The sequence below is a fragment of the Cherax quadricarinatus genome, unplaced genomic scaffold (assembly GCF_038502225.1).
Source record: "Cherax quadricarinatus isolate ZL_2023a unplaced genomic scaffold, ASM3850222v1 Contig141, whole genome shotgun sequence".
Taxonomy (NCBI): domain Eukaryota; kingdom Metazoa; phylum Arthropoda; class Malacostraca; order Decapoda; family Parastacidae; genus Cherax; species Cherax quadricarinatus.
The window spans coordinates 20,767-164,945 of NW_027195167.1; the positions used below are offsets into that span (position 1 = coordinate 20,767).

At 46.4% G+C, this 144,179-nt stretch overlaps 1 protein-coding gene across 1 annotated transcript; it reads right to left on the reverse strand.

Moving 5' to 3' along the window:
• Positions 1-26,847: 26,847 nt before the first annotated feature.
• Positions 26,848-114,766, reverse strand: LOC138851226 (uncharacterized; the record flags this gene model as incomplete). The annotated part of the gene is made up of 4 exons (XM_070080091.1): positions 111,459-114,766; positions 93,141-93,316; positions 45,014-45,161; positions 26,848-27,036 (listed from the first exon to the last, which is right to left on the reverse strand). Coding segments are annotated over exons 1-4 (3,776 nt in total), but the record flags the coding sequence as incomplete, so codon positions are not given.
• Positions 114,767-144,179: the final 29,413 nt, after the last annotated feature.

A 144,179-nucleotide genomic window follows, 5' to 3' on the forward strand; every position in this document is an offset into this window, starting at 1 on the left:
ATTATCACCCAGGATGCCACCCACACCAGTCCATTATCACCCAGGATGCCACCCACACCAGTCCATTATCACCCAGGATGCCACCCACACCAGTCCATTATCACCCAGGATGCCACCCACACCAGTCCATTATCACCCAGGATGCCACCCACACCAGTCCATTATCACCCAGGATGCCACCCACACCAGTCCATTATCACCCAGGATGCCACCCACACCAGTCCATTATCACCCAGGATGACACCCACACCAGTCCATTATCACCCAGGATGCCACCCACACCAGTCCATTATCACCCAGGATGCCACCCACACCAGTCCATTATCACCCAGGATGCCACCCACACCAGTCCATTATCACCCAGGATGCCACCCACACCAGTCCATTATCACCCAGGATGCCACCCACACCAGTCCATTATCACCCAGGATGCCACCCACACCAGTCCATTATCACCCAGGATGCCACCCACACCAGTCCATTATCACCCAGGATGCCACCCACACCAGTCCATTATCACCCAGGATGCCACCCACACAAGTCCATTATCACCCAGGATGCCACCCACACCAGTCCATTATCACCCAGGATGCCACCCACATCAGTCCATTATCACCCAGGATGCAACCCTCACCAGTCCATTACCACCCAGGATGCCACCCACACCAGTCCATTATCACCCAGGATGCAACCCACAAAAGTCCATTATCACCCAGGATGCCACACACACGAGACCAGTATCACCCAGGATGCCACCCACACCAGACCAGTATCACCCAGGATGCCACCCACACCAGTCCATTATCACCCAGGATGCCACCCACATCAGTCCATTATCACCCAGGCACCCACACCAGTCCATTATCACCCAGGATGCCACCCACACCAGTCCATTATCACCCAGGATGCCACCCACACCAGTCCATTATCACCCAGGATGCCACCCACACCAGTCCATTATCACCCAGGATGCCACCCACACCAGTCCATTATCACCCAGGATGCCACCCACACCAGTCCATTATCACCCAGGATGCCACCCACACCAGTCCATTATCACCCAGGATGCCACCCACACCAGTCCATTATCACCCAGGATGCCACCCACACCAGTCCATTATCACCCAGGATGCCACCCACACCAGTCCATTATCACCCAGGATGCCACCCACACCAGTCCATTATCACCCAGGATGCCACCCACACCAGTCCATTATCACCCAGGATGCCACCCACACCAGTCCATTATCACCCAGGATGCCACCCACACCAGTCCATTATCACCCAGGATGACACCCACACCAGTCCATTATCACCCAGGATGCCACCCACACCAGTCCATTATCACCCAGGATGCCACCCACACCAGTCCATTATCACCCAGGATGCCACCCACACCAGTCCATTATCACCCAGGATGCCACCCACACCAGTCCATTATCACCCAGGATGCCACCCACACCAGTCCATTATCACCCAGGATGCCACCCACACCAGTCCATTATCACCCAGGATGCCACCCACACCAGTCCATTATCACCCAGGATGCCACCCACACCAGTCCATTATCACCCAGGATGCCACCCACACCAGTCCATTATCACCCAGGATGCCACCCACACCAGTCCATTATCACCCAGGATGCCACCCACACCAGTCCATTATCACCCAGGATGCCACCCACACCAGTCCATTATCACCCAGGATGCCACCCACACCAGTCCATTATCACCCAGGATGCCACCCACACCAGTCCATTATCACCCAGGATGCCACCCACACCAGTCCATTATCACCCAGGATGCCACCCACACCAGTCCATTATCACCCTGGATGCCACCCACACCAGTCCATTATCACCCAGGATGCCACCCACACCAGTCCACTATCACCCAGGATGCCACTCACACCAGTCCATTATCACCCAGGATGCCACCCACACCAGTCCATTATCACCCAGGATGCCACCCACACCAGTCCACTAACACCCAGGATGCCACCCACACCAGTCCATTATCACCCAGGATGCCACCCACACCAGTCCATTATCACCCAGGATGCCACCCACACCAGTCCATTATCACCCAGGATGCCACCCACACCAGTCCACTAACACCCAGGATGCCACCCACACCAGTCCACTAACACCCAGGATGCCACCCACACCAATGCATTATCACCCAGGATGCCACCCACACCAGCCCATTATCAGTCAGGGTGCCACACACACACCAGTCCACTAACACACAGGATGCCACGCACACAAGTCCACTAGCACCCTGAATGCCACCCACACCAGTCCACTAACACCCAGGATGCCATCCACACCAGTACACTAACAATCAGGATGCCACCCATACCAGTCCTCTATCACCCAGGATGTCACCCACATCAGTCCAGTAACACCCAGGATGCCACCCACATCAGTCCAATAACACCCAGGATGCCACCCACACCAGTTCATTATCACCAAGGATGCCACAAACACCAGTCCACTAACACCCAGGATGCCACCCACACCAGTCCACTAACACCCAGGATGCCACCCACATCAGTCTACTAACACCCAGGATGCCACCCACACCAGTCCATTATCACCCAGGATGCCACCCACACCAGTCCACTAACACCCAGGATGCCACCCACACCAGTCCACTAACAACCAGGAAGCCACCCACACCAGTGCACTAAAACACAGGATGCCACCCACACCAGTCTACACACACCCAGGATGCCACCCCCACCAGTCCACTATTTCCCAGGATGCCACCTACACCAGTCCATTATCACCCAGGATACCACACACACCAGTCCTCTAACACCCAGGAAGCCACCCACACCAGTGCACTAACACACAGGATGCCACCCACACCAGTCTACTAACACCCAGGATGCCACCCACACCAGTCCACTATTTCCCAGGATGCCACCGACACCAGTCCATTATCACCCAGGATACCAAACACACCAGTCCATTATCACCCAGGATACCACACACACCAGTTCACTAGCACCCAGGATGCAACCCACACCATTCCACTAACACCAAGGATGCCTCTGACACCAGTCCACTAACACACAGGATTCCACTCAAACCAGTAAACTAAGACCCAGGATGCCACCCACACCAGCCCACTAACACACAAGATTCCACCCACACAATTCCACTAACACCCAGGATGCCACCCACACCAGTCCACTAACACACAGGATTCCAACCAAACCAGTAAACTAAGACCCAGGATGCCACCCACTCCAGTCCACTAACACACAGGATTCCACCCAAACCAGTAAACTAAGACCCAGGGTGCCACCCACTCCAGTCCACTAACACACAGGATTCTGCCCAAACCAGTAAACTAAGACCCAGGATGCCACCCACACCAGCATACTAACACACAAGATTCCACCCACACCAGTCTACTAACACCCAGGATGCCACCCACACAATTGCAATAACACCCAGGATGCCGAAAAAACGAGTTGACTAACACCAGGATACCACCCACAGAAGTATACTAACACATAGCATGCCGCCCACAAAAGTCCACTAACACCCAGGATGCCACCCACACCAGTTGGCTAACACCTAGGATGCCACCCACACCAGTTGTTCACTAACACCCAGGATGCAACCCACACTTGAGCACTAACTCCAAGGATGCCACCCACACCAGTCCACTAACACCCAGGATGCCACCCACACCAGTTCACTAACACCCAGGATGCCAACAACACAAGTATACTAACACCTAGGATGCCACTCACAAAAGTCCACTAACACCCAGGATGCCACCCACACGAGTTGACTAACACCCAGGATGCCACCCACACCAGTTCACTAACAACCAGGATACCACCCACACCAGTTCACTAACAACCAGGATACCACCCACACCAGTTCATTAACACCCAGGATGCAACCCACTCCAGAGCAATAACACCCAGGATGCCACCCACACCAGTCCACTAACACCCAGGATTCCACCCACACCTGTCCAGTAACACCCTGGATGATACCCACACCAGGCAATTAACACCCAGGATGCCACCCACACCAGTTCACTAACAACCAGGATACCACCCACACCAGTTCATTAACACCCAGGAAGCAACCTACTCCAGAGCACTAACACCCACGATGCCACCCAAACAGGTCCACTAACTCCCAGGATGCTACCCACACCAGTCCAGTAACACCCTGGATGCCACCCACACAAGACAATTAACACCCAGGATGTGACCCACACCAGTCCATTACCACCCAGGATGCCACCCACACCAGTCAAGTAACACCCTGGATGCCACCTACACCAGTCCATTAACACCCATAATGCCACTCACGCCAGTCCACTAACACCCAGGATGCCATCCACACCAATCCACTAACACCCAGGTTGTCACCCACAACAGTCCACTAACACCCAGGATGCCACCCACAACAGTCTACTAACACCCAGGTTGTCACCCACACCAGTCCACTGACACCCAGGATTCCACCAATACCAGTCCACTAACACCCAAGATGCCACCCACACAACCCCACTAACACACAGCATTCCACGCACACCAGTCAACTATCACCAAAGATGCCTCCTACACCAGCCCACTAACACACAGGATTCCACCCACATCATTCCAGTAACACACAGGATTCCACACACACCATTCCACTAACACCAATGATGCCACCCACAGCAGTCCACTAACACCCAAGATGCCACACACACCAGTCCACTAACAAACAGGATGCTCCACACACCAGTCCACTAACACCCTGGATGCCACCAACACCAGTCTACTAACACCCAGGATGCGCCCCCACACCAGTCCGCTAAAACCCAGGATGCCATCCACACAAGTCCAATAACACCCAGGATGCCACCCACACCAGTCCACTAACAAACAGGATTTGACCTGCAATAGTCCACTAACACCCATGATGCCACCCACACCACTACACTAACACCAAGGATGCCACCCACACAAGTAAAGTAACACTCAGGATGCACCCCATACTAGTCTCCTAACACCCAGGATGCCATCCTCACAAGTCCACTAACACCCAGGATGCCACCCACACCAGTCCACTAACACCCAGGATTTGACCTGCAATAGTCCACTAACACCCATGATGCCACCCACACCAGTCCACTGACACCCAGGATGCCACCCACACTTTTAAACTAACACTCAGAATGCCACCCACACCAGTCCACTAACACCCAGGATACCACCCACGCCAGTCGACTAACACCCAGGGTGCCACCCACACCAGTCCACTAACACCCAGGATGCCACCCACTCAAGTCCACTAGCACCCAGGATGCCACCCACACGAGTCCACTAACACGCAGGATGCCACGCACACCATTACACTAACACCTAGGATACAACCCACATTAGTCCACTAACACCCAGGATACCACCCACACCAGTCCACTAACACCCAGGATACCACCCACACCAGTCCACTAACACCCAGTATCCCACCCACACAATTCCATTAACACACAGGATTCCACCCACACCAATCCACTGACACCCAGGATGCCACCCACACCAGTCCACTACCACCCAGGATGCCACACACCAGTCAACTAACTCCCAGGATGCCATCCACACCAGAACACTAACACCCAGGATGCCATCCACACCAGTCAACTAACACCCAGGATGCCATCCACACCAGTACACTAACACCCAGGATGCCATCCACACCAGTCCACTAACACCCAGGATGCCACCAACACTAGAACTCTGACACCCAGGATGCCACAGACACCAGTCAACTAACACCTAGGATGCCACACACACCAGTCCAATATCCCACAGGATGCCACCCACATCTTTCCATTATCACCCAGAATGCCACACACACCAGTCAACTAACACCCAGGATGCCACCCACACCAGTCCATTATCACCAAGGATGCCACAAACACCAGTCCACTAACACCCAGGATGCCACCCACATAAGTCCAATAACACCCAGGATGTCGCCCACATCAGTCCACTAACACTCAGGATGCCACCGACATCAGTCCAATAACACCCAGGATGCCACCCGCACCAGTCCATTATCACCAAGGATGCCACAAACACCAGTCCACTAACACCCAGGATGCCACCCACACCACTCTACTAACACCCAGGATGCCACCCACACCAGTCCACTATCTCCCAGGATGCTTCCGACACCAGTCCATTATCACCCAGGATACCACACACACCAGTCCACTAACATCCAGGATACCACCCACACCAGTCCACTAACAACCAGGAAGCCACCCACACCAGTTCACTAGCACCCAGGATGCAACCCATACCAGTGCACTAACACACAGGATGCCACCCACACAAGTCCAATAAGACCCATGATACGACACACACCTGTCCACTAACACCTAGGACGTCACCCACACCAGTCCACTAACATCCAGGATGCCACATACACCATTCCACTAACACCAAGGATGTCTCTGACACCAGTCCACTAACACACAGGATTCCACCCAAACCAGTAAACTAAGACCCAGGATGCCACCCACACCAGCCCACTAACACACAAGATTCCACCCACACAATTCCACTAACACCCAGGATGCCACCCACACCAGTCCACTAACACACGGGATTCCAACCAAACCAGTAAACTAAGACCCAGGATGCCACCCACACCAGCCCACTAACGCACAAGATTCCACTTACACCAGTCCACTAACGCCCAGGATGCCACCCACATCTGTCCACTAACACGCAGGATTACACCCAAACCAGTAAACTAAGACCCAGGATGCCACCCACTCCAGTCCACTAACACACAGGATTCCGCCCAAACCAGTAAACTAAGACCCAGGGTGCCACCCACTCCAGTCCACTAACACACAAGATTCCACCCACACCATTCCACTAACATGCAGGATGCCACCCACACAAGTCCAATAACACCCAGGATGCCACCCACACCAGTCTACTAACACCCAGTATGCCACCCACACAATTCCACTAACACCCAGGATGCCACCCACACCATTCCAATAACACCCAGGATGCCACCCACACCAGTCTACTTATGCACAGTATGCCACCCACACCATTCCGATAACACCCATGATGCCACCCACACCAGTCCATTAACACCCTGGATTTGACCTACACCAGTCCACTAACACCCAGGATGCCACCCACACGAGTTGACTAACACCCCGGATACCACCCACACCAGTTCATTAACACCCAGGATGCAACCCACTCCAGAGCAATAACACCCAGGAAGCCACCCACACCAGGCAATTAACACCCAGGATGTGACCCACAGCAGTCCATTAACACCCAGGATGCCACCCACACCAGTCCAGTAACACCCTGGATGCCACCCAAACCAGTCCATTAACACCCAGGATGCCACTCACGCCAGTCCACTAACACCCAGGATGCCACCCACAACAGTCCACTGACACCCAGGATGCCACCCACACTATAAACTAACACTCAGAATGCCACCCACACCAGTTCACTAACACTCAGGGTGCCACCCACACTAGTCAACTAACACCCATGATGCCACCCACGCCAGTCCACTAACACCGAGGATGCCACCCACACCAGTCCACTAACACCCAGGATGCCACCCACTCAAGTCCACTATCACCCAGGATGCCACCCACACGTGTCCACTAACACGCAAGATTCCACGCACACCATTACACTAACACCTAGGATACAACCCACATTAACCCACTAACACCCAGGATACCAGCCACACAATTCCACTAACACCCAGGATACCACCCACACCAGTCCACTAACACCCATGATCCGACCCACACAATTCAATTAACACACAGGATTCCACCCACACCAATCCACTGACACCCAGGATGCCACCCACACCAGTCCATTAACACCACGGATGCTTCCCACACCAGTCCACTAACACCCAGGATGCCACCCGCAGCAGTCCACTAACACGCAGGATTTTACCAACACCATTCCACTAACACCCAGGATGCCACCCACACCAGTCCACTAACACCCAGGATGCCACCCACACCAGTCCACTAACACACAGGATTCCACCCAGACCTGTCCACTAACACCCAGGATGCCACCTGCACCAGTCCACTAACACCCAGGATGCCACCCACAACAGTCCACTAACACACAGGATTCCACCCAGACCTGTCCACTAACACCCAGGATGCCATCCTCACAAGTCCACTAACACCCAGGATGCCACCCAAACCAGACCTCTAACACACAGGATTCCAACCATACAATTCTACTAACACCCAGGATGCCGCCCACATCAGTCCACTAGCACCCAGGATGCCACGCACACCAGTTCACTAACACCCATGATGCCACCCACACCAGTCCACTAACACCCAACATGGAACCCACACTAGCCCAATATGACCCAGGATGCCACCCAAACCAGTCCACTAATTCCCAGAATGCCAAACAACACCATTAAACTAACACCCAGGATGCCACCCACAAAAGTCCACTAACACCCAGGATCCCTCCTACAAAATTCCACTAACACCCAAGATGCGACCGACACCACTCCACTAACTCCCAGGATGCAACCCACATCAGTCCACTAACACCCAAGATGCGACCGACACCACTCCACTAACTCCCAGGATGCAACCCACATCAGTCCACTAACACCCAGGATGCCACCCACACCAGTCAATTAATACCCAGCATGCCACCCACACCAAAATACTAACACCCAGGATGCCACCCACAACAGTCTACTAACACCCAGGATGCCAATCAGACCAGTCCACTAACACCCTGGATGCCACACACACCAATAAACTAACACCCAGGATGCCACCCACACCAGTCCACTTATCATGTGGGATTCGAACACGTGGATAGGGTAAAGTAATACTCACGTAGGGTGGAAGTACGTATAATTACGGATAATGTGGGGAGCACCCAATCAGCCGTAACCTTGCCTCCTTGCTCACTCTCGTATGACTGACCGCCCACAGTACCCATATGTGAGGGGGTCTTTGAATACTGCTGTGGTCAGCACAATATGAATACAGTCAGTGACTCAGGCAGAGACGGTTGGTAGTGAGTCATCTACTGGTACACTGGTTACTGGTAACTGGTTACTACTACTGAGAGCTCGACGACGCTAACATATGTCATCCCGACATACAACTAATACAAGCTAGAGATGGCAGGTATACGGCTTGGGCTGATTCTATACAATGTCAAAGTACACAACAATTGAACATTATAACATACATAAGTAGAACATTGGAATGGAAGCTTACATAACTGAAACTGTAATGCAGTACAAGGTATAATATAGCACAACTCATCGAATGAAACTCAACGTTGGGATTACACAATAGAAGTGATAAAAAAAAATTTGATCGATCGATCTGTATTCATGTGATCTACGGATTCTGAGGAAGGAATATATACAAAGAAAGAGTGTTTAACAGAAAGGCAGATTCGGTGCACTCAAATCTAGACTGTTAACTCTCAGAACTCGAAGAGAACGTGAACACAAAAAAAAAAATTCTTGAATACTGATAAGTTGATACTGTAATTATTCATCTATACAGGTTATTTACATTTAACCCCAACTCTGCTAGGGTAAGACTGACATATGCAGAATGGGTGTCATCTCTGGGAGGATCAAACTCTGTAGCACTGGCTAACTCATGCTGTATTTGAGGCAAATCTGAATTGGAAGTTACAAATGATACTTGAGGATTTCTCAATACCTGTCGTGTACGTATGGAATAACGACATTCAGGTTGATCGTCTGACTGAGTATCAGAGGAAGAGAGTACAGGATCAGGAGGATTGTTAGAGTCTGTCACATTAGTCTGGGTTGGAACATCATTATCATCACATACTAACTTCATATGATCTAAATGCGATTCTTTATACTGACCAGTACTAATCTCTCTAACCTTATACTTATTACCAGTGATATGTTCAACTACTTGATAAGGACCAACAAACTTTTGATCAAGCTTTGGCATTGCAGACATTTTGTTAAAGTTAGTCAGCATAACTCTGGAACCTACTTTGATTTTGGATGGCTTTGCTCGAGTGTTTGCGACTCTTGTAAATTCTGCTGTTGATTTATGAAGTGTTTCACGGATTCTTCTAAAAACACTTTGAGCTAAGCTGGTACGAGTTGCTATGAAATCATCAGGGTTGTAATTTGGTTTCGGATTAGAATATAACAACTCATAAGGCAAACGTTTATCTACACCGTACAATGCATAATGTGGAGTGTCACCTATAGAAACATTGTAAGCAGAATTTATAGCACACTGCACATCAGGTATAACTTCATCCCAAGTTTCACTGTTGGGATTGATAGTGGCTCTCAAGACATCAAGTACTTTCTTATTGGTTCGTTCCACTAACCCATTGCTGGCAGGATGATGAGGAACAATGGTGGATTTAGAGATCTTGTACAAGGTGCACAAATTTTCAAGAATCTCATTACAGAATTCACCTCCATTATCTGTTACTAGGGACTTAGGGGTGGTATGCCTGCAGATAATGCGTTCTTTAAACGCTTTAGCTACTGTCTCGGCAGTCTTATCTGCAATAGGAACTAACTCACAATATCTGGTGAAATGATCTACCATAACACACAGATGTTTGTTGCCTTGGAGGGAACATTGGAAATTAGTTAACAAATCTAGCGCAACTCTTTCCCACGGTTCGCTAGCAGTTGGATATACTTGGATTGGATTAGGACCATTAGCATTACCTTTATGTTGCATGCAGACACTACATTTCTTAACATACTCAGAAATATCAGTTGCCATACGAGGCCAAAAGTATTTCAATCTGGCTTGTTTTACTGAACGATCCATACCAGGGTGTGCAACACCTGGTACATCGTGAACTAGCTGTAAGGCTACATTCACTAGTGACTGTGGAATTACTAACTGGTATACTCTTCTGCTAGGAGTACCCAACTCGGCTGTTCGATACAGTAATTCTTGGTTCATGACAAAGTCACTGATGGGTGCTGGTGGCTTCACAGTCAGAATAAGATCTTCCTGGAGCAGGAATCGAATCACACCAGACCACATGGGATCTGTTCGTTGAGCATTCTTTACTTCTTCAGCACTAAATGGATGGTCTGCAGTTACTATACTAACATGTCGCGATAAGGCATCTGCGACTACATTTGACTTTCCAGGTAAATGCTCAAAGGTGGGATTGAACTCTTGGATAGTCAAGGTCCATCCGGCTAACCTTCCAGTAGGTTGTTTGTTCTGGAATAAAGGTATCAGTGGAGCATGGTCTGTCAAGACATGAACAGAGTACTGATAAATAATGTCTCGGAAGTGCTTTAAAGACCATACTATTGCTAAAGCTTCTTGCTCAGTTACTGTATAATTACGTTCAGCCTTCGTAAGAACTCAGCTAGCAAATGCAACTGCGTTGTACTTGCCATCGGTCTTCTGAGCTAGTACGGCACCTATGCCAATTGAACTAGCATCAGTTGTCAGATAGAAGGGCTTAGAAAAATCTGGAAATTTCAAAATTGGAGCAGATGTTAGCTTTTCTTTTAGAGTTTGGAATACTCTTTCTTGACGGAAGGTCCAAACAAAAGGAGCATCTTTCTTAAGCAACTCAGTTAGAGGAGCAGCTATGGAAGAAAAATTGGCAATGAAAGATCTATAAAAACCTGCTAAGCCCACAAAGGATCTTACGGCATCAGCAGTTTTGGGTGTTGGAAAATTTAGTACTGCAGTTACTTTACTTTGGTCAGTCGTAACCCCTCTAGGAGTGACTACGTGACCAAGAAACTTAATTTCTGATCTGAAAAATTGACATTTAGACAGTTTGATCTTTAAATTGGCTTCTTCAAGCTTACCAAGTACTACATCAAGTCTTTTCAAGTGTGTATCCACGTCTTTAGACATGACGATTACGTCATCTAAGTACACCATAAGTGCATTACCTATGAGACCTCTAAAGATATTAGTCATGAGCCTTGAGAACGTGATAGGGGAGGATCGTAATCCAAACGCCATACGGAGGAAGTGATAATGACCTGTAGGAGTGGAGAATGCAGTTAGCTCTTGGCTGTCCTCGTGAAGAGGGACTTGCCAAAACCCTTGTAACAAATCCAGGGTTGAAAAGACTTTGTTATCTCCGATGTTACGTAAAAGATCACCCAGTACAGGAAGTGGGAAGCGATCTGGAATAGTTTTCGCATTTAACTTCCTAAAGTCAATCACTGGGCGCCAAGTACCATCCTTCTTAGGTACTAGGATCAAGGGTGCATTCCAAGGTGAATTGCTAGGTGCAATAACTCCATCATCAAGCATTTGATTGATCAATTCTTCTGCGACAGCAACTTGTGAATGAGGCATTCTGTACGCAAGTATGTAGATAGGTCTAGTACCAGGTTCAAGTGGAATACGATGGGACAATAAGTTCGTTATACCCATCTTCTCACCTGGTAAGGCAATGGCTTTACGATGTTAGTTTAACAGAGTCAACAAACGCTTGACTTCATCTGGGAAGTCAGTGGGAGCTAAATCTTTCTCCTCAACTGGTGGAACAGATTGATCCAGTGAAGTGGATGAGGTCCCCCCATCAGAAATAGCACCGACCCACTGGTCAGGTGACAACTCATCCTCTACCTGAACAGGGTAAGGATAGTGAACAAGGTCAACAAGATTGGTATTTGCTCTGAGGCGAACACTGTGACCAGAAGTGTTGGCTAGGAAGAAATGGATCTTACTATCTCTTACAACATGTAAGGATGGTTCAACAAATAGGCCTTTTACTTTGCAAGAATCACTGTCAACTAGGACGTTATCACCATCTGGAACACTAGGAACAACTACAGACACTCTAGTGAGGGCACTAGCTGCGACAGAAACGTCTTTCTGCAGACGGCATGTGACATCAACAAGAGATGGCATTACTAGTTGCAAGTAATTGTTTTCTGACAAGGCGTCCCCTGTGGAGAAACTACTACTTGAACTAGCAGACATTGCAGGGATAGGCTCAGCACTCAAGGTAGTCAGAGCGTCCTCGGACACTTGAGGTAACTGGACACTATCTTGCAAGTCTGAAGTTGCAGGAACACAGACAGAAGTGACAGGATCATCAGTGCCTGACCGCTTGGGTACGCTACTGTAAAATGCACTGGCCTGTAAGGACTTAATTCGAGTGTCATACTCTGCGGCAGTATGGCAGATCTCGGATCCAAGCTGGTAACCCCAAAATGGTACGATCAAGTCATCAATTTGGGCATGCCATCGATAAGGGTCGAGCACAATGCGTAAGTCTCGCATGGAAGCAAAGCCCAGTGGAAGGTCACCAGGGAAAGTAATCTGGTCGACAACAAGGAAGGAAGCAGTGAAGTCTCTACCTTGGATAGAAAAGGTTAGGGAAGTCCGACCTCGGACACGCAGGTGAGAACCAGCTACTCCACTAAGGGAGGACACATGAGTCGGTTCTACGAGAAGGACATGTCGTAACTGCTTATCCTTAAACAAACTAGACCTAATAATATTGACTTGCGCACCAGAGTCCATGAACAAATGAACGGGTGCATTATGAACAGATGCTTGCACTATAGGGCCTATGGTTGCATTGGAAGTTATGTGCAAACAAAAAGGTGGATTGTCATCAGAAAAGACTTGTTCCACTTCATCCCCAAAATCATCTATGTCAGAGACATGTGAAGCAACATCATCAGCAGGATTGTCATTCTCGAGACTGCTTAAGGCTTCAAAAGAATTGTGAACGGGGATGGTGTACTCATTATCACCTACTGTCACCATGGGACGGTTTGACTGGGGCTCTCGAATTCCCCCGAATTGGAAGAATGAACCTGGTTCTGGTTATTTTGAGAATTGGAAGAATGAGCCTGGTTCTGGTTAGTTTGAGAACCACGATATCTGTTTCCTCTACGGGTTCTGCGGTTGGAACGGCCACGGAAAGACCTAGAGTACTGAAGGTTATAGAGAGCATTGCACTCAGATGTGTCATGTCCATGTATTCTATGATAAGTACAGTAGGGAAGATCTGGGTACTCATCATCAGTATGACGTCTCTTAGGGTAACTATCAGGACAATTAATTGCAATATGGCCACGGAAACCACAGCTGTAACAAGTCCGCCGACTATGGTTACTGAATGTACTATGAATACTACGAGGTTTATAACGACTCTGTACACTGGTTCTTGGTGATCGCGGAGATGGTTGACGACCACGATTTGTCTCTGTGGCGCAAACAAGAGGTGGTGCAGACTGAGGCATATGTGTGACATTACTTTTGATACATGGGAAAGTACCCTGGGGGCACAAGGAACGTACATGATTTAAGGCTGTAAGTGGTTCCATCGTCACAGTTGGAGGATGAGCCTCATAAGCACACATGGAAGCAGGCGGCATTAGTTCTTTGATTGCTCCAAAAGCTGCTATTTTAGCAAGCGATTCTGTAAATGGTTTAGCCTCCTCAGGAAGAAAAGCTGAGGACTGGACAGCATTGATAAATGATGATAAAAGTTTGTCTAATCTAACAGCAAATGCACTCAACGATTCATTACTCATGGGTGTAGCATTCACTAGTTCCCTAAGAACGACATATGGATCAGCTGTTTTTACTGGGACAAGGAAAGAACGAATCAGTTCCTCATATTGTGACCACTTAGTAAGATTCCTGAAGTCACGCATATCAAGGAGATCAACAACGTGAACAGCAGCAGGGGATCGATGAAGAGCTTCTTTAGCAAGTCTGACAAGACTTTCCTCTGAAGGAGGACCTTCAACTAGAGCACCAGCACGAGAACGAATGGCCGCAAACCATGCTTCAAGACTATGTACATGGCCATTGAATAAAGGTAATGCATCAAGGGAATCACGAGTATAACTATAGTATCTCGGTGTCTGGGTCGGTCTGTCAGTCGCTAAGGAATTGTGAGGACAGATGACAGGAGCAGCAGTAGCCCGAGAGGTCTGAGTGTCGACATTCACTAAAGTATCACTTGACGGTATGTGAGACATAATGGCAAAGAAGTTGCACGAGAACAAATAAGGCAAAAATAATGAACAATAAAAATGATACAAAATGCTAGAATTGAAATAAAAGAGATGCAACTAATTCTGCAGAAGTAATAAAAAATGTCTAAGATACACTGCAAGAGGAAGGACAACTCAATGTAAAGGACTATTGGCCAAGAAAAAAAAATTACATTGAAATATACAAGTAAAAATATTACTGGAGACTGAATTAAATGCAAAATGAGCTGTCTTTACTCTTGCTAATAAAGGAATTAATTAATAAAATTTGAAATGAATGTAAAAAGTATAAAATAAAATTACTAAATTGTATGCAACGAGAGATAACTGGGAAATTTAAATATTTTCTAAGAATGCATAAACAAAATTAAAATATAATGCAAAGACAACATCAGGAAAATAAATAAAATGAAAAAACAAGACTCAAACAATAATGAACTGAGAATAATAATGCATAAAAATATCAATAAAAGAAAATAATTCACTGCAGAACAAGTGCAACAAAATAATTCACTGCAGAACAAGTGCAATAAAATAAGGTGTAGAAATAATCACTGCAGTATAAAGTCTCACTGGGAAAACTCAGATTAAATAATAAAATAAAAATATGAAGAAAAAACTGATTGAACACTTTAACTCTTAATTGTAAATTAGACAAAACAATTTACTCAAACAGAGTAAAGAAAACACTTTACGTTAAAAGTAATTGAAATTACATCAAGAGTGAATTTGTTCAAAGAAATATGAACAATATGAATAAAAATGAAACAAAGGAACAAAACAAAAGTTTAACACTTACAAGTGGCAGGGCACACAACACTTAATCACGTATTCATTATTTTAGTATATTCTTACAACAAAATCTTGCTGTGACTGATACGACAAAAATTTGCTGGCAAAAATAATGGTACACAAGTCTGCAAAAAAATTAGAGGAATGAGACACTGCTGGCATACGAAAAAAAGGTACACATAGAAATAAATGGATAATTTGGTATACTGGGGTGAATATCACTGCATGAACTACAGTGACAATTACTGGAGAATACAATGCTGAAAGAATACAATAAAAAAAATGAATCACTTCACACGGAGTGACTGACTGGTACACTACACAATAATACTTACTACAGACAGAGAGTAGCATTAAAAAAAACAGATAAAAAAATATGAGATGAGTGAATAACACTGAAAAATCTTGCAAAAAAAAAAAAATGAGTCAAAGAAACACTGAGTCTACACTGAAAACACAAGGTTTAGAGTACACAAGAAATTCACTATAAATGTCTCACACACGCAAATGTCTTTAAATGCAAGAAAAATGTCTCTAAACAGAAAATTATCACTGAAGTCTGTAGTAGTCGACGGTGATGACTGGTGATGAGGAAGGTTGTCCTGCGCGGTGATGACGCCGACACTCACACTGTCGTCGTGAAGAAATGCGCTTTCTCGGTGAACTCACATAACTGGCTTTATCGGTGGCGCTCAGCTACAATCTCTTGACCAATTACGTGAGCCAAAACAGTTCTAGAACCCGGTACAAGGGTGCAAACAACCACAGGTAGATGAGGTGGGTGGCTGGTGGTGGGTGGTTGGTGGTGGGTGGGTGGTTGGTGGTGGGTGGGTGGAGGGAGAGTGTATAGCGGTGGGTGAGGTGGTGACTCTCGCTGGCGCTCTGGCGCGCACTCCACTCACTACCCACGAAGGTGGCTTGATAAGCCACTATGCCACAGGGATGGTGAAGACCACTCTTAGCACCCAACAGGGAGCACAAAGCGATATGAAAATTCTTCAGAGGAACTTGCGTGGCTTACTTCTCTCTCTCAGCTGGGTTAGAAGCTGGGTTGGCTGACTGGCTTAACCCACGAGAATGGCTGACTGGAAGACGTGTAACGATGCACACAGCACGGAGGAGCAGGTGGATGACAGGAGACAGGCTGGATGATAGGCTGACTGGCGTTCACTTCCACAGTCTGGCTTACTCACTGGCTTAAGTGCAAAATCCGGGTCAACCCCTCAGAGATTGAAGCAATTAGCACACGAACTAAGCCAGGAAGCTTGAAATGGCTGCAACAGGCTTGCAGGCTGGAGGTGGAGGTTGTGAGGGGAGCAAGTAGCTTGAGATGGGTGAGACGGTTCACCTTTGACCCGCCGGCTACTCACAGTCTTCTAACCTCTTGAAATACCCTTAAAAAGCTTAATTTCCACGCTCCACACCGGTGCCACCATTTATCATGTGGGATTCGAACACGTGGATAGGGTAAAGTAATACTCACGTAGGCTGGAAGTACGTATAATTACGGATAATGTGGGGAGCGCCCAAACAGCCGTAACCTTGCCTCCTTGCTCACTCTCATATGACTGACCGCCCACAGTACCCATATGTGAGGGGGTCTTTGAATACTGCTGTGGTCAGCACAATATGAATAGAGACAGTGACTCAGGCAGATACGGTTGGTAGTGATTCATCTACTGGTACACTGGTTACTGGTAACTGGTTACTACTACGGAGACACTAACACACAGGATGCCACCCACACAAGTCCACTAACACCCAGGATGCCACCCATACCAGTCCACTAACACCCAGGATGCCCCCCATACCAGTCCACTAACACCCAGGATGCCACCCACACCAGTCCACTAACACCCAAGATGCCACCCATACCAGTCCACTAACACTCAGGATGCCACCCACACAAGTCCACTAACACCCAGGATGCCACCCATACTAGTCCACTAACACCCAGGATGCCACCCATACCAGTCCACTAACACCCAGGATGCCACCCACACCAGTCCACTAACACCCAGGATGCCACCCATACCAGTCCACTAACACCCAGGATGCCACACACACCAATAAACTAACACCCAGGATGCCACCCACACCAGTCCACTAACACCCAGGATGCCACCCACACCAGTCCACTAACACCCAGGATGCCACCCATACCAGTCCACTAACACCCAGGATGCCACCCTAACCAATGAACTAACACCCAGGATGGAACCCACACCAGTCCACTGACACACAGGATGCCACCCACACCAGTCCACTAACACCCAGGATGCCACCCACAACAGTCCAGTAACACCCAGGATGCCACCCACACCAGCCCACTAACACCCATTATGCCACCCACAAGAGTCCACTAACACCCAGGATGCCACCAACACCAGTCAACTAACACCCAGGAAGCCACCCACAGCAGTCCACTAACACACAGGATTCCACACACACCATTCCACTAACACCAAGGATGCCACCCACACCAGCCCACTAATACACAGGATGCCACCCACAACAGACCATTAACACCCAGGATGCCACCCACAACAGTCCACTAACACCCAGGATGCCACCCACACCAGTCTACTAACACCCAGGAAGCCACCCACATCAGTCTACTAACACACAGAATTCCACACACAACAGACCATTAACACCCAGGAAGCCACCCACACCAGTCCACTAACACCCAGGAAGCCACCCACACCAGTCAACTAACACACAGGATGCCACCATCACCAATAAACTAACACCCAGGATGCCACCCACACCAGTCCACTAACACCCAGGATGCCACCTACACCAGTCCACTAACACCCAGGATGCCACCCATACCAGTCCACTAACACCCAGGATGCCACCCACACCAGTCCATTAACACCCAGCATGCCACCCACACCAGTCCACTAACTCCAAGGATGCCACGCACATCATAACACTAACACCCAGGATGCCACCCACACCAGTCCACTAACACCCAGTATGCCACAAACGCCAGTCAACTAACACAGAATGCCACCATCACCAATATACTAACACCCAGGATGCCACCCACACCAGTCCACTAACACCCAGGATGCCACCCACAGCAGTCCACTAACACCAAAGATGCCACCCACTCCAGTCCACTAACACTCAGGATGCCACCCACTCCAGTCCACTAACACCCAGGATGCCACCCACACCAGTCCACTAACACCCAGGATGCCACCCACACCAGTCCACTAACTCCAAGGATGCCACGCACATCATAACACTAACACCAAGGATGGCACCCACACCAGTCCACTAACACCCAGCATGCCACCCACACGAGTCCATAACACTCAGGATGCCAAGCACACTTGTCCACTAACACCCAGGATGCCACCCACACCAGTCCACTAACACCCAGGATGCCTCCGACACCAGTCCACTAACACCCAGGATGCCACCCACACCAGTCCACTAACACTCAGGATGCCACCCACACTTGTACACTAACACTCAGGATGCCACCCACACCAGTCCATTAACCCTCAGGATGCCACCCACACTTGTACACTAACACTCAGGATGCCACCCACACCAGCCCACTAACACACAGGATGCCACCCACACCAGACCATTAACACCCAGGATGCCAACCACACCAGACCATTAACACCCAGGATACCAACCAAACCACTCCACTAACACCCAGGATGTCACCCACACCACTCAACTAACACACAGGATGCCACCATCACCAATAAACTAACACCCAGGATGCCACCATCACCAATAAACTAACACCCAGGATGCCACCCACACCAGTCCACTAACACCCAGGATGCCACCCACACCAATCCACTAACACCCAGGATGCCACTCACACCAGTCCACTAACACCCAGGATGCCACGCACACCAGTCCACTAACACCCAGGATGCCACGCATACCTGTCCACTAACACCCAGGATGCCACTCACACCAGTCCACTAACACCCAGGATGCCACCCACACCAGTCCACTAACACCCAGGATTCCACCTATACCAGTCCACTAACACCCAGGATGCCAACCACACCATTCCACTAACTCCAAGGATGCCACCCACACCAGCACTCTAGCACACAGGATGCCACCCACACCAGACCATTAACACCCAGGATGCCACACACACCAGCCCACTAACACACAGAATTCCACCCACATCATTCCAGTAACACCCAGGATGCCACCCACACCATTCTACTAACACCAACGATGCATCCCACTCCAACCCACGAACACAGGATTCCACACACACCATTCCATTAACACTCATGATGCCACCCACAGCAGTCCACTAACACCAAAGATGCCACCTACTCCAGTCCACTAACACTCAGGATGCCTCCCAAACCAATCCACTAACACCCAAGATGCCACCCACACCATTCCATTAACACCCAAAATACCACCCTCACTAGTCCACTTACACAGAGATTGCCAACCACACCAGTCCATTATCACCCAGGACGCCACCCACACCAGTCCACTAACACCCAAGATACCACCCACACCAGTCCACTGACACCCAGGATGCCATGCACATCATAACACTAATACCCAGGATGCCACCCACACCAGTCCACTAACACCCAGTATGCCACCCACACGAGTCCATAACACTCAGGATGCCACCCACACTTGTCCACTAACACCAAGGATGCCACCCACACCAGTCCACTAACACTCAGGATGCCACCCACACTTGTACACTAACACACAGGATGCCACCCACACCAGTCCACTAACACACAGGATGCCTCCGACACCAGTCCACTAACACCCAGTATGCCACCTACACCAGTCCATTAACACTCAGGATGCCGTCCACACTTGTCCACTAACACCCAGGATTTGACCTGCAATAGTCAACTTACACTCAGGATGCCACCCACACCATCAAACGAACACCCATGATGCCACCCACACAAGTCCACTAACACCCAGGATTTGACCTGCAATAGTCCACTAACACCCAGGATGCCACCCACACCAGTCCACTGACACCCAGGATGCCACACACACTATTACCTGGAGTTTACCTGGAGAGAGTTCCAGGGGTCAACGCCCCCGCGGCCCAGTCTGAGACCAGGCCTCCTGGTGGATCAGAGCCTGATCAACCAGGCTGTTGCTGCTGGCTGCACGCAAACCAACATATGAGCCACAGCCCGGCTGATCCGGAACTGACTTTAGGTGCTTGTCCAGTGCCAGCTTGAAGACTGCCAAGGGTCTGTTGGTAATCCCCCTTATGTGTGCTGGGAGGCAGTTGAACAGTCTCGGGCCCCTGACACTTATTGTATGGTCTCTTAACGTGCTAGTGACACCCCTGCTTTTCATTGGGGGGATGGTGCATCGTCTGCCAAGTCTTTTGCTTTCGTAATGAGTGATTTTCGTGTGCAAGTTCGGTACTAGTCCCTCTAGGATTTTCCAGGTGTATATAATCATGTATCTCTCCCTCCTGCGTTCCAGGGAATACAGGTTTAGGAACCTCAAGCGCTCCCAATAATTGAGGTGTTTTATCTCCGTTATGCGCGCCGTGAAAGTTCTCTGTACATTTTCTAGGTCGGCAATTTCACCTGCCTTGAAAGGTGCTGTTAGTGTGCAGCAATATTCCAGCCTAGATAGAACAAGTGACCTGAAGAGTGTCATCATGGGCTTGGCCTCCCTAGTTTTGAAGGTTCTCATTATCCATCCTGTCATTTTTCTAGCAGATGCGATTGATACAATGTTATGGTCCTTGAAGGTGAGATCCTCCGACATGATCACTCCCAGGTCTTTGACGTTGGTGTTTCGCTCTATTTTGTGGCCAGAATTTGTTTTGTACTCTGATGAAGATTTAATTTCCTCATGTTTACCATATCTGAGTAATTGAAATTTCTCATCGTTGAACTTCATATTGTTTTCTGCAGCCCACTGAAAGATTTGGTTGATGTCTGCCTGGAGCTTTGCAGTGTCTGCAATGGAAGACACTGTCATGCAGATTCGGGTGTCATCTGCAAAGGAAGACACGGTGCTGTGGCTGACATCCTTGTCTATGTCGGATATAAGGATGAGGAACAAGATGGGAGCGAGTACTGTGCCTTGTGGAACAGAGCTTTTCACCGTAGCTGCCTCGGACTTTACTCTGTTGACGACTACTCTCTGTGTTCTGTTAGTGAGGAAATTATAGATCCATCGACCGACTTTTCCTGTTATTCCTTTAGCACGCATTTTGTGCGCTATTACGCCATGGTCACACTTGTCGAAGGCTTTTGCAAAGTCTGTATATATTACATCTGCATTCTTTTTGTCTTCTAGTGCATTTAGGACCTTGTCGTAGTGGTCCAATAGTTGAGACAGACAGGAGCGACCTGTTCTAAACCCATGTTGCCCTGGGTTGTGTAACTGATGGGTTTCTAGATGCGTGGTGATCTTGCTTCTTAGGACCCTTTCAAAGATTTTTATGATATGGGATGTTAGTGCTATTGGTCTGTAGTTCTTTGCTGTTGCTTTACTGCCCCCTTTGTGGAGTGGGGCTATGTCTGTTGTTTTTAGTAACTGTGGGACGACCCCCGTGTCCATGCTCCCTCTCCATAGGATGGTAAAAGCTCGTGATAGGGGCTTCTTGCAGTTCTTGATGAACACAGAGTTCCACGAGTCTGGCCCTGGGGCAGAGTGCATGGGCATGTCATTTATCGCCACCCACACCAGTTCACTAACACCCAGGATACCACCCATGCCAGTCGACTAACACCCAGGGTGCCTCCCACACCAGTCAACTAACACCCATGATGCCACCCATGCCAGTCCACTAACACCCAGGATGCCACCCACACCAGTCCACTAACACCCAGGATGCCTCCGACACCAGTCCACTAACACCCAGGATGCCACCCACACCAGTCCACTAACACTCAGGATGCCACCCACACTTGTACACTAACACTCAGGATGCCACCCACACCAGTCCATTAACACTCAGGATGCCACCCACACTTGTACACTAACACTCAGGATGCCACCCACACCATCAAACGAACACCCATGATGCCACCCACAACAGTCCACTAACACCCAGGATGCCACCCACACCAGTCCACTGACACCCAGGATGCCACACACACTATTAAACTAACACTCAGAATGCCACCCACACCAGTTCACTAACACCCAGGATACCACCCACGCCAGTCGACTAACACCTAGGGTGCCTCCCACACCAGTCAACTAACACCCATGATGCCACCCACGCCAGTCCACTAACACCCAGGATGCCACCCACACCAGTCCACTAACACCCAGGATGCCACCCACGCCAGTCCACTAACACCCAGGATACCACCCACACCAGTCCACTAACACTCAGGATGCCACCCACGCCAGTCCACTAACACCCAGGATACCACCCACACTAGTCCACTAACACCAAGGATACCACCCACACTAATCCACTAACACCCAGGATACCACCCTGACTATTCCACTGACACCCAGGATACCACCCACACTAGCCCACTAACACCCAGGATACCACCCACACTAGTCCACTAACACCCAGGATACCACCCACATTAGTCCACTAACACCCAGGATACCACCCACACCAGTCCACTAACACCCAGGATACCACCCACACCAGTCCACTAACACCCAGGATACCACCCTGACTATTCCACTGACACCCAGGATACCACCCACACTAGTCCACTAACACCCAGGATACCACCCACACTAGTCCACTAACACCCAGGATACCACCCACACCAGTCCACTAACAAACAGGATACCACCCACACCAGTCCACTAACACCCAGGATACCACCCACACTATTCCACTAACACCCAGGATACCACCCACACCAGTCCACTAACACGCAGGATGCCACCCACACTATTCCACTAACACCCAGGATACCACCCACACTATTCCACTAACACCCAGGATACCACCCACACTATTCCACTAACACCCAGGATACCACCCACACTAGTCCACTAACACCCAGGATACCACCCACACCAGTCCACAAAAACCCAGGATACCACCCACACTAGTCCACTAACACCCAGGATACCACCCACACTATTCCACTAACACCCAAGATACCACCCACACTATTCCACTAACACCCAGGATACCACCCACACTAGTCCACTAACACCCAGGATACCACCCACACCAGTCCATTAACACCCAGGATACCACCCACACCAGTCCATTATCACCACGGATGCTTCCCACACCAGTCCTCAAACATCCAGGATTCCACCCACACCAATCCACTAACACCCAGGATGCCACCCACACCAGTAAACTAACTACCAGGATGCCACCCACACTAGTCCACTAACACGCAGGATGCCACCCATATAAGTCAACTAACTCCCAGGATGCCACCCACACCAGTCCAGGTAGAAAACACTGTCCACACTGAGAACACTTTCCACCTAGACAACACTGTCCACACTGACAACACTTTCCACCTAGAAAACACTGTCCACACTGACAACACTGTCCACACTGACAGCACTGTTCTCGCTGGCAACACTGTCCACCTTGACAACACTGTCCTCACTGGCAACACTGTCCACACTGACAACACTGTCCTCACTGCAACACTGTTCACCCTGACAACACTGTCCACCCTGACAACACTGTCCTCACTGGCAACACTGTCCAACCTGACAACACTGTCCTCACTGGCAACACTGTCCACCCTGACAACACTGTCCTCTCTGGCAACACTGTCCACCCTGACAACACTGTCCACCCTGACAACACTGTCCTCACTGGCAACACTGTCCACCCTGACAACACTGTCCTCACTGGCAACACTGTCCACCCTGACAACACTGTCCACCCTGACAACACTCTCCTCATTTGCAACACTGTCCACTTTGACAACACTGTCCTCACTGGCAACACTCCACCCTGACAACACTGTCCTCTCTTGCAACACTGTCCACCCTGACAACACTGTCCACCCTGACAACACTGTCCTCACTGGCAACACTGTCCACCCTGACAACACTCTCCTCTCTCACAACACTGTCCACCCTGACAACACTGTCCACCCTGACAACACTTTCCTCACTGACAATACTGTCCATCCTGAAAACACTGCCCACCCTGACAACACTGTCCTCACTGACAACACTGTCCACTATGACAACACTGTCCACCATGACAACACTGTCCATGCTGACAACACTGTCCTCACTGACAACACTGTCCACCCTGACAACACTGTGCACCCTGACAACACTGTGCACCCTGACAACACTGTCCTCACTGACAACACTGTCCACCCTGACAACACTGTCCACCCTGACAACACTGTCCACCCTGACAACACTGTCCACACTGACAACACTGTCCACACTGACAACACTGTCCACACTGACAACACTCTCCTCACTGACAACACTGTCCACCCTGACAACACTGTCCACCCTGACAACACTGTCCACACTGACAACACTGTCCACACTGACAACACTGTCCACACTGACAACACTGTCCACACTGACAACACTGTCCACACTGACAACACTCTCCTCACTGACAACACTGTTCACACTGACAACACTGTCCACACTGACAACACTCTCCTCACTGACAACACTGTCCACCCTGACTACACTGTCCACCCTGACAACACTGTCCACCCTGACAACACTGTCCACACTGACAACACTCTCCACACTGACAACACTGTCCACACTGACAACACTGTCCACACTGACAACACTGTCCACCCTGACAACACTGTCCACACTGACAACACTGTCCACCCTGACAACACTGTCCACCCTGACAACACTCTCCTCACTGACAACACTGTCCACACTGACAACACTGTCCACACTGACAACACTGTCTACACTGACAACACTGTCCACACTGGCAACACTGTCCACGCTGACAACACTCTCCTCACTGACAACACTGTCCACCCTGACAACACTGTCCACACTGACAACACTGTCCACACTGACAACACTGTCCACCCTGACAACACTGTCCACACTGACAACACTGTCCACACTGACAACACTGTCCACACTGACAACACTGTCCACCCTGACAACACTGTCCACCCTGACAACACTGTCCACACTGACAACACTGTCCACACTGGCAACACTGTCCACGCTGACAACACTCTCCTCATTGACAACACTGTCCACACTGACAACACTGTCCACACTGACAACACTGTCCACACTGACAACACTGTCCACACTGGCAACACTGTCCACGCTGACAACACTCTCCTCACTGACAACACTGTCCACACTGACAACACTGTCCACACTGACAACACTGTCCACACTGACAACACTCTCCACCTAGAATAGAGCAGTTACCATGATGGTAGTTATCATGAAAGTAGCAGCTACCATGAATATAACTACCATGTTGGTAGTTAACATGAATATAACTGCTAGCATAATGGTAATTCCCATGATCATTAATATGAATGAAGGCGTTACCATGATGGTAGCAATTATGAATATATTGTAATTATATTATTATAATCAAAGGGGAGCGCTAAACCCGTAGGATTATACAGCGCCTGTGGGGGATGGAAGGTATTCAGGCTTAATTCAGGGAACTGGTGCATTGATTCAATTCCCTTGATCAAGAGCCCCTCACCAGCGTCAAGGAACTTCCCATGAGGGAGATTATGAATGTAATAGCTACCATGAGTAGCAGCTATCATGAACATAACCACTACCATTATCGTAGTTTCTATGATAGTTGCAATCAAGAATATAACAGCTACCATGAACATAGTTACCATGATGGTAGCTATCATGAAAGTAGCTGCCACCATGAATGAAGTTACCATGATGATAGTTATCATAAATATAACAGTTACCATGATGTTAGCTGTCATGAATATTGCGGCTACCATGAAGGAAGCTGCGATGATGGTAGCTACCATGAATATAGCTGCTACCATTAAGATGATAATAACACAAGTAACACAGGCACTCACATTCTTAAGTGACGGTTGAGTGTTGTGAGAGCCAGGATGAACAGCTGGTGCTGCTGTTGTGGTGTGATGCTGACGCTGGTGTCTACTCTCAGCTCCTCCATCTTAACACTGTGGTGATGCAGCTGATGGATCATGTCTTGGATGCCCGCCACTGTTACTGTGCTGTTGTTACACCAGATCCACCGGTACCTGTTGATGATGACACTACTGTTGTTGTCTGTTGATGATCTACAACACTACCACCATCACTGTTGCAAGCACCACCATCACTGTTGTAGCCACCACCATCACTGTCGCAACCACCACCATCACTGTTGCAACCACCACCATCACTGTTGCAACCACCACCATCACTGTCCCAACCACCACCATCACTGTCGCAACCATCACCATCACTGTCGCAACCACCACCATCATCACTACTACCAGCAAAAACACCATCATCACTACTACCAGCACCATCACCATCATCACTACTACCAGCACCATCACCATCATCACTACTACAAGCACCATCACCATCACTATCAATCAAGAATCTCACAATCAACAATTAAAGTAACACAAGAACAACAATGATGGACTCACCATCCTGGTGGTTGTAGCTCCTGGACCACCTCACTCACCATCCTGGTGGTTGTAGCTCCTGGACCACCTCACTCACCATCCTTGTGGTTGTAGCTCCTGGACCACCTCACTCACCATCCTGGTGGTTGTAGCTCCTGGACCACCTCACTCACCATCCTGGTGGTTGTAGCTCCTGGACCACCTCACTCACCATCCTGGTGGTTGTAGCTCCTGGACCACCTCACTCACCATCCTGGTGGTTGTAGCTCCTCGACCACCTTACTCACCATCCTGGTGGTTGTAGCTCCTGGACCACCTCACTCACCATCCTGGTGGTTGTAGCTCCTCGACCACCTCACTCACCATCCTGGTGGTTGTAGCTCCTGGACCACCTCACTCACCATCCTGGTGGTTGTAGCTCCTGGACCACCTTACTCACCATCCTGGTGGTTGTAGCTCCTGGACCACCTCACTCACCATCTTGGTGGTTGTAGCTCCTGGACCACCTCACTCACCATCCTGGTGGTTATAGCTCCTGGACCACCTTACTCACCATCCTGGTGGTTGTAGCTCCTGGACCACCTCACTCACCATCCTGGTGGTTGTAGCTCCTGGACCACCTTACTCACCATCCTGGTGGTTGTAGCTCCTGGACCACCTCACTCACCATCCTGGTGGTTGTAGCTCCTGGACCACCTCACTCACCATCCTGGTGGTTGTAGCTCCTGGACCACCTCACTCACCATCCTGGTGGTTGTAGCTCCTGGACCACCTTACTCACCATCCTGTTGGTTGTAGCTCCTGGACCACCTCACTCACCATCCTGGTGGTTATAGCTCCTGGACCACCTCACTCACCATCCTGGTGGTTGTAGCTCCTGGACCACCTCACTCACCATCCTGGTGGTTGTAGCTCCTGGACCACCTCACTCACCATCCTGGTGGTTGTAGCTCCTGGACCACCTCACTCACCATCCTGGTGGTTGTAGCTCCTGGACCACCTCACTCACCATCCTGGTGGTTGTAGCTCCTGGACCACCTCACTCACCATCCTGGTGGTTGTAGCTCCTGGACCACCTCACTCACCATCCTGGTGGTTATAGCTCCTGGACCACCTCACTCACCATCCTGGTGGTTGTAGCTCCTGGACCACCTCACTCACCATCCTTGTGGTTGTAGCTCCTGGACCACCTCACTCACCCTCCTGGTGGTTGTAGCTCCTGGACCACCTCACTCACCATCCTGGTGGTTGAAGCTCCTGGACCACCTCACTCACAATCCTGGTGGTTGTAGCTCCTGGACCGCCTCACTCACCATCCTGGTGGTTGTAGCTCCTGGACCACCTCACTCACCATCCTGGTGGTTGTAGCTCCTGGACCACCTCACTCACCATCCTGGTGGTTGCAGCTCCTGGACCACATCACTCACCATCCTGGTGGTTGCAGCTCCTGGACCACATCACTCACCATCCTGGTGGTTGTAGCTCCTGGACCACCTCACTCACAATCCTGGTGGTTGTAGCTCCTGGACCACCTCACTCACCATCCTGGTGGTTATAGCTCCTGGACTACCTCACTCACCATCCTAATGGTTGTAGCTCCTGGACCACCTCACTCACCATCCTGGTGGTTGTAGCTCCTGGACCACCTCACTCACCATCCTGGTGGTTGTAGCTCCTGGACCACCTCACTCACCATCCTGGTGGTTGTAGCTCCTGGACCACCTCACTCACCATCCTGGTGGTTGTAGCTCCTGGACCACCTCACTCACCACCCTGGTGGTTGTAGCTCCTGGACCACCTCACTCACCATCCTGGTGGTTATTGCTCCTGGACCACCTCACTCACCATCCTGGTGGTTGTAGCTCCTGGACCACCTCACTCACCATCCTGGTGGTTGTAGCTCCTGGACCACCTTACTCACCATCCTGGTGGTTGTAGCTCCTGGACCACCTCACTCACCATCCTGGTGGTTGTAGCTCCTGGACCACCTCACTCACCATCCTGGTGGTTGTAGCTCCTGGACCACCTCACTCACCATCCTGGTGGTTGTAGCTCCTGGACCACCTTACTCACCATCCTGTTGGTTGTAGCTCCTGGACCACCTCACTCACCATCCTGGTGGTTATAGCTCCTGGACCACCTCACTCACCATCCTGGTGGTTGTAGCTCCTGGACCACCTCACTCACCATCCTGGTGGTTGTAGCTCCTGGACCACCTCACTCACCATCCTGGTGGTTGTAGCTCCTGGACCACCTCACTCACCATCCTGGTGGTTGTAGCTCCTGGACCACCTCACTCACCATCCTGGTGGTTGTAGCTCCTGGACCACCTCACTCACCATCCTGGTGGTTGTAGCTCCTGGACCACCTCACTCACCATCCTGGTGGTTATAGCTCCTGGACCACCTCACTCACCATCCTGGTGGTTGTAGCTCCTGGACCACCTCACTCACCATCCTTGTGGTTGTTTTGTTTAATTGTATTCGAAACAGCGATCAGTGCTGATTCAAGGCACTTGCGTGTGCGGAAATTAGTTTCTTTTATCACTAATTGGGCGTCTCTGAATTTCATAAGATGATTGGTGGAATTTCGGTGTTGTACACAGGCGTTGTTTAAGTTGTCGTTCCTACATGCGTATATGTGTTCATTGAGGCGGGTGTCGAGGTTTCTTGCTGTTTCACCTACGTAGATCTTGTCACAGCCTCCACAGGGTATAGTGTAAACTCCTGCATTGACTGGTTCGTGGTGCTTGGGTTTTGTCCTGGTTAGATCCTTTATTGAAGTGGTAGAAGCGATGGCGACTCTGGTGTTAGCTTGTGAAAGTACTTTTGAGACGTTTAGTGCAACCTGGCTGTTGGGAAGAATTATAACTTTGTTGGGAGCGGCGTTGATGCGTGGAGAATTGATGATCTGAAGAGCTCTTTTCTTGCAGTCTTTGATGAAAAAAGAAGGAAATTGTAACTCAGTAAATGTTTGGTGAATGTAAGTACATTCCTCGTCAAGAAACTCAGGACTACAAATTCGGTATGCTCTTAGGAAAAACCCGATGATGATGCCTCTTTTGGTCTTGGTATCTTGACTGGAATAGAAGTGTGTGAGATCATTTTTATTGGTGGGTTTCCGATAAACTTGAAATCTTAGGTTGTTGTCTACTTTGTGAATGAGGACGTCGAGGAAAGGTAGCTTGTCATTGGACTCTTCTTCCAGTGTAAACTGAATCGCTGGTTCAACTGCGTTGAGCCTTGCCTGAAGATCCCGTACATCAAAACGTTTTGGAGTTATTACGAGGACATCGTCCACGTAACGTAACCAAGTGACGCTTGAAGGGATGATGTTGGCGAAGTGTTCAGACTCTAGGTGTTCCATGTATAAGTTGGCTAGGACGGCACTTATTGGGGACCCCATTCCCATGCCGTAGGTTTGTTTGTAGAGCTTGTTATTGAAGGAAAAACAGTTGAAGTTAACACAGAGTTCAATCAAGTCAATAAATTCTTCCCAACAGCCAGGTTGCACTAAACGTCTCAAAAGTACTTTCACAAGCTAACACCAGAGTCGCCATCGCTTCTACCACTTCAATAAAGGATCTAACCAGGACAAAACCCAAGCACCACGAACCAGTCAATGCAGGAGTTTACACTATACCCTGTGGAGGCTGTGACAAGATCTACGTAGGTGAAACAGCAAGAAACCTCGACACCCGCCTCAATGAACACATATACGCATGTAGGAACGACAACTTAAACAACGCCTGTGTACAACACCGAAATTCCACCAATCATCTTATGAAATTCAGAGACGCCCAATTAGTGATAAAAGAAACTAATTTCCGCACACGCACCATCCTGGTGGTTGTAGCTCCTGGACCACCTCACTAACCATCCTGGTGGTTGTAGCTCCTGGACCACCTCACTCACCATCCTGGTGGTTGTAGCTCCTGGACCACCTCACTCACCATCCTGGTGGTTGTAGCTCCTGGACCACCTCACTCACCATCCTGGTGGTTGTAGCTCCTGGACCACCTCACTCACCATCCTGGTGGTTGTAGCTCCTGGACCACCTCACTCACCATCCTGGTGGTTGTAGCTCCTGGACCACCTCACTCACCATCCTGGTGGTTGTAGCTCCTGGACCACCTCACTCACCATCCTGGTGGTTGTAGCTCCTGGACCACCTCACTCACCATCCTGGTGGTTGTAGCTCCTGGACCACCTCACTCACCATCCTGGTGGTTGTAGCTCCTGGACCACCTCACTCACCATCCTGGTGGTTGTAGCTCCTGGACCACCTCACTCACCATCCTGGTGGTTGTAGCTCCTGGACCACCTCACTCACCACCCTGGTGGTTGTAGCTCCTGGACCACCTCACTCACCATCCTGGTGGTTGTAGCTCCTGGACCACCTCACTCACCATCCTGGTGGTTGTAGCTCCTGGACCACCTCACTCACCATCCTGGTGGTTGTAGCTCCTGGACCACCTCACTCACCATCCTGGTGGTTGTAGCTCCTGGACCACCTCACTCACCATCCTGGTGGTTGTAGCTCCTGGACCACCTCACTCACCATCCTGGTGGTTGTAGCTCCTGGACCACCTCACTCACCATCCTGGTGGTTGTAGCTCCTGGACCACCTCACTCACCATCCTGGTGGTTGTAGCTCCTGGACCACCTCACTCACCATCCTGGTGGTTGTAGCTCCTGGACCACCTCACTCACCATCCTGGTGGTTGTAGCTCCTGGACCACCTCACTCACCATCCTGGTGGTTGTAGCTCCTGGACCACCTCACTCACCATCCTGGTGGTTGTAGCTCCTGGACCACCTCACTCACCATCCTGGTGGTTGTAGCTCCTGGACCACCTCACTCACCATCCTGGTGGTTGTAGCTCCTGGACCACCTCACTCACCATCCTGGTGGTTGTAGCTCCTGGACCACCTCACTCACCATCCTGGTGGTTGTAGCTCCTGGACCACCTCACTCACCATCCTGGTGGTTGTAGCTCCTGGACCACCTCACTCACCATCCTGGTGGTTGTAGCTCCTGGACCACCTCACTCACCATCCTGGTGGTTGTAGCTCCTGGACCACCTCACTCACCATCCTGGTGGTTGTAGCTCCTGGACCACCTCACTCACCATCCTGGTGGTTGTAGCTCCTGGACCACCTCACTCACCATCCTGGTGGTTGTAGCTCCTGGACCACCTCACTCACCATCCTGGTGGTTGTAGCTCCTGGACCACCTCACTCACCATCCTGGTGGTTGTAGCTCCTGGACCACCTCACTCACCATCCTGGTGGTTGCAGCTCCTGGACCACCTCACTCACCATCCTGGTGGTTGTAGCTCCTGGACCACCTCACTCACCATCCTGGTGGTTGTAGCTCCTGGACCACCTCACTCACCATCCTGGTGGTTGTAGCTCCTGGACCACCTCACTCACCATCCTGGTGGTTGTAGCTCCTGGACCACCTCACTCACCATCCTGGTGGTTGTAGCTCCTGGACCACCTCACTCACCATCCTGGTGGTTGTAGCTCCTGGACCACCTCACTCACCATCCTGGTGGTTGTAGCTCCTGGACCACCTCACTCACCATCCTGGTGGTTGTAGCTCCTGGACCACCTCACTCACCATCCTGGTGGTTGTAGCTCCTGGACCACCTCACTCACCATCCTGGTGGTTGTAGCTCCTGGACCACCTCACTCACCATCCTGGTGGTTGTAGCTCCTGGACCACCTCACTCACCATCCTGGTGGTTGTAGCTCCTGGACCACCTCACTCACCATCCTGGTGGTTGTAGCTCCTGGACCACCTCACTCACCATCCTGGTGGTTGTAGCTCCTGGACCACCTCACTCACCATCCTTGTGGTTGTAGCTCCTGGACCACCTCACTCACCATCCTGGTGGTTGTAGCTCCTGGACCACCTCACTCACCATCCTGGTGGTTGTAGCTCCTGGACCACCTCACTCACCATCCTGGTGGTTGTAGCTCCTGGACCACCTCACTCACCATCCTGGTGGTTGTAGCTCCTGGACCACCTCACTCACCATCCTGGTGGTTGTAGCTCCTGGACCACCTCACTCACCATCCTGGTGGTTGTAGCTCCTGGACCACCTCACTCACCATCCTGGTGGTTGTAGCTCCTGGACCACCTCACTCACCATCCTGGTGGTTGTAGCTCCTGGACCACCTCACTCACCATCCTGGTGGTTGTAGCTCCTGGACCATCTCACTCACCATCCTGGTGGTTGTAGCTCCTGGACCACCTCACTCACCATCCTGGTGGTTATAGCTCCTGGACCACCTCACTCACCATCCTGGTGGTTGTAGCTCCTGGACCACCTCACTCACCATCCTGGTGGTTGTAGCTCCTGGACCACCTCACTCACCATCCTGGTGGTTGCAGCTCCTGGACCACCTCACTCACCATCCTGGTGGTTGTAGCTCCTGGACCACCTCACTCACCATCCTGGTGGTTGCAGCTCCTGGACCACCTCACTCACCATCCTGGTGGTTGTAGCTCCTGGACCACCTCACTCACCATCCTGGTGGTTGTAGCTCCTGGACCACCTCACTCACCATCCTGGTGGTTGTAGCTCCTGGACCACCTCACTCACCATCCTGGTGGTTGTAGCTCCTGGACCACCTCACTCACCATCCTGGTGGTTGTAGCTCCTGGACCACCTCACTCACAATCCTGGTGGTTGTAGCTCCTGGACCACCTCACTCACCATCCTGGTGGTTGTAGCTCCTGGACCACCTCACTCACCATCCTGGTGGTTGTAGCTCCTGGACCACCTCACTCACCATCCTGGTGGTTGTAGCTCCTGAACCACCTCACTCACCATCCTGGTGGTTGTAGCTCCTGGACCACCTCACTCACCATCCTGTTGGTTGTAGCTCCTGGACCACCTCACTCACCATCCTGGTGGTTGTAGCTCCTGGACCACCTCACTCACCATCCTGGTGGTTGTAGCTCCTGGACCACCTCACTCACCATCCTGGTGGTTGTAGCTCCTGGACCACCTCACTCACAATCCTGGTGGTTGTAGCTCCTGGACCATCTCACTCACCATCCTGGTGGTTGTAGCTCCTGGACCACCTCACTCACCATCCTGGTGGTTGTAGCTCCTGGACCACCTCACTCACCATCCTGGTGGTTGTAGCTCCTGGACCACCTCACTCACCATCCTGGTGGTTGTAGCTCCTGGACCACCTCACTCACCATCCTGGTGGTTGTAGCTCCTGGACCACCTCACTCACCATCCTGGTGGTTGTAGCTCCTGGACCACCTCACTCACCATCCTGGTGGTTGTAGCTCCTGGACCACCTCACTCACCATCCTGGTGGTTGTAGCTCCTGGACCACCTCACTCACCATCCTGGTGGTTGTAGCTCCTGGACCACCTCACTCACCATCCTGGTGGTTGTAGCTCCTGGACCACCTCACTCACCATCCTGGTGGTTATAGCTCCTGGACCACCTCACTCACCATCCTGGTGGTTGTAGCTCCTGGACCACCTCACTCACCATCCTGGTGGTTGTAGCTCCTGGACCACCTCACTCACCATCCTGGTGGTTGTAGCTCCTGGACCATCTCACTCACTATCCTGGTGGTTGTAGCTCCTGGACCATCTCACTCACCATCCTGGTGGTTGTAGCTCCTGGACCACCTCACTCACCATCCTGGTGGTTGTAGCTCCTGGACCACCTCACTCACAATCCTGGTGGTTGTAGCTCCTGGACCACCTCACTCACCATCCTGGTGGTTGTAGCTCCTGGACCACCTCACTCACCATCCTGGTGGTTGTAGCTCCTGGACCACCTCACTCACCATCCTGGTGGTTGTAGCTCCTGGACCACCTCACTCACCATCCTGGTGGTTGTAGCTCCTGGACCACCTCACTCACCATCCTGGTGGTTGTAGCTCCTGGACCACCTCACTCACCATCCTGGTGGTTGTAGCTCCTGGACCACCTCACTCACCATCCTGGTGGTTGTAGCTCCTGGACCACCTCACTCACCATCCTGGTGGTTGTAGCTCCTGGACCACCTCACTCACCATCCTGGTGGTTGTAGCTCCTGGACCACCTCACTCACCATCCTGGTGGTTGTAGCTCCTGGACCACCTCACTCACCATCCTGGTGGTTGTAGCTCCTGGACCACCTCACTCACCATCCTGGTGGTTGTAGCTCCTGGACCACCTCACTCACCATCCTGGTGGTTGTAGCTCCTGGACCACCTCACTCACCATCCTGGTGGTTGTAGCTCCTGGACCACCTCACTCACCATCCTGGTGGTTGTAGCTCCTGGACCACCTCACTCACCATCCTGGTGGTTGTAGCTCCTGGACCACCTCACTCACCATCCTGGTGGTTGTAGCTCCTGGACCACCTCACTCACCATCCTGGTGGTTGTAGCTCCTGGACCACCTCACTCACCATCCTGGTGGTTGTAGCTCCTGGACCACCTCACTCACCATCCTGGTGGTTGTAGCTCCTGGACCACCTCACTCACCATCCTGGTGGTTGTAGCTCCTAGACCACCTCACTCACCATCCTGGTGGTTGTAGCTCCTGGACCACCTCACTCACCATCCTGGTGGTTGTAGCTCCTGGACCACCTCACTCACAATCCTGGTGGTTGTAGCTCCTGGACCACCTCACTCACCATCCTGGTGGTTGTAGCTCCTGGACCACCTCACTCACCATCCTGGTGGTTGCAGCTCCTGGACCACCTCACTCACCATCCTGGTGGTTGCAGCTCCTGGACCACCTCACTCACCATCCTGGTGGTTGTAGCTCCTGGACCACCTCACTCACCATCCTTGTGGTTGTAGCTCCTGGACCACCTCACTCACCATCCTGGTGGTTGTAGTTCCTGGACCACCTCACTCACCATCCTGGTGGTTGTAGCTCCTGGACTACCTCACTCACCATCCTGGTGGTTGTAGCTCCTGGACCACCTCACTCACCATCCTGGTGGTTGTAGCTCCTGGACCACCTCACTCACCATCCTGGTGGTTGTAGCTCCTGGACCACCTCACTCACCATCCTGGTGGTTGTAGCTCCTGGACCACCTCACTCAACATCCTGGTGGTTGTAGCTCCTGGACCACCTCACTCACCATCCTGGTGGTTGTAGCTCCTGGACCACCTCACTCACCATCCTGGTGGTTGTAGCTCCTGGACCACCTCACTCACTGTCCTGGTGGTTGTAGCTCCTGGACCACCTCACTCACCATCCTGGTGGTTGTAGCTCCTGGACCACCTCACTCACCATCCTGGTGGTTGTAGCTCCTGGACCACCTCACTCACCATCCTGGTGGTTGTAGCTCCTGGACCATCTCACTCACCATCCTGGTGGTTGTAGCTCCTGGACCACCTCACTCTCCATCCTGGTGGTTGTAGCTCCTGGACCACCTCACTCACCATCCTGGTGGTTGTAGCTCCTGGACCACCTCACTCACCATCCTGGTGGTTGTAGCTCCTGGACCACCTCACTCACCATCCTGGTGGTTGTAGCTCCTGGACCATCTCACTCACCATCCTGGTGGTTGTAGCTCCTGGACCACCTCACTCACCATCCTGGTGGTTGTAGCTCCTGGACCACCTCACTCACCATCCTGGTGGTTGTAGCTCCTGGACCACCTCACTCACCATCCTGGTGGTTGTAGCTCCTGGACCACCTCACTCACCATCCTGGTGGTTGTAGCTCCTGGACCACCTCACTCACCATCCTGGTGGTTGTAGCTCCTGGACCACCTCACTCACCATCCTGGTGGTTGTAGCTCCTGGACCACCTCACTCACCATCCTGGTGGTTGTAGCTCCTGGACCATCTCACTCACCATCCTGGTGGTTGTAGCTCCTGGACCACCTCACTCACCATCCTGGTGGTTGTAGCTCCTGGACCACCTCACTCACCATCCTGGTGGTTGTAGCTCCTGGACCATCTCACTCACTATCCTGGTGGTTGTAGCTCCTGGACCACCTCACTCACCATCCTGGTGGTTGTAGCTCCTGGACCACCTCACTCACCATCCTGGTGGTTGTAGCTCCTGGACCACCTCACTCACCATCCTGGTGGTTGTAGCTCCTGGACCACCTCACTCACCTCCTGGTGGTTGTAGCTCCTGGACCAATTCACTCACCATCCTGGTGGTTGTAGCTCCTGGACCACCTCACTCACCATCCTGGTGGTTGTAGCTCCTGGACCACCTCACTCACCATCCTGGTGGTTATAGCTCCTGGACCACCTCACTCACCATCCTGGTGGTTGTAGCTCCTGGACCACCTCACTCACCATCCTGGTGGTTGTAGCTCCTGGACCACCTCACTCACCATCCTGGTGGTTGTAGCTCCTGGACCACCTCACTCCCCATCCTGGTGGTTGCAGCTCCTGGACTACCTCACTCATTATCCTGGTGGTTGTAGCTCCAGGACCACCTCACTCACCATCCTGGTGGTTGTAGCTCCTGGACCACCTCACTCACTATCTAAGCAGTAGGTACCTGACCACCTAATCGTACACATCTACTGGCTTTAGCTTGTAAGCATTAAGTACCTGAGTGCCTCACGGTGCGCATCTAAGCAGTAGGTACCTGACCACCTAATCGTACACCTCTACTGGCTTTAGAAACATTAAGTACCTGGGTGCCTCACGGTGCACATCTAAGTAGTAGGTACCTGACCACCTAATCGTACACGTCTTCTGGCTTTAGAAACATTATGTAACTGAGCGCCTCACTGTACGCACCTAAGCAGTAGGTACCTGACCACCTAATCGTACACGTCTACTGGCTTTAGAAATAGTATGTACCTGAGCGCCTCACTGTACGCACCTAAGCAGTAGGTACCTGAACACCTAAGGGTACACAGCTACTGGCTTTAGAAACATCTACGCAATAGGTACCTGAACACCTAATCGTACCTATCTACTGGCGTTAGAAGAACCGCTCACCGCAGCTCACTGAGTCTGTTGGCCTAAGTTACTTGACGGCCGCATTCAGTGAGCTTGCAGCATGGCGTTCGGCTAGCGGTGTGTCAACCGGCTTTGGAGAGGATTTGCTGGACTACCGGTGATGTCTGTGGACTCACCGTCTAAGCTGATCAGCTGTGGGCCGGAATCATCAGATGCTGTTTAGTGGGACATTACATGAAGAAAAGGTTGGAGTGTTACACTGAACTGGGCCAGGACCGTAGTGTGACACTTAGGGACGTATGATGGAGTGGAACACTGAGATATGCACAGGACCGTAGTGGAACACTGAGATGAAAAGGGTGTCGTGTGACACTGAAGATGGCCTGGTTGTAGTGTACACTGAATAGTGTCATGTGAATGGCCTCGACCGGATAAGTGTCGTGAGAAGCAGTTGACTGTAATTTATTATTATACTCACCATCCTGGTGGTTGTAGCTCCTGGACCACCTCACTCACCATCCAGGTGGTTATAGCTCCTGGACCACCTCACTCACCATCCTGGTGGTTGTAGCTCCTGGACCACCTCACTCACCATCCTGGTAGTTGTAGCTCCTGGACCACCTCACTCACCATCCTGGTGGTTCTAGCTCCTGGACCACCTCACTCACCATCCTGGTGGTTGTAGCTCCTGGACCACCTCACTCACCATTCTGGTGGTTGTAGCTCCTGGACCACCTCACTCACCATCCTGGTGGTTGTAGCTCCTGGACCACCTCACTCACCATTCTGGTGGTTGTAGCTCCTGGACCACCTCACTCACCATTCTGGTGGTTGTAGCTCCTGGACCACCTCACCATCCTGGTAATTGTAGCTCCTGGACCACATCATTCACCATCCTCGTGGTTGTAGCTCCTGGACCACCTCACTCACCATCCTCGTGGTTGTAGCTCCTTGACCACCTCACTCACCATACTGGTGGTTGTAGCTCCTGGACCACCTCACTCACCATCCTGGTGGTTGTAGCTCCTGGACCACCTCACTCACCATCCTGGTGGTTGTAGCTCCTGGACCACCTGTCTCACCATCCTGGTGGTTGTAGATCCTGGACCACCTCACTCACCCTCCTGGTGGTTGTAGCTCCTGGACCACCTCACTCACCATCCTGGTGGTTGTAGCTCCTGGACCACCTCACTCACTGTCCTGGTGGTTGTAGCTCCTGGACCACCTCACTCACCATCCTGGTGGTTGTAGCTCCTGGACCACCTCACTCACCATCCTGGTGGTTGTAGCTCCTGGACCACCTCACTCACCCTCCTGGTGGTTGTAGCTCCTGGACCACCTCACTCACCATCCTGGTGGTTGTAGCTCCTGGACCACCTCACTCACCATCCTGGTGGTTGTAGCTCCTGGACCACCTCACTCACCATCCTGGTGGTTGTAGATCCTGGACCACCTCACTCACCATCCTGGTGGTTGTAGCTCCTGGACCACCTCACTCACCATCCTGGTGGTTGTAGCTCCTGGACCACCTCACTCACCCTCCTGGTGGTTGTAGCTCCTGGACCACCTCACTCACCATCCTGGTGGTTGTAGCTCCTGGACCACCTCACTCACCATCCTGGTGGTTGTAGCTCCTGGACCACCTCACTCACCATCCTGGTGGTTGTAGCTCCTGGACCACCTCACTCACCATCCTGGTGGTTGTAGCTCCTGGACCACCTCACTCACCATCCTGGTGGTTGTAGCTCCTGGACCACATCACTCACCATCCTGGTGGTTGTAGCTCCTGGACCACCTCACTCACCATCCTGGTGGTTGTAGCTCCTGGACCACCTCACTCACCATCCTGGTGGCTGTAGCTCCTGGACCACCTCACTCACCATCCTGGTGGTTGTAGCTTCTGGACCACCTCACTCACCATCCTGGTGGTTGTAGCTCCTGGACCACCTCACTCACCATCCTGGTGGTTGTAGCTCCTGGACCACCTCACTCACCATCCTGGTGGTTGTAGCTCCTGGACCACCTCACTCACCATCCTGTTGGTTGTAGCTCCTGGACCACCTCACTCACCCTCCTGGTGGTTCTAGCTCCTGGACCACCTCACTCACCATCCTGGTGGTTGTAGCTCCTGGACCACCTCACTCACCATCCTGGTGGTTGTAGCTCCTGGACCACCTCACTCACCATCCTGGTGGTTGCAGCTCCTGGACCACCTCACTCACCATCCTGGTGGTTGTAGCTCCTGGACCACCTCACTCACCATCCTGGTGGTTGTAGCTCCTGGACCACCTCACCATCCTGGTGGTTGTAGCTCCTGGACCACCTCACCATCCTGGTGGTTATAGCTCCTGGACCACCTCACTCACCATCGTGGTGGTTGAAGCTCCTGGTCCACCTCACTCACCATCCTGGTGGTTGTAGCTCCTGGACCACCTCACTCACCATCCTGGTGGTTGTAGCTCCTGGACCACCTCACTCCCCATCCTGGTGGTTGTAGCTCCTGGACCACCTCACTCACCATCCTGGTGGTTGTAGCGCCTGGACCTCCTCACTCACCATCCTGGTGGTTGTAGCTCCTGGACCACCTCACCATCCTGGTGGTTGTAGCTCCTGAACCACCTCACTCACCATCCTGGTGGCTGTAGCTCCTGGACCACCTCACTCACCATCCTGGTGGTTGTAGCTCCTGGACCACCTCACTCACCATCCTGGTGGTTGTAGCTCCTGGACCACCTCTCTCACCCTCCTGGTGGTTGTAGATCCTGGACCACCTCACTCACCCTCCTGGTGGTTGTAGCTCCTGGACCACCTCACTCACCATCCTGGTGGTTGTAGCTCCTGGACCACCTCACTCACCATCCTGGTGGTTGTAGCTCCTGGACCACCTCACTCACCATCCTGGTGGTTGTAGCTCCTGGACCACCTCACTCACCATATTGGTGGTTGTAGCTCCTGGACCACCTCACTCACCATCCTGGTGGTTGTAGCTCCTGGGCCACCTCACTCACCATCCTGGTGGTTGTAGCTCCTGGACCACCTCACTCACCATCCTGGTGGCTGTAGCTCCTGGACCTCCTCACTCACCATCCTGGTGGTTCTAGCTCCTTGACCACCTCACTCACCATCCTGGTGGTTGTAGCTCCTGGACCACCTCACTCACCATCCTGGTGGTTCTAGCTCCTGGACCACCTCACTCACCATCCTTGTGGTTGTAGCTCCTGGACCACCTCACTCACCATTCTGGTTTTTGTAGCTCCTGGACCACCTCACCATCCTGGTGGTTGTAGCTACTGGACCACCTCACTCACCATCCTGGTGGTTGTAGCTCCTGGACCACCTAACTCACCATCCTGGAGGTTGTAGCTCCTGGACCACCTCACTCACCAACCTGGTGGTTGTAGCTCCTGGACGTTGTAGCTCCTGGACCACCTCACTCACAATCCTGGTGGTTGTAGCTCCTGGACCACCTCACTCACCATCCTGGTGGTTGTAGCTCCTGGACCACCTCACTCACCATCCTGGTGGTTGCAGCTCCTGGACCACCTCACTCACCATCCTGGTGGTTGTAGCTCCTGGACCACCTCACTCACCATCCTGGTGGTTGTAGCTCCTGGACCACCTCACTCACCATCCAGGTGGATGTAGCTCCTGGACCACCTCACTCACCATCCTGGTGGTTGTAGCTCCTGGACCACCTCACCATCCTGGTAGATGTAGCTCCTGGACCACCTCACTCACCCTCCTGGTGGTTGTAGCTCCTGGACCACCTCACTCACCATCCTGGTGGTTGTAGCTCCTGGACCACCTCACTCACCCTCCTGGTGGTTGTAGCTCCTGGACCACCTCACTCACCATCCTGGTGGTTGTAGCTCCTGGACCACCTCACTCACCATCCTGGTGGTTGTAGCTCCTGGACCACCTCACTCACCATCCTGGTGGTTGTAGCTCCTGGACCACCTCACTCACCATCCTGGTGGTTGTAGCTCCTGGACCACCTCACTCACCATCCTGGTGGTTGTAGCTCCTGGACCACCTCACTCACCCTCCTGGTGGTTGTAGCTCCTGGACCACCTCACTCACCATCCTGGTGGTTGTAGCTCCTGGACCACCTCACTCACCATCCTGGTGGTTGTAGCTCCTGGACCACCTCACTCACCATCCTGGTGGTTGTAGCTCCTGGACCACCTCACTCACCATCCTGGTGGTTGTAGCTCCTGGACCACCTCACTCACCATCCTGGTGGTTGTAGCTCCTGGACCACATCACTCACCATCCTGGTGGTTGTAGCTCCTGGACCACCTCACTCACCATCCTGGTGGTTGTAGCTCCTGGACCACCTCACTCACCATCCTGGTGGCTGTAGCTCCTGGACCACCTCACTCACCATCCTGGTGGTTGTAGCTTCTGGACCACCTCACTCACCATCCTGGTGGTTGTAGCTCCTGGACCACCTCACTCACCATCCTGGTGGTTGTAGCTCCTGGACCACCTCACTCACCATCCTGGTGGTTGTAGCTCCTGGACCACCTCACTCACCATCCTGTTGGTTGTAGCTCCTGGACCACCTCACTCACCCTCCTGGTGGTTCTAGCTCCTGGACCACCTCACTCACCATCCTGGTGGTTGTAGCTCCTGGACCACCTCACTCACCATCCTGGTGGTTGTAGCTCCTGGACCACCTCACTCACCATCCTGGTGGTTGCAGCTCCTGGACCACCTCACTCACCATCCTGGTGGTTGTAGCTCCTGGACCACCTCACTCACCATCCTGGTGGTTGTAGCTCCTGGACCACCTCACCATCCTGGTGGTTGTAGCTCCTGGACCACCTCACCATCCTGGTGGTTATAGCTCCTGGACCACCTCACTCACCATCGTGGTGGTTGAAGCTCCTGGTCCACCTCACTCACCATCCTGGTGGTTGTAGCTCCTGGACCACCTCACTCACCATCCTGGTGGTTGTAGCTCCTGGACCACCTCACTCCCCATCCTGGTGGTTGTAGCTCCTGGACCACCTCACTCACCATCCTGGTGGTTGTAGCGCCTGGACCTCCTCACTCACCATCCTGGTGGTTGTAGCTCCTGGACCACCTCACCATCCTGGTGGTTGTAGCTCCTGAACCACCTCACTCACCATCCTGGTGGCTGTAGCTCCTGGACCACCTCACTCACCATCCTGGTGGTTGTAGCTCCTGGACCACCTCACTCACCATCCTGGTGGTTGTAGCTCCTGGACCACCTCTCTCACCCTCCTGGTGGTTGTAGATCCTGGACCACCTCACTCACCCTCCTGGTGGTTGTAGCTCCTGGACCACCTCACTCACCATCCTGGTGGTTGTAGCTCCTGGACCACCTCACTCACCATCCTGGTGGTTGTAGCTCCTGGACCACCTCACTCACCATCCTGGTGGTTGTAGCTCCTGGACCACCTCACTCACCATATTGGTGGTTGTAGCTCCTGGACCACCTCACTCACCATCCTGGTGGTTGTAGCTCCTGGGCCACCTCACTCACCATCCTGGTGGTTGTAGCTCCTGGACCACCTCACTCACCATCCTGGTGGCTGTAGCTCCTGGACCTCCTCACTCACCATCCTGGTGGTTCTAGCTCCTTGACCACCTCACTCACCATCCTGGTGGTTGTAGCTCCTGGACCACCTCACTCACCAACCTGGTGGTTCTAGCTCCTGGACCACCTCACTCACCATCCTTGTGGTTGTAGCTCCTGGACCACCTCACTCACCATTCTGGTTTTTGTAGCTCCTGGACCACCTCACCATCCTGGTGGTTGTAGCTACTGGACCACCTCACTCACCATCCTGGTGGTTGTAGCTCCTGGACCACCTCACTCACCATCCTGGAGGTTGTAGCTCCTGGACCACCTCACTCACCAACCTGGTGGTTGTAGCTCCTGGACGTTGTAGCTCCTGGACCACCTCACTCACAATCCTGGTGGTTGTAGCTCCTGGACCACCTCACTCACCATCCTGGTGGTTGTAGCTCCTGGACCACCTCACTCACCATCCTGGTGGTTGCAGCTCCTGGACCACCTCACTCACCATCCTGGTGGTTGTAGCTCCTGGACCACCTCACTCACCATCCTGGTGGTTGTAGCTCCTGGACCACCTCACTCACCATCCAGGTGGATGTAGCTCCTGGACCACCTCACTCACCATCCTGGTGGTTGTAGCTCCTGGACCACCTCACCATCCTGGTAGATGTAGCTCCTGGACCACCTCACTCACCCTCCTGGTGGTTGTAGCTCCTGGACCACCTCACTCACCATCCTGCTGGTTGTAGCTCCTGGACCACCTCACTCACCATCCTGGTGGTTGTAGCTCCTGGACTACCTCACTCACCCTCCTGGTGGTTGTAGCTCCTGGACCACCTCACTCACCCTCCTGGTGGTTATAGCTCCTGGACCACCTCACTCACCATCCTGGTGGTTGTAGCTCCTGGACCACCTCACCATCCTGGTGGTTGTAGCTCCTGGACCACCTCACTCACCATCCTGATGGTTGTAGCTCCTGGACTGCCTCACTCACCATCCAGGTGGTTGTAGCTCCTGGACCACCTCACTCACCATCCTGGTGGTTGTAGCTCCTGGATCACCTCACTCACCATCCTGGTGGTTGCAGCTCCTGGACCACCTCACTCACTACACAAGAACAACAGTGTTGGACTCACCCTCCTGGAGGTTGTAGCTCCTGGGCCAGGTCACAGGCACGACTCACTATATCATCAGTCACATCAGTTAGCTCCAGCTTCACCGTCCCTCTGCTGGGTAGTGACGTCACTGCCGCTGCTGACACTGCAGCTGCTGACACTCTCACACCTGTAGTGATACACCATACTGTCACCATCACTACTGTAGTGATATACCATACTGTCACCATCACTACTGTAGTGATACACAATACAGTCACCATCACTGCTGTAGTGATACACCAAACTGTCACCATCACCACTGTAGTGATACACCGTACTGTCACCATCACTAATGTAGTGATACACCATACTGTCACCATCACCACAGCAGTGATACACCATACTGTCACCATCACTACTGTAGTGATACAACATACTGTCACCATCACCACAGTAGTGATACACCATACTGTCACCATCACTACTGTTGTCATACTCCATACTGTCACCATCACCACTTTAGTGATACACAATACTGTCACCATCACTACTGTAGTGATACACCATACTGTCACAATCACTACTGTAGTGATACACCATACTGTCACCATCACTACTGTAGTGATGCACCATACTGTCAATATCACCACTGTAGTGATACACCATACTGTCACCATAACTACTGTAGTGATGCACCATACTGTCACTATCACCACTGAAGTGATACGCAATACTGCCACCACCACTACTGTAGTGATACACCATACTGTCACCATCACTACTGTAGTGATGTACCATACTGTCACTATCACCACTGTAGTGATACACCATACTGTCACCATCACTACTGTAGTGATACACCATACTGTCACCATCACTACTGTAGAGATACACCATACTGTCACCATCACCACTGTAGTGATGCACCATACTGTCACTATCACTGTTGTAGTGATACACCATACTGTCACCATCACTACTGAAGTGACACACAATACTGTCACAATCACCACTGTAGTGATGCACCATACTGTCACTATCACCGCTGTAGTAATGCACCATACTGTCACCATCACTGCTGTGGTGATACACCATACTGTCACCATCACTACTGTAGAGATACACCATACTGTCACCACCACCACTGTAGTCATGCACCATACTGTCACTATCACAGCTGTAGTGATACACCATACTGTCACCATCACTACTGTCGTGATACACCATACTGTCACCATCACCACAGCAGTGATACACCATACTGTCACCATCACTACTGTACTGATACACCATACTGTCACCATCACCACAGCAGTGATACACCATACTGTCACCATCACTACTGTACTGATACACCATACTGTCACCATCACCACAGTAGTGATACACCATACTGTCACCATCACTACTGTAGTGATACACCTTACTGTCACCATTACTACCGTAGTCATACACCATACTGTCACCATCACCACTGTAGTGATACACCATACTGCCACCATCACTACTATAGTGATACACCATACTGTCACAATCACTACTGTAGTGATACACCATACTGTCACCATCACTACTGTAGTGATACACCATACTGTCACCATCACTACTGTAGTGATACACCATACTGTCAACATCACCACTGTAGTGATTCACCATACTGTCACAATCACTACTGTAGTCATACACAATACTGTCACCATCAATACTTTAGAGACACACCATACTGTCACCATCACCAATGTAGTGATGCACCATACTCTCACCATCACCCCTGTAGTGATACATCAAACTGTCACAATCACCAATGTAATGATACACCAAACTGTCACCATCACCACTGAAGTGATACACAATACTGTCACCATCACTACTGTAGTGATACACCATACTGTCACCATCACCACTGTAGTGATACACCATACTGTCACCATCACCACTGTAGTGATACACCATACTGTCACAATCACCACTGTGTAAGTTAGGACAGTGTTATCAGGGTGGACAGTGTTGTCAGGGTGGACAGTGTTGTCAAGGTGGACAGTGTTGTCAGTGTGGACAGTGTTGTCAAGGTGGACAGTGTTGTCAGTGTGGACAGTGTTGTCAGTGTGGACAGTGTTGTCAAGGTGGGCATTGTTGCCAGTGAGGACAGTGTTGACAGGGTGGACAGTGTTGTCAGTGTGTACAGTGTAGCCAGTGAGGAGTGTGTTGTCAGGGTGGACAGTGTTGTCAGAGAGGACAGTGTTGTCAGTGAGGACAGTGTTGTCCATGAAGACAGTGTTGTCAGTGTTGAAAGTGTTGGCAGTGAGGATAGTGTTGTCAGGGACGAAAGTGTTGACAGTGAGGTCAGTGTTGTCAGTGTTGACAGTGTTGCCAGGATGGACAGTGTTGTCAGGGAGGAAAGTGTTGCCAGGATGGACAGTGTTGTCAGGGTGGACAGTATTGCCAGGATGGACAGTGTTGTCAGGGAGGACAGTGTTGTCAGGGTGGACAGTGTTGCCAGTGAGGACAGTGTTGTCAGTGAGGACAGTGTTGCCAGAGAGGACAGTGTTGTCAGGGTGGACAGTGTTGTCAGAAAGGACAGTGTAGTCAGGTTGGACAGTGTTGTCAAGGAGGACAGTGTTGTCAGGGAGGGCAGTGTTGTAAGGGAGGACAGTGTTGTCAGGGTGGACAGTGTTGTCAGGGAGGACAGTGTTGTCAATGAGGACAGTGTTGTCAGGGTATACAGTGTTGTCAGGGTGGACAGTGTTGTCAGTGAAGACAGTGTTGTCAGTGAGGACAGTGTTGTCAGGGTGGACAGTGTTGTCAGGGAGGACAGTGTTGTCAGGATGGACAGTGTTGCCAGTGAGGACAGTGTTGTCAAGGTGGACAGTGTTGCCAGTGAGGACAGTGTTGTCAAGGTGGACATTGTTGCCAGTTAGGACAGTGTTGTCAGTTTGGACAGTGTTGCCAGTGAGGACAGTGTTGTCAGGGCGGACAGTGTTGCCTGTGAGGACAGTGTTGTCAGGGTGGTCAGTGTTGCCAGTGATGACAGCGTTGTCATGGTGGACAGTGTTGTCAGTGTGGACAGTGTTGCCAGTGAGGACATTGCTGTCAGGGTGGACAGTGTTGCCAGTGAAGACAGTGTTGTCAGGGTGGACAGTGTTGCCAGTGAGGAGAGTGTTGTCAGGGTGGACATTGTTGCCAGTGAGGATAGTGTTGTCAGGGTGGACAGTGTTGCCAGTGAGGACAGTGTTGTCAGTGTGGACAGTGTTGCCAGTAAGGACAGTGTTGTCATTGTGGACAGTGTTGCAAGTGAGGACAGTGTTGTCAGTGAGGGCAGTGTTGTCATTGAGGACAGTGTTGTCAGAGTGGACAGTGTTGCCAGTGATGTCAGTGTTATAAGGGTGGACAGTGTTGCCAGTAATGACAGTGTTGTCCGGGGGGACAGTGTTGTCAGGGAGGACAGTGTTGTCAGGGAGGACAGTGCTGTCAGGGAGGACAGTGTTGACAGGGAGGACAGTGTTGTCGGCAAGGATAATGTTCTCAGGGAGGACAGTGTTGTCAGGGAGGAGAGTGTTGACAGTGTGGACAGTGCTGTCAGTGTGGACAGTGTTTCCTAGGTGGACAGTGTTGTCAATGTGGACAGTGTTGTCAGTGTGAGCAGTGTTGTCTTGGGGGACAGTGTTGCCAGTGAGGACAGTGTTGTCAGTGTGGACAGTGTTGCCAGTGAGGGCAGTGTTGTCAGGAAGAACAGTGTTGTCAGTGTGGACAGTGTTGCCCATGATGACAGTGTTGTCAGTGTGGAAAGTGTTGGCAGTGAGGATAGTGTTGTCAGGGTGGACAGTGTTGCCTTTGAGGACAGTGTCGTCAGGGTGGGCAGTGTTGTCAGTGTCGACAGTGTTGCCCATGATGACAGTGTTGTCAGTGTTAAAAGTGTTGCCAATCAGGACAGTGTTGTCAGGGTGGACAGGGTTGTCAGGGAGGACAGTGTTGTCATGGTGGACAGTGTTGTCAGGGAGGACAGTGTTGTCACTGAGGACAGTGTTGTCAGTGAGGAGAGTGTTGTCATGGTGGACAGTGTTGTCAGGGAGGACAGTGTTGTCATGGTGGACAGTGTTGTCAGTGAGGACAGTGCTGTCAGGGTGGACAGTGTTGTCAGGATGGACAGTGTTGTCAATGTTGGCATTTTTGCCGGTGAGGACAGTGTTGTCAGGGTGGGCAGTGTTGTCAGTATCGACAGTGTTGCCCATTATGAGAGTGTTGTCAGTAATCATGGTGGACAGTGTTTTCAGTGAGGACAGTGTTGTCAGGGTGGACAGTGTTGTCAGGGAGGACAGTGTTGTCAGTGAGGACAGTGTTGTCAGTGAGGACAGTGTTGTCAGGGTGGACAGTGTTGTCAATCAGGACAGTGTTGTCAGGGTGGACTGTGTTGTCAGGGTGGACAGTGTTGTCAAGGAGGACAGTGTTGTCATGGTGGACAGTGTTGTCAGGGAGGACAGTGTTGTCAGTGAGGACAGTGTTGTCAGTGAGGACAGTGTTGTCAGGGTGGACAGTGTTGACAATCAGGACAGTGTTGTCAGGGTGGACTGTGTTGTCAGGGAGGACAGTGTTGTCATGGTGGACAGTGTTGTCAGGGAGGACAGTGTTGTCAGGGTGGACAGTGTTGTCAGGGAGGACAGTGTTGTCAGTGAGGACAGTGTTGTCAGTGAGGACAGTGTTGTCAGGGTGGACAGTGTTGTCTGGGAGGACAGTGTTGTCAGGGTGGACAGTGTTGTCAGGGAGGAGAGTGTTCTCATGGTGGACAGTGTTGTCAGTGAGGACAGTGTTGTCAGGGTGGACAGTGTTGTCAGGGATGACAGTGTTGTCAGGGTGGACAGTGTTGCCAGTCAGGACAGTGTTGTCAGTGAGGACAGTGTTGTCAGGGTGGACAGTGTTGCCAGTGAGGACAGTGTCGTCAGTGAGGACAGTGTTGTCAGGGAAGACAGTGTTGTCAAGGAGGACAGTGTTGTCTGAAAGGACAGTGTTGTCAGGGAGGACAGAGTTGTCTGGGAGGACACTGTTGTCAGGGAGGACAGTGTTGTCAGGGAGGACTGTGTTGCCAGTGTGGACAGTGTTGTCAGTGTCGACAGTGTTGTCTAGGTGGATAGTGTCGTCAATGTGGACAGTGTTGTCAGTGTGAGCAGTATTGTCTAAGTGGACAGTGTTGTCAGTGTGGATAGTGCAGTCAGGGAAGACAGTGTTGCCAGTGTGGACAGTGTTGTCAGTGTGGACAGTGTTGTCTAGGTGGACGTTGTTGCCAGTGAGGACAGTGTTGTCAGTGAGTACAGTGTTATCAGTGAGGACAGTGTTGGCTAGCTGGACAGTGTTGCCAGTGAAGACAGTGTTGTCAAGGTTGACAGTGTTGCCAGTGTGGACAGTGTCGTCTAGGTGGACAGTGTTGCCAGTGAGGACAGTGTTGTCAGGGTGGACAGTGTTGCTAGTGAGGACAGTGTCGTCTAGGTGGACAGTGTTGCCAGTGAGGACAGTGTTGTCATGGAGGACAGTGCTGTCAGAAAGGACAGTGTTGTCAGGGTGGAGAGTGTTGTCATAGAGGACAGTGTTGTCAGGGAGGACAGTGTTGTCAGGGTGGACAGTGTTGTCATGGAGGACAGAGTTGTCAGAGAGGACAGTGTTGTAAGGGAGGACAGTGTTGTCATGGTGGACTGTGTTGTCAGTGTGGACAGTGTTGTCAGTGTAGACAATGTTGCCAGTGAGGACAGTGTTGTCAGGGTGGACAGTGTTGTCATAGAGGACAGTGTTGTCATGGAGGACAGTGTTGTCAAGCAGGACAGTGTTGTAAGGGAGGAGAGTGTTGTCATAGAGGACAGTGTTGTCAGGGAGGACAGTGTTGTCAGGGTGGACAATGTTGTCATAGAGGACAGTGTTGTCAGGGAGGAGAGTGTTGTCAGTGTGGACAGTGTTGTCAGTGTAGACAGTGTTGCCAGTGAGGACAGTGTTGTCAGGGTGGACAGTGTTGTCATGGAGGACAGTGTTGTCAGGGAGGACAGTGTAGTGAGTGTGGACAGTGTTGTCAGTGTGGACAAAGTTGTCTAGGTGGAGAGTGTTGTCAATGTGGACAGTGTTGTCAGGGGGGACAGTGTTGTCATGGTGGACAGTGTTGCCAGTGAGGTCAGTGTTGTCAGGGTGGAGAGTGTTGTCAGTGAGGACAGTGTTGGTATGGTGGACATTGTTGTCAGTGTGAACAGTGTTGTCAGTGTGAACAGTGTTGCCAGTGAGAACTGTGTTGTCATGGTGGACAGTGCTGTCAGTGTGGACAGTGTTGCCAGTGAGGACAGTGTTGTCAGGGTGGACAGTGTTGTCAGTGTGGACAGTGTTGCCAGTGAGAACAGTGTTGTCAGGGTGGACAGTGTTGCCATTGAGAACAGTGTTGTGTGTGTGGACAGTGTTGCCATTGTGGACAGTGTTGTCATGGTGGACAGTGTTGCCAGTGAGGATAGTGTTGTCAGGGTGGACAGTGTTGCCAGTGAGGACAGTGTTGTCAGTGTGGACAATGTTGCCAGAGAGAACAGTGTTGTCAGGGTGGACAGTGTTGCCAGTGACGACAGTGTTGTCAGGGTGGACAGTGTTGCCAGTGACGACAGTGTTGTCAGTGTGGACAATGTTGCCAGAGAGAACAGTGTGGTCAGGGTGGACAGTGTTGTCATAGAGGACAGAGTTGTCAGGGAGGACAGTGTTGTCAGGGTGGACAGTGTTGTCATAGAGGACAGTGTTGTCAGGGAGGACAGTGTTGTCAGTGTGGACAGTGTTTTCAGTGTAGACAGTGTTGTCAGTGAGGACAGTGTTGTCAGGGTGGACAGTGTTGTCAGTGTGGACAAAGTAGTCTAGGTGGACAGTGTTGTCAGTGTGGACAGTGTTGTCAGTGTGGACAAAGTAGTCTAGGTGGACAGTGTTGTCAGTGTTGACAGTGTTGTCAGGGGGGACAGTGTTGTCATTGTGGACAGTGTTGCCAGTGAGGACAGTGTTGTCAGGGTGGAGAGTGTTGTCAGTGAGGACACTGTTGTCAGTGAGGACAGTGTTGGCATAGTGGACAGTGTTGACAGTGTGAACAGTGTTGCCAGTGAGAACAGTGTTGTCATGGTGGACAGTGTTGTCAGTGTGGACAGTGTGGCCAGTGAGGACAGTGTTGTCAGGGTGGACAGTGTTGTCAGTGTGGACAGTGTTGCCAGTGAGAACAGTGTTGTCAAGGTGGACAGTGTTGCCAGTGAGAACAGTGTTGTCAGGGTGTGCAGTGTTGCCATTGTGGACAGTGTTGTCATGGTGGACAGTGTTGCCAGTGTGGATAGTGTTGTCAGGGTGGACAGTGTTGCCAGTGAGGACAGTGTTGTCAGTGTGGACAATGGTGCCAGAGAGAACAGTGTTGGCAGGGTGGACAGTGTTGCCAGTGATGACAGTGTTGTCAGGTTGGACAGTGTTGCCAGTGAGGATAGAGTTTTCAGGGTGGACAGTGTTGCCAGTGACGACAGTGTAGTCAGGGTGGACAGTGTTGCCAGTAAGGAGAGTGTTATCAGTGTGGACAGTGTTGCCAGTAAGGACAGTGTTATCAGTGTGGACAGTGTTGCCAGTGAGGACAGTGTTGTCAATGTGGACAGTGTTGCCAGTGTGGACCGTGTTGTCAGTGAGGACAGTGTTGTCGGTGTGGACAGTGTTGCCAGTGAGGACAGTGTTGTCAGTGTGGACAGTGTTGCTAGTTAAAACAGTGTTATCAGTGTGGACAGTGTTGCCAGTAAGGACAGTGTTTTCAGTGTGGACAGTGTTGCCAGTGCGGACAGTGTTGTCAGTGTGGACAGTGTTATCAGTGTGGACAGAGTTGCCAGTGCGGACAGTGTTATCAGTGTGGACAGTGTTGCCAGTGCGGACAGTGTTGTCAGTGCGGACAGTATTGTCAGTGTGGACAGTGTTCCAGTGAGGACAGTGTTATCAGTGTGGACACTGTTGCCAGTAAGGACAGTGTTATCAGTGTGGACAGTGTTGCCTGTCTGGACAGTGTTGTCAGTGAGGACAGTGTTGCCAGTGTGGACAGTGTTGCCAGTGAGGACTGTGTTATCAGTGTGGACAGTGTTGCCAGTGAGGACAGTGTTATCAGTGAGGACAGTGCTGCCAGTAAGGACAGTGTTGTCAGTGTGGACAGTGTTGACAGTGAGGACGGTGTTGTCAGTGAGGACAGTGTTGTCAGTGTGGACATTGTTGCCAGTAATTACTGTGTTGTCAGGAGGGACAGTGTTGTCAGGGAGGACAGTGTTGTCAGGGAGGACAGTGTTGTCAGGGAGAACAGTGCTGTCAGGGAGGACAGAGTTGTCAGAAAGGACAGTGTTGTCAGGGAGGACAGAGTCGTCTGGGAGGACAGTGTTGTCAGGGAGGACAGTGTTGTCATTGTGGACAGTGTTGTCTAGGTGGACAGTGTTGTCAATGTGGAGAGTGTTGTCAGTGTGAGTAGTGTTGTCTAGGTGGACATTGTTGTCTAGGCGGACAGTGTTGTCAGTGAGGACAGAGTTTTCTAGCTGGACAGTGTTGCCAATGAGGACAGTGTTGTCATTGTGGACAGTGTTGCCAGTGAGGACAGTGTCGTCTAGGTAAACAGCGTTGTCAAGGTGGACAGTGTTGTCAAGATGGAGAGTGTTGCCAGTGAGGACAGTGTTGTCAGGGTGGACAGTGTTGCTGTGGCATGCAAAGAGTACGTAACCTTTATTCGGCGCATGGACACACCCTCATTTACAGGCTATCTCCCCCAACCAGCGAACCAGGTTGTTAAGAGTTGGTGATGGGGCCCCATCGTTCAACTAGTGACCAGGTTCTAGCCAATAAGAAGGTGGGATTGGCAATCGCAGAGGTTATGTGGATACCGCTCTCCTGTCTGCCCTTGTCATTCCCATTCTAGAGCTGGTTGAGCACGGTCTGCTATCTTGTGGCTTCTATTTCTGCCTTGCTTACCGTGACGTGCACTATACTTATTACTGTACATAGTGTACATATTGCTGTTCTAAATTGGTGAAGGATAATATAAGTCTAAACTTTTTCTGCTGTGTTTCTTTTGCTCCCATTACACCTGGGATAACAGGCCTTTGAAATCCTAGGTTGTAATATGGGTAGCCTGTCCGAGAGCTGGAGCTGGACTTAGAGAAACGGTTGAGCTTAGGGTGAAGCTTGTAGCAGGAACATTGTGTAGCTTGCTGTCTCGCTTCGCTTTACAAATTTTGCGTGTCAGTTGCTTATGATCAGCCTTGCTATTGTGTGATCGTTCAACAGCTCGCTACTAGCTTGTTCAGTGTGCTCGCTTCGCTACGGTCAATCTTGTGTGCAGTCGGCTTTGCTTGTATGCGTATTCTGGAATCGTACTGTGCATAGCTAAGCGTGTTCTGCAAATTAACGTGTTACGTTGGGGTATTCGTACTGTGTATAGCGAATAACTTACGCCACCTAGACGAGTCAGACGCCTGGTGTCGGCATATACTTTGCATAACCTACCTAAATTGTCCCTACAGCGTTGTTGGCAAATTGCTTGTTCCATTGGCATTCCCTATAAACGCACTCTTACAGCTGCGCAACTGCGTTCACTTATTGCTGACAAACTTATTGAAGAAGAGATGGCACATCAAACTCCTCCCTCTACGGGAGCTAGGGAAAAAACTCCTATGTTCTCGCATGAGGAAGATGATACACCTACGGAGCAAGATGGTCAGTATAGTGCAGCTGGGTTGTCTCGAGGTGAATCAGCGTCCTTGGCACTTGAGCTGGCAAAAATCACGCTGGAGCAAACTAGGGAACAGAGAGCATTCGCAAGGGAAGAATTTGATAGGGAAAGAGAAAGGAGGCAGTTTTCGCATTCTGTAAACGATTTCAGTTTACAAAAAGCAGTACAGCTTGTTCCCCGCTTCAATGAGGCCGAACCAGAGCAATTTTTCGAAAGCTTCGAAAATCAGGCTCGAGCCTTGAGGTGGCCGGAACAGCACTGGGCAGCGTTGGTTCATACAGCATTATTGGGTAAGGCACAGGAATTTACGTCGGTATTAACTGACGCTGAATTCTCTGATTATCAAATAGTGAAGACCACAGTGTTGGGAGCATATACATGTATCCCAGCTAAATATCGTAAGACCTTCAAATTGAACAGGCGGCAGCTTGGTCAATCCCTGGTGGACTTTGTGAGACAGCAAACCAAAGCTTTTACCAGCTGGTATAAAGCGAGTGGTGTCTCTAACTTTGAGGAGCTGGTGCAGCTTATTCTGATTGATAACCTGCTGGAGTCTGTGGGACCCGAGGTTCGTGTCTTTCTGCAGGATCGTGACTTAACCACTGCATTGGAGGCAGCCAGGTGGGCTGATACCTTCGAAACGAACCGCTCCTTGTCCGAGCGGTCCCGTCTCTCTTTTCAACAGTCTGGCGTGAGCAGAGATCGACAACATTGGAGAATGAAGTGCCAGCCGGAGGGAGAGCGTCTACGTCATCCAACTAAGTCACCTGGAGAGCCACGCTTCTCAACATATGGTCCCCCTGCGGAGAGGCAAACTACTTATGGAGCATCTCGACAACAATATCCAGAGAGGCACCAGCCAGAACGACACCACTTGCAACGTCATCAGGGAGTAAAGGGCAAGCCTGTCGTCTGCTTCAGGTGTAATAAAGTAGGTCACATCAGTTCCAACTGCCCCCAAAAACCTCAACCCATCGGGAAAATCTCTAATATCCCTAGTAACATGTCCCCTAGAGAAGTAGAAAAAGGTATGGCCCCTTATTATTGCGAAAGTCTTATTTCCCTTCAGGAAAACTCAGAACCAACTAAAGTAAATACCTTTAGAGATACTGGAGCATATTGCTCACTTGTCAGAGAAGGAATATTACCCCTTTCAGAGAATACTTCTTTGAATTCCTCAGTTTTATTGGAAGCGTTTGGAGGAGCTATATATTCTGTTCCTTTGCATAAAATTTATGTACAGTGCAAATATTACACTGGGTACTTGACTGTAGGCGTCTCAAAAGGATTTCCCATGAAAAATGCCATGTTATTACTGGGTAATAACATTACTACTGTTAGTTTGTGTCCTGAACCTATAATGATTAATGCTTCTCCAGTGTTGGCCATAACTCGGGCAACATCCCAAGGGTTGTCTGGGGAGAATGTTGACCTATCCTTGGACGACTCCGATCTCGGAATAGCCACGTTGTTTTATGAGACACACCGGCCGGAGTCTCGTAAATCAAGTGAACAGACCCCGATCAAGCCTTCCTATTCCCAGGTTGCAGGATTGCCAGATGTCTCTGTTTCCATGCCCAAGGGACTGTCCTTCCGGGAGGAACAACGAAAGGACCCTTCTTTAAAATTCGCTTTTCAGGCAGCCATGGGTAAATCCTCTTTGGGTCATCCAGTCAAGTATGAAGTTAAAAATGATTATTTGGTCTGCACTGAGACTGGTAAGGAGATAGAGGGCCGGCAATTATACGACAGGTTAGTGGTTCCAACCAAGTATAGACCTCAGATATTAAATATAGCTCATAATACGTCATTAGGAGGTCACTTGGGAATTACAAAAACCTTGTATAGAATCACAAAAGAATTTTATTGGCCAAAATTAAAGAAAGATGTGAAGAATCATATTAGGTGTTGCCGAGAATGTCAGCAAGTTGGAAAACCTGGACATTCCATTAAACCTGCACCTCTCCAACCCATACCTGCTGATGGAGAACCTTTTGCAGATTTAATTATAGATTGTGTAGGTCCACTACCTAAGTCAAAGTCTGGAAACCAGTATTTATTTACAATTATGGATAAAGTAACCAGATATCCTGAAGCAATCCCTATGCGTAGTATCAATACTAAAGCTATTCTCAAAGCTTTAACAAAATTCATTTCTTGTTTTGGCATTCCTAAAACTATACAAAGTGATCAAGGTACTAACTTCACTGCCAAAGCATTTAGGGAAGTATTAACTAGGTTAGGGATAATTCACAACTTATCCACTGCCTATCACCCTCAGTCCCAAGGCGCCTTGGAAAGATTCCACCAAACATTAAAAACAATGATGAGAAGTTTTTGCATGCACTTTCCGACAGATTGGGATGAATCTCTACCGTTGTTGCTGTTCTCAGTACGAGAGACGGTGCAAGAGTCTACAGGGTATAGTCCGTTTGAGCTGATCTTTGGGCACAATGTACGAGGTCCTCTTCGGGTGCTCAAAGAAGGATGGATGGGAGAAGACTTAAGCTCAGCACTCTACAACCCGTCTTCAAGGTTGCAGGTGGCACGTGAGTTAGCCAAGGCTAACCTAAAGACAGCTCAAAGTAAGATGAAACAGAGGTATGACAGAAGTGCACAATTCCGCTCCTTCCATCCAGGAGACAAGGTGTTGGTGCAGGAACCTATACCTGGCCACACCTTGAAAGCTAGATTTACAGGACCTATGCAGATAGTAAGTAGATTATCTGATTTAAATTATGTGGTAGCTCCCATTGATAAGACCTCAAAAACAAAAACTTACCACATTAATCAAATCAAGGCCTTTCATACACCAGATAAAGTCCCAGTAATGACTCTGTCCTCTACCTCTGAGGACGACTCTGACTCTTTGCACTCTATCTCTGAAATTAATACTAAACTTTCAAATTCTGTCCTCTTCAAGGATCCTAGCCCGTTAATGGATGGATTATCTGAAATACAAGCAACCAATTTAACTGAGCTTCTACAGTCATATCCTAATATTTTTTCGGATGTGCCGAAAAAATGTACGTTAGGTTACCATGATGTAGATGTGGGAAAATCTAAACCAATTAAACTCTCCCCCTACAGAGCTAATCCTGAAAAGCAAAGGCTACTTCAGCAGGAAGTAGACTTCTTGTTAGAACATGGTTTAGTGGAGGAGTCATCTAGTCCATGGGCTTCACCGTGCATCCTAGTAAAAAAGGCTGATGGAGGGTTTCGTATGTGCACAGACTACCGTAAAGTGAACGAGGTCACAATTACAGATGCTTACCCTCTTCCTCGTCTGGATGACGTAACTGACTTTGTGGGTAAGGCTACTTTTGTGTCAAAATTAGATCTCCTTAAAGGTTACTATCAGGTACCTTTGACAGATAAGGCGAAGGAAATCTCTGCCTTCGTAATTCCAGGAGGTCATTATCAGTATACAGTTACCCCCTTCGGAATGAAAATTCCCCCTCTTCATTCCAGAAACTCATCCATCAGGCTATTAAAGGACTTGAAGGCACGGCAGCATACCTAGATGATATTGTTGTGGTGTCTGATACTTGGGATCAACACCTACTTAGACTTAAAGCTCTGTTTGAGACCTTTAAGAATTCCCAATTAACAGTTAATTTATCTAAATCTTCCTTTGGCCAGGCCACTGTCACTTTTCTAGGCCATGAAGTAGGTAGTGGTAATGTTGCACCTAAACTTGCTAAAGTTCTTTCGATTAAAGAATATCCAGTTCCTCATGATAGGAAATCTCTTCAACGTTTCCTAGGCATGATCGGATTTTACAGAAGATTCTGTAAGAATTTCTCAGATATTGTAGCCCCTCTTACCTCTCTTACCAGTCATAAAGTTCCCTTTATTTGGACTTCAGATTGTAACACTGCTTTTAATAAAGCAAAAAGATTATTGTGCTCTGCACCCATTCTCCTGTCTCCAGACTTCTCCAAACCTTTTTCATTACAGGTTGATGCTTGTGAGTCTGGGGTTGGGGCGGTACTATTACAAATCGGGAACAAGGAGCTGCAGCCAATCGCATACTTTTCAGCCAAGTTCCAGCCACATCAGAGAGCTTACTCTACCATTGAAAAAGAAGCCCTCGCGCTGGTACTGGCTTTGGAGCATTTCGATGTTTATGTGGGACAGACATCGCAGGTGGTCACAGTCTACAGTGATCACAACCCGTTAGTCTATCTCCAAGCCATGAAGAATCACAACACAAGGCTTATGCGTTGGACGCTCAGGCTGCAGCCCTACAACATAAAAATTAAATATATTGCCGGCAAAGAAAATGTGTTGGCAGACTCTTTGTCAAGAGTCTAGTTTAATATTTTATTTAGGTTAGGATGTATTTGTGGTAAACCCCTTTCAAGCTCTTTTTTTTATCCCCTGAAGTGGGGTTTTTTTTTAGTGAGGGGATACGGGCTACCGTCCGCTTGTATCTTGGACCTATGTTGGCCTATCTGACTGCTGTCTCGCTCTGAGTTTAGGGTTTGGCTTTTGGTCACTAGGAAAGCTGAGCTCTATCTAAGAGTTGGATGGTGGAGAGGATAGGCGGTCCCATTATTTTGTGCAATGGCGGCACGGTTACCACTGGGAGGTGGCAGCCTAATCCTGAGCCTTCTCGGGGGTGGGGGTGTGGCATGCAAAGAGTACGTAACCTTTATTCGGCGCATGGACACACCCTCATTTACAGGTTATCTCCCCCACAGTGTTGTCATGGTGGACAGTGTTGTCATTGTGGACAGTGTTGTCATGGTGGACAGTGTTGTCATGGTGGACAGTGTTGTCATGGTGGACAGTGTTGTCATGGTGGACAGTGTTGTTATGGTGGACAGTGTTGTCATGGTGGACAGTGTTGTCATGGTGGACAGTGTTGTCATGGTGGACAGTGTTGTCATGGTGGACAGTGTTGTCATGGTGGACAGTGTTGTCATGGTGGACAGTGTTGTCATGGTGGACAGTGTTGTCATGGTGGACAGTGTTGTCATGGTGGACAGTGTTGTCATGGTGGACAGTGTTGTCATGGTGGACAGTGTTGTCATGGTGGACAGTGTTGTCATGGTGGACAGTGTTGTCAGGGTGGACAGTGTTGTCAGGGTGGACAGTGTTGTCAGTGTGGACAGTGTTGTCATGGTGGACAGTGTTGTCATGGTGGACAGTGTTGTCATGGTGGACAGTGTTGTCATGGTGGACAGTGTTGTCATGGTGGACAGTGTTGTCATGGTGGACAGTGTTGTCATGGTGGACAGTGTTGTCATGGTGGACAGTGTTGTCATGGTGGACAGTGTTGTCATGGTGGACAGTGTTGTCATGGTGGACAGTGTTGTCATGGTGGACAGTGTTGTCATGGTGGACAGTGTTGTCATGGTGGACAGTGTTGTCATGGTGGACAGTGTTGTCATGGTGGACAGTGTTTTCTTGGTGGACAGTGTTGTCATGGTGGACAGTGTTGTAAGGGTGGACAGTGTTGTCAGGGTGGACAGTGTTGTCATGGTGGACAGTGTTGTCAGGGTGGACAGTGTTGTCAGGGTGGACAGTGTTGTCATGGTGGACAGTGTTGTCATGGTGGACAGTGTTGTGGACAGTGTTGTCATCAGGGTGGACAGTGTTGTCATGGTGGACAGTGTTGTCAGGGTGGACAGTGTTGTCATGGTGGACAGTGTTGTCAGGGTGGACAGTGTTGTCATGGTGGACAGTGTTGTCATGGTGGACAGTGTTGTCAGGGTGGACAGTGTTGTCATGGTGGACAGTGTTGTCATGGTGGACAGTGTTGTCATGGTGGACAGTGTTGTCATGGTGGACAGTGTTGTCAGGGTGGACAGTGTTGTCGTGGTGGACAGTGTTGTCATGGTGGACAGTGTTGTCATGGTGGACAGTGTTGTCAGGGTGGACAGTGTTTTCAGGGTGGACAGTGTTGTCAGGGTGGACAGTGTTGTCATGATGGACAGTGTTGTCAAGGTGGACAGTGTTGTCATGGTGGACAGCGTTTTCATGGTGGACAGTGTTGTCATGGTGGACAGTGTTTTCATGGTGGACAGTGTTGTCATGGACAGTGTTGTCATAGTGGACAGTGTTGTCATGGTGGACAGTGTTGTCATGGTGGACAGTGTTGTCATGGTGGACAGTGTTGTCATGGTGGACAGTGTTGTCAGGGTGGACAGTGTTGTCAGGGTGGACAGTGTTGTCAGGGTGGACAGTGTTGTCATGGTGGACAGTGTTGTCATGGTGGACAGTGTTGTCATGGTGGACAGTGTTGTCATGGTGGACAGTGTTGTCATGGTGGACAGTGTTGTCATGGTGGACAGTGTTGTCATGGTGGACAGTGTTGTCATGGTGGACAGTGTTGTCATGGTGGACAGTGTTGTCATGGTGGACAGTGTTGTCATGGTGGACAGTGTTGTCATGGTGGACAGTGTTGTCATGGTGGACAGTGTTGTCATGGTGGACAGTGTTGTCATGGTGGACAGTGTTGTCATGGTGGACAGTGTTGTCATGGTGGACAGTGTTGTCATGGTGGACAGTGTTGTCAGGGTGGACAGTGTTGTCATGGTGGACAGTGTTGTCATGGTGGACAGTGTTGTCATGGTGGACAGTGTTGTCATGGTGGACAGTGTTGTCGTGGTGGACAGTGTTGTCATGGTGGACAGTGTTGTCATGGTGGACAGTGTTGTCATGGTGGACAGTGTTGTCAGGGTGGACAGTGTTGTCATGGTGGACAGTGTTGTCATGGTGGACAGTGTTGTTGGTGGACAGTTGTTGTGTCAGGGTGGACAGTGTTGTAATGGTGGACAGTGTTCTCATGGTGGACAGTGTTGTCAGGGTGGACAGTGTGTTGTGGACAGTGTTGTCATGGTGGACAGTGTTGTCATGGTGGACAGTGTTGTCATGGTGGACAGTGTTGTCAGGGTGGACAGTGTTGTCATGGTGGACAGTGTTGTCATGGTGGACAGTGTTGTCATGGTGGACAGTGGACAGTGTTGTGGACAGTGTTGTGTTGACAGTGTTTTCATAGTGGAAAGTGTTGTCATGGTGGACAGTGTTGTGGACAGTGTTGTCATGGTGGACAGTGTTGGTGGACAGTGTTGTCATGGTGGACAGTGTTGTCAGGGTGGACAGTGTTGTCATGGTGGACAGTGTTGTCATGGTGGACAGTGTTGTCATTGTGGACAGTGTTGTCAGTGTTGTCATGGTGGACAGTGTTCTCATGGTGGACAGTGTTGTCATGGTGGACAGTGTTGTGGTGGACAGTGTTGTCAGGGTGGACAGTGTTGTCATGGTGGACAGTGTTGTCATGGTGGACAGTGTTGTCATGGTGGACAGTGTTGCCATGGTGGACAGTGGTCATGGTGGACAGTGTTGTCAGTGTTGGGTGGACAGTGTTGTCAGGGTGGACAGTGTTGTCAGTGGGTGGACAGTGTTGTCAGGGTGGACAGTGTTGTCATGGAGGACAGTGTTGTCATGGTGGACAGTGTTGTCATGGTGGACAGTGTTGTGGACAGTGTCGTGGTGGACAGTGTTGTCATGGTGGACAGTGTTGTCATGGTGGACAGTGTTGTCATGGTGGACAGTGTTGTCATGGTGGACAGTGTTGTCATGGTGGACAGTGTTGTCATGGTGGACAGTGTTGTCATGGTGGACAGTGTTGTCATGGTGGACAGTGTTGTCATGGTGGACAGTGTTGTCATGGTGGACAGTGTTGTGATGGTGGACAGTGTTGTCAGGGTGGACAGTGTTGTCATGGTGGACAGTGTTGTCAGGGTGGACAGTGTTGTCAGAGTGGACAGTGTTGTCATAGTGGGAAGTGTTGTCATAGAGGACAGTGTTGTCATGGTGGACAGTGTTGTCATGATGGACAGTGTTGTCAACGTGGACAGTGTTGTCATGGTGGACAGCGTTTTCATGGTGGACAGTGTTGTCATGGTGGACAGTGTTGTCATGGTGGACAGTGTTGTCATGGTGGACAGTGTTGTCATGGTGGACAGTGTTGTCATGGTGGACAGTGTTGTCATGGTGGACAGTGTTGTCATGGTGGACAGTGTTGTCATGGTGGACAGTGTTGTCATGGTGGACAGTGTTGTCATGGTGGACAGTGTTGTCATGGTGGACAGTGTTGTCAGTGTTGACAGTGTTGTCATGGTGGACAGTGTTGTCATGGTGGACAGTGTTGTCATGGTGGACAGTGTTGTCATGGTGGACAGTGTTGTCATGGTGGACAGTGTTGTCATGGTGGACAGTGTTGTCATGGTGGACAGTGTTGTCATGGTGGACAGTGTTGTCAGGGTGGACAGTGTTGTCAGTGTTGTCATGGTGGACAGTGTTGTCATGGTGGACAGTGTTGTCATGGTGGACAGTGTTGTCATGGTGGACAGTGTTGTCATGGTGGACAGTGTTGTCATGGTGGACAGTGTTGTCATGGTGGACAGTGTTGTCATGGTGGACAGTGTTGTCATGGTGGACAGTGTTGTCATGGTGGACAGTGTTGTCATGGTGGACAGTGTTGTCATGGTGGACAGTGTTGTCATGGTGGACAGTGTTGTCATGGTGGACAGTGTTGTCATGGTGGACAGTGTTCTCATGGTGGACAGTGTTGTCAAGATGGACAGTGTTGTCAAAGTGTTGTCGACAGTGTTGTCAAGGTGGACAGTGTTGTCAGGGTGGACAGTGTTGCCTGCGTTGACAGTGTTGTCAGGGTGGACAGTGTTGTCATGGTGGACAGTGTTGTCATTGTGGACAGTGTTGTCATTGTGGACAGTGTTGTCAGGGTGGACAGTGTTGTCATTGTGGACAGTGTTGTCATGGTGGACAGTGTTGTCATGGTGGACAGTGTTGTCATGGTGGACAGTGTTGTCATGGTGGACAGTGTTGTTGTCAGGGTGGACAGTGTTGTCATGGTCGACAGTGTTGTCAGTGTGGACAGTGTTGTCAGGGAGGACAGTGCTGTCAAGGTGGACAGTGTTGTCGACAGTGTTGTCAGGGTGGACAGTGTTGTCATAGTGGACAGTGTTGTCATGGTGGACAGTGTTGTCATGGTGGACAGTGTTGTCAAGGTGGACAGTGTTGTCATGGTGGACAGTGTTGTCATAGTGGACAGTGTTGTCATGGTGGACAGTGTTGTCAGGGTGGACAGTGTTGTCATAGTGGACAGTGTTGTCATGGTGGACAGTGTTGTCATGGTGGACAGTGTTGTCATGGTGGACAGTGTTGTCATGGTGGACAGTGTTGTCATGGTGGACAGTGTTGTCATGGTGGACAGTGTTGTCATGGTGGACAGTGTTGTCATGGTGGACAGTGTTGTCATGGTGGACAGTGTTGTCATGGTGGACAGTGTTGTCATGGTGGACAGTGTTGTCATGGTGGACAGTGTTGTCATGGTGGACAGTGTTGTCATGGTGGACAGTGTTGTCATGGTGGACAGTGTTGTCATGGTGGACAGTGTTGTCATGGTGGACAGTGTTGTTAGGGTGGACAGTGTTGTGGACAGTGTTGTGGACAGTGTTGTGGTGGACAGTGTTGTGGTGGACAGTGTGTTGTCAGTGTTGGTGTGGACAGTGTTGTCAGGGTGGACAGTGTTGTCAGGGTGGACAGTGTTGTCATGGTGGACAGTGTTGTCAGGGTGGACAGTGTTGTCAGGGTGGACAGTGTTGTCAGGGTGGACAGTGTTGTCAGGGTGGACAGTGTTCTCATTGCGGACAGGGTGGACAGTGTTGTCAGGGTGGACAGTGTTGTCAGGGTGGACAGTGTTGTCAGGGTGGACAGTGTTGTCAGGGTGGACAGTGTTGTCATGGTGGACAGTGTTGTCAGGGTGGACAGTGTTGTCATGGTGGACAGTGTTGTCATGGTGGACAGTGTTGTCAGGGTGGACAGTGTTGTCAGGGTGGACATGGTGGACAGTGTTGTCATGGTGGACAGTGTTGTCATGGTGGACAGTGTTTGTCAGTGTTGTCAGGGTGGACAGTGTTGTCATGGTGGACAGTGTTGTCATGGTGGACAGTGTTGTCAGGGTGGACAGTGTTGTCAGTGTTGTCAGGGTGGACAGTGTTGTCAGGTTGGATAGTGTTATCAGGGTGGACAGTGTTGTCAGGGTGGACAGTGCTGTCAGGGTGGACAGTGTTGTCATTGTGGACAGTGTTGTCAGGGTGGACAGTCTTGTCAGGGTGGACAGTGTTGTCATGGTGCACAGTGTTGTCATTGTGGACAGTGTTGTCATGGTGGACAGTGTTGTCAGGGCGGACATTGTTGTCATTGTGGACAGTGTTGTCATGGTGGACAGTGTTGTCATGGTGGACAGTGTTGTCATTGTGGACAGTGTTGTCATGGTGGACAGTGTTGTCATGGTGGACAGTGTTGTCATGGTGGACAGTGTTGTCATTGTGGACAGTGTTGTCATGGTGGACAGTGTTGTCATGGTGGACAGTGTTGTCATGGTGGACAGTGTTGTCATGGTGGACAGTGTTGTCATGGTGGACAGTGTTGTCATGGTGGACAGTGTTGTCATGGTGGACAGTGTTGTCATGGTGGACAGTGTTGTCATGGTGGACAGTGTTGTCATGGTGGACAGTGTTGTCATGGTGGACAGTGTTGTCATGGTGGACAGTGTTGTCAGGGTGGAGAGTGTTGTCAGGGTGGACAGTGTTGTCAGTGTTGGCAGTGTTGTCATGGTGGACAGTGTTGTCATGGTGGACAGTGTTGTCATGGTGGACAGTGTTGTCATAATGGACAGTGTTGTCATGGTGGACAGTCTTGTTATGGTGGACAAGGTGGACAGTGTTGTCATAATGGACAGTGTTTTCATGGTGGACAGTGTTGTCAGGGTGGACAGTGTTGTCAGGGTGGACAGTGTTGTCATGGTGGACAGTGTTGTCATGGTGGACAGTGTTATCATGGTGCAAAGTGTTATCATGGTGGACAGTGTTATCATGGTGGACAGTGTTGTCATGGTGGACAGTCTTTTCAGTGTTGGGTGGACAGTGTTGTCAGGGTGGACAGTGTTGTCATTGTGGACAGTGTTGTCAGGGTGGACAGTGTTGTCATGGTGGACAGTGTTGTCATGGTGGACAGTGTTGTCATGGTGGACAGTGTTGTCATGGTGGACAGTGTTGTCAGGGTGGACAGTGTTGTCAGGGTGGACAGTGTTGTCAGTGTGGACAGTGTTGTCATGGTGGACAGTGTTGTCATGGTGGACAGTGTTGTCATGGTGGACAGTGTTGTCAGGGTGGACAGTGTTGTCAGGGTGGACAGTGTTGTCAGGGTGGACAGTGTTGTCAGGGTGGACAGTGTTGTCATGGTGGACAGTGTTGTCATTGTGGACAGTTGTTGTCATGGTGGACAGTGTTGTCAGTGTTGTGGTGGACAGTGTTGTCATGGTGGACAGTGTTGTCATGGTGGTCAGTGTTGTCATGGTGGACAGTGTTGTCAGGGTGGACAGTGTTGTCATGGTGGACAGTGTTGTCATGGTGGACAGTGTTGTCATGGTGGACAGTGTTGTCATGGTGGACAGTGTTGTCATGGTGGACAGTGTTGTCAGTTTGGACAGTGTTGTCATGGTGGACAGTGTTGTCATGGTGGACAGTGTTGTCATGGTGGACAGTGTTGTCAGGGTGGACAGTGTTGTCATGGTGGACAGTGTTGTTCTCTTGGACAGTGTTGTCATGGTGGACAGAGTTGTCAGGGTGGACAGTGTTGTCAGGGTGGACAGTGTTGTCATGGTGGACAGTGTTGTCATGGTGGACAGTGTTGTCAGGGTGGACAGTGTTGTCATGGTGGACAGTGTTGTCATGGTGGACAGTGTTGTCATGGTGGACAGTGTTGTCATGGTGGACAGTGTTGTCATGGTGGACAGTGTTGTCATGGTGGACAGTGTTGTCAGGGTGGACAGTGTTGTCATGGTGGACAGTGTTGTCATGGTGGACAGTGTTGTCATGGTGGACAGTGTTGTCATGGTGGACAGTGTTGTCATGGTGGACAGTGTTGTCATGGTGGACAGTGTTGTCATGGTGGACAGTGTTGTCATGGTGGACAGTGTTGTCAGGGTGGACAGTGTTGTCATGGTGGACAGTGTTGTCATGGTGGACAGTGTTGTCATGGTGGACAGTGTTGTGAGGGTGGACAGTGTTGTCATGGTGGACAGTGTTGTCATGGTGGACAGTGTTGTCATGGTGGACAGTGTTGTCATGGTGGACAGTGTTGTCATGGTGGACAGTGTTGTCAGGGTGGACAGTGTTGTCATGGTGGACAGTGTTGTCAGGGTGGACAGTGTTGTCAGGGTGGACAGTGTTGTCATGGTGGACAGTGTTGTCAGGGTGGACAGTGTTGTCATGGTGGACAGTGTTGTCAGGGTGGACAGTGTTGTCATGGTGGACAGTGTTGTCATGGTGGACAGTGTTGTCATGGTGGACAGTGTTGTCAGGGTGGACAGTGTTGTCAGTGTGGACAGAGTTGTCATTGTGGACAGAGTTGTCAGGGTGCACAGTGTTGTCTTTGTGGACAGTGTTGTCATTGTGGACAGTGTTGTCAGGGTGGACAGTGTTGTCATAGTGGAAAGTGTTGTCATGGTGGACAGTGTTGTCATGGTGGACAGTGTTGTCATGGTGGACAGTGTTGTCATGGTGGACAGTGTTGTCATGGTGGACAGTGTTGTCATGGTGGACAGTGTTGTCATTGTGGACAGAGTTGTCAGGGTGCACAGTGTTGTCTTTGTGGACAGTGTTGTCATTGTGGACAGTGTTGTCAGGGTGGACAGTGTTGTCATAGTGGAAAGTGTTGTCATAGTGGACAGTGTTGTCAGGGTGGACAGTGTTGTCATGGTGGACAGAGTTGTCATGGTGGACAGTGTTGTCATGGTGGACAGTGTTGTGGACAGTGTTGTCATGGTGGACAGTGTTGTTGTGGACAGTGTGGACAGTGTTGTCAGGTTGGACAGTGTTGTCATTGTGGACAGTGTTGTCAGGGTGGACAGTGTTGTCATGGTGGACAGTGTTGTCATGGTGGACAGTGTTGTCATGGTGGACAGTGTTGTCATGGTGGACAGTGTTGTCATGGTGGACAGTGTTGTCATGGTGGACAGTGTTGTCAGGGTGGACAGTGTTGTCATGGTGGACAGTGTTGTCATGGTGGACAGTGTTGTCATGGTGGACAGTGTTGTCATGGTGGACAGTGTTGTCATGGTGGACAGTGTTGTCATGGTGGACATTGTTGTCAGGGTGGACAGTGTTGTGGACAGTGTTGTGTCATGGTGGACAGTGTTGACAGTGTTGTCAGTGGGTGGACAGTGTTGTCATGGTGGACAGTGTTGTCAGGGTGGACAGTGTTGTCATGGTGGACAGTGTTGTCATGGTGGACAGTGTTGTCCGGGTGGACAGTGTTGTTGTGTCATGGTGGACAGTGTTGTCAGTGTGGACAGTGCTGTCATGGTGGACAGTGTTGTCAGGGTGGACAGTGTTGTCATGGTGGTCAGTGTTGTCAGGATGGACAGTGTTGTCATGGTGGACAGTGTTGTCATGGTGGATAGTGTTGTCAGGATGGACAGTGTTGTCACGGTGGACAGTGTTCTCAGGATGGACAGTGTTGTCATGGTGGACAGTGTTGTCATGGTGGACAGTGTTGTCATGGTGGACAGTGTTGTGGTGGACAGTGTTGTCATGGTGGACAGTGTTGTCATGGTGGACAGTGTTGTCATGGTGGACAGTGTTGTCATGGTGGACAGTGTTGTCATGGTGGACAGTGTTGTCATGGTGGACAGTGTTGTCATGGTGGACAGTGTTGTCATGGTGGACAGTTTTCTCATGGTGGACAGTGTTGTCATGGTGGACAGTGTTGTCATGGTGGACAGTGTTGTCATGGTGGACAGTGTTGTCATGGTGGACAGTGTTGTCATGGTGGACAGTGTTGTCATGGTGGACAGTGTTGTCATGGTGGACAGTGTTGTCATGGTGGACAGTGTTGTCATGGTGGACAGTGTTGTCATGGTGGACAGTGTTGTCATGGTGGACAGTGTTGTCATGGTGGACAGTGTTGTCATGGTGGACAGTGTTGTGGTGGACACAGTGTTGTCATGGTGGACAGTGTTGTCATGGTGGACAGTGTTGTCATGGTGGACAGTGTTGTCAGGGTGGACAGTGTTGTCAGGGTGGACAGTGTTGTCAGGGTGGACAGTGTTGTCATGGTGGACAGTGTTGTCATGGTGGACAGTGTTGTCAGGGTGGACAGTGTTGTCATGGTGGACAGTGTTGTCATGGTGGACAGTGTTGTCATGGTGGACAGTGTTGTCAGGGTGGACAGGGTTGGTGGACAGTGTTGTCATGGTGGACAGTGTTGTCATGGTGGACAGTGTTGTCAGTGGGTGGACAGTGTGGTCAGTGTTGTCATGGTGGACAGTGTTGTCATGGTGGACAGTGTTGTCATGGTGGACAGTGTTGTCATGGTGGACAGTGTTGTCATGGTGGACAGTGTTGTCAGAGTGGACAGTGTTGTCATGGTGGACAGTGTTGCCAGGGTGGACAGTGTTGTCAGGGAGGACAGTGTTGTCAGGGTGGACAGTGTTGTCAATGTGGACAGTATTGCCATGGTGGACAGTGTTGTCAGGGTGGACAGTGTTGTCAGTGTGGACAGTGTTGTCATGGTGGACAGTGTTGTCATGGTGGACAGTGTTGTTAGTGTGGACAGTGTTGTCATAGTGGACAGTGTTGTCAGGGTGGACAGTGTTGTCATGGTGGACAGTGTTGTTAGGGTGGACAGTGTTGTCATGGTGGACAGAGTTGTCAGGGTGGACAGTGTTTTCATTGTGGACAGTGTTGTCAGGGTGGACAGTGTTGTCAGGGTGGACAGTGTTGTCATGGTGGACAGTGTTGTCAGGGTGGACAGTGTTGTAACGGTGGACAGTGTTGTCATGGTGGACAGTGTTGTCATGGTGGACAGTGTTGTCATGGTGGACAGTGTTGTCATGGTGGACAGTGTTGTCATGGTGGACAGTGTTGTCATGGTGGACAGTGTTGTCATGGTGGACAGTGTTGTCAGGGTGGACAGTGTTGTCAGGGTGGACAGTGTTGTCAGGGTGGACAGTGTTGTCATGGTGGACAGTGTTGTCAGGGTGGACAGTGTTGTCATGGTGGACAGTGTTGTCATGGTGGACAGTGTTGTCATGGTGGACAGTGTTGTCATGGTGGACAGTGTTGTGAGGGTGGACAGTGTGTGGACAGTGTTGTCAAGATGGACAGTGTTGTCAGTGTTGTCATGGTGGACAGTGTTGTCATGGTGGACAGTGTTGTCATGGTGGACAGTGTTGTCATGGTGGACAGTGTTGTCAGGGTGGACAGTGTTGTCATGGTGGACAGTGTTGTCAGGGTGGACAGTGTTGTCATGGTGGACAGTGTTGTCATGGTGGACAGTGTTGTCATGGTGGACAGTGTTGTCATGGTGGACAGTGTTGTCATGGTGGACAGTGTTGTCATGGTGGACAGTGTTGTCATGGTGGACAGTGTTGTCATGGTGGACAGTGTTGTCATGGTGGACAGTGTTGTCATGGTGGACAGTGTTGTCATGGTGGACAGTGTTGTCATGGTGGACAGTGTTGTCAGGGTGGACAGTGTTGTCATGGTGGACAGTGTTGTCATGGTGGACAGTGTTGTCAGGGTGGACAGTGTTGTCAGGGTGGACAGTGTTGTCAGGGTGGACAGTGTTGTCATGGTGGACAGTGTTGTCATGGTGGACAGTGTTGTCAGGGTGGACTGTGTTGTCATGGTGGACAGTGTTGTCAGGGTGGACAGTGTGTGACAGTGTTGTGGACAGTGTTGTCAGGGTGGACAGTGTGGTCATTATGGACAGTGTTGTCAGGGTGGACAGTGTTGTCAGGGTGGACAGTGTTGTCATGGTGGACAGTGTTGTCATGGTGGACAGTGTTGTCATGGTGGACAGTGTTGTCATGGTGGACAGTGTTGTCATGGTGGACAGTGTTGTCATGGTGGACAGTGTTGTCAGGGTGGACAGTGTTGTCAGTGTGGGCAGTGTTGTCATGGTGGACAGTGTTGTCATGGTGGACAGTGTTGTCAGGGTGGACAGTGTTGTCAGGGTGGACAGTGTTGTCAGGGTGGACAGTGTTGTCAGTGGTGGACAGTGTTGTCATGGTGGACAGTGTTGTCAGGGTGGACAGTGTTGTCAGGGTGGACAGTGTTGTCAGGGTGGACAGTGTTGTCATGGTGGACAGTGTTGTCATGGTGGACAGTGTTGTCATGGTGGACAGTGTTGTCATGGTGGACAGTGTTGTCATGGTGGACAGTGTTGTCATGGTGGACAGTGTTGTCATGGTGGACAGTGTTGTCAGGGTGGACAGTGTTGTCAGGGTGGACAGTGTTGTCATGGTGGACAGTGTTGTCAGGGTGGACAGTGTTGTCAGGGTGGACAGTGTTGTCATGGTGGACAGTGTTGTCATGGTGGACAGTGTTGTCAGGGTGGACAGTGTTGTCATGGTGGACAGTGTTGTCATGGTGGACAGTGTTGTCATGGTGGACAGTGTTGTCATGGTGGACAGTGTTGTCATGGTGGACAGTGTTGTCATGGTGGACAGTGTTGTCATGGTGGACAGTGTTGTCATGGTGGACAGTGTTGTCATGGTGGACAGTGTTGTCATGGTGGACAGTGTTGTCATGGTGGACAGTGTTGTCATGGTGGACAGTGTTGTCATGGTGGACAGTGTTGTCATGGTGGACAGTGTTGTCATGGTGGACAGTGTTGTCATGGTGGACAGTGTTGTCATGGTGGACAGTGTTGTCATGGTGGACAGTGTTGTCATGGTGGACAGTGTTGTCATGGTGGACAGTGTTGTCATGGTGGACAGTGTTGTCATGGTGGACAGTGTTGTCAGGGTGGACAGTGTTGTCATGGTGGACAGTGTTGTCATGGTGGACAGTGTTGTCAACCTTTGGACGACGACCTACTTACACTAGTGGCAGGTCCCACTGTGATCTCACCTCATCCTGCTTCAACTCATCTCACCGCAGTATATAAGCCACCTCTCTGGCCCTATGCTGCACTTCCTACAAGAGTGATGGACTGAACACATCGATTCCAGGTTGAGGGACTGATTACCTCAAACTTCTACTCTCCTTACCCATTTCTACTTTGTATTGGACTGATGAAGCCACTGTGTGGCGAAACGTTTCTTCAATAAAGATTCCCATGTGTTGCATAAGTGTCTCAATTCTTCAACTTGTCGGTTTTCTAAACCATTCATCACATCTGTCAGACACTGCAACATCATGGAATCTTGGTACAAAGACTTCAACGCTTGCCCAACCTTTGGACGACGACCTACTTACACTAGTGGCAGGTCCCACTGTGATCTCACCTCATCCTGCTTCAACTCATCTCACCGCAGTATATAAGCCACCTCTCTGGCCCTATGCTGCACTTCCTACAAGAGTGATGGACTGAACACATCGATTCCAGGTTGAGGGACTGATTACCTCAAACTTCTACTCTCCTTACCCATTTCTACTTTGTATTGGACTGATGAAGCCACTGTGTGGCGAAACGTTTCTTCAATAAAGATTCCCATGTGTTGCATAAGTGTCTCAATTCTTCAACTTGTCGGTTTTCTAAACCATTCATCACATCTGTCAGACACTGCAACATCATGGAATCTTGGTACAAAGACTTCAACGCTTGCCCAACCTTTGGACGACGACCTACTTACACTAGTGGCAGGTCCCACTGTGATCTCACCTCATCCTGCTTCAACTCATCTCACCGCAGTATATAAGCCACCTCTCTGGCCCTATGCTGCACTTCCTACAAGAGTGATGGACTGAACACATCGATTCCAGGTTGAGGGACTGATTACCTCAAACTTCTACTCTCCTTACCCATTTCTACTTTGTATTGGACTGATGAAGCCACTGTGTGGCGAAACGTTTCTTCAATAAAGATTCCCATGTGTTGCATAAGTGTCTCAATTCTTCAACTTGTCGGTTTTCTAAACCATTCATCACATCTGTCAGACACTGCAACATCATGGAATCTTGGTACAAAGACTTCAACGCTTGCCCAACCTTTGGACGACGACCTACTTACACTAGTGGCAGGTCCCACTGTGATCTCACCTCATCCTGCTTCAACTCATCTCACCGCAGTATATAAGCCACCTCTCTGGCCCTATGCTGCACTTCCTACAAGAGTGATGGACTGAACACATCGATTCCAGGATGAGGGACTGATTACCTCAAACTTCTACTCTCCTTACCCATTTCTACTTTGTATTCGACTGATGAAGCCACTGTGTGGCGAAACGTTTCTTCAATAAAGATTCCCATGTGTTGCATAAGTGTCTCAATTCTTCAACTTGTCCGTTTTCTAAACCATTCATCACATCTGTCAGACACTGCTACATCATGGAATCTTGGTACAAAGACTTCAACGCTTGCCCAACCTTTGGACGACGACCTACTTACACTAGTGGCAGGTCCCACTGTGATCTCACCTCATCCTGCTTCAACTCATCTCACCACAGTATATAAGCCACCTCTCTGGCCCTATGCTGCACTTCCTACAAGAGTGATGGACTGAACACATCGATTCGAGGTTGCGATACTGATTACCTCAAACTTCTACTCTACTTACCTATTTCTACTTTGTATTGGACTGATGAAGCCACTGTGTGGCGAAACGTTTCTTCAATAAAGATTCCCATGTGTTGCATAAGTGTCTCAGTTCTTTAACTTGTCGGTTTTCTAAACCATTCATCACATCTGTGAGACACTGCAACATCATGGAATCTTGGTACAAAGACTTCAACGCTTGCCCAACCTTTGGACGACGACCTACTTACACTAGTGGCAGGTCGCACTGTGAATTCACCTCATCCTGCTTCAACTCATCTCACCGTAGTATATAAGCCACCTCTCTGGCCCTATGCTGCACTTCCTACAAGAGTGATGGACTGAACACATCGATTCCAGGTTGAGGGACTGATTACCTCAAACTTCTACTCTCCTTACCCATTTCTACTTTGTATTGGACTGATGAAGCCACTGTGTGGCGAAACGTTTCTTCAATAAAGATTCCCATGTGTTGCATAAGTGTCTCAATTCTTCAACTTGTCGGTTTTCTAAACCATTCATCACATCTGTCAGACACTGCAACATCATGGAATCTTGGTACAAAGACTTCAACGCTTGCCCAACCTTTGGACGACGACCTACTTACACTAGTGGCAGGTCCCACTGTGATCTCACCTCATCCTGCTTCAACTCATCTCACTGCAGTATATAAGCCACCTCTCTGGCCCTATGCTGCACTTCCTACAAGAGTGATGGACTGAACACATCGATTCCAGGTTGAGGGACTGATTACCTCAAACTTCTACTCTCCTTACCCATTTCTACTTTGTATTGGACTGATGAAGCCACTGTGTGGCGAAACGTTTCTTCAATAAAGATTCCCATGTGTTGCATAAGTGTCTCAATTCTTCAACTTGTCGGTTTTCTAAACCATTCATCACATCTGTCAGACACTGCAACATCATGGAATCTTGGTACAAAGACTTCAACGCTTGCCCAACCTTTGGACGACGACCTACTTACACTAGTGGCAGGTCCCACTGTGATCTCACCTCATCCTGCTTCAACTCATCTCACCGCAGTATATAAGCCACCTCTCTGGCCCTATGCTGCACTTCCTACAAGAGTGATGGACTGAACACATCGATTCCAGGTTGAGGGACTGATTACCTCAAACTTCTACTCTCCTTACCCATTTCTACTTTGTATTGGACTGATGAAGCCACTGTGTGGCGAAACGTTTCTTCAATAAAGATTCCCATGTGTTGCATAAGTGTCTCAATTCTTCAACTTGTCGGTTTTCTAAACCATTCATCACATCTGTCAGACACTGCAACATCATGGAATCTTGGTACAAAGACTTCAACGCTTGCCCAACCTTTGGACGACGACCTACTTACACTAGTGGCAGGTCCCACTGTGATCTCACCTCATCCTGCTTCAACTCATCTCACCGCAGTATATAAGCCACCTCTCTGGCCCTATGCTGCACTTCCTACAAGAGTGATGGACTGAACACATCGATTCCAGGTTGAGGGACTGATTACCTCAAACTTCTACTCTCCTTACCCATTTCTACTTTGTATTGGACTGATGAAGCCACTGTGTGGCGAAACGTTTCTTCAATAAAGATTCCCATGTGTTGCATAAGTGTCTCAATTCTTCAACTTGTCGGTTTTCTAAACCATTCATCACATCTGTCAGACACTGCAACATCATGGAATCTTGGTACAAAGACTTCAACGCTTGCCCAACCTTTGGACGACGACCTACTTACACTAGTGGCAGGTCCCACTGTGATCTCACCTCATCCTGCTTCAACTCATCTCACCGCAGTATATAAGCCACCTCTCTGGCCCTATGCTGCACTTCCTACAAGAGTGATGGACTGAACACATCGATTCCAGGTTGAGGGACTGATTACCTCAAACTTCTACTCTCCTTACCCATTTCTACTTTGTATTGGACTGATGAAGCCACTGTGTGGCGAAACGTTTCTTCAATAAAGATTCCCATGTGTTGCATAAGTGTCTCAATTCTTCAACTTGTCGGTTTTCTAAACCATTCATCACATCTGTCAGACACTGCAACATCATGGAATCTTGGTACAAAGACTTCAACGCTTGCCCAACCTTTGGACGACGACCTACTTACACTAGTGGCAGGTCCCACTGTGATCTCACCTCATCCTGCTTCAACTCATCTCACCGCAGTATATAAGCCACCTCTCTGGCCCTATGCTGCACTTCCTACAAGAGTGATGGACTGAACACATCGATTCCAGGTTGAGGGACTGATTACCTCAAACTTCTACTCTCCTTACCCATTTCTACTTTGTATTGGACTGATGAAGCCACTGTGTGGCGAAACGTTTCTTCAATAAAGATTCCCATGTGTTGCATAAGTGTCTCAATTCTTCAACTTGTCGGTTTTCTAAACCATTCATCACATCTGTCAGACACTGCAACATCATGGAATCTTGGTACAAAGACTTCAACGCTTGCCCAACCTTTGGACGACGACCTACTTACACTAGTGGCAGGTCCCACTGTGATCTCACCTCATCCTGCTTCAACTCATCTCACCGCAGTATATAAGCCACCTCTCTGGCCCTATGCTGCACTTCCTACAAGAGTGATGGACTGAACACATCGATTCCAGGTTGAGGGACTGATTACCTCAAACTTCTACTCTCCTTACCCATTTCTACTTTGTATTGGACTGATGAAGCCACTGTGTGGCGAAACGTTTCTTCAATAAAGATTCCCATGTGTTGCATAAGTGTCTCAATTCTTCAACTTGTCGGTTTTCTAAACCATTCATCACATCTGTCAGACACTGCAACATCATGGAATCTTGGTACAAAGACTTCAACGCTTGCCCAACCTTTGGACGACGACCTACTTACACTAGTGGCAGGTCCCACTGTGATCTCACCTCATCCTGCTTCAACTCATCTCACCGCAGTATATAAGCCACCTCTCTGGCCCTATGCTGCACTTCCTACAAGAGTGATGGACTGAACACATCGATTCCAGGTTGAGGGACTGATTACCTCAAACTTCTACTCTCCTTACCCATTTCTACTTTGTATTGGACTGATGAAGCCACTGTGTGGCGAAACGTTTCTTCAATAAAGATTCCCATGTGTTGCATAAGTGTCTCAATTCTTCAACTTGTCGGTTTTCTAAACCATTCATCACATCTGTCAGACACTGCAACATCATGGAATCTTGGTACAAAGACTTCAACGCTTGCCCAACCTTTGGACGACGACCTACTTACACTAGTGGCAGGTCCCACTGTGATCTCACCTCATCCTGCTTCAACTCATCTCACCGCAGTATATAAGCCACCTCTCTGGCCCTATGCTGCACTTCCTACAAGAGTGATGGACTGAACACATCGATTCCAGGTTGAGGGACTGATTACCTCAAACTTCTACTCTCCTTACCCATTTCTACTTTGTATTGGACTGATGAAGCCACTGTGTGGCGAAACGTTTCTTCAATAAAGATTCCCATGTGTTGCATAAGTGTCTCAATTCTTCAACTTGTCGGTTTTCTAAACCATTCATCACATCTGTCAGACACTGCAACATCATGGAATCTTGGTACAAAGACTTCAACGCTTGCCCAACCTTTGGACGACGACCTACTTACACTAGTGGCAGGTCCCACTGTGATCTCACCTCATCCTGCTTCAACTCATCTCACCGCAGTATATAAGCCACCTCTCTGGCCCTATGCTGCACTTCCTACAAGAGTGATGGACTGAACACATCGATTCCAGGTTGAGGGACTGATTACCTCAAACTTCTACTCTCCTTACCCATTTCTACTTTGTATTGGACTGATGAAGCCACTGTGTGGCGAAACGTTTCTTCAATAAAGATTCCCATGTGTTGCATAAGTGTCTCAATTCTTCAACTTGTCGGTTTTCTAAACCATTCATCACATCTGTCAGACACTGCAACATCATGGAATCTTGGTACAAAGACTTCAACGCTTGCCCAACCTTTGGACGACGACCTACTTACACTAGTGGCAGGTCCCACTGTGATCTCACCTCATCCTGCTTCAACTCATCTCACCGCAGTATATAAGCCACCTCTCTGGCCCTATGCTGCACTTCCTACAAGAGTGATGGACTGAACACATCGATTCCAGGTTGAGGGACTGATTACCTCAAACTTCTACTCTCCTTACCCATTTCTACTTTGTATTGGACTGATGAAGCCACTGTGTGGCGAAACGTTTCTTCAATAAAGATTCCCATGTGTTGCATAAGTGTCTCAATTCTTCAACTTGTCGGTTTTCTAAACCATTCATCACATCTGTCAGACACTGCAACATCATGGAATCTTGGTACAAAGACTTCAACGCTTGCCCAACCTTTGGACGACGACCTACTTACACTAGTGGCAGGTCCCACTGTGATCTCACCTCATCCTGCTTCAACTCATCTCACCGCAGTATATAAGCCACCTCTCTGGCCCTATGCTGCACTTCCTACAAGAGTGATGGACTGAACACATCGATTCCAGGTTGAGGGACTGATTACCTCAAACTTCTACTCTCCTTACCCATTTCTACTTTGTATTGGACTGATGAAGCCACTGTGTGGCGAAACGTTTCTTCAATAAAGATTCCCATGTGTTGCATAAGTGTCTCAATTCTTCAACTTGTCGGTTTTCTAAACCATTCATCACATCTGTCAGACACTGCAACATCATGGAATCTTGGTACAAAGACTTCAACGCTTGCCCAACCTTTGGACGACGACCTACTTACACTAGTGGCAGGTCCCACTGTGATCTCACCTCATCCTGCTTCAACTCATCTCACCGCAGTATATAAGCCACCTCTCTGGCCCTATGCTGCACTTCCTACAAGAGTGATGGACTGAACACATCGATTCCAGGTTGAGGGACTGATTACCTCAAACTTCTACTCTCCTTACCCATTTCTACTTTGTATTGGACTGATGAAGCCACTGTGTGGCGAAACGTTTCTTCAATAAAGATTCCCATGTGTTGCATAAGTGTCTCAATTCTTCAACTTGTCGGTTTTCTAAACCATTCATCACATCTGTCAGACACTGCAACATCATGGAATCTTGGTACAAAGACTTCAACGCTTGCCCAACCTTTGGACGACGACCTACTTACACTAGTGGCAGGTCCCACTGTGATCTCACCTCATCCTGCTTCAACTCATCTCACCGCAGTATATAAGCCACCTCTCTGGCCCTATGCTGCACTTCCTACAAGAGTGATGGACTGAACACATCGATTCCAGGTTGAGGGACTGATTACCTCAAACTTCTACTCTCCTTACCCATTTCTACTTTGTATTGGACTGATGAAGCCACTGTGTGGCGAAACGTTTCTTCAATAAAGATTCCCATGTGTTGCATAAGTGTCTCAATTCTTCAACTTGTCGGTTTTCTAAACCATTCATCACATCTGTCAGACACTGCAACATCATGGAATCTTGGTACAAAGACTTCAACGCTTGCCCAACCTTTGGACGACGACCTACTTACACTAGTGGCAGGTCCCACTGTGATCTCACCTCATCCTGCTTCAACTCATCTCACCGCAGTATATAAGCCACCTCTCTGGCCCTATGCTGCACTTCCTACAAGAGTGATGGACTGAACACATCGATTCCAGGTTGAGGGACTGATTACCTCAAACTTCTACTCTCCTTACCCATTTCTACTTTGTATTGGACTGATGAAGCCACTGTGTGGCGAAACGTTTCTTCAATAAAGATTCCCATGTGTTGCATAAGTGTCTCAATTCTTCAACTTGTCGGTTTTCTAAACCATTCATCACATCTGTCAGACACTGCAACATCATGGAATCTTGGTACAAAGACTTCAACGCTTGCCCAACCTTTGGACGACGACCTACTTACACTAGTGGCAGGTCCCACTGTGATCTCACCTCATCCTGCTTCAACTCATCTCACCGCAGTATATAAGCCACCTCTCTGGCCCTATGCTGCACTTCCTACAAGAGTGATGGACTGAACACATCGATTCCAGGTTGAGGGACTGATTACCTCAAACTTCTACTCTCCTTACCCATTTCTACTTTGTATTGGACTGATGAAGCCACTGTGTGGCGAAACGTTTCTTCAATAAAGATTCCCATGTGTTGCATAAGTGTCTCAATTCTTCAACTTGTCGGTTTTCTAAACCATTCATCACATCTGTCAGACACTGCAACATCATGGAATCTTGGTACAAAGACTTCAACGCTTGCCCAACCTTTGGACGACGACCTACTTACACTAGTGGCAGGTCCCACTGTGATCTCACCTCATCCTGCTTCAACTCATCTCACCGCAGTATATAAGCCACCTCTCTGGCCCTATGCTGCACTTCCTACAAGAGTGATGGACTGAACACATCGATTCCAGGTTGAGGGACTGATTACCTCAAACTTCTACTCTCCTTACCCATTTCTACTTTGTATTGGACTGATGAAGCCACTGTGTGGCGAAACGTTTCTTCAATAAAGATTCCCATGTGTTGCATAAGTGTCTCAATTCTTCAACTTGTCGGTTTTCTAAACCATTCATCACATCTGTCAGACACTGCAACATCATGGAATCTTGGTACAAAGACTTCAACGCTTGCCCAACCTTTGGACGACGACCTACTTACACTAGTGGCAGGTCCCACTGTGATCTCACCTCATCCTGCTTCAACTCATCTCACCGCAGTATATAAGCCACCTCTCTGGCCCTATGCTGCACTTCCTACAAGAGTGATGGACTGAACACATCGATTCCAGGTTGAGGGACTGATTACCTCAAACTTCTACTCTCCTTACCCATTTCTACTTTGTATTGGACTGATGAAGCCACTGTGTGGCGAAACGTTTCTTCAATAAAGATTCCCATGTGTTGCATAAGTGTCTCAATTCTTCAACTTGTCGGTTTTCTAAACCATTCATCACATCTGTCAGACACTGCAACATCATGGAATCTTGGTACAAAGACTTCAACGCTTGCCCAACCTTTGGACGACGACCTACTTACACTAGTGGCAGGTCCCACTGTGATCTCACCTCATCCTGCTTCAACTCATCTCACCGCAGTATATAAGCCACCTCTCTGGCCCTATGCTGCACTTCCTACAAGAGTGATGGACTGAACACATCGATTCCAGGTTGAGGGACTGATTACCTCAAACTTCTACTCTCCTTACCCATTTCTACTTTGTATTGGACTGATGAAGCCACTGTGTGGCGAAACGTTTCTTCAATAAAGATTCCCATGTGTTGCATAAGTGTCTCAATTCTTCAACTTGTCGGTTTTCTAAACCATTCATCACATCTGTCAGACACTGCAACATCATGGAATCTTGGTACAAAGACTTCAACGCTTGCCCAACCTTTGGACGACGACCTACTTACACTAGTGGCAGGTCCCACTGTGATCTCACCTCATCCTGCTTCAACTCATCTCACCGCAGTATATAAGCCACCTCTCTGGCCCTATGCTGCACTTCCTACAAGAGTGATGGACTGAACACATCGATTCCAGGTTGAGGGACTGATTACCTCAAACTTCTACTCTCCTTACCCATTTCTACTTTGTATTGGACTGATGAAGCCACTGTGTGGCGAAACGTTTCTTCAATAAAGATTCCCATGTGTTGCATAAGTGTCTCAATTCTTCAACTTGTCGGTTTTCTAAACCATTCATCACATCTGTCAGACACTGCAACATCATGGAATCTTGGTACAAAGACTTCAACGCTTGCCCAACCTTTGGACGACGACCTACTTACACTAGTGGCAGGTCCCACTGTGATCTCACCTCATCCTGCTTCAACTCATCTCACCGCAGTATATAAGCCACCTCTCTGGCCCTATGCTGCACTTCCTACAAGAGTGATGGACTGAACACATCGATTCCAGGTTGAGGGACTGATTACCTCAAACTTCTACTCTCCTTACCCATTTCTACTTTGTATTGGACTGATGAAGCCACTGTGTGGCGAAACGTTTCTTCAATAAAGATTCCCATGTGTTGCATAAGTGTCTCAATTCTTCAACTTGTCGGTTTTCTAAACCATTCATCACATCTGTCAGACACTGCAACATCATGGAATCTTGGTACAAAGACTTCAACGCTTGCCCAACCTTTGGACGACGACCTACTTACACTAGTGGCAGGTCCCACTGTGATCTCACCTCATCCTGCTTCAACTCATCTCACCGCAGTATATAAGCCACCTCTCTGGCCCTATGCTGCACTTCCTACAAGAGTGATGGACTGAACACATCGATTCCAGGTTGAGGGACTGATTACCTCAAACTTCTACTCTCCTTACCCATTTCTACTTTGTATTGGACTGATGAAGCCACTGTGTGGCGAAACGTTTCTTCAATAAAGATTCCCATGTGTTGCATAAGTGTCTCAATTCTTCAACTTGTCGGTTTTCTAAACCATTCATCACATCTGTCAGACACTGCAACATCATGGAATCTTGGTACAAAGACTTCAACGCTTGCCCAACCTTTGGACGACGACCTACTTACACTAGTGGCAGGTCCCACTGTGATCTCACCTCATCCTGCTTCAACTCATCTCACCGCAGTATATAAGCCACCTCTCTGGCCCTATGCTGCACTTCCTACAAGAGTGATGGACTGAACACATCGATTCCAGGTTGAGGGACTGATTACCTCAAACTTCTACTCTCCTTACCCATTTCTACTTTGTATTGGACTGATGAAGCCACTGTGTGGCGAAACGTTTCTTCAATAAAGATTCCCATGTGTTGCATAAGTGTCTCAATTCTTCAACTTGTCGGTTTTCTAAACCATTCATCACATCTGTCAGACACTGCAACATCATGGAATCTTGGTACAAAGACTTCAACGCTTGCCCAACCTTTGGACGACGACCTACTTACACTAGTGGCAGGTCCCACTGTGATCTCACCTCATCCTGCTTCAACTCATCTCACCGCAGTATATAAGCCACCTCTCTGGCCCTATGCTGCACTTCCTACAAGAGTGATGGACTGAACACATCGATTCCAGGTTGAGGGACTGATTACCTCAAACTTCTACTCTCCTTACCCATTTCTACTTTGTATTGGACTGATGAAGCCACTGTGTGGCGAAACGTTTCTTCAATAAAGATTCCCATGTGTTGCATAAGTGTCTCAATTCTTCAACTTGTCGGTTTTCTAAACCATTCATCACATCTGTCAGACACTGCAACATCATGGAATCTTGGTACAAAGACTTCAACGCTTGCCCAACCTTTGGACGACGACCTACTTACACTAGTGGCAGGTCCCACTGTGATCTCACCTCATCCTGCTTCAACTCATCTCACCGCAGTATATAAGCCACCTCTCTGGCCCTATGCTGCACTTCCTACAAGAGTGATGGACTGAACACATCGATTCCAGGTTGAGGGACTGATTACCTCAAACTTCTACTCTCCTTACCCATTTCTACTTTGTATTGGACTGATGAAGCCACTGTGTGGCGAAACGTTTCTTCAATAAAGATTCCCATGTGTTGCATAAGTGTCTCAATTCTTCAACTTGTCGGTTTTCTAAACCATTCATCACATCTGTCAGACACTGCAACATCATGGAATCTTGGTACAAAGACTTCAACGCTTGCCCAACCTTTGGACGACGACCTACTTACACTAGTGGCAGGTCCCACTGTGATCTCACCTCATCCTGCTTCAACTCATCTCACCGCAGTATATAAGCCACCTCTCTGGCCCTATGCTGCACTTCCTACAAGAGTGATGGACTGAACACATCGATTCCAGGTTGAGGGACTGATTACCTCAAACTTCTACTCTCCTTACCCATTTCTACTTTGTATTGGACTGATGAAGCCACTGTGTGGCGAAACGTTTCTTCAATAAAGATTCCCATGTGTTGCATAAGTGTCTCAATTCTTCAACTTGTCGGTTTTCTAAACCATTCATCACATCTGTCAGACACTGCAACATCATGGAATCTTGGTACAAAGACTTCAACGCTTGCCCAACCTTTGGACGACGACCTACTTACACTAGTGGCAGGTCCCACTGTGATCTCACCTCATCCTGCTTCAACTCATCTCACCGCAGTATATAAGCCACCTCTCTGGCCCTATGCTGCACTTCCTACAAGAGTGATGGACTGAACACATCGATTCCAGGTTGAGGGACTGATTACCTCAAACTTCTACTCTCCTTACCCATTTCTACTTTGTATTGGACTGATGAAGCCACTGTGTGGCGAAACGTTTCTTCAATAAAGATTCCCATGTGTTGCATAAGTGTCTCAATTCTTCAACTTGTCGGTTTTCTAAACCATTCATCACATCTGTCAGACACTGCAACATCATGGAATCTTGGTACAAAGACTTCAACGCTTGCCCAACCTTTGGACGACGACCTACTTACACTAGTGGCAGGTCCCACTGTGATCTCACCTCATCCTGCTTCAACTCATCTCACCGCAGTATATAAGCCACCTCTCTGGCCCTATGCTGCACTTCCTACAAGAGTGATGGACTGAACACATCGATTCCAGGTTGAGGGACTGATTACCTCAAACTTCTACTCTCCTTACCCATTTCTACTTTGTATTGGACTGATGAAGCCACTGTGTGGCGAAACGTTTCTTCAATAAAGATTCCCATGTGTTGCATAAGTGTCTCAATTCTTCAACTTGTCGGTTTTCTAAACCATTCATCACATCTGTCAGACACTGCAACATCATGGAATCTTGGTACAAAGACTTCAACGCTTGCCCAACCTTTGGACGACGACCTACTTACACTAGTGGCAGGTCCCACTGTGATCTCACCTCATCCTGCTTCAACTCATCTCACCGCAGTATATAAGCCACCTCTCTGGCCCTATGCTGCACTTCCTACAAGAGTGATGGACTGAACACATCGATTCCAGGTTGAGGGACTGATTACCTCAAACTTCTACTCTCCTTACCCATTTCTACTTTGTATTGGACTGATGAAGCCACTGTGTGGCGAAACGTTTCTTCAATAAAGATTCCCATGTGTTGCATAAGTGTCTCAATTCTTCAACTTGTCGGTTTTCTAAACCATTCATCACATCTGTCAGACACTGCAACATCATGGAATCTTGGTACAAAGACTTCAACGCTTGCCCAACCTTTGGACGACGACCTACTTACACTAGTGGCAGGTCCCACTGTGATCTCACCTCATCCTGCTTCAACTCATCTCACCGCAGTATATAAGCCACCTCTCTGGCCCTATGCTGCACTTCCTACAAGAGTGATGGACTGAACACATCGATTCCAGGTTGAGGGACTGATTACCTCAAACTTCTACTCTCCTTACCCATTTCTACTTTGTATTGGACTGATGAAGCCACTGTGTGGCGAAACGTTTCTTCAATAAAGATTCCCATGTGTTGCATAAGTGTCTCAATTCTTCAACTTGTCGGTTTTCTAAACCATTCATCACATCTGTCAGACACTGCAACATCATGGAATCTTGGTACAAAGACTTCAACGCTTGCCCAACCTTTGGACGACGACCTACTTACACTAGTGGCAGGTCCCACTGTGATCTCACCTCATCCTGCTTCAACTCATCTCACCGCAGTATATAAGCCACCTCTCTGGCCCTATGCTGCACTTCCTACAAGAGTGATGGACTGAACACATCGATTCCAGGTTGAGGGACTGATTACCTCAAACTTCTACTCTCCTTACCCATTTCTACTTTGTATTGGACTGATGAAGCCACTGTGTGGCGAAACGTTTCTTCAATAAAGATTCCCATGTGTTGCATAAGTGTCTCAATTCTTCAACTTGTCGGTTTTCTAAACCATTCATCACATCTGTCAGACACTGCAACATCATGGAATCTTGGTACAAAGACTTCAACGCTTGCCCAACCTTTGGACGACGACCTACTTACACTAGTGGCAGGTCCCACTGTGATCTCACCTCATCCTGCTTCAACTCATCTCACCGCAGTATATAAGCCACCTCTCTGGCCCTATGCTGCACTTCCTACAAGAGTGATGGACTGAACACATCGATTCCAGGTTGAGGGACTGATTACCTCAAACTTCTACTCTCCTTACCCATTTCTACTTTGTATTGGACTGATGAAGCCACTGTGTGGCGAAACGTTTCTTCAATAAAGATTCCCATGTGTTGCATAAGTGTCTCAATTCTTCAACTTGTCGGTTTTCTAAACCATTCATCACATCTGTCAGACACTGCAACATCATGGAATCTTGGTACAAAGACTTCAACGCTTGCCCAACCTTTGGACGACGACCTACTTACACTAGTGGCAGGTCCCACTGTGATCTCACCTCATCCTGCTTCAACTCATCTCACCGCAGTATATAAGCCACCTCTCTGGCCCTATGCTGCACTTCCTACAAGAGTGATGGACTGAACACATCGATTCCAGGTTGAGGGACTGATTACCTCAAACTTCTACTCTCCTTACCCATTTCTACTTTGTATTGCGAATGTCCTCGTCAGAATGAATTCGACGGCCTATTTTGGTGTCATCGGCAAACTTGCCGATGTCGCTCTTTATGCCCTCATCTATGTCGTTTATGTAGATTGTGAACAGCAGGGGGCCCAACACTGACCCCTGTGGAACACCGCTCGTGACGCTTCCCCACTCTGATTTCTCCCCATTTATGCAAACTCTCTGCTGCCTATTTGTCAACCATGCCTCTATCCAGGAAAAAATTTCTCCTCCTATTCCATGTGCTTTAATTTTCCTCAATAGTCTCTGATGTGGGACCCTGTCAAAAGCCTTACTGAAGTCCATATACACAATATCATATTCATTACCATGATCTACCTCCTCAAATACCTTAGTGAAAAAAGTTAATAAATTCGTAAGGCAGGAACGCCCCTTTGTAAAACCATGCTGAGATTCGTTGATTAATTTATGCTTTTCAAGATGGCTACGAACTGCCTCGGCAATTATTGATTCCATAAATTTTCCCACTATGGAGGTTAGGCTTATTGGTCTATAGTTCGAAGCTAAGGACCTGTCACCTGTTTTGAAAATAGGTATCACATTTGCCATTTTCCACTTATCTGGCACCATGCCAGTTTGTAGTGATATGTTGAAAAGATTAGCCAAAGGTGTGCTAAGCTCCTCTTTACATTCCTTTAGAACCCTTGCATACAGTTCATCAGGGCCTGGGGATTTGTTAGGTTTTAATTTATCTATTTGCCTAAGGACCATGTCACTTGTGACCCTAATAGTGCACAGTTTATTATCGTCCTGTTCTACATAATTTATCATTACTGGAATATCGCTGGTATCCTCCTGTGTAAAAACTGAGAGGAAGTATGTGTTAAAAATTCTACACATTTCCTTATCACTGTCAGTGAGCTGACCGGAGGAACTTTTGAGTGGGCCTATCTTGTCCCTGATCTTACTTCTGTATACCTGAAAGAATCCTTTTGGGTTAGTCTTCGATTCTTTTGCAACTTTAACCTCATAATCTCTTTTTGCTTTTCTAATTCCCTTTTTTATTTCTCTCTTTAACTGAATATATCGATTTCTTAATTGCCCCTCTCCTCTTTTGATTTGCCTATATATGCCTCTCTTTTGACCAATCAGATATTTTAATCTATTGTTCATCCATTTAGGATCATTTTTGTTTGATCTGATTTCCCTATTTGGAACATAATTTGACTGAGCAGCTAGAACTATGCCCTGGAAAGCATCATATCGGCAACCATCACCACCTACCTGACCCTTAGTCAGGTCATTCCACTTCAGCCCACCTAAGTAATTTTTCAGTCCTATGAAATCAGCCAAGCGAAAGTCAGGGACGGAGACTTGATTGCCATTATTAGGGGAATTCCATGATATATTAAAACTGAGTGATTTGTGATCACTCTCCCCAAGCTCATCATTAACCTCAAGATTATTAATTAGTGTTTCCCTACTGGCAAGAACCAAGTCAAGGAGGTTATTTCCCCTAGTTGGCTCTGTCACAAACTGTTTTAAAAAGCAATCCTGGATCGTGTCAAGAAAGTCACCTGACTCTAAATTTCCTGTCAAATTGCTCCAGTCAATCTGTCTATAGTTGAAATCTCCCATTAGCACAACATTTTCGTATGTAGATGCCTTACGAATTTCGTCCCATAGAAGTTTACTGCACTCCCTATCAAGATTTGGGGCCCTGTAAATCACACCCAAAATTAGTTTTTCTCGGCCCTCGAGAAGCTGTAACCAAACAGATTCAGTGGCTGACGCTTCTAATTTAATATCTTGTCTAACACAACAATTTAAGTTGTCTCTGACATACATCGCTACTCCACCACCTTTCCTGTTGACCCTGTCAGTGTGGAATAATTTATAGCCTTGTATGTGACATTCAGAGGGCATCTCTCTATCTTTCAGATTGAGCCAGGTCTCTGTTATAGCAATAATATCTATGTTTCCTGCACTTGCAATTAATCTTAGCTCATCTATCTTATTTCTAACACTCCTGCTATTAGTATAGTAAACCTTAAGGGAGTTAGTCCCTTGCTGCCCTCTGCTGTCCCCCTTTGTTTGCTGACCTGTTCTATTGTCTTTATTTATAACTTCATGCTGAAAGCCACTGTGTGGCGAAACGTTTCTTCAATAAAGATTCCCATGTGTTGCATAAGTGCCTCAATTCTTCAACTTGTCGGTTTTCTAAACCATTCATCACATCTGTCAGACACTGCAACATCATGGAATCTTGGTACAAAGACTTCAACGCTTGCCAAACCTTTGGACGACGACCTACTTACACTAGTGGCAGGTCCCTCTGTGATCTCACCTCATCCTGCTTCAACTCATCTCACCGCAGTATATAAGCCACCTCTCTGGCCCTATGCTGCACTTCCTACAAGAGTGATGGACTGAACACATCGATTCCAGGTTGAAGGATGATTACCTCAAACTTCTACTCTCCTTACCCATTTCTACTTTGTATTGGACTGATGAAGCCACTGTGTGGCGAAACGTTTCTTCAATAAAGATTACCATGTGTTGCATAAGTGTCTCAATTCTTCAACTTGTCGGTTTTCTAAACCATTCATCACATCTGTCAGACAGTGCAACATCATGGAATCTTGGTACAAAGACTTCAACGCTTGCCCAACCTTTGGACGACGACCTACTTACACTAGTGGCAGGTCCCACTGTGATCTCACCTCATCCTGCTTCAACTCATCTCACTGCAGTATATAAGCCACCTCTCTGGCCCTATGCTGCACTTCCTACAAGAGTGATGGACTGAACACATCGATTCCAGGTTGAGGGACTGATTACCTCAAACTTCTACTCTCCTTACCCATTTCTACTTTGTATTGGACTGATGAAGCCACTGTGTGGCGAAACGTTTCTTCAATAAAGATTCCCATGTGTTGCATAAGTGTCTCAATTTTTCAACTTGTCGGTTTTCTAAACCATTCATCACATCTGTCAGACACTGCAACATCATGGAATCTTGGTACAAAGACTTCAACGCTTGCCCAACCTTTGGACGACGACCTACTTACACTAGTGGCAGGTCCCACTGTGATCTCACCTCATCCTGCTTCAACTCATCTCACTGCAGTATATAAGCCACCTCTCTGGCCCTATGCTGCACTTCCTACAAGAGTGATGGACTGAACACATCGATTCCAGGTTGAAGGACTGATTACCTCAAACTTCTACTCTCCTTACCCATTTCTACTTTGTATTGGACTGATGAAGCCACTGTGTGGCGAAACGTTTCTTCAATAAAGATTACCATCTGTTGCATAAGTGTCTCAATTCTTCAACTTGTCGGTTTTCTAAACCATTCATCACATCTGTCAGACACTGCAACATCATGGAATCTTGGTGCAAAGACTTTAACGCTTGCCCAACCTTTGGACGACGACCTACTTACACTAGTGGCAGGTCCCACTGTGATCTCACTTTATCCTGCTTCAACTCATCTCACTGCAGTATATAAGCCACCTCTCTGGCCCTATGGTGCACTTCCTACAAGATTGATGGACTGAACACATCGATTCCAGGTTGAGGGACTGATTACCTCAAACGTCTACTCTCCTTACCCATTTCTACTTTGTATTGGACTGATGAAGCCACTGTGTGGCGAAACGTTTCTTCAATAAAGATTCCCATTTGTTGCACAAGTGTCTCAATTCTTCAACTTGTCGGTTTTCTAAACCATTCATCACATTTGTCAGACACTGCAACATCATGGAATCTTGGTACAAAGACTTCAACGCTTGCCCAACCTTTGGACGACGACCTACTTACACTAGTGGCAGGTCCCACTGTGATCTCACCTCATCCTGCTTCAACTTATCTCACCGCAGTATATAAGCCACCTCTCTGGCACTATGCTGCACTTCCTACAAGAGTGATGGACTGAACACATCGATTCCAGGTTGAGGGACTGATTACCTCAAACTTCTACTCTCCTTACCCATTTCTACTTTGTATTGGACTGATGAAGCCACTGTGTGGCGAAACGTTTCTTCAATAAAGATTCCCATGTGTTGCATAAGTGTCTCAGTTCTTTAACTTGTCGGTTTTCTAAACCATTCATCACATCTGTGAGACACTGCAACATCATGGAATCTTGGTACAAAGACTTCAACGCTTGCCCAACCTTTGGACGACGACCTACTTACACTAGTGGCAGGTCGCACTGTGAATTCACCTCATCCTGCTTCAACTCATCTCACCGTAGTATATAAGCCACTTCTCTGGCCCTATGCTGCACTTCCTACAAAATTGATGGACTGAACACATCGATTCCAGGTTGAGGGACTGATTACCTCAAACTTCTACTCTCCTTACCCATTTCTACTTTGTATTGGACTGGTGAAGCAACTGTGTGGCGAAACGTTTCTTCAATAAAGATTCCCATGTGTTGCATAAGTGTCTCAATTCTTCAACTTGTCGGTTTTCTAAACCATTCATCACATCTGTCAGACACTGCAACATCATGGAATCTTGGTACAAAGACTTGAATGCTTGCCCAACCTTTGGACGACGACCTACTTACACTAGTGGCAGGTCCCACTGTGATCTCACCTTATCCTGCTTCAACTCATCTCACCGCAGTATATAAGCCACCTCTCTGGCCCTATGCTGCACTTCCTACATGAGTGATGGACTAAACACATCGATTCCAGGTTGAGGGACTGATTACCTCAAACTTCTACTCTCCTTACCCATTTCTACTTTGTATTGGACTGATGAAGCCACTGTGTGGCGAAACGTTTCTTCAATAAAGATTCCCATGTGTTGCATAAGTGTCTCAATTCTTCAACTTGTCGGTTTTCTAAACCATTCATCAAATCTGTCAGACACTGCAACATCATGGAATCTTGGTACAAAGACTTTAACGCTTGCCCAACCTTTGGACGACGACCTACTTACACTAGTGGCAGGTCCCACTGTGATCTCACCTCATCCTGCTTCAACTCATCTCACCGCAGTATATAAGCCACCTCTCTGGCCCTATACTGCACTTTCTACAAGAGTGATGGACTGAACACATCGATTCCAGGTTGAGGGACTGATTACCTCAAACTTCTACTCTCCTTACCCATTTCTACTTTGTATTGGACTGATGAAGCCACTGTGTGGCGAAACGTTTCTTCAATAAAGATTCCCATGTGTTGCATAAGTGCCTCAATTCTTCAACTTGTCGGTTTTCTAAACCATTCATCACATCTGTCAGACACTGCAACATCATGGAATCTTGGTACAAAGACTTTAATGCTTGCCCAACCTTTGGACGACGACCTACTTACACTAGTGGCAGGTCCCACTGTGATCTCACCTCATCCTGCTTCAACTCATCTCACTGCAGTATATAAGCCACCTCTCTGGCCCTATGCTGCACTTCCTACAAGAGTGATGGACTGAACACATCAATTCCAGGTTGAGGGACTGATTACCTCAAACTTCTACTCTCCTTACCCATTTCTACTTTGTATTGGACTGATGAAGCCACTGTGTGGCGAAACGGTTCTTCAATAAAGATTCCCATGTGTTGCACAAGTGTCTCAATTCTTCAACTTGTCGGTTTTCTAAACCATTCATCACATCTGTCAGACACTGCAACATCATGGAATCTTGGTACAAAGACTTCAACGCTTGCCAAACCTTTGGACGACGACCTACTTACACTAGTGGCAGGTCCCTCTGTGATCTCACCTCATCCTGCTTCAACTCATCTCACCGCAGTATATAAGCCACCTCTCTGGCCCTATGCTGCACTTCCTACAAGAGTGATGGACTGAACACATCGATTCCAGGTTGAAGGATGATTACCTCAAACTTCTACTCTCCTTACCCATTTCTACTTTGTATTGGACTGATGAAGCCACTGTGTGGCGAAACGTTTCTTCAATAAAGATTACCATGTGTTGCATAAGTGTCTCAATTCTTCAACTTGTCGGTTTTCTAAACCATTCATCACATCTGTCAGACACTGCAACATCATGGAATCTTGGTACAAAGACTTCAACGCTTGCCCAACCTTTGGACGACGACCTACTTACACTAGTGGCAGGTCCCACTGTGATCTCACCTCATCCTGCTTCAACTTATCTCACCGCAGTATATAAGCCACCTCTCTGGCCCTATGCTGCACTTCCTACAAGAGTGATGGACTGAACACATCGATTCCAGGTTGAGGGACTGATTACCTCAAACTTCTACTCTCCTTACCCATTTCTACTTTGTATTGGACTGATGAAGCCACTGTGTGGCGAAACGTTTCTTCAATAAAGATTCCCATGTGTTGCATAAGTGTCTCAATTCTTCAACTTGTCGGTTTTCTAAACCATTCGTGGACAGTGTTGTCAGAAATTATCACACACAGTAAGACACAGTACACAACTAGCATCACCACACACAGTAAGACATAGTACACAACTAGCATCACCACACACAGTAATACACAGTACACAACTAGCATCATCACACTCAGTAAGACACAGTACACAACTAGCACCACCACACACAGTAAGACACAGTACACAACTAGCACCACCACACACAGTAAGACACAGTACACAACTAGCATCATCACACACAGTAAGACACAGTACACAACTAGCACCACCACACACAGTAAGACACAGTACACAACTAGCATGATCACACACAGTAAGACACAGTACACAACTAGCACCACCACACACAGTAGGACACAGTACACAACTAGCACCACCACACACAGTAAGACAGAGTACGCAACTAGCACCACCACACACAGTAAGACACATCTTAATAAGGAATCGTTCAGGACACTGTACACCGTGTACGTTAGGACCATATTGGAGTATGCGGCACCAGTTTGGAAACCACACCTAGCTAAGCACGTAAAGAAACTAGAGAAAGTGCAAAGGTTTGCAACAAGACTAGTCCCAGAGCTAAGAGGTATGTCCTACGAGGAGAGGTTAAGGGAAATCAACCTGACGACACTAAAGGACAGGAGAGAGAGAGGGGACATGATAACGACATACAAAATACTGAGAGGAATTGACAAGGTGGACAAAGACAGGATGATCCAGAGATTGGACACAGTAACAAGGGGACACAGTTGGAAGTTGAAGACACAGATGAATCACAGGGATGTTAGGAAGTATTTCTTCAGTCACAGAGTAGTCAGAAAGTGGAGTAGTTTCGAAAGCGATGTAGTGGAGGCAGAATCCATACGTAGCTTTAAGCGGAGGTATGATAAAGCTCACGGTTCAGGGAGAGTGACCTATTAGCGACCAGTGAAGAGGCGGGGCCAGGAGTTTGGACACGACCCCTGCAATCTCAACTAGGTGAGTGCAACTAGGTGAGTACAGTACACAGTGTAACACTTACAGAGATACTTAAGTTGATGTAGTGTGGAGGTGACAGTGTGGCGTAGTTGTGGCAGGAGACAACCAGCATGGTGGTCACTCACCACAGCCAGGTAGAGCTCCCTCAGGTTGTGACACTGTTGTAACAACGTGACTCCTCCACCAGTAAGACAACCAATGAACTCCTCCAGGTGACTCCTGTAACAGAATAAAACACTGATGAACACCTCACTCTTACTGACTCACCACCTACACTGTATATTACACCAAGTGGTAGTGAACAATGTTACACTGTATGTTACACCAAGTGGTAGTGAACAATGTTACACTGTATATTACACCAAGTGGTAGTGAACAATGTTACACTGTATATTACACCAAGTGGTAGTGAACAATGTTACACTGTATATTACACCAAGTGGTAGTGAACAATGTTACACTGTATATTACACCAAGTGGTAGTGAACAATGTTACACTGTATATTACACCAAGTGGTAGTGAACAATGTTACACTGTATATTACACCAAGTGGTAGTGAACAATATTACACTGTATATTACACCAAGTGGTAGTGAACAATGTTACACTGTATATTACACCAAGTGGTAGTGAACAATGTTACACTGTATATTACACCAAGTGGTAGTAAACAATGTTACACTGTATATTACACCAAGTGGTAGTGAACAATGTTACACTGTATATTACACCAAGTGGTAGTGAACAATGTTGCACTGCATATTACACCAAGTGGTAGTGAACAATGTTACACTGTATATTACACCAAGTGGTAGTGAACAATGTTACACTGTATATTACACCAAGTGGTAGTGAACAATGTTACACTGTATATTACACCAAGTGGTAGTGAACAATGTTACACTGTATATTACTCCAAGTGGTAGTGAACAATGTTACAAGACTGTGCAACAGAAGACTGTGTAGCAGAAGACTGTGTAGCAGAAGACTGTGCAGCAGAAGACTGTGCAGCAGAAGACTGTGTAGCAGAAGACTGTGTAGCAGAAGACTGTGCAGCAGAAGACTGTGTAGCAGAAGACTGTGTAGCAGAAGACTGTGTAGCAGAAGACTGTGCAGCAGAAGACTGTGCAGCAGAAGACTGTGTAGCAGAAGACTGTGTAGCAGAAGACTGTGCAGCAGAAGACTGTGTAGCAGAAGACTGTGTAGCAGAAGACTGTGCAGCAGAAGACTGTGTAACAGAAGACTGTGTAGCAGAAGACTGTGTAGCAGAAGACTGTGCAGCAGAAGACTGTGTAGCAGAAGACTGTGTAGCAGAAGACTGTGTAGCAGAAGACTGTGCAGCAGAAGACTGTGCAGCAGAAGACTGTGTAGCAGAAGACTGTGCAGCAGAAGACTGTGTAGCAGAAGACTGTGTAGCAGAAGACTGTGCAGCAGAAGACTGTGTAGCAGAAGACTGTGTAGCAGAAGACTGTGTAGCAGAAGACTGTGCAGCAGAAGACTGTGCAGCAGAAGACTGTGCAGCACTAGGCTGTGCAGCAGAAGACTGTGCAGCAGAGGACTGTGCAGCAACAAACTGTGCAGCACAAGACTGTGCAGCAGAAGACTGAGCAGCACAAGACTGTGCAGCACAAGACTGTGTAGCACATGACTGTGCAGCACAAGACTGTGCAACACAAGACTGTACAGCACAAGACTGTGCAGCAGAAGACTGTGCAGCAGAAGACTGTGCAGCACAAGACTGTGCAGCACAAGACTGTACAGCACAAGACTGTGCAGCACAAGACAGCAGTAATGTACACTGAGAGACAACTCAATAAGTGTCAGGGGACCAAGACTGCTCAACTTCCTCCCAGAATACAAGAAAGGGATTACCCATAGACCTCTGGCTGTCTCTAACACCAACAACGATATTAACACCATCAACAATGTTAACTCCAACAACGATGTTAACACCAACAACGATATTAACACCATCAACAGTGTTAATTCCAACAACGATGTTAACACCAACAGCGATATTAACACCATCAACAGTGTTAACTCCAACAACGATGTTAACACCAACAACGATGTTACCACCATCAACAGTGTTAACTCCAACAACGATGTTAACACCGACAACGATATTAACACCATCAACAGTGTTAACACCAACAACGATGTTAACACCAACAACGATATTAACACCATCAACAGTGTTAACACCAACAACGATGTTAACACCAACAACGATATTAACTCCATCAACAATGTTAACTCCAAAAACGATGTTAACTCCAACAACGATGTTAACACCAACAACGATATTAACTCCATCAACAATGTTAACTCCAACAACGATGTTAACACCAACAACGATATTAACACCACCAACAGTGTTAACACCAACAACGATGTTAACACCAACAACGATGTTAACTCCAACAACGATGTTAACACCAACAACGATACTAACTCCATCAACAATATTAACTCCAACAACGATGTTAACTCCAACAACGATGTTAACACCAACAACGATATTAACACCATCAACAGTGTTAACTCCAACGACGATGTTAACACCAACAACGATATTAACACCATCAACAGTGTTAACACCAACAACGATGCTAACACCAACAACGATATTAACACCATCAACAGTGTTAACACCAACAACGATGCTAACATCAACAACGATATTAACACCATCAACAGTGTTAACTCCAACAACGATGTTAACACCAACAACGATATTAACACCATCAACAGTGTTAACTCCAACAACGATGTTAACACCAACAACGATATTAACTCCATCAACAATGTTAACTCCAACAACGATGTTAACTCCAACGACGATGTTAACACCAACAACGATATTAACTCCATCAACAGTGTTAACTCCAACAACGATGTTAACACCAACAACGATATTAACACCATCAACAGTGTTAACTCCAACAACGATGTTAACACCAACAACGATAATAACTCCATCAACAATGTTAACTCCAACAACGATGCTAACACCAACAACGATATTAACACCACCAACAGTGTTAACACCAACAACGATGTTAACACCAACAACGATATTAACTCCATCAACAATGTTAACTCCAACAACGATGTTAACTCCAACGACGATGTTAACACCAACAACGATATTAACTCCATCAACAATGTTAACTCCAACAACGATGTTAACTCCAACAACGATGTTAACACCAACGACGATATTAACACCATCAACAGTGTTAACTCCAACGACGATGTTAACACCAACAACGATATTAACACCATCAACAGTGTTAACACCAACAACGATGCTAACACCAACAACGATATTAACACCATCAACAGTGTTAACTCCAACAACGATGTTAACACCAACAACGATATTAACACCATCAACAGTGTTAACTCCAACAACGATGTTAACACCAACAACGATATTAACACCAACAACAGTGTTAACTCCAACAACGATGTTAACACCAACAACGATATTAACACCATCAACAGTGTTAACACCAACAACGATGTTAACACCAACAACGATATTAACACCATCACCAGTGTTAACACCAACAACGATGTTAACACCAACAACGATATTAACTCCATCAACAATGTTAACTCCAAAAACGATGTTAACTCCAACAACGATGTTAACACCAACAACGATATTAACTCCATCAACAATGTTAACTCCAACAACGATGTTAACACCAACAACGATATTAACACCACCAACAGTGTTAACACCAACAACGATGTTAACACCAACAACGATGTTAACTCCAACAACGATGTTAACACCAACAACGATACTAACTCCATCAACAATATTAACTCCAACAACGATGTTAACTCCAACAACGATGTTAACACCAACAACGATATTAACACCATCAACAGTGTTAACTCCAACGACGATGTTAACACCAACAACGATATTAACACCATCAACAGTGTTAACACCAACAACGATGCTAACACCAACAACGATATTAACACCATCAACAGTGTTAACACCAACAACGATGCTAACATGAACAACGATATTAACACCATCAACAGTGTTAACTCCAACAACGATGTTAACACCAACAACGATATTAACACCATCAACAGTGTTAACTCCAACAACGATGTTAACACCAACAACGATATTAACTCCATCAACAATGTTAACTCCAACAACGATGTTAACTCCAACGACGATGTTAACACCAACAACGATATTAACTCCATCAACAGTGTTAACTCCAACAACGATGTTAACACCAACAACGATATTAACACCATCAACAGTGTTAACTCCAACAACGATGTTAACACCAACAACGATAATAACTCCATCAACAATGTTAACTCCAACAACGATGCTAACACCAACAACGATATTAACACCACCAACAGTGTTAACACCAACAACGATGTTAACACCAACAACGATATTAACTCCATCAACAATGTTAACTCCAACAACGATGTTAACTCCAACGACGATGTTAACACCAACAACGATATTAACTCCATCAACAATGTTAACTCCAACAACGATGTTAACTCCAACAACGATGTTAACACCAACGACGATATTAACACAATCAACAGTGTTAACTCCAACGACGATGTTAACACCAACAACGATATTAACACCATCAACAGTGTTAACACCAACAACGATGCTAACACCAACAACGATATTAACACCATCAACAGTGTTAACTCCAACAACGATGTTAACACCAACAACGATATTAACACCATCAACAGTGTTAACTCCAACAACGATGTTAACACCAACAACGATATTAACACCAACAACAGTGTTAACTCCAACAACGATGTTAACACCAACAACGATATTAACACCATCAACAGTGTTAACACCAACAACGATGTTAACACCAACAACGATATTAACACCATCACCAGTGTTAACACCAACAACGATATTAACTCCATCAACAATGTTAACTCCAACAACGATGTTAACACCAACAACGATATTAACACCATCAACAGTGTTAACACCAACAACGATGTTAACTCCAACAACGATGTTAACTCCAACAACGATATTAACACCATCAACAATGTTAACACCAACAAAGATATTAACACCATTAACATTGTTAACTCCAACAACGATGTTAACACCAACAACGATATTAACACCATCAATAGTGTTAACTCCAACATCGATGTTAATACCAACAACGATATTAACACCATCAACAGTGTTAACTCCAACGACGATGTTAACACCAACAACGATATTAACACCATCAACAGTGTTAACTCCAACAACGATGTTAACACCAACAACGATATTAACACCAACAACAGTGTTAACTCCAACAACGATGTTAACACCAACAACGATATTAATACCATCAACAGTGTTAACTCCAACAACGATGTTAACACCAACAACGATATTAACACCATCAACAGTGTTAACTCCAACAACGATGTTAACACCAATAACGATGTTAACACCAACAACGATAATAACTCCATCAACAATGTTAACTCCAACAACGATGTTAACTCCAACAACGATGTTAACACCAACAACGATGTTAATTCCAACAACGATGTTAACACCAACGACGATATTAACACGATCAACAATGTTAACACCAACTACGATATTAACACCATTAACAGTGTTAACTCCAACAACGATGTTAACACCAACAACGATATTAACACCATCAACAGTGTTAACTCCAACAACGGTGTTAACACCAACAACGATATTAACACCATCAACAGTGTTAACACCAACAACGATGTTAACACCAACAACGATATTAACACCATCAACAATGTTAACACCAACAACGATGTTAACACCAACAACGATATTAACTCCATCAACAATGTTAACTCCAACAACGATGTTAACTCCAACAACGATGTTAACACCAACAATGATATTAACTCCATCAACAATGTTAACTCCAACAACGATGTTAACACCAACAACGATATTAACACCACCAACAGTGTTAACACCAACAACGATGTTAACACCAACAACGATATTAACTCCATCAACAATGTTAACTCCAACAACGATGTTGTGGCATGCAAAGAGTACGTAACCTTTATTCGGCGCATGGACACACCCTCATTTACAGGCTATCTCCCCCAACCAGCGAACCAGGTTGCTAAGAGTTGGTGATGGGGCCCCATCGTTCAACTAGTGACCAGGTTCTAGCCAATAAGAAGGTGGGATTGGCAATCGCAGAGGTTATGTGGGTACCGCTCTCCTGTCTGCCCTTGTCATTCCCATTCTAGAGCTGGTTGAGCACGGTCTGCTATCTTGTGGCTTCTATTTCTGCCTTGCTTACCGTGACGTGCACTATACTTATTACTGTACATAGTGTACATATTGCTGTTCTAAATTGGTGAAGGATAATATAAGTCTAAACTTTTTCTGCTGTATTTCTTTTGCTCCCATTACACCTGGGATAACAGGCCTTTGAAATCCTAGGTTGTAATATGGGTAGCCTGTCCGAGAGCTGGAGCTGGACTTAGAGAAACGGTTGAGCTTAGGGTGAAGCTTGTAGCAGGAACATTGTGTAGCTTGCTGTCTCGCTTCGCTTTACAAATTTTGCGTGTCAGTTGCTTATGATCAGCCTTGCTATTGTGTGATCGTTCAACAGCTCGCTACTAGCTTGTTCAGTGTGCTCGCTTCGCTACGGTCAATCTTGTGTGCAGTCGGCTTTGCTTGTATGCGTATTCTGGAATCGTACTGTGCATAGCTAAGCGTGTTCTGCAAATTAACGTGTTACGTTGGGGTATTCGTACTGTGCATAGCGAATAACTTATGCCACCTAGACGAGTCAGACGCCTGGTGTCGGCATATACTTTGCATAACCTACCTAAATTGTCCCTACAGCGTTGTTGGCAAATTGCTCGTTCCATTGGCATTCCCTATAAACGCACTCTTACAGCTGCGCAACTGCGTTCACTTATTGCTGACAAACTTATTGAAGAAGAGATGGCACATCAAACTCCTCCCTCTACGGGAGCTAAGGAAAAAACTCCTATGTTCTCGCATGAGGAAGATGATACACTTACGGAGCAAGATGGTCAGTATAGTGCAGCTGGGTTGTCTCGAGGTGAATCAGCGTCCTTGGCACTTGAGCTGGCAAAAATCACGCTGGAGCAAACTAGGGAACAGAGAGCATTCGCAAGGGAAGAATTTGATAGGGAAAGAGAAAGGAGGCAGTTTTCGCATTCTGTAAACGATTTCAGTTTACAAAAAGCAGTACAGCTTGTTCCCCGCTTCAATGAGGCCGAACCAGAGCAATTTTTCGAAAGCTTCGAAAATCAGGCTCGAGCCTTGAGGTGGCCGGAACAGCACTGGGCAGCGTTGGTTCATACAGCATTATTGGGTAAGGCACAGGAATTTACGTCGGTATTAACTGACGCTGAATTCTCTGATTATCAAATAGTGAAGACCACAGTGTTGGGAGCATATACATGTATCCCAGCTAAATATCGTAAGACCTTCAAATTGAACAGGCGGCAGCTTGGTCAATCCCTGGTGGACTTTGTGAGACAGCAAACCAAAGCTTTTACCAGCTGGTATAAAGCGAGTGGTGTCTCTAACTTTGAGGAGCTGGTGCAGCTTATTCTGATTGATAACCTGCTGGAGTCTGTAGGACCCGAGGTTCGTGTCTTTCTGCAGGATCGTGACTTAACCACTGCATTGGAGGCAGCCAGGTGGGCTGATACCTTCGAAACGAACCGCTCCTTGTCCGAGCGGTCCCGTCTCTCTTTTCAACAGTCTGGCGTGAGCAGAGATCGACAACATTGGAGAATGAAGTGCCAGCCGGAGGGAGAGCGTCTACGTCATCCAACTAAGTCACCTGGTGAGCCACGCTTCTCAACATATGGTCCCCCTGCGGAGAGGCAAACTACTTATGGAGCATCTCGACAACAATATCCAGAGAGGCACCAGCCAGAACGACACCACTTGCAACGTCATCAGGGAGTAAAGGGCAAGCCTGTCGTCTGCTTCAGGTGTAATAAAGTAGGTCACATCAGTTCCAACTGCCCCCAAAAACCTCAACCCATCGGGAAAATCTCTAATATCCCTAGTAACATGTCCCCTAGAGAAGTAGAAAAAGGTATGGCCCCTTATTATTGCGAAAGTCTTATTTCCCTTCAGGAAAACTCAAAACCAACTAAAGTAAATACCTTTAGAGATACTGGAGCATATTGCTCACTTGTCAGAGAAGGAATATTACCCCTTTCAGAGAATACTTCTTTGAATTCCTCAGTTTTATTGGAAGCATTTGGAGGAGCTATATTTTCTGTTCCTTTGCATAAAATTTATGTACAGTGCAAATATTACACTGGGTACTTGACTGTAGGTGTCTCAAAAGGATTTCCCATGAAAAATGCCATGTTATTACTGGGTAATAACATTACTACTGTTAATTCGTGTCCTGAACCTATAATGATTAATGCTTCTCCAGTGTTGGCCATAACTCGGGCAACATCCCAAGGGTTGTCTGGAGAGAATGTTGACCTATCCTTGGACGACTCCGATCTCGGAATAGCCACGTTGTTTTATGAGACACACCGGCCGGAGTCTCGTAAATCAAGTGAACAGACCCCGATCAAGCCTTCCTATTCCCAGGTTGCAGGATTGCCAGATGTCTCTGTTTCCATGCCCGAGGGACTGTCCTTCCGGGAGGAACAACGAAAGGACCCTTCTTTAAAATTCGCTTTTCAGGCAGCCAGGTGTAAATCCTCTTTGGGTCATCCAGTCAAGTATGAAGTTAAAAATGATTATTTGGTCTGCACTGAGACTGGTAAGGAGATAGAGGGCCGGCAATTATACGACAGGTTAGTGGTTCCAACCAAGTATAGACCTCAGATATTAAATATAGCTCATAATACGTCATTAGGAGGTCACTTGGGAATTACAAAAACCTTTTATAGAATCACAAAAGAATTTTATTGGCCAAAATTAAAGAAAGATGTGAAGAATCATATTAGGTGTTGCCGAGAATGTCAGCAAGTTGGAAAACCTGGACATTCCATTAAACCTGCACCTCTCCAACCCATACCTGCTGATGGAGAACCTTTTGCAGATTTAATTATAGATTGTGTAGGTCCACTACCTAAGTCAAAGTCTGGAAACCAGTATTTATTTACAATTATGGATAAAGTAACCAGATATCCTGAAGCAATCCCTATGCGTAGTATCAATACTAAAGCTATTCTCAAAGCTTTAACAAAATTCATTTCTTGTTTTGGCATTCCTAAAACTATACAAAGTGATCAAGGTACTAACTTCACTGCCAAAGCATTTAGGGAAGTATTAACTAGGTTAGGGATAATTCACAACTTATCCACTGCCTATCACCCTCAGTCCCAAGGCGCCTTGGAAAGATTCCACCAAACATTAAAAACAATGAGAAGTTTTTGCATGCACTTTCCGACAGACTGGGATGAATCTCTACCGTTGTTGCTGTTCTCAGTACGAGAGACGGTGCAAGAGTCTACAGGGTATAGTCCGTTTGAGCTGATCTTTGGGCACAATGTACGAGGTCCTCTTCGGGTGCTCAAAGAAGGATGGATGGGAGAAGACGTAAGCTCAGCACTCTACAACCCGTCTTCAAGGTTGCAGGTGGCACGTGAGTTAGCCACGGCTAACCTAAAGACAGCTCAAAGTAAGATGAAACAGAGGTATGACAGAAGTGCACAATTCCGCTCCTTCCATCCAGGAGACAAGGTGTTGGTGCAGGAACCTATACCTGGCCACACCTTGAAAGCTAGATTTACGGGACCTATGCAGATTTAAATTATGTGGTAGCTCCCATTGATAAGACCTCAAAAACAAAAACTTACCACATTAATCAAATCAAGGCCTTTCATACACCAGATAAAGTCCCAGTAATGACTGTCCTCTACCTCTGAGGACGACTCTGACTCTTTGCACTCTGAAATTAATACTAAACTTTCAAATTCTGTCCTCCTCAAGGATCCTAGCCCGTTAATGGATGGATTATCTGAAATACAAGCAACCAATTTAACTGAGCTTCTACAGTCATATCCTAATATTTTTTCGGATGTGCCGAAAAAATGTACGTTAGGTTACCATGATGTAGATGTGGGAAAATCTAAACCAATTAAACTCCCCCTACAGAGCTAATCCTGAAAAGCAAAGGCTACTTCAGCAGGAAGTAGACTTCTTGTTAGAACATGGTTTAGTGGAGGAGTCATCACGGCTTCACCGTGCATCCTAGTAAAAAAGGCTGATGGAGGGTTTCGTATGTGCACAGACTACCGTAAAGTGAACGAGGTCACAATTACAGATGCTTACCCTCTTCCTCGTCTGGATGACGTAATTGACTTTGTGGGTAAGGCTACTTTTGTGTCCAAATTAGATCTCCTTAAAGGTTACTATCAGGTACCTTTGACAGATAAGGCGAAGGAAATCTCTGCCTTCGTAATTCCAGGAGGTCATTATCAGTATACAGTTACCCCCTTCGGAATGAAAAATTCCCCCTCTTCATTCCAGAAACTCATCCATCAGGCTATTAAAGGACTTGAAGGCACGGCAGCATACCTAGATGATATTGTTGTGGTGTCTGATACTTGGGATCAACACCTACTTAGACTTAAAGCTCTGTTTGAGACCTTTAAGAATTCCCAATTAACAGTTAATTTATCTAAATCTTCCTTTGGCCAGGCCACCTAAACTTGCTAAAGTTCTTTCGATTAAAGAATATCCAGTTCCTCATGATAGGAAATCTCTTCAACGTTTCCTAGGCATGATCGGATTTTACAGAAGATTCTGTAAGAATTTCTCGGATATTGTAGCCCCTCTTACCTCTCTTACCAGTCATAAAGTTCCCTTTATTTGGACTTCAGATTGTAACACTGCTTTTAATAAAGCAAAAAGATTATTGTGCTCTGCACCCATTCTCCTGTCTCCAGACTTCTCCAAACCTTTTTCATTACAGGTTGATGCTTGTGAGTCTGGGGTTGGGGCGGTACTATTACAAATCGGGAACAAGGAGCTGCAGCCAATCGCATACTTTTCAGCCAAGTTCCAGCCACATCAGAGAGCTTACTCTACCATTGAAAAAGAAGCCCTCGCGCTGGTACTGGCTTTGGAGCATTTCGATGTTTATGTGGGCCAGACATCGCAGGTGGTCACAGTCTACAGTGATCACAACCCGTTAGTCTATCTCCAAGCCATGAAGAATCACAACACAAGGCTTATGCGTTGGACGCTCAGGCTGCAGCCCTACAACATAAAAATTAAATATATTGCCGGCAAAGAAAATGTGTTGGCAGACTCTTTGTCAAGAGTCTAGTTTAATATTTTATTTAGGTTAGGATGTATTTGTGGTAACCCCCTTTCAAGCTCTTTTTTTTTATCCCCTGATGTGGGGTTTTTTTTTTTAGTGAGGGGATACGGGTTACCGTCCGCTTGTATCTTGGACCTATGTTGGCCTATCTGACTGCTGTCTCGCTCTGAGTTTAGGGTTTGGCTTTTGGTCACTAGGAAAGCTGAGCTCTATCTAAGAGTTGGATGGTGGAGAGGATAGGCGGTCCCATTATTTTGTGCCATGGCGGCACGGTTACCACTGGGAGGTGGCAGCCTAATCCTGAGCCTTCTCGGGGGTGGGGGTGTGGCATGCAAAGAGTACGTAACCTTTATTCGGCGCATGGACACACCCTCATTTACAGGCTATCTCCCCCAACCAGCGAACCAGGTTGCTAAGAGTTGGTGATGGGGCCCCATCGTTCAACTAGTGACCAGGTTCTAGCCAATAAGAAGGTGGGATTGGCAATCGCAGAGGTTATGTGGGTACCGCTCTCCTGTCTGCCCTTGTCATTCCCATTCTAGAGCTGGTTGAGCACGGTCTGCTATCTTGTGGCTTCTATTTCTGCCTTGCTTACCGTGACGTGCACTATACTTATTACTGTACATAGTGTACATATTGCTGTTCTAAATTGGTGAAGGATAATATAAGTCTAAACTTTTTCTGCTGTATTTCTTTTGCTCCCATTACACCTGGGATAACAGGCCTTTGAAATCCTAGGTTGTAATAGATGTTAACTCCAACAACGATATTAACTCCAACAACGATGTTAACACCAACAACGATATTAACACCATCAACAGTGTTAACTCCAACGACGATGTTAACACCAACAACGATATTAACACCATCAACAGTGTTAACACCAACAACGATGCTAACACCAACAACGATATTAACACCATCAACAGTGTTAACTCCAACAACGATGTTAACACCAACAACGATATTAACACCATCAACAGTGTTAACTCCAACAACGATGTTAACACCAACAACGATATTAACACCATCAACAGTGTTAACTCCAACAACGATGTTAACACCAACAACGATATTAACTCCATCAACAATGTTAACTCCAACAACGATGTTAACACCAACAACGATATTAACACCACCAACAGTGTTAACACCAACAACGATGTTAACACCAACAACGATATTAACTCCATCAACAATGTTAACTCCAACAACGATGTTAACTCCAACAACGATGTTAACACCAACAACGATATTAACTCCATCAACAATGTTAACTCCAACAACGATGTTAACTCCAACAACGATGTTAACACCAACAACGATATTAACACCATCAACAGTGTTAACTCCAACGACGATGTTAACACCAACAACGATATTAACACCATCAACAGTGTTAACACCAACAACGATGCTAACACCAACAACGATATTAACACCATCAACAGTGTTAACTCCAACAACGATGTTAACACCAACAACGATATTAACACCATCAACAGTGTTAACTCCAACAACGATGTTAACACCAACAACGATATTAACACCAACAACAGTGTTAACTCCAACAACGATGTTAACACCAACAACGATATTAACACCATCAACAGTGTTAACACCAACAACGATGTTAACACCAACAACGATATTAACTCCATCACCAGTGTTAACACCAACAACGATATTAACTCCATCAACAATGTTAACTCCAACAACGATGTTAACACCAACAACGATATTAACACCATCAACAGTGTTAACACCAACAACGATGTTAACTCCAACAACGATGTTAACTCCAACAACGATATTAACACCATCAACAACGTTAACACCAACAAAGATATTAACACCATTAACATTGTTAACTCCAACAACGATGTTAACACCAACAACGATATTAATACCATCAATAGTGTTAACTCCAACATCGATGTTAATACCAACAACGATATTAACACTATCAACAGTGTTAACTGCAACGACGATGTTAACACCAACAACGATATTAACACCAACAACAGTGTTAACTCCAACAACGATGTTAACACCAACAACGATATTAATACCACCAACAGTGTTAACTCCAACAACGATGTTAACACCAACAACGATATTAACACCATCAACAGTGTTAACTCCAACAACGATGTTAACACCAATAACGATGTTAACACCAACAACGATATTAACTCCATCAACAATGTTAACTCCAACAACGATGTTAACTCCAATAACGATGTTAACACCAACAACGATGTTAACTCCAACAACGATGTTAACACCAACGACGATATTAACACGATCAACAATGTTAACACCAACTACGATATTAACACCATTAACAGTGTTAACTCTAACAACGATTTTAACACCAACAACGATATTAACACCATCAATATTGTTAACTCCAACGACGATGTTAACACCAACAACGATATTAACACCATCAACAGTGTTAACTCCAACAACGATGTTAACACCAACAACGATATTAACACCATCAACAGTGTTATCTCCAACAACGATGTTAACACCAACAACGATATTAACACCATCAACAGTGTTAACTCCAACAACGATGTTAACACCAACAACGATATTAACACCATCAACAGTGTTAACTCCAACAACGATGTTAACACCAACAACGATATTAACACCATCAACAGTGTTAACTCCAACAACGATGTTAACACCAACAACGATATTAACACCATCAACAGTGTTAACTCCAACAATGATGTTAACACCAATAACGATGTTAACACCAACAACGATATTAACTCCATCAACAATGTTAACTCCAACAACATTGTTAACTCCAACAACGATGTTAACACCAACAACGATGTTAACTCCAACAACGATGTTAACACCAACGACGATATTAACACGATCAACAATGTTAACACCAACTACGATATTAACACCATTAACAGTGTTAACTCTAAACGATTTTAACACCAACAACGATATTAACACCATCAATAGTGTTAACTCCAACAACGATGTTAACACCAACAACGATATTAACACCATCAACAGTGTTAACTCCAACGACGATGTTAACACCAACAACGATATTAACACCATCAACAGTGTTAACTCCAACAACGATGTTAACACCAACAACGATATTAACACCATCAACAGTGTTAACTCCAACAACGATGTTAACACCAACAACGATATTAACACCATCAACAGTGTTAACTCCAACAACGATGTTAACACCAACAACGATATTAACACCATCAACAGTGGTAACTCCAACAACGATGTTAACACCAACAACGACATTAACACCATCAACAGTGTTAACACCAACAACGATGTTAACACCAGCAACGATATTAACTCCATCAACAATGTTAACTCCAACAACGATGTTAACTCCAACAACGATGTTAACACCAACAACGATATTAACACCATCAACAATGTTAACACCAACAACGATATTAACACCATTAACAGTGTTAACTCCAACAACGATGTTAACACCAACAACGATATTAACACCATTAATAGTGTTAACTCCAACAACGATGTTAACACCAACAACGATATTAACACCATCATCAGTGTTAACTCCAACATCGATGTTAACACCAACAACGATATTAACACCAACGACGATATTAACACGATCAACAATGTTAACACCAACTACGATATTAACACCATTAACAGTGTTAACTCTAAACGATTTTAACACCAACAACGATATTAACACCATCAATAGTGTTAACTCCAACAACGATGTTAACACCAACAACGATATTAACACCATCAACAGTGTTAACTCCAACGACGATGTTAACACCAACAACGATATTAACACCATCAACAGTGTTAACTCCAACAACGATGTTAACACCAACAACGATATTAACACCATCAACAGTGTTAACTCCAACAACGATGTTAACACCAACAACGATATTAACACCATCAACAGTGTTAACTCCAACAACGATGTTAACACCAACAACGATATTAACACCATCAACAGTGGTAACTCCAACAACGATGTTAACACCAACAACGATATTAACACCATCAACAGTGTTAACACCAACAACGATGTTAACACCAGCAACGATATTAACTCCATCAACAATGTTAACTCCAACAACGATGTTAACTCCAACAACGATGTTAACACCAACAACGATGTTAACTCCAACAACGATGTTAACACCAACAACGATATTAACACCATCAACAATGTTAACACCAACAACGATATTAACACCATTAACAGTGTTAACTCCAACAACGATGTTAACACCAACAACGATATTAACACCATTAATAGTGTTAACTCCAACAACGATGTTAACACCAACAACGATATTAACACCATCATCAGTGTTAACTCCAACATCGATGTTAACACCAACAACGATATTAACACCAACGACGATATTAACACGATCAACAATGTTAACACCAACTACGATATTAACACCATTAACAGTGTTAACTCTAAACGATTTTAACACCAACAACGATATTAACACCATCAATAGTGTTAACTCCAACAACGATGTTAACACCAACAACGATATTAACACCATCAACAGTGTTAACTCCAACGACGATGTTAACACCAACAACGATATTAACACCATCAACAGTGTTAACTCCAACAACGATGTTAACACCAACAACGATATTAACACCATCAACAGTGTTAACTCCAACAACGATGTTAACACCAACAACGATATTAACACCATCAACAGTGTTAACTCCAACAACGATGTTAACACCAACAACGATATTAACACCATCAACAGTGGTAACTCCAACAACGATGTTAACACCAACAACGATATTAACACCATCAACAGTGTTAACACCAACAACGATGTTAACACCAGCAACGATATTAACTCCATCAACAATGTTAACTCCAACAACGATGTTAACTCCAACAACGATGTTAACACCAACAACGATGTTAACTCCAACAACGATGTTAACACCAACAACGATATTAACACCATCAACAATGTTAACACCAACAACGATATTAACACCATTAACAGTGTTAACTCCAACAACGATGTTAACACCAACAACGATATTAACACCATTAATAGTGTTAACTCCAACAACGATGTTAACACCAACAACGATATTAACACCATCATCAGTGTTAACTCCAACATCGATGTTAACACCAACAACGATATTAACACCATCAATAGTGTTAACTCCAACAACGATGTTAACACCAACAACGATATTAACACTATGAACAATGTTAACTCCAACAACGATGTTAACACCATCAATGTTAACTCCAACAACGATATTAACACCATCAACAATGTTAACTCCAACAACGATGTTAACACCATCAATGTTAACTCCAGCAACGATATTAGCACCAACAACAATGTTAACAACAAGATCAATGTTAACACCAACAACAATGTTAACACTAACAATATTAATACAAACAACATTTTTAACGCCAACAACGACGTTAACAACAAGAAAAATCTTAACACCAAGAACAATATTAACATAAACAATATTAACACCAACAACATTATAAGCACAATGTTAGCACGAACAACAATGTTAACACCAACAACAATGTCAGCACCAACAGCAATGTTAACACCAACAATCTTTACAACATCATCAATTTTAACACCAACAAAAATGTTAACACTAACAACAGTGTTAACACCAACAACAATGTTAACATGAGCAACAATGTTAACACCAACAACAATGTTAACACAAACGACAATGTTAACACGAACAAAAATGTTTACCACCAACAACAATGTTAACACTAACAACAATGTCAGCACCAAGAGGCTCTGGTGGCCTGGTGGTTAACGCTCTCGCTTCACACGGTGAGGGCCTGGGTTCGATTCCCAGCCAGAGTAGAAACATTGGACGTGTTTCTTTCCACCTGTTGTCTATGTTCCCCATCAGTAAAATGGGTACCTGGGTGTTAGTCGACTGGTGTGGGTCGCATCCTGGGACACTGACCTAAGGAGGCCTGGTCACAGACCGGGCCGCGGGGGCGTTGACCCCCGGAACTCTCTCCAGATAAACTCTCCAGATAAACCAACAACAATGTTAACACTAACAACAACGTTAATGCTAACAATAATGTTAACACCAACTACAATGTTAACAACAACAACAATGATAACACCAACAATAATGTTAACACTAACAGCAATGTTAACATCAACAAAAATTTTAACACTGACAGCAATGTTAACACCAACAACGATGTTAACACCAACAACAATGTTAACACCAACAATAACGTTAACACCAACAATAACATTAACACCAACAATGTTAAGACGAACAACAATGGTAACACCAACAACAATGTTAACACCAGCAACAATGTTAACACCAACAACAATGTTAACACCAACAACAATGTTAACACCAACAACAATGTTAACACCAACAACAATGTTACCACCAACTACAATGTTAACACCAGCAACAATGTTAACATTAACAACAACGTTAACACCAACAATGGTAACACCAACAACAATGTTAACACCAACAACAATGTTAACACCAACAACGATGTTAACAACAGCAACAATGTTAACACCAACAACAATGTTAACACAAACAACGATGTTAACAACAGCAACAATGCTAACACCAACAACTTTGTTACACCAACAACAATTTTAAAACCAACAATGTTAACATTTGAACAATATTAACATTCGCAACAACATTAACATCCGCAAAAATGTTAACACCAACAATGTGTTAATACCATCAACACTGTTAACACCAGAAACAACAATGTTAACACCCATAATGTTAAAACAACGTTAATGTTATAATATACAGTAGCGTTTTTAACATTTAGAATAATGTTAGGATAAAGATCATTTTATCATATATGTATGGTAACGTTATTAACATTAACAATAATGTTAAGATAATGTTATCATGAACATTAACGTTATTAACAAAAATAACAACTTACCGATATTGTAGAAGTTGTAGAATGTTGTCGGAAGTGTTGTTAGTGTCAGCATGATCGTAGTGGTGCCTCAGTTCCAGGTGTGTACAGTGGTGGTGGGTGAGGGCAGCCAGCAGGTGAGGCAGGTGAGACAGGTGAGGCAGGTGAGGCAGGTGAGGCAGGTGAGGCAGGTGAGGCAGGTGAGGCAGGTGAGACAGGTCACCTGGGTCACCACGGATATCAATCTCCACCTTGCAGGAGCTGAGGTGTGGCAGGAGAGCAGCGCAGCTTCTCACAAGTTCATCACGTACGTAAATTGTTTCTCCAGTGTTAAACACGCCAGATATTTTTTTGACAATTACTGGAGACATGTTAGTGTTGTCAAGGAGGTCGAGCCACTGGATGCTGTCTCTCATACCAGACTCTTGTAGGAGATGAACCACTTCCTGTGCAGCTGTCTCAGGTACCTGATCCAGTACCAGGTGCAACAGCCCAGCCACATGTATCACAACATTCTGGTACTTGTTCATGTCTACCACACCTGACCTGGTGCTGTCTTCTAACACTCCCCTGATACTGACAGGTGTGGCAGGTGTAGCTGAGGCAGGTGTAGGTGTAGAATACTGTGGGTTGTTAAGCATGTTGACAATATAGAGAGCAGCGAAGTAGTCTTGTATACCCTTGTGAGGAGCTGAGTACTGCTCCTTGATGCCCAGCATCGTCCATGTTGGTCTTAAACAAAGGAACGCTGACAACACTTCTTTATAAGGTAAACACAGTTTATCACAGGTAGATATCAGTTTATCTACAGTTTCTTCCTCAAGGTTTATCTGATCACGTGAAAGACTTTCAAGCGCTGTCTTGTATATTGTTATCAAAACATTGTTAATGTTAACCTTTAGTTTCCTGTTATCCATATTCTTTGTATCTTGATGGTTGGTCAGTCTGTGTATTAACTTGTGTTTACACAGTTGATGAATATTATAATATAGCTCCGTGTGAGTGACAGATGTTAAGTTTAGCTGGTCAGGGTCTTGGTCCCAGATGTATATCACAAGAATCAAGTTCATTGGTAGTCTTAAGTGTTCTTGAAGTTCTTCTAACTTTGTCACCCTTGTTACCAGTTCTTCAGTATTTCTGTTCTTCCCTGTTTGTTTGGTTATTTCCTGGTGGTTCAGACGCACAAATTGTTCCACATTTGTCCTAGATATACCATGTAGTGTTGCATGTTGCACAGTATACTCTGCAGGGATTGTTCTCCTAAAGTTCTCAACTTTTTCTGGTCGTGAAGTGCACAGAAAAGAAATATTAGAACAGTACTTAAATTCTTGCAATAGACTCTGGACAAGACTTCTAGAACTTTCATTGTCTTCATCAAGGCCGTCAATTATAATTAAGATCTTGCAAAGCTTCATCAGTTTCGGAAGAATATCCTTGAATTTTATAGCAACTTCTGGCATCAGTCTGTCCAGGAGTTGCTGGTAGCAGGTCATTGTTGGGTCCCGGCACTGTACCCACAGTAGAAGCTCGTAATTATCTAAGTCACTAATATTACCTTGACCTCCCTGAGTCCATTCATCTATTACTAACGTCACTAGAGTAGTCTTGCCACTGCCAGCCACACCTTCAACCAGTATTATATGTGGGGGAGTAGATGTACCTTGTTGTTGTGAAGCACTTCTTGTAGAAGTTGGTACTTGTGTAGTCTGGTACTGTTGTTGTGAAGCAATTCTTGTAGAAGTTGGTACTTGTGTAGTCTGGTACTGTTGTTGTGAAGCAATTCTTGTAGAAGTTGGTACTTGTGTAGTCTGGTACTGTTGTTGTGAAGCAGTGCTTGAAGATGTTGGTACTTGTGTAGTCTGGTACTGTTGTTGTGAAGCAGTGCTTGAAGATGTTGGTACTTGTGTAGTCTGGTACTGTTGTTGTGAAGCAATTCTTGTAGAAGTTGGTACTTGTGTAGTCTGGTACTGTTGTTGTGAAGCAATTCTTGTAGAAGTTGGTACTTGTGTAGTCTGGTACTGTTGTTGTGAAGCAGTGCTTGAAGATGTTGGTACTTGTGTAGTCTGGTACTGTTGTTGTGAAGCAATTCTTGTAGAAGTTGGTACTTGTGTAGTCTGGTACTGTTGTTGTGAAGCAGTGCTTGAAGATGTTGGTACTTGTGTAGTCTGGTACTGTTGTTGTGAAGCAATTCTTGTAGAAGTTGGTACTTGTGTAGTCTGGTACTGTTGTTGTGAAGCAGTGCTTGAAGATGTTGGTACTTGTGTAGTCTGGTACTGTTGTTGTGAAGCAGTGCTTGAAGATGTTGGTACTTGTGTAGTCTGGTACTGTTGTTGTGAAGCAATTCTTGTAGAAGTTGGTACTTGTGTAGTCTGGTACTGTTGTTGTGAAGCAGTGCTTGAAGATGTTGGTACTTGTGTAGTCTGGTACTGTTGTTGTGAAGCAATTCTTGTAGAAGTTGGTACTTGTGTAGTCTGGTACTGTTGTTGTGAAGCAATTCTTGTAGAAGTTGGTACTTGTGTAGTCTGGTACTGTTGTTGTGAAGCAGTGCTTGAAGATGTTGGTACTTGTGTAGTCTGGTACTGTTGTTGTGAAGCAGTGCTTGAAGATGTTGGTACTTGTGTAGTCTGAACAAGTTTAAGAAGGTGTTGATAACTTATATGTTGACCTTGACCTCCACGTTGTCCATGTTTGACCTCAATATCTACAAAGATTTTGTCAACTTTAAGTTTGAAGTCACTAGTGATAAAAGACACCGGGTTGACGTAGCTGATACTCTGGAAGATCTTCTTAAGTTTGACACGACTCTCATTAATCATATGACGCTTCACAGCATCACTACAATACATCAGTATGTCATCCGCTACGAGAATCTCAGTCGTGATTTTATGCAGGTCATCATTCATGTGTTTGACCTCCTGGTTGACTTCATCCTGGTCTCTCCCATACTTCTCTCCTGATGTCTTAAGACAACCAGTTAACAACTCACGAAGATTATTTAAGGTTTCTTTATATTGTTCATCAGTAACTGCAAGTGGACCATGAAGAACATTGTTCCTCATGTTCTTTATTGCAGTAATGTAATACTCCATTATGTTACTTTCAGTGGTCCATTTTTGATCACTGAATGGAGCTACATCCTTACAGGAGAGTTTGATGCTGAGATACAACAGTGATACATCAAACTCTGATCCATCTGGACTCTTCTTAATCATCTCTTTTTGTGTTTTATCAAAGGTTTTTGATGTTACTGGAACATTTATTTGTTTTAAGTAATGATCCAGCGTCATACTGGCAGGTTTGTCTGGGGTTCCCCAGACAAATGTCTTATACAAGACATTACAAGTGTCAGACTGTAACATGTATAATATTACAAGTGTCAGACTGTAACATGTATAATATTACAAGTGTCAGACTGTAACATGTATAATATTACAAGTGTCAGACTGTAACATGTATAATATTACAAGTGTCAGACTGTAACATGTATAATATTACAAGTGTCAGACTGTAACATGTATAATATTACAAGTGTCAGACTGTAACATGTATAATATTACAAGTGTCAGACTGTAACATGTATAATATTACAAGTGTCAGACTGTAACATGTATAATATTACAAGTGTCAGACTGTAACATGTATAATATTACAAGTGTCAGACTGTAACATGTATAATATTACAAGTGTCAGACTGTAACATGTATAATATTACAAGTGTCAGACTGTAACATGTATAATATTACAAGTGTCAGACAGTAACATGTATAATATTACAAGTGTCAGACTGTAACATGTATAATATTACAAGTGTCAGACTGTAACATGTATAATATTACAAGTGTCAGACTGTAACATGTATAATATTACAAGTGTCAGACTGTAACATGTATAATATTACAAGTGTCAGACTGTAACATGTATAATATTACAAGTGTCAGACTGTAACATGTATAATATTACAAGTGTCAGACTGTAACATGTATAATATTACAAGTGTCAGACTGTAACATGTATAATATTACAAGTGTCAGACTGTAACATGTATAATATTACAAGTGTCAGACTGTAACATGTATAATATTACAAGTGTCAGACTGTAACATGTATAATATTACAAGTGTCAGACTGTAACATGTATAATATTACAAGTGTCAGACTGTAACATGTATAATATTACAAGTGTCAGACTGTAACATGTATAATATTACAAGTGTCAGACTGTAACATGTATAATATTACAAGTGTCAGACTGTAACATGTATAATATTACAAGTGTCAGACTGTAACATGTATAATATTACAAGTGTCAGACTGTAACATGTATAATATTACAAGTGTCAGACTGTAACATGTATAATATTACAAGTGTCAGACTGTAACATGTATAATATTACAAGTGTCAGACTGTAACATGTATAATATTACAAGTGTCAGACTGTAACATGTATAATATTACAAGTGTCAGACTGTAACATGTATAATATTACAAGTGTCAGACTGTAACATGTATAATATTACAAGTGTCAGACTGTAACATGTATAATATTACAAGTGTCAGACTGTAACATGTATAATATTACAAGTGTCAGACTGTAACATGTATAATATTACAAGTGTCAGACTGTAACATGTATAATATTACAAGTGTCAGACTGTAACATGTATAATATTACAAGTGTCAGACTGTAACATGTATAATATTACAAGTGTCAGACTGTAACATGTATAATATTACAAGTGTCAGACTGTAACATGTATAATATTACAAGTGTCAGACTGTAACATGTATAATATTACAAGTGTCAGACTGTAACATGTATAATATTACAAGTGTCAGACTGTAACATGTATAATATTACAAGTGTCAGACTGTAACATGTATAATATTACAAGTGTCAGACTGTAACATGTATAATATTACAAGTGTCAGACTGTAACATGTATAATATTACAAGTGTCAGACTGTAACATGTATAATATTACAAGTGTCAGACTGTAACATGTATAATATTACAAGTGTCAGACTGTATAATATTACAACATGTATAATATTACAAGTGTCAGTAACATGTATAATATTACAACTGTAACATGACTGTAACATATAATATTACAAGTGTCAGACTGTAACATGTATAATATTACAAGTGTCAGACTGTAACATGTATAATATTACAAGTGTCAGACTGTAACATGTATAATATTACAAGTGTCAGACTGTAACATGTATAATATTACAAGTGTCAAGTGTCAGTCAGACTGTAACATGTATAATATTACAAGTGTCAGACTGTAACATGTATAATATTACAGACTGTAACATGTATAATATTACAAGTGTCAGACTGTAACATGTATAATATTACAAGTGTCAGACTGTAACATGTATAATATTACAAGTGTCAGACTGTAACATGTATAATATTACAAGTGTCAGACTGTAACATGTATAATATTACAAGTGTCAGACTGTAACATGTATAATATTACAAGTGTCAGACTGTAACATGTATAATATTACAAGTGTCAGACTGTAACATGTATAATATTACAAGTGTCAGACTGTAACATGTATAATATTACAAGTGTCAGACTGTAACATGTATAATATTACAAGTGTCAGACTGTAACATGTATAATATTACAAGTGTCAGACTGTAACATGTATAATATTACAAGTGTCAGACTGTAACATGTATAATATTACAAGTGTCAGACTGTAACATGTATAATATTACAAGTGTCAGACTGTAACATGTATAATATTACAAGTGTCAGACTGTAACATGTATAATATTACAAGTGTCAGACTGTAACATGTATAATATTACAAGTGTCAGACTGTAACATGTATAATATTACAAGTGTCAGACTGTAACATGTATAATATTACAAGTGTCAGACTGTAACATGTATAATATTACAAGTGTCAGACTGTAACATGTATAATATTACAAGTGTCAGACTGTAACATGTATAATATTACAAGTGTCAGACTGTAACATGTATAATATTACAAGTGTCAGACTGTAACATGTATAATATTACAAGTGTCAGACTGTAACATGTATAATATTACAAGTGTCAGACTGTAACATGTATAATATTACAAGTGTCAGACTGTAACATGTATAATATTACAAGTGTCAGACTGTAACATGTATAATATTACAAGTGTCAGACTGTAACATGTATAATATTACAAGTGTCAGACTGTAACATGTATAATATTACAAGTGTCAGACTGTAACATGTATAATATTACAAGTGTCAGACTGTAACATGTATAATATTACAAGTGTCAGACTGTAACATGTATAATATTACAAGTGTCAGACTGTAACATGTATAATATTACAAGTGTCAGACTGTAACATGTATAATATTACAAGTGTCAGACTGTAACATGTATAATATTACAAGTGTAAAATATTACAAGTGTCAGACTGTAACATGTATAATATTACAAGTGTCAGACTGTAACATGTATAATATTACAAGTGTCAGACTGTAACATGTATAATATTACAAGTGTCAGACTGTAACATGTATAATATTACAAGTGTCAGACTGTAACATGTATAATATTACAAGTGTCAGACTGTAACATGTATAATATTACAAGTGTCAGACTGTAACATGTATAATATTACAAGTGTCAGACTGTAACATGTATAATATTACAAGTGTCATGCTGTAACATGTATATTATTACAAGTGTCAGACTGTAACATGTATAATATTACAAGTGTTAGACTGTAACATGTATAATATTACAAGTGTCAGACTGTAACATGTATAATATTACAAGTGTCAGACTGTAACATGTATAATATTACAAGTGTCAGACTGTAACATGTATAATATTACAAGTGTCAGACTGTAACATGTATAATATTACAAGTGTCAGACTGTAACATGTATAATATTACAAGTGTCAGACTGTAACATGTATAATATTACAAGTGTCAGACTGTAACATGTATAATATTACAAGTGTCAGACTGTAACATGTATAATATTACAAGTGTCAGACTGTAACATGTATAATATTACAAGTGTCAGACTGTAACATGTATAATATTACAAGTGTCAGACTGTAACATGTATAATATTACAAGTGTCAGACTGTAACATGTATAATATTACAAGTGTCAGACTGTAACATGTATAATATTACAAGTGTCAGACTGTAACATGTATAATATTACAAGTGTCAGACTGTAACATGTATAATATTACAAGTGTCAGACTGTAACATGTATAATATTACAAGTGTCAGACTGTAACATGTATAATATTACAAGTGTCAGACTGTAACATGTATAATATTACAAGTGTCAGACTGTAACATGTATAATATTACAAGTGTCAGACTGTAACATGTATAATATTACAAGTGTCAGACTGTAACATGTATAATATTACAAGTGTCAGACTGTAACATGTATAATATTACAAGTGTCAGACTGTAACATGTATAATATTACAAGTGTCAGACTGTAACATGTATAATATTACAAGTGTCAGACTGTAACATGTATAATATTACAAGTGTCAGACTGTAACATGTATAATATTACAAGTGTCAGACTGTAACATGTATAATATTACAAGTGTCAGACTGTAACATGTATAATATTACAAGTGTCAGACTGTAACATGTATAATATTACAAGTGTCAGACTGTAACATGTATAATATTACAAGTGTCAGACTGTAACATGTATAATATTACAAGTGTCAGACTGTAACATGTATAATATTACAAGTGTCAGACTGTAACATGTATAATATTACAAGTGTCAGACTGTAACATGTATAATATTACAAGTGTCAGACTGTAACATGTATAATATTACAAGTGTCAGACTGTAACATGTATAATATTACAAGTGTCAGACTGTAACATGTATAATATTACAAGTGTCAGACTGTAACATGTATAATATTACAAGTGTCAGACTGTAACATGTATAATATTACAAGTGTCAGACTGTAACATGTATAATATTACAAGTGTCAGACTGTAACATGTATAATATTACAAGTGTCAGACTGTAACATGTATAATATTACAAGTGTCAGACTGTAACATGTATAATATTACAAGTGTCAGACTGTAACATGTATAATATTACAAGTGTCAGACTGTAACATGTATAATATTACAAGTGTCAGACTGTAACATGTATAATATTACAAGTGTCAGACTGTAACATGTATAATATTACAAGTGTCAGACTGTAACATGTATAATATTACAAGTGTCAGACTGTAACATGTATAATATTACAAGTGTCAGACTGTAACATGTATAATATTACAAGTGTCAGACTGTAACATGTATAATATTACAAGTGTCAGACTGTAACATGTATAATATTACAAGTGTCAGACTGTAACATGTATAATATTACAAGTGTCAGACTGTAACATGTATAATATTACAAGTGTCAGACTGTAACATGTATAATATTACAAGTGTCAGACTGTAACATGTATAATATTACAAGTGTCAGACTGTAACATGTATAATATTACAAGTGTCAGACTGTAACATGTATAATATTACAAGTGTCAGACTGTAACATGTATAATATTACAAGTGTCAGACTGTAACATGTATAATATTACAAGTGTCAGACTGTAACATGTATAATATTACAAGTGTCAGACTGTAACATGTATAATATTACAAGTGTCAGACTGTAACATGTATAATATTACAAGTGTCAGACTGTAACATGTATAATATTACAAGTGTCAGACTGTAACATGTATAATATTACAAGTGTCAGACTGTAACATGTATAATATTACAAGTGTCAGACTGTAACATGTATAATATTACAAGTGTCAGACTGTAACATGTATAATATTACAAGTGTCAGACTGTAACATGTATAATATTACAAGTGTCAGACTGTAACATGTATAATATTACAAGTGTCAGACTGTAACATGTATAATATTACAAGTGTCAGACTGTAACATGTATAATATTACAAGTGTCAGACTGTAACATGTATAATATTACAAGTGTCAGACTGTAACATGTATAATATTACAAGTGTCAGACTGTAACATGTATAATATTACAAGTGTCAGACTGTAACATGTATAATATTACAAGTGTCAGACTGTAACATGTATAATATTACAAGTGTCAGACTGTAACATGTATAATATTACAAGTGTCAGACTGTAACATGTATAATATTACAAGTGTCAGACTGTAACATGTATAATATTACAAGTGTCAGACTGTAACATGTATAATATTACAAGTGTCAGACTGTAACATGTATAATATTACAAGTGTCAGACTGTAACATGTATAATATTACAAGTGTCAGACTGTAACATGTATAATATTACAAGTGTCAGACTGTAACATGTATAATATTACAAGTGTCAGACTGTAACATGTATAATATTACAAGTGTCAGACTGTAACATGTATAATATTACAAGTGTCAGACTGTAACATGTATAATATTACAAGTGTCAGACTGTAACATGTATAATATTACAAGTGTCAGACTGTAACATGTATAATATTACAAGTGTCAGACTGTAACATGTATAATATTACAAGTGTCAGACTGTAACATGTATAATATTACAAGTGTCAGACTGTAACATGTATAATATTACAAGTGTCAGACTGTAACATGTATAATATTACAAGTGTCAGACTGTAACATGTATAATATTACAAGTGTCAGACTGTAACATGTATAATATTACAAGTGTCAGACTGTAACATGTATAATATTACAAGTGTCAGACTGTAACATGTATAATATTACAAGTGTCAGACTGTAACATGTATAATATTACAAGTGTCAGACTGTAACATGTATAATATTACAAGTGTCAGACTGTAACATGTATAATATTACAAGTGTCAGACTGTAACATGTATAATATTACAAGTGTCAGACTGTAACATGTATAATATTACAAGTGTCAGACTGTAACATGTATAATATTACAAGTGTCAGACTGTAACATGTATAATATTACAAGTGTCAGACTGTAACATGTATAATATTACAAGTGTCAGACTGTAACATGTATAATATTACAAGTGTCAGACTGTAACATGTATAATATTACAAGTGTCAGACTGTAACATGTATAATATTACAAGTGTCAGACTGTAACATGTATAATATTACAAGTGTCAGACTGTAACATGTATAATATTACAAGTGTCAGACTGTAACATGTATAATATTACAAGTGTCAGACTGTAACATGTATAATATTACAAGTGTCAGACTGTAACATGTATAATATTACAAGTGTCAGACTGTAACATGTATAATATTACAAGTGTCAGACTGTAACATGTATAATATTACAAGTGTCAGACTGTAACATGTATAATATTACAAGTGTCAGACTGTAACATGTATAATATTACAAGTGTCAGACTGTAACATGTATAATATTACAAGTGTCAGACTGTAACATGTATAATATTACAAGTGTCAGACTGTAACATGTATAATATTACAAGTGTCAGACTGTAACATGTATAATATTACAAGTGTCAGACTGTAACATGTATAATATTACAAGTGTCAGACTGTAACATGTATAATATTACAAGTGTCAGACTGTAACATGTATAATATTACAAGTGTCAGACTGTAACATGTATAATATTACAAGTGTCAGACTGTAACATGTATAATATTACAAGTGTCAGACTGTAACATGTATAATATTACAAGTGTCAGACTGTAACATGTATAATATTACAAGTGTCAGACTGTAACATGTATAATATTACAAGTGTCAGACTGTAACATGTATAATATTACAAGTGTCAGACTGTAACATGTATAATATTACAAGTGTCAGACTGTAACATGTATAATATTACAAGTGTCAGACTGTAACATGTATAATATTACAAGTGTCAGACTGTAACATGTATAATATTACAAGTGTCAGACTGTAACATGTATAATATTACAAGTGTCAGACTGTAACATGTATAATATTACAAGTGTCAGACTGTAACATGTATAATATTACAAGTGTCAGACTGTAACATGTATAATATTACAAGTGTCAGACTGTAACATGTATAATATTACAAGTGTCAGACTGTAACATGTATAATATTACAAGTGTCAGACTGTAACATGTATAATATTACAAGTGTCAGACTGTAACATGTATAATATTACAAGTGTCAGACTGTAACATGTATAATATTACAAGTGTCAGACTGTAACATGTATAATATTACAAGTGTCAGACTGTAACATGTATAATATTACAAGTGTCAGACTGTAACATGTATAATATTACAAGTGTCAGACTGTAACATGTATAATATTACAAGTGTCAGACTGTAACATGTATAATATTACAAGTGTCAGACTGTAACATGTATAATATTACAAGTGTCAGACTGTAACATGTATAATATTACAAGTGTCAGACTGTAACATGTATAATATTACAAGTGTCAGACTGTAACATGTATAATATTACAAGTGTCAGACTGTAACATGTATAATATTACAAGTGTCAGACTGTAACATGTATAATATTACAAGTGTCAGACTGTAACATGTATAATATTACAAGTGTCAGACTGTAACATGTATAATATTACAAGTGTCAGACTGTAACATGTATAATATTACAAGTGTCAGACTGTAACATGTATAATATTACAAGTGTCAGACTGTAACATGTATAATATTACAAGTGTCAGACTGTAACATGTATAATATTACAAGTGTCAGACTGTAACATGTATAATATTACAAGTGTCAGACTGTAACATGTATAATATTACAAGTGTCAGGCTGTAACATGTATAATATTACAAGTGTCAGACTGTAACATGTATAATATTACAAGTGTCAGACTGTAACATGTATAATATTACAAGTGTCAGACTGTAACATGTATAATATTACAAGTGTCAGACTGTAACATGTATAATATTACAAGTGTCAGACTGTAACATGTATAATATTACAAGTGTCAGACTGTAACATGTATAATATTACAAGTGTCAGACTGTAACATGTATAATATTACAAGTGTCAGACTGTAACATGTATAATATTACAAGTGTCAGACTGTAACATGTATAATATTACAAGTGTCAGACTGTAACATGTATAATATTACAAGTGTCAGACTGTAACATGTATAATATTACAAGTGTCAGACTGTAACATGTATAATATTACAAGTGTCAGACTGTAACATGTATAATATTACAAGTGTCAGACTGTAACATGTATAATATTACAAGTGTCAGACTGTAACATGTATAATATTACAAGTGTCAGACTGTAACATGTATAATATTACAAGTGTCAGACTGTAACATGTATAATATTACAAGTGTCAGACTGTAACATGTATAATATTACAAGTGTCAGACTGTAACATGTATAATATTACAAGTGTCAGACTGTAACATGTATAATATTACAAGTGTCAGACTGTAACATGTATAATATTACAAGTGTCAGACTGTAACATGTATAATATTACAAGTGTCAGACTGTAACATGTATAATATTACAAGTGTCAGACTGTAACATGTATAATATTACAAGTGTCAGACTGTAACATGTATAATATTACAAGTGTCAGACTGTAACATGTATAATATTACAAGTGTCAGACTGTAACATGTATAATATTACACGTGTCAGACTATAACATGTATAATATTACAAGTGTCAGACTGTAACATGTATAATATAACAAGTGTCAGACTCTAACATGTATAATATTACAAGTGTCAGACTGTAACATGTATAATATTACAAGTGTCAGACTGTAACATGTATAATATAACAAGTGTCAGACTCTAACATGTATAATATTACAAGTGTCAGACTGTAACATGTATAATATTACAAGTGTCAGACTGTAACATGTATAATATTACAAGTGTCAGACTGTAACATGTATAATATTACAAGTGACAGACTGTAACATGTATAATATTACAAGTGTCAGACTGTAACATGTATAATATTACAAGTGTCAGACTGTAACATGTATAATATTACAAGTGTCAGACTGTAACATGTATAATATAACAAGTGTCAGACTCTAACATGTATAATATTACAAGTGTCAGACTGTAACATGTATAATATAACAAGTGTCAGACTCTAACATGTATAATATTACAAGTGTCAGACTGTAACATGTATAATATTACAAGTGTCAGAGTGTAACATGTATAATATTACAAGTGTCAGACTGTAACATGTATAATATTACAAGTGTCAGACTGTAACATGTTTAATATTACAAGTGTCAGACTGTAACATGTATAATATTACAAGTGTCAGACTGTAACATGTATAATATTACAAGTGTCAGACTGTAACATGTATAATATTACAAGTGTCAGACTGTAACATGTATAATATTACAAGTGTCAGACTGTAACATGTATAATATTACAAGTGTCAGACTGTAACATGTATAATATTACAAGTGTCAGACTGTAACATGTATAATATTACAAGTGTCAGACTGTAACATGTATAATATTACAAGTGTCAGACTGTAACATGTATAATATTACAAGTGAAGGTGAGTTTCCAGAATAAGACTCATGTACAACACCTGGGTATCAATATTGATGAATAAGACTCATGTACAACACCTGGGTATCAATATTGATGAATAAGACTCATGTACAACACCTGGGTATCAATATTGATGAATAAGACTCATGTACAACACCTGGGTATCAATATTGATGAATAAGACTCATGTACAACACCTGGGTATCAATATTGATGAATAAGACTCATGTACAACACCTGGGTATCAATATTGATGAATAAGACTCATGTACAACACCTGGGTATCAGTATTGATGAATAAGACTCATGTACAACACCTGGGTATCAATATTGATGAATAAGCAATACCATGGAGGAACCCTACCATGGAGGAACACTACCATGGAGGGGCACTACCATGGAGGAGCAATACCATGGAGGAACATGACCATGGAGGACCACTACCATGGAGGAACACTAATATGGAGGAGCAATACCATGGAGGAACACTACCATGGAGGAACACTACCAAGGAGGAGCACTACCATGGAGGAACACTACCATAGAGGAAGACTACCATGGAGGAAAACTACAATGGAGGAGCACTACCATTGCGGAACACTACCATGGAGGAACACTACCATGGAGGAACACTACAATGGAGGAACACTACCATGGAGGAACTCTACCCTGGAGGAACACTACCATGGAGGAACACTACCATGGAGGAACACTACCATGGAGTAACACTACCATTGAGAAACGCTACCATGGAGGAACACTACCATGGAGGAAAACTACCATGGTGAAACACTACCGTTGTGAAACACTACCATGGAGGAACACTACCATGGAGAAACACTACCATGGAGGAACACTACCATGGAGGAACACTACCATGGTGAAACACTACCATTGACAAACACTACCATGGAGGAACACTACCATGGAGGCGCAATACCATGGAGGAACCCTACCATGGAGGAACACTACCATGGAGGGGCACTACCATGGAGGAGCAATACCATGGAGGAACACGACCATGGAGGACCACTACCATGGAGGAACACTAATATGGAGGAACACTACCATGGAGGAACACTACCATGGTGAAACACTACCATGGAGGAACACTACCATGGAGGAACACTACAATGGAGGAACATTACAGTGGAGGAACACTACAATGGAGGAACACTACCATGGAGGAACACTACCATGGAGGAACACTACCATGGAGGAACACTACCATGGAGGAACACTACCATGGAGGAACACTACCATGGAGGAACACTGCTCTGGAGGAACACTACCATGGAGGAACACTACCATGGAGGAACACTACCATGGAGGAACACTACCATGGAGGAACACTACCATGGAGGAACACTGCTATAGAGGAACACTACCATGGAGGAAGACTTCCATGGAGGAAAACTACCATGGAGGAACACTACAATGGAGGAACACTACCATGGAGGAACACTGCTATAGAGGAACACTTTCATGGAGGAACACTACCATGGAGGAATACTACCATGGAGGAACACTGCCATGGAGGAACACTACCATGGAGGAAAACTTCCATGGAGGAACACTACCAAGGAGGAAAACTACCATGGAGGAACACTACCATGGAGGAACACTACCATGGAGGAACACTACAATATAGGAACACAACCATGGAGGAACACTACCATTGAGAAACGCTAACATGGAGGAACACTACCATGGAGGAAAACTACCATGGTGAAAAACTACCATTGCGAAACACTACCATGGAGGAACACTACCATGGAGAAACACTACCATGGAGGAACACTACCATGGAGGAACACTACCATGGTGAAACACTACCATTGACAAACACTACCATGGAGGAACACTACCATTGAGAAACACTACGATGGAGGAACACTACCATGGAGGAACACTACCATGGTGAAACACTACCATGGAGGAACACTACCATGGAGGAACACTACAATGGAGGAACATTACAGTGGAGGAGCACTACAATGGAGGAGCACTACCATGGAGGAACACTACCATGGAGGAACACTATCATGGAGGAACCCTACCATGGAGGAACACTACCATGGAGGAACACTACCATGGAGGAACACTGCTATGGAGGAACACTACCATGGAGGAACACTACCATGGAGGAACACTACCATGGAGGAACACTACCATGGAGGAACACTACCATGGAGAAACACTGCTATAGAGGAACACTACCATGGAGGAAAACTTCCATGGAGGAAAACTACCATGGAGGAACACTACCATGGAGGAACACTACCATGGAGGAACACTGCTATAGACGAACACTATCATGGAGGAACACTACCATGGAGGAACACTACCATGGAGGAACACTGCCATGGAGGAACACTACCATGGAGGAAAACTTCCATAGAGGAACACTACCATGGAGGAAAACTACCATGGAGGAACACTACCATGGAGGAACACTACCATGGAGGAACACTATCATGGAGGAAAACTACGTGGAGGAACACTGCTATGGAGGAACACTACCATGGAGGAACACTGCTATGGAGGAACACTTCCATGGAGGAAAACTACCATGGAGGAGCACTACCATGGAGGAACACTACCATGGAGGAACACTACCATGGAGGAAAACTACCATGGTGGAACACTACCATGGAGGAACACTACCATGGAGGAACACTACAATGGTGGAACACTACCATGGAGGAACACTACCATGGAGGAGCAATACCATGGAGAAACACTACCATGGAGGAACACTACCGAGGAGGAGCACTACCATGGAGGAACACTACCATGGAGGAACACTACCATGGAGGAAAACTACAATGGAGGAACACTACCATGGAGGAACACTACCATGGAGGAACACTACCATAGAGGAACACTACCATGGAGGAACACTACCATGGAGGAACACTACCATGGAGGAACACTACCATGCAGGAACACAACCATGGAGGAACACTACAATATAGGAACACAACCATGGAGGAACACTACCATTGAGAAACGCTTCCATGGAGGAACACTACCATGGAGGAACACTACCATAGAGGAACACTGCTCTGGAGGAACACTACCATGGAGGAAAACTTCCATGGAGGAAAACTACCATGGAGGAACACTACCATGGAGGAACACTACCATGGAGGAACACTGCTATAGAGGAACACTATCATGGAGGAGCACTACCATGGTGAAACACTACCATGGAGGAACACTACCATGGAGGAACACTACAATGGTGGAACTCTGCCATGGAGGAACACTACCATGGAGGAACACTACAATGGTGGAACACTACCATGGAGGAACACTACCGAGGAGGAGCACTACCGTGGAGGAAGACTACCATGGAGGAACACTACCATGGAGGAAAACTTCAATGGAGGAGCACTACCATGGAGGAACACTACCATGGAGGAACACTAAAATAGAGGAACACTACCATGGAGGAACACTACCATGCAGGAACACTACCATGGAGGAACACTACAATATAGGAACACAACCATGGAGGAACACTACCATTGAGAAACGCTACCATGGAGGAACACTACCATGGAGGAACACTACCATAGAGGAACACTGCTCTGGAGGAACATTACCATGGAGGAAAACTGCCATGGAGGAACACTACCATGGAGGAACACTACCATGGTGAAAGACTACCATTGTGAAACACTACCATTGAGGAACACTACCATGGAGAAACACTACCATGGAGGAACACTACCATGGAGGAACACTACCATGGTGAAACACTACCATTGAGAAACACTACCATGGAGGAACACTACCATTGAGAAACACTACCATGGAGGAACACTACCATGGAGGAACACTACCATGGTGAAACACTACCATGGAGGAACACTACCATGGAGGAACACTACAATGGAGGAACATTACAGTGGAGGAACACTACAATGAAGGAGCACTACCATGGAGGAACACTACCATGGAATAACACTATCATGGAGGAACCCTACCATGGAGGAACACTACCATGGAGGAACACTACTAATGGAGGAACACTGCTATGGAGGAACACTACCATGGAGGAACACTACCATGGAGGAACACTACCATGGAGGAACATACCATGGAGGAACACTACCATGGAGGAACACTGCTATAGAGGAACACTACCATGGACGAAAACTTCCATGGAGGAACACTACCATGGAGGAACACTACCATGGAGGAACACTGCTATTGAGGAACACTATCATGGAGGAACACTACCATGCAGGAACACTACCATGGAGGAACACTGCCATGGAGGAACACTACCATGGAGGAACACTGCTATGGAGGAACACTACCATGGAGGAACACTGCTATGGAGGAACACTACCATGGAGGAAAACTACCATGGAGGAACACTACCATGGAGGAACACTACCATGGAGGAACACTACCATGGAGGAAAACTACCATGGTGGAACACTACCATGGAGGAACACTACCATGGAGGAACACTACAATGGTGGAACTCTGCCATGGAGGAACACTACCATGGAGGAACACTACAATGGTGGAAAACTACCATGGAGGAACACTACCATGGAGGAACACTACCATGGAGGAACACTGCCATGGAGGAACACTACAATGGTGGAACTCTGCCATGGAGGAACACTGCCATGGAGGAACACTACCATGGAGGAACACTAATATGGAGGAACGCTACCATGGTGGAAAACTGCCATGGAGGAACACTACAATTGTGGAACACTGCCATGGAGGAACACTACCATAGAGGAACTTTACAATGGTGGAACACTACCATGGAGGAACACTACGATGTAGGAACCCTGCCATGGAGGAACACTACCATGGTGGAACACTACCATGGAGGAACACTACCATGCAGGAACACTACCATGGAGGAACACTACAATGGTGGAACACTTCCACGGAGGAACACTAGTGATGGAACACTGCCATGGAGGAACACTACCATGGAGGAACACTACCATGGAGGAACACTACAATGGTGGAACACTTCCACGGAGGAACACTACAGTGATGGAACACTGCCATGGAGGAACACTACGAAGAAGGAACACTACCATGGAGGAACACTGCCATGGAGGAACACTGCTCTCAAGGAACACTTCCGTGGAGGAACACTACCATGGAGGAACACTGCTCTCAAGGAACACTACCGTGGAGGAACACTACCATGGAGAAACACTATAATGGTGGAACACTACCATGGAGGATCACTACCATAGAGGAATGCTACCCTAGAGGAACACTACCCTGGTTGAACACAACTCTGGAGGAACATTGACCTGATGGAACACTACCCTGGAGGAACACAACACTGGAGGAACACTGACCTGATGGAACACTACCCTGGTTGAACACAACACTGGAGGAACATTGACCTGATGGAACACTACCCTGGTTGAACACAACACTGGAGGAACATTGACCTGATGGAACACTACCCTGGAGGAACACAACATTGGAGGAACATTGACCTGATGGAACACTGCACTGGAGGAACACAACACTGGAGGAACATTGACCTGATGGAACACTGCCCTGGAGGAACACAACACTGGAGGAACATTGACCTGATGGAACACTGCCCTGTAGGAACACAACACTGGAGGAACATTGACCTGATGGAACACTACCCTGGAGGAACACAACACTGGAGGAACATTGACCTGATGGAACACTGCCCTGGAGGAACACAACACTGGAGGAACATTGACCTGATGGAACACTGCCCTGGAGGAACACAACACTGGAGGAACATTGACCTGATGGAACACTGCCCTGGAGGAACACAACACTGGAGGAACATTGACCTGATGGATCACTGCCCTGGAGGAACACAACACTGGAGGAACATTGACCTGATGGAACACTACCCTGGAGGAACACAACACTGGAGGAACATTGACCTGATGGAACACTACCCTGGAGGAACACAACACTGGAGGAACATTGACCTGATGGAACACTACCCTGGAGGAACACAACACTGGAGGAACATTGACCTGTTGGAACACTACCCTGGAGGAACACGACACTGGAGGAACATTGACCTGATGGAACACTACCCTGGAGGAACACAACACTGGAGGAACATTGACCTGATGGAACACTACCCTGGAGGAACACAACACTGGAGGAACACGAATTTGGAAGAACACTACCCTGGAGGAAGACGACCTTGGAAGAACACTACCTTGGAGGGAGACGACCTTGGAAGAACACTACTCTGGAGGAACAGGACAGAAGAACACTACCCTGGAGGAACACGACCTTGGAAGAACACTACCCTTGATGAACACGGCCTTGGAAGAACACTACCCTGGAGGAACACGACCTTGGAAGAACACTACCCTGGAGGAACACGACCTTGGAAGTACACTACCCTGGAGGAACACGACCTTGGAAGAACACTACTCTGGAGGAACAGGACAGAAGAACACTACCCTGGAGGAACACGACCTTGGAAGAACACTACCCGGGAGGAACACAACCTTTGAAGAACACTACCTTGGAGGAACACGGCCTTGGAAGAACACTACCCTGGAGGAACACGACCTTGGAAGAACACTACTCTGGAGGAACAGGACTGAAGAACACTACCCTGGAGGAACACGACCTTGGAAGAACACTACAATGGAGGAACACGACCTTGGAAGAACACTACCCTGGAGGAAAACGACCTTGGAAGAACACTACCATGGAGCAACACGACCTTGGAAGAACACTACCTTGGAGGAACACGACCTTGGAAGAACACTACCCTGGAGGAACACGACCTTGGAAGAACACTACCCTGGAGGAACACGACCTTGGAAGAACACTACCCTGGAGGAACACGACTTTGGAAGAACACTACCCTGGAGGAACACGACCTTGGAAGTACACTACCCTGGAGGAACACGACCTTGGAAGTACACTACCTTGGAGGAACACGACCTTGGAAGAACACTACCTTGGAGGAACACGACCTTGGAAGAACACTACCTTGGAGGAACACGACCTTGGAAGAACACTACCTTGGAGGAACACGACCTTGGAAGAACACTACCTTGGAGGAACACGACCTTGGAAGAACACTACCCTGGAGGAACACGACCTTGGAAGAACACTACCCTGGAGGAACACGACTTTGGAAGAACACTACCCTGGAGGAACACGACCTTGGAAGTACACTACCCTGGAGGAACACGACCTTGGAAGTACACTACCCTGGAGGAACAATACCCTGGAGCAACAACAGTTCCCTGGAAGAATCCTTCCCTGGACGAAAACAACCTTTGGGAAACGCTACTTGAGGAACAGTAACCTGGAGGAACACTACCCTGGAGGAACACTACCCTGGAGGAACACTACCCTGGAGGAAAACTACCCTGGTGGAAAACTACCCTGGAGGAACACTACCCTGGTGGAGCACTACCCTGGAGGAACACTACCCTGGAGGAACACTACCCTGGTGGAGCACTACCCTGGAGGAACACTACCCTGGAGGAACACTACCCTGGTGGAACACGACCCTGGAGGAACACGACCCTGGTGGAACACGGCCCAGGTGGAACACTACCCTGGAGGAGCACTACCCTGGAGAAACACTACACCTTGTGAAACCTGCCCTAGGGAAACACCACCCTGGGGGAACACTGTCGTGGAGGAACCCTTCACTGGGGAAACAGTGCCGAGCAGAAACAGAACCCTGGGGGAACACTGTTTTTGGGAAAAACTGTCCTGGGGTAACACTACCTCTGTGGAACACTACCCAGGGGAAACACCCGACCAAGAGGAACATTACCCTGAGATAACACCCGAACCAGAGGAGCATTACCCTGGGGTAATACCCGAGCAAGAGGAACATTACCCTGGGGTAACACCCGAGCAAGAGGAACATTACCCTGGGGTAACACCCGAGCAAGAGGAACATTACCCTGATATAACACCCGAACAAGAGGAACATTACCCTGGGGTAACACCCGAGCAAGAGGAACATTACCCTAGGGAAACACCCGACCAAGAGGAACATTACCCTGGGGAAGCACCCGACCAATAGGAACATTACCATGGGGAAACACCCGACCAAGAGGAACATTACCATGGGGTAACAACCGACAAGGAGGAACATTACCCTGGGGAAACACCCGACCAAGAGGAACATTACTCTGGGGAAACACCCGACCAAGAGGAACATTACCCTGGGGAAACACCCGACCAAGATGAACATAACGCTGGGGAACCATACGACCAAGAGGAACATTACCCTGGGGTACCACCCGACCAAGTGGAACATTAGCCTGGGGTAACACCCGATCAAGAGGAACATTACCCTGGGGTAACAGCCGACCAAGAGGAACATTACAATGGGGTAACACCCGAAAAAAGAGGAACATTACCCTGGGGAAACACCCGACCAATGGGAACATTTTCCTGGGGAAACACCCGACCAAGAGGAACATTACCATGGGGTCACATCCGACCAAGAGGAACATTAACCAGGGGTAACACCGATCAAGAGGAACATTACCTTGGGGTAACACCCGACCAGGAGGAACATTACCCTGGGGTAACACCCGAGAAAGAGGAACATTACCCTGGGGTAACACCCGACCAGGAGGAACATTACCCTGGGGTAACACCCGAGAAAGAGGAACATTACCCTTGGGAAACACCCGACCAATAGGAACATTACCCTGGGGAAACACCCGACCAATAGGAACATTACGCTGGGGAAACACCCGACCAATAGGAACATTACCCTGCAGAAACACCCGACCAATAGGAACATTGCCCTGGGGAAACACCCGACCAAGAGGAACATTACCCTGAGGAAACACCCGACCAATAGGAACATTACCCTGCGGAAACACCCGACCAATAGGAACATTGCCCTGGGGAAACACCCGACCAAGAGGAACATTGCCCTGAGGTTACACCCGACCAAGAGGAACATTACCCAGGGGTAACACCCGACCAAGAGGAACATTACCCTGAGGTTACACCCGACCAAGAGGAACATTACTCTGGGGTAACACCCGAACAAGAGGAACATTTCCCTGTGTTAACACCCGACCAATAGAAACATTTCCCTGTGGAAACACCCGACCAAGAGGAACATTACCCTGGGGTAACACCCGACCAATAGGAACATTACCCTGGGGAAACACCCGACCAATAGGAACATTGCTCTGGGGAAACACCCGACCAAGACGAACATTACCCTGAGGTTACACCCGACCAAGAGGAACATTACCCTTGGGAAACACCCGACCAATAGGAACATTACCCTGGGGAAACACCCGACCAATAGGAACATTACCCTGAGGTAACACCCGACCAAGAGGAACATTGCCCTGGGGAAACACCCGACCAAGAGGAACATTACCCTGAGGTTACACCCGACCAAGAGGAACATTACCCTTGGGTAACACTCGACCAAGAGGAACATTACACTGGGGAAACACCCGACCAATAGGAACATTACCCTGGGGAAACACCCGACCAATAGGAACATTTCCCTGGGGAAACAGCCGACCAAGAGGAACATTAACCTGGGGTAACACCAGACCAAGATTAACATTACCCAGGGGTAACACCCGACCAAGAGGAACATTACACTGGGGAAACACCCGACCAAGAGGAACATTACCCTGGGGTAACACACGAACAAGAGGAACATTACCCTGGGGTAACACCCGACAAGGAGGAACATTACCCTAGGGAAACACCCGACCAAGAGGAACATTACCCTGAGGTAACACCCGAACAAGAGGAGCATTACCCTGGGGAAACACCCGACCAAGAGGAACATTACCCTGAGGTTACACCCGACCAAGAGGAACATTACTATGGGGAAACACCCGACCAAGAGGAACATTTCCCTAAGGTAACACCCGACCAAGAGGAACATTACCCTGGGGAAACACCCGACCAAGAGGAACATTACCCAGAGGTAACACCCGACCAAGAGGAACATTACCCTGTGGAAACACCCGACCAAGAGGAATATTACCCTGAGGTAGCACCCGACCAATAGAAACATTACCCTGGGGAAACACCCAACCAAGAGGAACATTACCATTGGGAAACACCCGACCAAGAGGAACATTACCCTGGGGTAACACCCGACCAAGAGGAACATTACCCTGGGGTAACACCCGACCAAGAGGAACATTACCCTGGGGTAAAATAGAATTTGGAAAACACTCCCATCAATACCCTGGGGGAACGCTACCTTGGAAGAACTCTGCTCTGAAGGAACTTTGCAAACGTGGAACACTGATATGGAGAAACACCGCTGTGGAGGATCACTGCTGTAAAGGAACACTATCCTGCGGGAACACAGGGATCTGGGAACACTGTCCTGGTGGAACACTATTCTGGAGGATCACTGCTGTAAAGGAACACTATCCTGCGGCAACACGGGGATCTGGGAACACTGTCCTGGTGGAACACTGTCATGGTGGAACACTGTCCTGGTGGAACATTATTCTGGAGGATCACTGCTGTAAAGGAACACTATCCTGCGGGAACACGGGGATCTGGCAACACTGTCCTGGTGGAACACTGTCATGGTGGAACACTGTCCTGGTGGAACACTGTACTGGTGGAACACTGTCCTGGTGGAACACTGTCATGGTGGAACACTGTCATGGTGGAACACTGTCCTGGTGGAACACTGTCCTGGTGGAACACTGTCCTGGTGGAACACTGTCATGGTGGAACACTATTCTGGAGGATCACTGCTGTAAAGGAACACTACCCTGCGGCAACACGGGGATCTGGGAACACTGTCCTGGTGGAACACTGTCCTGGTGGAACACTGTCCTGGTGGAACACTGTCCAGGTGGAACACCATTCTGGAGGATCACTGCTGTAAAGGAACACTACCCTGCGGCAACACGGGGATCTGGGAACACTGTCCTGGTGGAACACTGTCCTAGTGGAACACTGTCCTGATGGAACACTGTCCTGGTGAAACTCTGTCCTGGTGGAACACTATTCTGGAGGATCATTGCCCAAGATGGTCGCTGCCCAGGAGGAACATTACCTTGGATGATCACTGCCATAGACGATCACTACACTGGAGGAACACTACCATAGTGTAACACTACCCCGGAGGAACCCAGGACTGGAGGAATACTACCATTGTGTAACACTACCACGGAGGAACCCAGGACTGGAGGAACACTACCATTGTGTAACACTACCCCGGAGAAACCCAGGACTGGAGGAACACTACCATTGTGTAACACTACCCCGGAGGAACCCAGGACTGGAGGAACACTACCATTGTGTAACACTACCCCAGAGGAACACAGGACTGGAGGAACACTACGATTGTGTAACACTACCCTGGAGGAACACAGTACTGGAGGAACACTACCATTGTGTAACACTACCCCGGAGGAACACAGTACTGGAGGAACACTACCATTGGGTAACACTACCCCGAAGGCACACAGGACTGGAGGAACACTACCATTGTGTAACACTACCCCGAAGGCACACAGGACTGGAGGAACACTACCATTGTGTAACACTACCCCGGAGGAACAGAGGACTGGAGGAACACTACCATTGTGTAACACTACCCAGGAGGAACACAGTACTGGAGGAACACTTCCATTGTGTAACACTGCCCCGGAGGAACAGAGGACTGGAGGAACACTTCCATTGTGTAACACAACCCCGGAGTAACAAAGTACTGGAGGAACACTACCACTGTGTAACACTACCCTGGAGGAATACAGTACTTGAGGAACACTACCATTGTGTAACACTACCACAGAGGAACACAGTACTGGAGGAATACTACCATTGTGTAACACAACCCCGGAGGAACAGAGGACTGGAGGAACACTTCCATTGTGTAACACTACCACAGAGGAACACAGTACTGGAGGAACACTACCATTGCGTAACACTACCCCGGAGGAACACAGTACTTGAGGAACACTACCATTGTGTAACACTACCCCGGAGGAACACAGTACTGGAGGAACTCTACCATTGTGTAACACTACCCCGGAGGAACACAGTACTGGAGGAACACTTCCATTGTGTAACATTGCCCCGGAGGAATACAGTACTTGAGGAACACTACCATTGTGTAACACTACCACAGAGGAATGCAGTACTGGAGGAACACTGCCATTGTGTAACACTACCCCGGAGGAACACAGGACTGGAGGAACACTACCATTGTGTAACACTACCCCGGAGGAACACAGTACTGGAGGAACACTACCATTGTGTAACACTAACCCGGAGGAACACAGTACTGGAGGAACACCACCATTGTGTAACACTACCCCGGAGGAACACAGGACTGGAGGAACACTACCATTGTGTAACACTAGCCCGGAGGAACACAGTACTGGAGGAACACTACCATTGTGTAACACTAACCCGGAGGAACACAGTACTGGAGGAACACTACCATTGTGTAACACTACCCCAGAGGAACAGAGGACTGGAGGAACACTACATTTGTGTAACACTTCCCCGGAGGAACACAGGACTGGAGGAACACTACCATTGTGTAACACTACCACAGAGGAACGCAGTACTGGAGGAACACTACCATTGTGTAACACTACCCCGGAGGAACACAGGACTGGAGGAACACTACCATTGTGTAACACTACCACAGAGGAACGCAGTACTGGAGGAACACTACCATTGTGTAACACTATCCCGGAGGAACACAGGACTGGAAGAACACTACCATTGTGTAACACAACCCCGGAGTAACACAGGACTGGAGGAACACTACCATTGTGTAACACTACCGCGGAGGAACAGAGGACTCGAGGAACACTACCATTGTGTAACACTACCCCGGAGGAACACAGTACTTGAGGAACACTACCATTGTGTAACACTACCTAGGAGGAACACAGTACTAGAGGAACACTACCATTGTGTAACACTACCCAGGAGGAACACAGTACTGGAGGAACACTTCCATTGCGTAACACTGCCCCGGAGGAATACAGTACTTGAGGAACACTACCATTGTGTAACGCTACCACAGAGGAAAGCAGTACTGGAGAAACACTACCATTGTGTAACACTACTGAGGACGAACACAGGACTGGAGGAACACTACCATTGTGTAACACTACCACAGAGGAACGCAGTACTGGAGGAACACTACCATTGTGTAAGACTACCCCGGAGGAACACAAGACTGCAGGAACACTACCATTGTGTAACACTACCCCGAAGTAATACAGGACTGGAGGAACACTACCATTGTGTAACACTACCGCGGAGGAACACAGGACTGGAGGAACACTACCATTGTGTAACACTACCCGGGAGGAACACAGTACTTGAGGAACACTACCATTGTGTAACACTACCCGGGAGGAACACAGTACTGGAGGAACACTAACATTGTGTAACAATATCCCGGAGGAACACAGTACTGGAGGAACACTACCATTGTGTAAAACTATCACAGAGGAACGCAGTACTGGAGGAACACTACCATTGTGTAACACTACCCCGGAGGAACACAGGACTGGAGGAACACTAACATTGTGTAACACTACCCCGGAGGAACACAGTACTGGAGGAACACTACCATTGTGTAAAACTATCACAGAGGAACGCAGTACTGGAGGAACACTACCATTGTGTAACACTACCCCGGAGGAACACAGGACTGGAGGAACACTACCATTGTGTAACACTACCCCGGAGGAACACAGGACTGGAGGAACACTAACATTGTGTAACACTACCCCGGAGGAACACAGTACTGGAGTAACACTACCATTGTGTAACACTACCCACAGGAACACAGTACTGGAGGAACACTTACATTGTGTAACACTACCCCGGAGGAACACAGTACTGGAGGAACACTACCATTGTGTAACACTACCACAGAGGAATGCAGTACTGGAGTAACACTACCATTGTGTAACACTACCCCGGAGGAACAGAGGACTGGAGGAACACTACCATTGTGTAACACTACCCCGGAGGAACACAGTACTGGAGGAACATTAACATTGTGTAACACTACCCCGGAGGAACACAGTACTGGAGGAACACTTCCATTGTGTAACACTGCCCCGGGGAAATACAGTACTTGAGGAACACTACCATTGTGTAACACTACCACAGAGGAACGCAGTACTGGAGGAACACTACCATTGTGTAACACTACCCCGGAGGAACACAGGACTGGAGGAACACTACCATTGTGTAACACTACCACAGAGGAACGCAGTACTGGAGGAACACTACCATTGTGTAACACTACCCCGGAGGAACACAGGACTGGAGGATCACTACCATTGTGTAACACTACCCCGGAGTAACACAGGACTGAAGGAACACTACCATTGTGTAACACTACCGCGGAGGAACACAGGACTGAAGGAACACTACCATTGTGTAACACTACCCCGGAGGAACACAGGACTGGAGGAACACTACCATTGTGTAACACTACCCCGGAGGAACAGAGGACTGGAGGAACACTACCATTGTGTAACACTACCCCGGAGGAACACAGTACTGGAGGAGCACTACCATTGTGTAACACTACCGCGGAGGAACAGAGGACTGGAGGAACACTACCATTGTGTAACACTACTTCGGAGGAACACAGTACTGGAGGAACACTACCATTGTGTAACACTACCACAGAGGAACGCAGTACTGGAGGAACACTACCATTGTGTAACACTACCCCGGAAGAACACAGGACTGGAGGAACACTACCATTGTGTAACACTACCACAGAGGAACGCAGTACTGGAGGAACACTACCATTGTGTAACACTACCCCGGAGGAACACAGGACTGGAGGAACACTACCATTGTCTAACACTACCACAGAGGAACGCAGTACTGGAGGAACACTACCATTGTGTAACACTACCCCGGAGGAACACAGGACTGGAGGAACACTACCATTGTGTAACACTACCCCGGATTAACACAGGACTGGAGGAACACTACCATTGTGTAACACTACCGCGGAGGAACAGAGGACTGGAGGAACACTACCATTGTGTAACACTACCCCGGAGGAACACAGTACTTGAGGAACACTACCATTGTGTAACACTACCCCGGAGGAACACAGTACTGGAGGAACACTACCATTGTGTAACACTACCCAGGAGGAACACAGTACTGGAGGAACACTTCCATTGTGTAACACTGCCCCGGAGGAATACAGTACTTGAGGAACACTACCATTGTGTAACACTACCACAGAGGAACGCAGTACTGGAGAAACACTACCATTGTGTAACACTACCGAGGAGGAACACAGGACTGGAGGAACACTACCATTGTGTAACACTACCACAGAGGAACGCAGTACTGGAGGAACACTACCATTGTGTAACACTACCCCGGAGGAACACGAGACTGGAGGAACACTATCATTGTGTAACACTACCCCGAAGTAACACAGGACTGGAGGAACACTACCATTGTGTAACACTACCGAAGAGGAACACAGAACTGGAGGAACACTACCATTGTGTAACACTACCCGGGAGGAACACAGTACTTGAGGAACACTACCATTGTGTAACACTACCCGGGAGGAACACAGTACTGGAGGAACACTAACATTGTGTAACAATACCCCGGAGGAACACAGTACTGGAGGAACACTACCATTGTGTAACACTACCCCGGAGGAACACAGTACTGGAGGAACACTTCCATTGTGTAACACTGCCCCGGAGGAATACAGTACTGGAGGAACACTACCATTGTGTAAAACTACCACAGAGGAACGCAGTACTGGAGGAACACTTCCATTGTGTAACACTACCCCGGAGGAACACAGGACTGGAGGAACACTAACATTGTGTAACACTACCCCGGAGGAACACAGTACTGGAGGAACACTTCCATTGTGTAACACTGCCCCGGAGGAATACAGTACTGGAGGAACACTACCATTGTGTAACACTACCCAGGAGGAACACAGTACTGGAGGAACACTTCCATTGTGTAACACTGCCCCGGAGGAATACAGTACTTGAGGAACACTACCATTGTGTAAAACTACCACAGAGGAACGCAGTACTGGAGGAACACTTCCATTGTGTAACACTACCCCGGAGGAACACAGGACTGGAGGAACACTAACATTGTGTAACACTACCCCGGAGGAACACAGTACTGGAGGAACACTACCATTGTGTAACACTACCCCGGAGGAACACAGTACTGGAGGAACACTTCCATTGTGTAACACTGCCCCGGAGGAATACAGTACTTGAGGAACACTACCATTGTGTAACACTACCACACAGGAACGCAGTACTGGAGGAACACTACCATTGTGTAACACTACCCCGGAGGAACAGAAGACTGGAGGAACAGTACCATTGTGTAACACTACCCCGGAGTAACACAGGACTGAAGGAACACTACCATTGTGTAACACTACCCAGGAGTAACACAGGACTGAAGGAACACTACCATTGTGTAACACTACCGCGGAGGAACACAGGACTGGAGGAACACTACCATTGTGTAACACTACCCCGGAGGAACACAGGACTGGAGGAACACTACCATTGTGTAACACTACCCCGGAGGAACAGAGGACTTGAGGAACACTACCATTTTGTAACACTACCCCGGAGGAACACAGTACTGGAGGAACACTACCATTGTGTAACACTACCGCGGAGGAACAGAGGACTGGAGGAACACTACCATTGTGTAACACTACTTCGGAGGAACACAGTTCTGGAGGAACACTACCATTGTGTAACACTATACAGGAGGAACACTACCACTGTGTAACACTACCATTGTGTAACACTACCATTGTTTAACACTTCCCTGGAGGAACACTATCATTGTGTAACACTACCCCAGAGGAACACAGTACTGGAGGAAGAGAGGACTGGAGGAACACTACCATTATGAAACACTACCCCGGTGGAACACTACCATTGTGTAACACTACCCCGGAGGAACAGAGGACTGGAGGAACACTACCATTGTGTAACACTACCCCAGAGGAACAGAGGACTGGAGGAACACTACCATTGTGTAACACTACCCCGGAGGAACAGAGGACTGGATGAACACTACCATTGTGTAACACTACCCCGGAGTAACACAGGACTGGAGGAACACTACCATTGTGTAACACTACCGCAGAGGAACTCAGGACTGGAGGAACACTACCATTGTGTAACACTACCCCGGAGGAACACAGTACTGGAGGACCACTACCATTGTGTAACACTACCCCGGAGGAACACAGTACTGGAGGAACACTACCATTGTGTAACACTACCCCGGAGGAACACAGTACTGGAGGAACACTTCCATTGTGTAACACTGCCCCAGAGGAATACAGTACTTGAGGAACACTACAATTGTGTAACACTACCACAGAGGAACGCAGTACTGGAGGAACACTACCATTGTGTAACACTACCCCGGAGGAACAGAGGACTGGAGGAACACTACCATTGTGTAACACTACCACAGAGGAACGCAGTACTGGAGGAACACTACCATTGTGTAACACTACCCCGGAGGAACACAGGACTGGAGGAACACTGCCATTGTGTAACACTACCCCGGAGGAGCACAGGACTGGAGGAACACTGCCATTGTGTAACACTACCCCAGAGTAACACAGGACTGGAGGAACACTACCATTGTGTAACACTACCCCGGAGGAACACAGGACTGGAGGAACACTACCATTGTGTAACACTACCCCTTAGGAACACAGTACTTGATGAACACTGCCATTGTGTAACACTACCCCAGAGTAACACAGGACTGGAGGAACACTACCATTGTGTAACACTACCCCGGAGGAACACAGGACTGGAGGAACACTGCCATTGTGTAACACTACCCCGGAGGAACACAGGACTGGAGGAACACTGCCATTGTGTAACACTACCCCAGAGTAACACAGGACTGGAGGAACACTACCATTGTGTAACACTACCCCGGAGGAACACAGGACTGGAGGAACACTACCATTGTGTAACACTACCCCGTAGGAACACAGGACTGGAGGAACACTGCCATTGTGTAACACTACCCCAGAGTAACACAGGACTGGAGGAACACTACCATTGTGTAACACTACCCCGGAGGAACACAGTACTGGAGGAACACTACCATTGTGTAACCCTACCCCGGAGGAACACAGTACTGGAGGAACACTTACATTGTGTAACACTGCCCCGGAGGAATACAGTACTTGAGGAACACTACCATTGTGTAACACTACCACAGAGGAACGCAGTACTGGAGGAACACTACCATTGTGTAACACTACCCCGGAGGAACACAGGACTGGAGGAACACTACCATTGTGTAACACTACCCCGGAGGAACACAGAACTGGAGGAACACTACCATTGTGTAACACTACCCCGGAGGAACACAGTACTGGATGAACACTTCCATTGTGTAACACTGCCCCGGAGGAATACAGTACTTGAGGAACACTACCATTGTGTAACACTACCACAGAGGTACGCAGTACTGGAGGAACACTACCATTGTGTAACACTACCCCGGAGGAACAAAGGACTGGAGGAACACTACCATTGTGTAACACTACCCCGGAGTAACACAGTACTGGAGGAACACTACCATTGTGTAACACTACCCCGGAGGAACACAGGACTGGAGGAACACTACCATTGTGTAACACTACCACAGAGGAACGCAGTACTGGAGGAACACTACCATTGTGTAACACTACCCCGGAGGAACACAGGACTGGAGGAACACTACCATTGTGTAACACTACCCCGGAGGAACAGAGGACTGGAGGAAAACTACCATTGTGTAACACTACCGCGGAGGAACAGAGGACTGGAGGAACACTACCATTGTGTAACACTACTTCGGAGGAACACAGTACTGGAGGAACACTACCATTGTGTAACACTATACCGGAGGAACACTACCACTGTGTAACACTACCATTGTGTAACACTACCATTGTTTAACACTTCCCTCGAGGAACACTATCATTGTGTAACACTACCCCGGAGGAACACAGTACTGGAGGAAGAGAGGACTGGAGGACCACTACCATTATGAAACACTACCCCTGTGGAACACTACCATTGTGTAACACTACCCCGGA